A 123,898-nucleotide genomic window follows, 5' to 3' on the forward strand; every position below is an offset into this window, starting at 1 on the left:
CCGCTCTCAGCAATCCTCAAGAGCTAAACACACAGCTCTTCACCATCCTCCAGAACCACATATACTACTGTCAACCATCTTCAGAGATCACAAAACCCTTTTTACCAATCAAAATCCGATCATGAGACATCTGAAGAAGAAATAGAAGTGTACGTGCAACATGTATTAGGAGGAAAAAGGGCCTAAGATCCACCACTAGAGGTTGTTTCGGATGAATGCTCTTCCTCACCTGTGTATGACTATATTTTAACTCTTCAAATATGACAGTGAAACATTAGGAGTGTTTGGTGTAGTTTGGTTACCCTAGAAACCCTAGAAAGACAACAACCACATTGTCACATACACTCGAGGAAGACAACTATCGCTGGCTGAGCGGCATGTCTACGGAGACTTACAGTGCTAAAACCGAGTTTCAATACCCTTGGTGGGTAGTGCACAGATAGCCTTTTGTGTAGCTTTCTGCTTAGTTACAAATAAACAAACAACTATCGCCACTTACCTTCCCTATAACTTACCAGTTTAGAATCAGGGGCGCAGACAGCCCTTGTGGTACTTCGTAAGAATATTTTAAACCAAACTTTGGATATTTTGTTCCATAATTCTGTAAATTAAGCTTTGGTTTTTACTAGTTTTGTTCTCTAGCTATTTCTGAGTAGCTTTTGCGCTTGGTTCTTTATATTGATCGAATATTTAATTTATGTTCTTTAACTTTTTTACAAATTAATTTACATTTCTTTAAAGAATTTTGAGCAAAAACTACTTGACTTAAATGTAATAGGCCAGAGACAAAAGAGCTAGTCGACATCAGCTTGGACCTACATTAACCTGACCCTCTAATTATAACACCCTACAAACAGTGATACAAGGTGATATGAACCGAACGTTCTGAACCACTTGGATATAAGTTCGTGTTGCTGAGATTTTGTAAATATATTTCTGTTCCTCAGAATTTTAGGCCTAGTGCTTAGCGTGTTCAGTCTGTAAGTCTGGAGGTTCATTGTTCTCAACTCATTATCACAATAATTCACCGAATCACCTACTTTGAGTTCGTGAGCACTTCTAACGTTTGAGTTGACGGCGGGTACTGTTGACTAACTCCCTTTTAGTGTATCAGTTGAAAGTTAGAGTCAGTTAGGCTTAATGCACAAGGCTCTTTGTTTAGATTTTCAGTTTTTGTAGTTTGATTTGTACACTGTCGGTACTTGTAGTAAAATTCAAATAACAAAATAACACAAAAAACACCAAAGTTTTGCTCAAATTACGTATTACCGTTGGGTTTAATGATACAAATTACATGCTAAGTTTAATGTTACAAGTTTCAGGTTATGTTTAACTTTACAAATTCTAAATGGTTATCGTCCAAATAGTTCTCGATTCTTTAGGTACAAAACACTAATATTTGATGTGTGTTTAACATCACGTTTCAAATTGATTAATATTCTATAAATACACTTCGCGTGTTTTTTTGCAATGATAAACATTGTTCCCTCTTGGAATATAATAATTCCTCGAATTCTAAAATGGCGTCCGTTTTGAGCTGAATAATGTGTAACAATTTCCACCAATGGAATTAATGTTATTCATTAGGAGTGGATAAAGGTAGTTATTATAACACGAGAACTTGTTTAAATTCATGGCGTCATCAACTGAGAGCCAGAAGCCATTTGGTAACGTAATAACCTCCCGTCTTTACCGCAGTTCATCAGCATAACAATTCTCTACCTTAGTATATACAGTGTTTCCGATTTGACATTAGAGAACTTTTAATTAGTTGTCTCCACATGATAACTTTTTGGCTTGAAACCGGAGAAAACTGACGGCCCCTTAATGTAAAAGTAGATATTAAAGCGTTTGTTTTGACTTTAATTAATTGGGTCTAGCAATCTTTCAACGTCCCTAACAGCGTCTGCTCTACAAGAAAGTTTGTTCGTGAGTGGTTAGGCTTAGTTGGAGATGTGTTCTTCTGATCATGCGCAACACTCGTTAATTCCGTATGTAATAAATATATTTTATTCTAGCTTTGGTAATATAGTCTTTAGACTTCCTGACCAGAAAGGTTGTCTACGTGGAATTACTTTTTCATTTGTTTTAACTTTGTTTCACAGAATTATTTGGCTATTGTTGTTAAACTTACTGAAGCCAAATAAATGACCAGTTTTACCTCCTTTGCATAACGTATGTTGTGAGGATAGAGAACAAGTTAATACGAAATATTTTAATTTTGTATATTAGAAGAGCTTCCAATGATCTCCATGAGAAGCCATGTTCCCCTTTCTTCTTACTTCCACATATTAAATCTCAAATGACTTTGCTGGCAATATTAGTTCAATTGTTTGTTTGTTTGTTTTTTTTTAATTTCACACAAAGCTACACGAGAGCCATCTGTGCTAGCCGCCCCTAATTTATAAGTGTAAGACCAGAGGGAAGGCAGCTAGTCATCACCACACACCGCCAACTCTTGGGCTAAGTGAGATTGACCGAAACATTATAACGCACCCACAGCTGAAAGAGCAAGCATGTTTGGTGCGACGGAGATTCAAACCCGCGACCCTCAGATTACGAGTCCAACGCCTCAACCCACCTGACCATGATGGGCCATTTCGAAATCAAGACTATGTCTGTTTAACACGTTCTATCGCTTTAAAACGTAGCTATATTAGTTATTTTTTTATAAACTATGACGGTAAAAATCGATAAATGAAAAGTAAAACGAATAATATGGTCGCAGTATATATATACAGTTTTATCACAAGTTTTATAACAAACTTTAGTACGGTCACACATTATTTTAATAGTGTTAACGAACAACAATTACAGTCGAATTAAATAGGATATTTGCATTCCTGCCACAAGATGAAACAATCGTATGAAGGGAATATTTTCAATGTCATATAATTAGACGCTATTTTGTTTTTATAATATTTGTTTATTAAAGATGTACTAAAAATAGTTCTAAGTTTTCAAAAACTACAAAAAAAAACAAATATTCAAAAATTGTGTTTTTTTATCCAAGTATTTGATTTTTTTCGGAGATCTTCACTCTTATTAATTACTTGGAAAATGGCAAAACACAAACATTATTAAATATATAATTATTATTGTTTTATGTTGTGCCGCCAATCAGAATTTAACACGAGAAAGCACTAGAAACCACTAAATTAACGTGTAGTGTTGCCAATAAAAGAAAAAAAAAAACTCCTGAGAAAAAGTATCCTTTCTGAATTTCTGCATCCTACCACGAGATGGCACAACAATGTTACTTTCGCTTATTCTGAGTGGGTAATCGGGTATGTTAATTTTTGAATATCCAGGAGGGTCAGGTGTACGAGACCTATTTTCCATCCCTAACTTTGATGTCGTCTACTCTTTGGAGTGTATTATTGAGTAGAACTTTGGGCCAGAGTGTTACTCAAGCCCTTTTCAGGGCAATGTCCATGTTTAGTCTTGATTTGCCCCTTTTTTATTTATTTAGTTTTTTTTAATATTTCTATTTGTTTTCTTGTGTTTTTTCTTCACTTGTATATAATCTTTTTTTCATATATATGAAATACTAATGCTAATAATAATAAAGTAAGGTACAATAAAATAAAACTAGTTTTAAGCGTCCAGTGCGTGGTGACCAGCTTGTTTTATGTTTCTTAAATATATATTTATAGGAGAGAGGTACTTAGGACCATGTTCATCATGTACGTAGTATTTGTCGAGATCACATAGTAAGTCATTTTTATGCCAATTCTTATTAAAATAATTTAGTGCATTACTCAAGAGTCTTACAGATATTGTCTCTATGTTTGCATACATGTACATGAAGTACAACGTGGTACTTTATAGACTAAAGTTAAAACTAAGTTTTGTATTTTTTGTAGTTTGTGTAATTACTTTTGTGTTATGTTTATCCAGGCAGGAGATGCGTATTCTATTATAGGTCTAATGTATGTTTTGTAGATTTTTATTATATTATCAGGTGATGTACCTTGATTTTTACCTGAAAGACTTCTTGCATAATTTCTTCTTTTCCAGATTCTAGTCAGGATTTTGTTAGTATGCTGTATTACTTGGGTATTTTTAACTAGTTATTCTTTATTTTATATTTCTGTAGTAATCTCCTAACTTATTCAGGACTGGTTGGAGGTTTGTTGCTGCAATTGAAGGAGTGGGGGCGCTTTTTCACACCGCTACATCGTCAGCAAATTGTGATGCAAAACCTAAATTTAGGTCCCACAGAGGCATATTACTCACATACATGATAAGTAATATAGGGCTAACTACCCCTCCCTGCGGGACACCTGCCTCGGGTGAAAAGGACCCTGAGTGGGCCCCATTCACATCTGCTTTGCACATTGTTTTCCAGGAAGTTGAATAGCCAGCGAATAACTTCCTGGGGTAAAGCCATTTCCGCTAAACAATGACATAATCCATTATGCCACACTGTGTCAAATGCTTTCTCGACATTGAGAAAGCAAGCTACAGTGCATTCGCTTTTGTTGAAGCTGTCTGTAATTGTATATATGTAAAAACGCCCTCTACATTCCGACACTCAGTTACACAACCCCTTTCAAACATGTGGTCAGCTTCCTGTCAGTTACCTCTTTCTTTCTTTGTGAACCTGACGATGACCAAAGAAGGTCGAAACGTTGTTCGGTCCTCTACGTAAAAAATTTCCTCAACCCAAACAAGCCGTTTTTACATATATTTTTCTCTACAAGTGGGTTTTCTCGACATCACTGTCTGTAATTGATTCTGTTAGTCTAATTAGGTGGTCTGTAGTTTGTCTGTATTTTCTAAATCCGTTTTGAATTTCTGGTAATTTTGAGTTTACTTCTAAGTATATGGATAGACGATTACTGATTATTCTTTCTAAAATTTTGCCGATACAATTGGTTAGGCTAATTGGGCGGTGGTTGTTTGGTTTATTCGCTGACTTTCCTTCTGTCTGGAACATTAATATTACTGCTTCCTTCCAAGAAACAGGGATATATCCAGCTGATAATGATAGGTTAAATAAGGCTGTTAGGTGTTCTTATAATCTCTGAGTGCCGTGTTTTAGGAGGATAGCTTGGATACCATCTTCTCCAGGAGCTTTGTTTTTTGTGTTTTTGATAGCAGTTTCTATTTCCGTTACTGTGATATCTTTTATTAGTTGATGAGTGCTCCAGTCTGTTGTTTTCTCTGGTTGTAATAATGTGTTTACTGTGAATATAGGCGTGTAGAGGTTTTTGTTTTGATCAATAAAGTTATTGACTATATTATAGAAGTATCTGTTCATGTCTGGATCATGATGTGTTTTGAACGTGTTTTTTAAATATCTCAGTTGTTTCTATGTAAGTGACGCTGTTTTTCCATCTAGTTCGAGTGGTGGGTATTCTTTGTTTGTTTTTCTGTATTCGTATATCTTTTCAAGTGTGTCCAGAATTGTTTTGGATCTGTTTTGTGATTTAGTTCAGAACAGAAGGAGTCCCAGCTGTCTTGTTTTTGTTGTCTGATTAGATGTCTTATTTTATTTCTTACAGTGTTTATTTGTGTTTTTAGTATGGGGTTTTGATTTTGTATGTATTGTCTGCGTAGTTTTCTTCTGTCTTTTTTTAGTGTATTATTTCTTGATGTGGTTGCCATGAGTGTGTTGTTGTGTAGTGTTTTTGTTTCGGTATCGAGCTGTTGGTTGCATGTTTCAGACACTTAAGAGATTATATGCAACTGTATCTTATGTGTCCGCGACAAAATGTGGTACTCCAGTTGGTAAAGTTTGGTTTATGATAATCCGTGATGTCGAGAAAACCCACTTGTAGAGAAATATATATGCAAAAACGGCTCGTTTGGGTTGAGAATTTTTATTTTTTGTATGTAGAGGAGTGAACAACGTTTCGACCTTCTTCGGTCATCGTTAACCTAACAATGACCGAAGAAGGTCGAAACGTTATTCATTCCTCTACGTAAAAAAAATTTCTCAACCCACACGAGCCGTTTTACATATATATTTGGTTTATGACAGTTTGAAATAATGGCCAATTAGCTTTTCTTTTATAATTTACTTTATCTTTAACTTTAGTTTTGTTTAAGTGAGGGAGGGGTGAGATTGAAGATACACCAAACTGGAAGGTGGTCACTGTCTAAGTCGTGACCGACATGAAAGTTACAAATTTACCACTCATATTGTACGAACACAGGCATAAGTCCAGTATTTCACTGGTGCCATGTGCGTATGAGATATGTGTCGGTGTTGCATCATTTAATAATATAATATAATATAATATAATATAATATAATATAATATAATATAATATAATATAATATAATATAATATAATATAATATAATATAATATAATATAATATAATATAATATAATATAATAATATCATATTAGTTTCGGCTGGAAATTTATAAAATATTTTGCACATCTACAGTTGAACCTTGTATGTTTGCTATTTAAATCTCCTGTAATAACTATTTGGGATTTTGATTATATATGGAATGCAAAAGATTTGCATCTAATACTTTGCTAGACGAGCAATAAATGGCCGCCACAGTTACGTCAGTATTATTTTGCGTTCTTATGCTTACGGTTACTGATTCCTCAGAAGAAGGTAGTTTAAGTTCCTAAACTATAAGTTCAGTTCTGTACAATAATAAAATTCCTCGGTTGGGATCTATTTCACCTTCCTGTCGTGTCTGAATATGGTGTATCCTTTTATTCTAAATCTATGGTAGATAGAGAGGGCAGTTTCACTAATTACAAAAACATCTGGTTTTATGGTGTTGGTTATATCTTCAATCTCATATTTCTTGGAAGCAATAGCACCCTGGATATTGATGTGTAGTACTATGAATGTATCCATGGTTGACAGAGTTCATGATATATGTTAAAATTTGCGGTAGTTATTTTTGGATGTTCTTCATAATTGTTCTAATGATTATGTCTGTTAGACTGTTTACATTATTTGAATTTGTGTATTCTGCCATTATTTCAGAGAAGGTGGAAGTAATGGCATTTGTTAATGTGTTTTCAATATTCTTAGGTGTGGTTTTATGTGTATCTTGAGTTGTTTTAGGTAAATCTTCATTACTTGTTGATGGTTTTACCTGCCTGTGTGATGTTATCTTAACTACTGGAGCGTACGAATTTGTTTGTGTTTTCTGGTGTTTGAGTGGTAGTTGGTTTTGATTCTTCTTGGATTTTGTTTGTTTGTTTGCTCGTGTTTGAATTTTTAAGTTCATATAAGTGTGTCTTAATTTATTTGTATTTTTGAATCCTTTATAGTTTGCCGTGTGTTCTTCCGCACAATTACAGCATTTAGGTTTGGGGTTTTGTTTGATGCATTGTGAAATGTGGTGATTTTTTTTCACAGCCTACACAACGCGCAGTTGCTTGGCATGCTGCTGCTACACGTCCAAACCTTTGGCATTGGTAACACTGTGTTACAACCACTGATGGTGTTTTGGTTTGTTCTACCGTGTATTTGTGGTACCACATTATGGTACCATCATTTATTAGCTGGGTTATGTCTTGGGTATTGTCTGTAACTACTTTAATTAAGTTTGTTGGTTTTTTTCTGTTATACTTGAAATTATTCGTTCAACTGAAATGTGTTTTATGTTTTGTTCACTTAGTGCTTCCTTAATGTCATCTTTGTCCATAGAGTGGTGCAACCCCCGGATTACGAAAGATTTGGGTGTTAGCCTTGCTCCAGGAAAGTGTATAGTTATGTTTCCTGTTTCAAAAGCTTCTGAAGGTCATTCTTTCAATAATCTATGTAAGTCAGCGGGTTCCTGTCCTTGAACAAGGACCCCGCTGCGAGGCAGACGCTCATGTTTGTAATGTTAGTCTTGGGTTTGCACCTGTATATTTCCCTTGCTAGTTGTAACTTCCGGGTATGCCTTATATTATAATGGCGTTTTTTTGGTAATTTAATTGCATTTTGTGTGTTTCTTTCTTTGTTGGTGTTTGTTTTCCTTGTTTTTTCTGACTTCTAGTCTTCAGTGGTGTGAAGTCTGCGTCATCAGAATTAGCTTCGTCTCGTTCTGAATTTGTGTTTGTTTCAATATCCAAAGTGGGATTTTTAATACTTGTACTACTAGTTGTTGGATTTTCATTGTCGATCAATGTAGCCTCAGCTTCACTGTCGACAGCAGTTAAATTTATATTTTCTTTAGTTATTTTGCATATTTTTCTTTTTTTCCTGGCTTTAATATTAGTATCTTTCACTGGGGAGGTTTTAAATTTTAGATTTTCTTTTGCAAGTTGTATTAATATTTTAATTTTAAATTATCGTTTACAATTTGGCCACCTACACTAGATTTACTTTTTGTTGCTCTTGTGCATGGACCGTGGCCTTCCACATTTGGCGTCATTTCATCGTTTACTTTGTTTGACTGTTCCGGCATTCTGGCCCGTATGATTCGTAGCTTTGACAACGAAGTCAAACTTGTAGGTCTAAGTTTCTTATTTATTTTTGTTCTTGTTGTTGTTGCATTTCTTCTGTCCTCGTAGTCTTATCTTTCCAATTGACTGGTGTGTAGCCCAGGTAAAATTGTATCATTTAATAGGTTCTCGAATAACCGGAACAAACATTTGTAGAACTGGTAAAATTTATGAGCCTGAAAAATAACGACCTGTCTCGTCTGTCGCCAATAGCAAAATCCCCCAATATTACTTGAATATTTTTATTGTCTAGCGTTAAAATCGAGCACAAAGCAACACGATGTTTTTCTAACCTATGACATTTCTCTGTATGTTAACCCATTCCTGGCTATATGATATTTCATAGTGTCTTGCTTTCAGAATATTTTAGTTAAAAACTCACTAAATAAAGTTTGTTTTTCAAAATATATTCAGAAGTGCATGTTATACCAGAACAGTACACAGATAGCCTAGATGCTTTGTGCCGTAAAACACCAAAAACCAGAACAGTAAATAAGGCGTTGATCTTACTTTAAATGATTGTGTTGTTATTACGATAAGCACAACCTATCGTAATCTTGATATTTTTAGGCACTACGAAGTTGATTATTCCTAATAATATGTGAACAATGAAATATCTTCGAAATTTGTTTTACGATAAGGAAGTGACTAAGTAGCACAAGTGTAATAGCTGTAAATATAAATCTAATATAATTTCTTTAGAATATATCTGTAGTAAGGTATATTTAGGCACTATTTCGAAATATCATGCAAGTGTTCCGTATAAATTTATGATCAAATAAAGGTCACGTGATACAATCTTTGTTTTCAAGCCTCAAATAAGCGTGTAAGGGTTTCTGTGTGTACTTCTAGGTAGTTCGCTCATTACGATAGATAATACAAAAACCTATCTCGCACTTGTAGCTGAACCGTGTAACCTATCAGGTTATGAGATATCGAACTAAAGATTTGACCCGGTTATAAAATTAGGATTTCCATACAACTTCCCCGCTGGTACAGCGGTAAGTCTACGGATTTACAACGCTAAAATTAGGGGAACGATTCCCGGTGGTGGACTAAGCAGATAACCTGATTTAGCTTTGCTGTAAGAAAGACACACACAGTAACACTTTAAATAACATTAATTAATCATTTTAATCCACCCCCAGTGGCTCAGCGGTATGTCTGTGGGCTTACAACCCTAAAAACCGGGTTTCGATACTCCTGGTGGGCAGAGCTCATTGAGTAGCTTTGTGCTTAATTGAAAACAACAACCATACAACTCTGGATCTTGAATATTTCCACAACTACATTGAGTAGATATTTTAAAAGGCCTCTCTCAGATTCATCAACGAATCAGAGGTTAATCCAACAGAAACTAGAAGGTAGATAGATACATAAAATATTGCTTCAAAATGAAGGCTGCTCACTTGTGTATTTGTGTCTACTTTCCTTTCTGTGTATGAAATATTACACCATATAAGAGGAGAATTATACACTCTGTAGATTACAACACAGAATGAAGTATGAATTTCATAAACGAGAAATAAAAATAGTTGTTACTTTTAATTTTGATCTTATTTACTCTTAAAAGAGAACACTTTTGGGGACCTTGCGGTTATTCTCAAAAAGGTTAATTGGTCCTTATCAAGCTAAACTGGTACACTTCAAAAACATGTGTATATGTATTTTAGATCCACTTCATCGATGGCAAATATGAAGTTTTTAGAGAAGGATACAGTTACCAATATATCTGGATGCATTAAAAATGATATAAATGGGGGACGTTGTGGGTTTGAGCACTTACACTCTGCTCTCTTATATTTTTTATGATGTTATTTGATATTTTTTATGAATTTATTCATCTTAGACTGGCCAACTATAATTAAGACTGATAGAGCGTGTGTCCCCACCGCAATGTGGGTCCTACATCCTTATTTGCCTCTGAAACCTAGGGTACATTCTATATCCCACATTATAACCTGTACCCTGTAGATTCTCTTAATTTATGCAGCGTCTTTAACTCATATCGTTTCATTTTGGTTTTTGGTTTTTTGTCTGGACTTGTTTTGTCTATTTAAACTTATACATATTAAATAAAACTCTTTAACTGAAAAAAAGTGTTTTTTTTTTATTATATCACTCTTGTTATGTAAATAATCTTTAAACTAATCCAGATAAACAAAATAAAATCATGTAACGTAAGACTATTATATTAATGCTGACCAAAAAATAGAGTATTTCTTCCGACATTATTATTCGCTCGATTTTATTTGGATATATCCCACCATTCATGTTTTCTAAGGGCATTCATTCCATTTCAGACGTCATAGGAATTTCTCATACTACGTGAAAATAGGTTAGCGATTCTGAGAAAACTAGTTGCTCCCTCTGAGAACTGAGTGAAGAGGTTACTTTCGCGAGACTAAAAACAATATATATATATCTATATATATACATGACATTATTGGCAAAAGTTGATTATAGCATAAATGACGGAATGATGAATTTTCAATTTTAAGGACTAGGCCTTACCTTTTAGTCACAGCGATTTTTAAAAAATTAACTTCACAGAAAATTAAATTATACATAGTTTTAATTTTACCATTTTATACCAGATAAAACTTTCCAGTTTCTCATATTTATATGTTACGTGATATACCAAATATTTAGTTCTTTAAAATATTGTATTGAATTCAGTAATTGTAATTTAATTCATTAGAAATTGTCATTTTTCTTAATACTCGTTTTAACAATTACCATAGAATATGGATTAAATGTTTCTATTTTATAATACTAGGTGACAGCACAAGCAAAACTTTTTTTTTCCGCCTGGTTTGTGCGTGTTTTTCTTATAACAAAGCCACATTGGACTATCCGCTGAGCCAATCGAGGGGAATCAAACTCCTAATTTTAGCGTTGTAAGTCCATAGTTAGCGGATTTTTGGTTTTTGTTTTACCTCAGTAGTTACCATAATATTTGTATTTCATTTGTACTTCTAATCATACCTGCAAAGAATATTTGTGAAATCAGTCACGCCCGTTTGAGTGGCTTAAGCCAATATATTTTATAGAAAATCAATATTCATAAGACGATAACTTGTAATTCATAAATCGTATTCAAACAGTTATTTACTGTAAAAACATAAGTAAGAAAAATTGTGTTCTAGATATGACTTCTGACTTGGGCGGTCATCAAGTACATTTTTTGTGTCAGCTTTGTTCCCGATACAACGCCCTATTCTTCTGTGGTTCTTATGATAAACAGATTTAAATATAGTTATAATTTATCTCATTTCTGCTTCAAACAAATCTATGACGTTTAGAATTTTCACTCGGTTTTATTTTAGAATCATCACCTAATATATCACAGACTTGGTTTGAATATGAAGTTGTCACCTAATACACCAAAATCATCACTTAATACAAGAGTCGTTTGTTTAAATTTAGAATTATCACCCAATGCACTTCAGTAGCTGGTTTCAATTTAAAGTAGTCACCTGCACGACAGTACATGAAGCAAATAAGTAATATGTTTGTGTGTTCCGTAAGTGAGGCATGCTCAATAAGTTTCTTATTATTAATTTCTTTAACACTGTTGGTTACTTACAATGTTTACAAATATCTAATTTTATTACTTTTCAAGTTAATAATCTATTATTATACTTTCATTATTGAGATTGTATAATATTGTTAGCTTAACATGGATATTTAGGTTTAACAAATCTTCCAAGATTGCCTAACCCCGTGAGGTGTTACTGAGTTTATGGCCGAAAATATCGTTAACTGTGAGGCTATTCTACTGACGAGACAGCAGTGCATTCTAATCTTTGCGTCAAAGAACGTAAGAAAAAAATATAATTAATTAGTTATTCTCATTACCATGTTCAGTGTTAATTTTGTCCCAAGTTGGCAGCCTTTTCTGATTGGAAGTTGATATTAATAAAAATTGATGCACTGAATAGAACTCTGACGAAATGGTGAAAATAATCGTATTAGGTTATCAACCTACAAAGAGGAGTTAGTGACATTATGAAATATTGTGTTGTAAGTTATATTTAATTGTTTACTAGGTGGAGATGATGCTAGATCTTGAAAGTTTCTAAAACTTGTTATAGAATACTTAGAAAGTTCATAATTGCGTACAAGAGTATTAAATACAGATTCTGCTATAAAAGTAATGAAGTAAGAATTAAAACCGCTGATCACAAATTTATATAACTAAATCTTACTTCAGAAAACTGTAGAAAGGATTTAATGAGAAGTGAGTGAAATATGGTTTGATTTTTTGAATTTCATGCAAAGCTACACGAAGTCTATACGTGCTGGCCGTCCCTAATTTAGCAGAATAAGACCACCACCACCTCTTGGGCTGCTCTTTTACCAACATTATGATGCTATCACCACTCAAACAAAGAGCATGTTCGGTATCAGTGGGATTCGAACCCGCGTCACTCAGATTACGACTCGAGTGCCTTAGCCATCTTTCACTTAAAGATAACTTTATGATTTAGTAAATTGTTTGTAACAAATGTTTGTTACGCTGGTCGTATAGGTAATAAATTATTTAACTGTAAGTAGGGTTATTTGTAAGTTATAACTTTATGATACTAGCTGAGAACTTATATCGAAATGTTTTTTTTATAAACTTAGGCCTACATACAACTTGTACCAAAATAAACGTAGCCTGTAGAAACGCTATAAAGCCAATAAACTAATTCGCCATTGTTACATGAACTGCACTTGGCGTTATTTTTATTAAGTAATTCAAAAGAGAACGTCCAACGATAGAAAACATTACACAGGTTATTTTATAAGAACGGTACTTCTATATCTATATGGTTCAAAGAAAGAAAGTATGTCAACTTTGTAACCTGTGTTTTACAAGAGAAGTAAATAATATAGAATTTTTGTTTTTTAAGGTTCATAATATTCATTAATTTTTGATATACATTTAAAAAAAGCTAAATTTCAGTTTGTAGCACTCACATATTATCATTCAAAGTTTTCAAATGTCTTAAAATGTCGTTAAATGGATGGTAATTTTAATATAAGATGTATTAACGTAGTTGAAAATAATGAAATAACAAGTTCATACATGCAGTGCTGGCTCAGCAGTTAAAGTGGTTTAAGACTTTTAACGCTAGGGTGAGCAGAGTACAAATAACTGATTATGTAGTTTTATGCCTAACAGCGAACAACGAAATGTTATTAAACCACAGTTTTCTTCAAAAAAAGAGGTAAAACGTGTATCCTGTTTATAAAAGTTTGTGTTAATTCAATGCGCTCTATATTTAAAAGTAAAATGAAAAGAAAACACAAGAGGGGTTTGATAAAGAAGAAAATAATAATAATAGATAATCATGATAGTTACATGGATGTCGATGTACACTGAGAACATATAATTCATATAGCGTTCACAGATTTTAAAACACATAACTTCAGTTACTAAACTACATATAACATGTATAGGCTATTTTTTTCTTTTAGTTATAGGATAATTCTATGTAAACAATTGTGTTTGCAGAAACGCTTGTTTCTCTCTCTTTTATTAATTTATGTTTGTGTGTGTTATGAATCTAAACAGCTACCTCTATTTCTCACCGAGAAGAAAACAACTATTCATCTCTTTCTTAAGATGTAACTGGCTATTATTAATAAAAAAAAACAACAGCCATTAGAGTGAACAAGCACGTGATCAAAACGATCCTGGTTGGATAGCATTATCGAAAAGCTTTTCACCTACAAGGCCAGCACTCGATTCATAACCTGACGGTCGCAAGTTCGAATCCCCGTCACACCAAACATGCTCGCCCTTTCAGTCGCGAGGCCGTTTTAACGTGACGGTCAATCCCACCATTCGTTAATAAAAGAGTAACCCAAGAGTTGGCGGTGGGTGTCGATGACTAGTTGCCTTCCCTCTAGTCTTACACTGCTAAATTAGAGACGGCTAACGAAGATAGCCCTCGTGTAGCTTTGCATGAAATTCTAAAGAAACAAACAATCACCTACAAGCCAGTCTGTTGTTCTTGTGGTACTTACCTTTCCTTACGTTTATATTTTTAACATGTCACACGGTGTGGTTATAACGAGACAGACTTTTCCATTAGCATTCTTTTCTGCATCTAACATAAGACCTTACAGATAAGCATCGGGATATTTTTGAAATTGATATAAAACGGAATGAACAGTTTTGTTTGTAAATATCAAACTGACTACACAAAGAAGTTAATGTCGCAGTTTGTTCTTGTTAAAAACACAAATTTATTTCTGTGTATGGTGTTCTTCTTCTTCTTTGTTTTCAACGTAAAGCTATACAACAGGCTACCTGCGATTTCTTCAACGCGAGGAATCTGACCTCTTATTTCAGCGTTGTACGTCTGCAAACTTATAGCTATTTCACCTGGAGTTTGGGTTTGGTTATTATTAACCAAAATGTCAGACAGTGAGCTGTCTCTATTCGACTCCTCACGGGTACCGAAACCCGAATTTTAGCGTCGTAAGACTGCAGGCTTATCGATGAGTCGCTGGGGAACCTCACCATAGGACAAGGGAGTTTTAAAGAAACTTATTATAACAGTTTGTTAATATGCAAATTTTTAGTACTAGGTACCCCATGTAATTATTTATATATTTACTATGATCGAGTGGCGAGTTTACCATTGATAACACAAGTACTTTGTTTTCCAATTGTGCTTCTCTAAAAACTGCCCGACAAGGCCAGGTGGTTAAAGCGCTCAACTCGTAATCCGAAGTTCGCGGGGTTTGAATCCCCATTACACCAAACATGCTCGCTCTTTCAGCCGTGGGAGCGTTATAATGTGTCGATCACTCCTACTATTCTTGGTAAAAGAGTAGCCCAAGAGTTGGCGGTGGGTGGTGTTGAATAGCTGCCTTCCCTCTAGTCTTACACTGCTAAATTACGGATGGCTAGCGCAGATAACCCTCGTCTAGCTTTGCGCGAAATTAAAAAAAACAACAAATCCTCTATAAACAGTTAGGCCCAAGACGTCACTGATTATAATAGCAAATTAGTTTACGTTATTTTTCGATTTGTTATTTTCTTTCTTCTGTAAAGAAATGGTAACAATAAGACATTGTGCTGTCGATTTGATTTTCATTAGAATTAATGAACAAGCTAAGATTTTGACTCAGTATAAAACCACTTCAGATCAAACACTGCGCATATATTTTCACGCTAAATTTGGTAAATAATGGCAACAGAACCTAATTTTTCAAAAATAAAAGATACATTGCCGTAACTCTGTAATAATAATAAAACCGCTGTTACTGAACAAACATCATATCCATTATATTAAAAAAAAAACAAGTCACACAATCAGGGGCGTAAATCCTGGGGGGATGGGGTATACACCCCCTTCATTTTAGGTGGAGGGTATGGTGCATACAATCATCCCCTCTACAGTTTGGTGTTGAATTGTTTAATTGCATCACAGGCCTACAAATCATGTGTTTATTCTTGTGAGTGTTTTTACCAATCGAATTACATAATTAGGCCTAGATGTAGGCTTTTTCAGTAGCCGAAATGTACATCTTTAATATAGGCGTGCTTCTAAGCTTTTCAATCTAAGCGATAGTTCGTATTAGTCAGTAGGCCTAAGCATACATGCAAGTATCGTGGCAACAAGATTACTCTGTAACTGCATGTTTACAGCTTTCAGGTTCACGTAATCAGAGATTATCAACTTGCAAATTGAACAGTCCACATAAGTGGTTGCAAAAATCATCACCCTCCCCCATCGGGTGTAAAAAAATCTACGTCCCTGCACACAATTGCTTTTGTTGAAGTGAGACGAAACCTGATTTTTAGCATTATAAGTCTGTATAGTTGCGCTGAGAGAATTGGGGTGACCAAGCTGGGAAAACTAGAAAATAAAGTTAAACGAAACCTTTGTTTTTAAAAATGATAAAAATGTAAATTAGTTACTTAAAACAAATGAAACTCCGAATTCGTTGTTATTACTTCGTTGTATAAAATAGCAAATTACTGACTTGGTTATAAACGACATTTCTTAGTACATGAAGAATTTCTCCTTATTCAGAAAAAGATGTCACGAACTCTTTAAGAGAATAATGCAGAGACTAAACGAAATTCATACTTCATACTATATTTTCAACTGAAAGCTTTGGGATGGAATATGACGATATTAATAAAGGAAAAAGAACCAACTTCAAAATTTGTTTATCTTTTTAAAAGAGCCTGGGGATATAGGTTTTTCCTTTGTGTCAAAAAACTTGTCTGTGTTGGAAAGTACCGTCACCTAGCGGTCGCGTTGGAGAGTATATCTGTAAAACTAGAGTCTGTGGGAGCTTAGATATCACTTACCCTCGTTAGCAGTGTAGTGGAGAGCGTTAACAACAGCCACATTTTCATGTGTCCTTCTTTCTTTCCAAAATATATTTATTGAAATTTGAAAATGAAGTAAAATCAAATTATCGTAAACAGCAAAAGGGAACTTCGAGTCCAGGTGAATGTTGTTCAACAAAACTTGTTAGTTAGTTAGTTACGGAAAGCATGTACTGGCCAGAAATGTGCAATGTCCATCTGTTGATGTTGGCAGTATGGTTAAGCCTAGATGTTATTTCTCGCGTGGCAGCTGTTGTCAACGATCCAAAAACTTCTTTTATTCCATGGGATGAAACTAACGAAGCGTTTTTGGATGATGATACATTTTTATATCAAACATTTGGAGATTCCGGCCGGTTTTATACAGAGCCGTAAGTACAACGTGCCTAGCAGTTAAGCCATGTTCAAAGATTAGGGTTTTTGGTTACCGTGTTTGAAAGTAGTTAGGAAGTAACGTCTAGTTTATTATTATTATCTAAGGCTAAAAACAAAGTTAGCCGAACGACAATAGTAGATTTCATTTATTTTTTTACAAAAAAAAGTATAATTTGTGACAGTCGGTAGGATAGGTATATAAAAGGAGAAACTTTTAATAAAAGTAATAATTAGAATACAACAATATAATTATGTTTAATGAATCGGATTTATATCTCTTTACTTTAAAGTTTCAACGACCACACTATACAACAGTCTAACCTAAGTAATAAAAATTTGAATGCGCTGTAGTTCGTGTCCGAACACAAATGTGAATTATGTATTTTGGACATTATTCTACGCTACACTGATAATAATAACCAATAATTATTCTTATATAAATGCATTGTAGTTTATATAGTAGTACAAAAAGGTATATAGTGTGCCCGCTACTAGATGAAGATATAATTTATTTACAATCGTTTTCGGTGTGTGTTTTTCTTATAGCAAAGCCACAGCGGGCTATCTGCTCAGCCCACCGAGGGGAATCGAACCCCTGATTTTAGCAGTGTAAATCCGTAGACATACCGCTGTACTAGCAGGGGACGCAATCGTTTTAAGTTTCCGTTTTGGGCGATTGTTTGTTTGTTTTTAATTTCGCGAAAAGCTACACGAGGGTTATCTGCGCAAGCTGCCTTCCCTCTAGTCGTAACCACCCACCGCCAATTCTTGGGTTACTCTCTTACCAACTAATAATGGGATTTACCGTCACATTATAACGTCCCCACGGCTAAAAAGGCGAGCATGTTTGGTGCGACGGGGATTCGAACCCGCGTCCCTCAGATTACGATTTTGTTTTGTTTGTTTGTTTTGGAATTTCGCACAAAGCTACTCGAGGGCTATCTGTGCTAGCCGTCCCTAATTTAGCAGTGTAAGACTAGAGGGAAGGCAGCTAGTCATCACCACCCACCGCCAACTCTTAGGCTACTCTTTTACCAACGAATAGTGGGATTGACCGTCATATTATACACCCCCACGGCTGGGAGGGCGAGCATGTTTAGCGCGACGCGGGCGCGAACCCGCGACCCTCGGATTACGAGTCGCACGCCTCAGATTACGAGTCGAACGCCTTAACCCATCTGGCCATGCCAGGTCTCCGTTTTGGTCGAAGGTTGATTTAGGAAAACATGGCTACAAGAGAATTTCTATAAACCTAAACAATCTAATGAGATACTTATGAATATATGGATATATTACACAACCTATTTATTAAAATTTTAAAACAGGTGTCAAGAAACAACACTACCCTCACACATCTATGAATATTGCACACATTATTAAGCATTAGTTTGGGGAAAAAATGTATATATACACACACAAAGAAAAATAAGTTTTAATAAAAAGAATATGGTGTCATAAATAAAGTAAAATTTTGATGGTAATTTGTATTTTGAAATCCTTTGCTTGTTGGCAGAGGCTTTGCTACGTACTTAAATTATTCAAAGTCGAGGCCTATAGGCGCGGGAAATTTCGACGTTTTGTTATTATATCGATCGTGGTTTTTCTGTTCTGATTTTGCAAGACGCCAAATAGGGTATGGGACCCGTGTGTCTGCGCCTAGCGACGTGTTTACATGTTAGGCAAGTTTTTGTTACATTTGACTCATGTTCAGTTGTTATGTTCATTTTTATGTTCGTACCTCAAGGTAGCTACTTGTTTGGTTGAAACGTTTTTACCACACTTTTGTAAATAAACCAGTTTTTTATCCACTTTCAGTTGATTTATCTTGCATCATAATATGAAGTTGTTAAGTTTCATAAAACCGAAAGGAAGATAAAAAAACAAAACAATGACATACGAATTTACGCAGACTTCTTTATGTAAATGATTTTGAAGAGACGATAATTTAAAAAAAAGAAACTCGTAATACTTTAATTCTCAAGTATAAAATAATGTATTTGTAGAACCTCTACGACTTCAATATAAAACTTTTCGTTGGTGGAGTATTTTACAAATTAGATTTCAAAACTTTCTTTTTTCACAGAAATTAAGAAATGCACTAGACCTAGCTTTAAATTCAAATTAAAGAGATTTACACCAGATCTTCAGAAACTATGTACTACTTTACGACTAGCAGAGACCCACAAAATAGTTTGCAGTAAAATTGATATCCCTACCACGACATTACTTCTTTAAATAAGGATTTCTAGAATAATACAAAATAATTTTTATCGCAGACACCGAAATCTATAAGTCCACTTTTCTTAGGCCTAACATTAGTTAAGCCTTTATTAAGTATGCCGTACATTAAAAATGTAACTTGTCTACGTTTATTTGCTTCAGTTTCATTAGGGCTAAAATTTACCTTACTTAATATTAGTCCCACGTTGGGACAGCGAGAAGTCTAAGGATTTACAACGCTAAAATCTGGGGTTCGATTCCACTTGCTACTAAACATGTTCACACTTTGAGCCCTGGAAGCATTACTTGTACGGTCAATCCCGCTATTCGTTGTTAAAAGAGTAGCCGAAGAGTTCCAAGGTGGGTGATGATGACTAGCTGCCTTCCCTTTGATTTGTTCCCCGCTGGAACAACGGTAAGTCTTAGAGTTTACAACGCTAAAATCAATGGTTCGATTCCCCTTGGTGGACACAGCAGATAGCCCATTGTGCTTTGCTATAAGAAATATACACACTTAATACTATTAATAAATAAACATATAATATTATTCTATGACTTAACTTTAGACCTTTTGGAAAAAAAAAACTTTGATATTCTCTTAACGTGAATGTGTACTAAAATATATTCATGTGTACCTTTTGTTTACGCCCGTTTAAATGAAGTGCGCGCGCATTTTCATAACAGAAAAAAACCGAGTATTATATAGAACCAGCGCATAGCTCATTAGACATGACGGAGCTTACTATATAATACCACCCCCACCACGTAACATATCCTAACCTCACATTTCACAGCTAACTGTAATAAATTTTACGAAATCAAGCTTAACCAACAAAGAGGCAAAAAAGTACAGTCGTTAAATTTGTTTGAGAGCCAATCAGAATTAAGATCATTCATGAAGTGTATTCATAGAATAATTATTGGTTAGATTAATAATTTCAAATACACAGGAAAGGCCAGTGCGTTTTAGTAATACTGCGTTTCAACAATGACGTTTATGTAATGTCGCTTAGCAATAAAAAGTATAACTTGGAAAAATATTTGTTGATTTCTTAAGTAGAGTTTCCGCTAATTAAAAGAGTTTTTATATTTAAAACGTTATTGATTCAACATAAATTAACGTAATTCAGAAACATTTAAGTTGAAAATTCAATTTTTTACTTTCATGATAAATTTTGTGTATTTTGCTCTAGTCTAGGCGATTCCAAAGTACATCTTTGTTTTTCTTTTTAGGCTTATTAATTATGCCGACACTCACTATGCTTATAAGGTTTCAAAACACCACCCACCCCTCACGACTCTCACAGATTTCCATCACTAAAATTATAATGGGCAGACAGTAATCGAATTATTTTTTCCCTATAAATGCAGTTTAGCTGTTATGACTTCTCTTAGTTCGAGAAATCAAGAAGGACGTGGCACACACACTGGCTTATATATATATAGTTGATTTACCTACGTTTGGAGTCCTAAAGAACCAAATATTATAGTATGTAGTAAATATTTTAATTCTTCGAACACTAACCCTATGAATTACGTTTGCAACATAGGTCGTGGGTAAGATCCTGTTCACAGCATCTATACATTTGAAAGGATTTTAACATTTATTTTGTAAATTGAGATACAAAAATTGCTTGTTTTTGTTTGTTTTGAATTAAGCACAAAGCTACACAATGGGTTATCTGTGCTCTGCCCACCATGGGTATCGAAACCCGACTTTTAGTATGTTAGTCCGCAGACATACCACTGTGCCACTGGGGGCGGATACAAAAATATAAATAACTATAGCTTATTTAAATTTTCCGATTTGTTCGTGAATCTTGAGTATCGGTAAGGGAACAAGTCATTCAAAAAGTTCGTAACTGAACACGTTGGTAACTTGGTGTATTTATACGCAACGCAGTGTTCTCTAGCAGTTAATTTACAACTGATGTATATGTTTCAGTTTTTTATTATAGGGCAACCTAACATTCTCGAATTAGGAATGTTGTTCCTGGGAAAAAATATTTTGCAAACAATGTCCGGAATACCCTTACATTTTTTTTTTATATTTATTATAAATCCTGCAGAAGAAATACAACAGAAATAAACAACCTGCTAGTTGTTACTGCTATCAGATAAGGTATGGCATTGTCATGCCATGAATTTGATAAAATCACCACCACTATGACCTCAAATTTGACCTTGTCAGAACAACAAGTTTTTCCCAATACCTCCTGCATCTGGAATGATATTAGTAAGAGGTATAATTTTGCTTTTCTTACAAGTGTTCCAGGTTTATAAACGCTGGTCTCTCTACGTTATTCTGTTATTATTATTTGAAGTTGGTTCATTATTACCATTCAAAATTGGTTCTCGTTTAGTTTTTATTTGTATTATAGGCACTAAATAACGAAAAGTCTTGGCTTAAATTAAATTTAGAATATTTTCTATTTGCTGCTGTTTTTTTTTGACGAATAGCCATTTTTTACCATTTTACTATCAGTGCCGATTTATTCAGTGAGCAAAAGGGAAATTGCTGAGGAACCAACGCGTTTTACGAGTGTAATAAGACACGACCTCGATAATAAAATAATAAAAAAAGTTTTAAGAACAATATTTTTCCTCTTTTTTTTCAAATAACTAATACATTCAGTTTATCAAATTATGTAGTATTTTCTTAGAAGCAAGGGTAAAAAGGGGTGGGATGGTGTATTACATTATACTTTGCCCAAGGTCCACACGGCAGTGAATAACGCACTACATGCGTAGATTATTTTGTTAGTTTATTTTTCCTCATCATATAAAGGACGACCACTAACTGGAATATTCGGTGGTTTCATCAAGTTTCCAGGAGTTGGATTAGAAGGCGAATTTGGTTTGGTTTGTTTTGAATTTCGCGCACAGCTACTCGAGGGCTATCTGCATTAGCTGTTCCTAAGTCAGCAGTGTAAGACTAGAGGGAAGGCAGTCATCACCACCCATCGCCAACTTTTGGACTACTCTTTTACCAACGGATAGTAGGATTTACCGTCACATTATAACGCCCCCACGGCTAAAAGGGCGAGCATGTTTGGTGCGACCGGGATTGGAACCCGCGACCCTCGGATTACGATCGAGTGTCTTAACCACCTGGCTATGCCGGGCCAGAAGACTAACTATCAGTTGTTGAGCTCAAATCACGTAGTTCTATAGTTTGAAATAAAATAGTCTTTCCGAAAAAATAAATAAAATAATTGCGGTTAAATTATCCTAATATTAAATAATTTGTGAGTAAACTGAAATTTCTAATCGAGGCAGCATTAATATATTCTTGTAAAAAACCCAAAAAAAACAGAATCTTACCGATATTTTCTTTTTTGTTGCTAAAAACACGAAAGCCGTAAATGTTTTTTTTCTTTCATTTTCTAGTTAAAATATGTGTTTCGTATTCAAGAGTTGGCGGTGAGTTGTGATGACTAGCTGCCTTCCCTATAGTCATACAGTGCTATATTACGGACGGCTAGCGCAGATAGCCCTCGAGTAGCATTTCGTGAAATTCAATAGTAGCAAACATTCAAAATCAGAAGCACGTAAAAGCAGCTTTTCAGTTCTATTTTATTTGTGTGTGTTTTCCTCAAGTCACTGTCCAAGAAGCCACTTTCACCAGATTTTTTTCAGTTGGACTGGACGATGACAGACGAAAGATGCTGTGAAACATTATTAATATTTACAGTATAATAATACAGAGTGGTCCAAAATTATCTTTCCCATTCAAAATTATAATAATTATATAACCAAAGAAATACGTCCTTCACACAGTTTTCAACATCGGCCGAGTTCAAATAGTTTTTATTGACGTGTTAAAATACTTCTGTATCTGTGCACTGTTACTGGCACTCAATACATTTAACCGATTTTCAATATCTGTCCACTTTCACTGCAGCATGTCCACAGTTACAGTGGCGATGGTATCTGTTATTTTGGTCTTTAGCTTCTTAAGGTTTGCTGCAAGAGTGTGATAGACGATGTCCTTAACATACCCATATAAGAAAGAAGTTTAGTGGAGTGATGTTTAGTGAACGTGGAGGCTAAACGATTGGGCCACCCTGCAAGCCAAACGACGCATTGAACTTTTTGTTGCACAGTTATCATTTGACAGTCGCTCATTAAAGTGACAGAAACTATGACAGTAACAACAAGGTACTGAAAACTTCGTATTTGTACTTCTTTAATTATTAACACGTGACGAATACCGCCTGATGGCAAAATTTCCTGATATACTGTTGATTTCTACGGAACGTTAACTGTGGAATTTGAACACTGAAATAGGACATTTAGTACGAAAATAGAACAGCAAAACACATATTCAAGTGTGTTTTTTAAGGCATAAATACTCGAAATTGTACGATCGTTTGAAAATTGCAATTTTAGTTACATTTTCCGTAAAGGTGTGGCCTTTTCCAGGTCGTTTTTCTCTTTATTTTCATGTTCTTTTGGTTTTTCCTTCTTTCTTCCATGAAAATAAATGCAAATGAATGAAAATTCTCTTATGATTTCGTTGGTGTGTTTTTTGGGAGGTTGAATACTAATGTTGACAGAATTCATAATGGAACACCTGTTTGGGCTCCTCCTTCGGCTACTTGCCTTTTCTTCTTCGTCTTTTTTTGTTATTTTATTTTCTTCTCACCAGGGGACTCTTCGATGGGGTTTTCCTCTTTTATCATTTCATAGTTTTTTCAGAATATAGGCCCCCTCCGCCAGTACAGCGGTAAGTCCACGGATTTACAATGCTAACATCAGGGGTTCGATTCACCTCGGTGGGCTCAGCAGATAGCCCGATGTGGCTTTGCTATAAGAAAACACATACTAAGAATATAGTAAAATTTGAGTAGGTCCAGCAAAACCTCGGATTTAGCTCCTTTAGCTCGGAGGTATACATTACATGTTAAATTTCGGACCATCCTGTACTTTTAAAGTTACGTAACTTTTGAGTATTCTCTTGTTGAGAGTTAGAATTACATACAGACACTACATAGCTCTTGAGGTCGTGTACTCGGAATAGAATTCAGATTAATCTTGTTGGTAAACACTTATTAGTTAAATGATTAAAAATAGAGATAATGAGGCGAGGACAAAGGTAATACCTGATAATAATGAACAAGTACAACAGTCTTAGTGATAAGGTCTTTCAGAGGAGAATCCAGAAAAGAAAAACACGAGTATATGGGAGAAGGTAGAAAAGTTGTGTGTGACAAAGTGTGCTGCAATCTGCTACATTTTTCCCCATTTTTTTACAGATTAAGTTCATATAATAATGACTGTAATAATAAATGACGATTGTACAGTGTTGACTTGCACCTTATAGAAGGGTCAATCCAGGACTTTAGTAGCTCTGCCTATAAGTATGAGCTGTTCTTCTGGTTCCATCATTTTATATGTCCCTAGTTTTGTCCCTAAGTATGAGCTGCTCTTCTGGTTCCATCATTTTATATGTCCCTAGTTTTGTCCCTAAGTATGAGCTGTTCTTCTGGTTCCATCATTTTATATATCCCTAGTTTTGTCCCTAAGTATGAGTTGTTCTTCTGGTTCCATCATTTTATACATCCCTAGTTTTGTCCCTAAGTATGAGCTGCTCATCTGGTTCCATCAGTTTATATGTCCCTAACTTGGACCTAAGTATGAGCTACTCTTGTGGTTCCGTTACTTTATATGTCGTTAGTTTTGTACCTAAATATGAACTCCTCTTCTGGTTCCGTTACTTTGTACGTCGTTAGGTTTGTCCCTAAGTATGGGCTGCTCTTGTGGTTCCGTTACCGTGTATGTTGTTAGTTTTGTATCTATGTATGTACTGCTCTTCTGGTCTCGTTACTGTGTATGGCCTTAGTTTTGTACCAAAGTATGAATTACTCTTCTGGTTCCATCACTTGGTACGTCGTTAGGTTTGTCCCTAAGTATGGGCTGCTCTTGTGGTTCCGTTACCGTGTATGGCCTTAGTTTTGTACCAAAGTATGAATTACTCTTCTGGTTCCATCACTTGGTATGTCGTTAGTTTTGTGACCACAGTTTCATCAGCTCTTCTAGTTCCGTGACGTGATAGTCAGCTTTCTTGTCAGAACTGTGTGACATCACTTTGCATATGGCTAATTTCTCTTCTGGCTCCACAACTTTTATCAAACAATAATTTGAGCATTTAAAGAAAGTTTGGGTAACTTTTGATGAAAGTTGCATATTCTCCTTACCAGATTCCTTACGACTTTGAAAATATGTACAGGATGGTGGATTGGTGGTGGTATTACGATGTTGGCGTCACTCCTGTCGCAAACAGTAAACTGTAAAATATTAACGATTTTCATATGCCTGCCCAACACGTTTACTGTCCATATAAAGTATTGTTAACTTCATTAACAAACATTGCATAAGCAAAACAAAATGTCAAAGTGTCACAAGGTTGAAAAAGATATGTTCATATTTGTGTACCGGCATGGCCAGTGGTGAGGGAGCTCGACTTCTAATCTGAGGGTCGCGGGTTCAAATCCCTGTCACACCAAACATGCTCGCCCTTTCAGCCGTGGAGGCGTTGTAACGTACGATAAATCCCTCTATTTGTTAGTGTAAGAGTAGCCCATGAGTTGGCGGTGGGTGGTGATGACTAACTGCCTTTTCTCTAGTCTTACACTGCTAAATTAGGGATGGCTAGCGCAGGTAGCCGTCGTGTAGCTTTGCGCGAAATTCAAAACAAACAAACAAGCGTATCTTTTGCATCGTAGAGCGTATTCGTTTGAATTAGTCTCTTAAAATAGTATGAAGTTCGGTACACTAAGGATAAAGTATTAACTTACTCAATAACTGGCGAACCTTTCATTACTGAATATATTCATAGTGTCAGGCCTAACCTCATGAACAATGTTTCAACATAATTACCAGACTAATGTACGCCTATCTCGCTGGCTAATTTGACCATTGCTGAAAGGATTCAATAACTCTCACTGCCAAAATCACTACCTGATAACGAACTGATCAACTGGTTCTTGCATTTTTACATGTTACTTGTTTTTTGTGTACTACTGGAAATTTCTAGAAGTTGCGTCACCATTACGTCATGGAAAACTTCCTATATTAAATAAACATCTAAATTAAAATGTTAAAAACAAAGATTACAACAGTATGTACACAAGAATGTTTAATTACCAGTTTTCGTTTTGTTTGTAAAGGAAATATTTCTACTTCACATTACAAATCGTAATTATTTCATGTTTGTGTGTATGTATTGTTCTTCTTAGCCATGCAGAAATTGCAAGTGATTTGAAGAAAGGGAAACTATTTAAATATTGATTTTATTGTTTAATGTATTGACTGATAATTTTTGGTCCTAACTGGTCCAGCTCGGCCTGCGAGAAATTTAGTGAAAACAACAGTATTGTGAAAGATTAGACTTTTGTAAACTTTTCTAAGTTTATGTGTGTTGAGATTAAGTTTGAACTATTTCCATTTTAATTCGTTGCGGAATAACGTTCACTTCAAAACAAGCGATGATGTATTGTTATAAACTGTATTTTTAGTATTGTAATTTATATTTTAGCTAGAGGGAGCAGCTATCCATAATGATGACGTTAAATTAGGTCCAGAAAGCTCTAACTACTTTCCATCTGGTTTTCTGATACATTTGAGGGTGGACTAAATGCAGGGATCAGAAAAGATAATTGAAGGATAGTACAGTGAATCAGTCAAAGTATGTGTTATGTTGGCCAAAGTTTGTCTTCGTTCAGGCCAAATGAAGTACAAGTACTTTTATTTTCACTTTGGTATAGTTCATTTGTCGTCATTTGTAAAGTTAAACTTACAATGTACAACAAAGTGAATACTAGCATGTTGAAACGTAAGATAATAAACAAACTAATTTGTTATCTCTGTAAAGTTAAGCCTGCAATGTGCAATAAAGTAAATACTAGCATGTTGAAACGTAAGATAATAAACAAACTAATTTGTTATTCCTGTAAAGTTAAGCCTACAATGTACAGTAAAGTGAATACTAGCATGTTGAAACGTAAGATAATAAACAAACTAATTTGTTATCCCTGTAAAGTTAAGCCTACAATGTACAACAAAGTGAATACTAGCATGTTGAAACGTGAGATAATAAACAAACTAATTTGTTATCCTGTAAAGTTAAGCCTAGAATGTACAACAAAGTGAATACTAGCATGTTGAAACATAAGATAATAAACAAACTAATTTGTTATCCCTGCGTGGAATGGCATTTGGATTAATTTCACCAGATAATTTAAGAGAACCCGCCTACGAAAGAGCAACATTGCAACAGTATGTATATTGTCTCCGCCTTCGAAGCTTTAATGAGGTTGACAAGGGAGGAGGATGGGTGCTCAGTTAGTCCTGAACTGTTTAGGCAAGGGCTTATGTTTCCTGCTTAATTGTATAAAGGCTGGTGGTTGTCTAACGAGGATAGAAATTAAGGGTGGTTCTGAACAACAAAATATCTGCTGTGATGCCCTTTTAAGATCTCAAGCTTTTCAGAAAGTGACTACCATGCCCATAACCAGCTGAAAACAATGATTGATAGTAGGTGTTGAAACGCCGTGGGTTAAAGCGCTCCATATCTAAGCACTGTAGTTGATATTCCGTGACGGACACCTGAGTTATTTGGATCATATCTGATTGAGGAAATATCCTCAACACTTTTGGGTGTTATGATCACAGATCACTCTGTTAACTAATGTTACGGGTTTTATTGTATTTCATGTGTTATTTAAGAAATATAGACAGTTGAAATTTTTTATGAGTGATGGATTGTTTTGGTTTTACGCTAATCACCATGGTTTTAGTTTGAATAAAAACATCTGCTGATCCATAAGCTTCCTGTTTTGTTGTTAAGCACAAAGTTACACGATGGGCTATCGGTGTTATGCCCACTACGGGTATTGAAACCCTTGGTTTTAGCATTACAATTCTTCAGACGTACCATTGAACCACTGGGGTGTGAGCTTGTTTACATAGATTTTGCCAGTCATTGGGTTGATAAACGCTAGGAACCACGGGTTATTTGAAACATTCAAATTTTTTCTTGTAATATTTGTCGTCATTTTCCAAAATGTTTTTTCCCTTTGAATGAGTAAAATAATGTGGCGATTTTTCACTAGAGTCTGTTTCAACATTGTTCCTAGAACCGTTTTGGTGGCATAATTTATGTGTCAGTGCAGCTAAATACCAAGCTGTACAAAATAAATATAACTCGTTGCGGGTTAGTAGCTGTGAGTGGTTTACATTATGTTGGAGTTAAGCCTCGCGTTGAACTGCATTCGGTAAATAAGAGTGATCAACGTGATCGTTTGAAAAAGTTTAATAATTTTGGAAGGATTCGTTTTTCTGCTTTTGTAACAGTGCGATCTTCATGACCCATAATAGATAAAATGCGCGGATACTTTATGTATACAACAGTCAAATGTCTGTCTCTCTGTCACGTCAATATCTCCTGCATGCATCGTAGAATATATATATATACATATATGCTTCATTTCAAAAGTACATTATAAGATATAGTTCATTTTTTGCAATTCCTAAAGTTTCATATCAGTATTAATATCGACTTATCAATCTTCGTATGTCTGAGAAAAATATATTATTAAGAAAAAGGTAGTATTATTATTTGTGAGGAAGTTTCACAAAAACAGGGCTTAGTAAAAGAAATATTTTGAAGATAGGACCATGAACGAAAAAAACGCATAAAGAGAGCTGCCTTCCCTCTAATCTTACATTGCAAAATTAGGGGCGGCTAGCGCAGATAGCCCTAATATAGCTTTGCGAGAAATTAAAAAAAACAAAACATTTCGGTAGCCATCTTTTCTTGTGCTCAGTAAAATGACAAGTGACGGTGGCATTCAACAGAAACAAATGCTCTCTGCAACTTTGTGAACCTGAGCTCTGTTCTTGTGGTGGATGGACCCCATTGCATAGAAACCCAAACTTTTTTGCCAACACTGCATTACAGTAAGAAAGATACAGTTGTGAAAACATTGAATATGATAGGAAAGAACTGAGGTATTAGTTATGAGAGATAAGTATTGTGTTGTGTGTCAGAATGTCAGATATAACACATTAAATCTTTGTTGTTTTTTCTTTCAGCACTAATTAGTTGAAGTTGTTTATTTGTTAGATAGTCTATAGAAGTCTGTTTATAATAAGAGGAGCCAATTTCATCACAGTCTGAGTTAACCCTAATAAACATTTTTTATTTACCAAATGTTACGTGGTTCAGGTGTGACAATAATGAAGCAAAGCCTTTCAAATGTGACAGCAATGAAGTAAAATGTGTTATATGTAACAGGAAGCACTTCTAATGTCAACTCCACAGCAATACGCCAAACGTACAATTAATCTTTTGAAACATTTCCTTTGCTTGACAGGCCTGGCATGGCCGAGCGCGTAAGGCGTGCGACTCGTAATCCGAGGGTCGCGGGTTCGCGCCCGCGTCGCGCTAAACATGCTCGCCCTCCCAGCCGTGGGGGTGTATAATGTGACGGTCAATCCCACTATTCGTTGGTAAAAGAGTAGCTCAAGAGTTGGCGGTGGGTGGTGATGACTAGCTGCCTTCCCTCTAGTCGTACACTGCTAAATTAGGGACGGCTAGCACAGATAGCCCTCGAGTAGCTTTGTGCGAAATTGAAAAACAAACAAACCTTCGCTTGACACTTCTTGTTTTGGCTAGCATCTCTGAAACTGGTAAAGATATTTTATAACTCGAAAGAGTAGTAGAAGTTGATTTCATTCTGGTCAATAAAAGTGAAACATTTCCGTATTTTTATTTTTAGCCTTGTTATAAGTGTTGTAACGAATTATGGCTGTGGAACGGCTTTGTGTTAAAGCTTTGTATTTTGTCACGTAACGTAATGTCGCCCGCTTCATGTACTGGTATGTACGGCTACTGTTTGACGAACCTTTTGTTCAGTACGGAAGATCGCGTGTGAAAATATTTAGCGTCAAAATATATCATCACAGAAATACGTGTTTTTTTTTTTAAGTGTATGTTATTGGTTATAAAGCAAAATTAATTTGTAAAGGAGTTTTTTTTTTAGGTTAAACTATTTGTCGAACATTTATAAATTCGAGATCAATCCAACCCAAATACTCGTATTTTGAGCTATTTTGGAAGTGTCGTGCACGTGAAACCCTAACCCAGCGAAACAAGAAAGACTCGTTTGGTCTAACACAATATTGTGTTTCCTGTTTTAAATATAGTTAGCATTTCAAACTTTTACTGCCAGGTATTGCCCAGTTGTTAAGTTGTAGCATTGAAATCCAGGCCTCTTGGGCTACGGACTGTGGCTAAGGGTCCTTTCTCTACGGTAATCAATCTCTCAAGGGCTTATGGCTCAAACATTTGGCGATGGACACATTGCAAATAGCCCATGAAGAATCATTTGCATTTAGCAATAAAACAAATTGGCGATTAAAAAAAAAGTTCCGTAATTCTGTTCTTAATCACTTCTGATTTAAAAACCTTCAGTGACTGGTTACGAAATTAAACAATGCGGTTTGAAAATCTGGCATTGAAAATTGTTTCTATGGTATTTCAGTTAAAAAAATATAGTCCGTGACGCAGAATAAAATATTTTTGTTCAGAATAATTTTTGACATTTTTCGAGTCCAAATATTACAAGATAAATAAATTTGGAATTTAAAAACTAGAAATTGGGATTGTAAAAAGGCCAGGAAGCAAGACGTCAAATACTGTAAACATTACTACAAACCACTATTCTGTCCTCATGACGTCTCCTAAAATTAAATTTGTTGGAGTCAAAATAAGGGTTTGTAGTTTGAGTATTTAATATCAACAACATACCCAGCCTTATTTGTTTATTTTATACGATCCCTATATGCAGGTATTTAAATTTCTACTTTTCGTGTATCTTGTTTGCTAGATTTTTTATGCTCAACTATTGGCAAAGGATTTCTTAATATGATAGCAAACTTTATACATTGTAATTATAGTTTACATAACTAATAATTAGCTGATGCGGTTCATGATGATTTACTGTAGCTAATGATTATTTGATCACATTAGTTTGGAATGTAAAATGTTAAGCTGCAGCTGGGGATTGTCGTGGAGATTTGTGTGAGAATATAGTCAATATTTATAGTTTCTGCGTAACTATATTGTCGATGTATAATACATAGCAATGAGGAAATATATGCCGAAACTGAGACGCAACCCACTGAGCATGAAAAAAACATTACCTGTAGAAATGCAGTTTTTTTGATATAAAACATATACACCTAAAACATCGGTTTACACAAACATTCGTGTCCTTTAAAGTAATTATTCTACGAATGTATATAATAAAAATAAATATAGTTTTGTCCTTCATAAGTAATATACGGGCTCGTTTCGGAAATACACCGATTGTATAGTGTACAATGAATTGAGTATGTACATGTTATTGGCTGGTTATTTCTCTTTCACCCTGTACTTAACGTTTGTTGAGGGAACACCATGTATTTGCAAGAAAGCTAATTTTAAGGGGTAATGATAATATCGTTTACATTAGAATTATAATGATTTGTATCGTATGTAAAATATCTAAGAAACAAATCGAGTTTTCAATAACCCTACGATCTTCGCAGTACCTTATTTAATATTCTACAAAAGATGTAATATTCCAAGTAACTTTTGTTGTAGGCTGTCAAGCAAATAATAATTACAAACATGGTGTTTTGAACTGATTTTCTTTTCCTTGTAAATCTATTTTTTTTAAAGCTGAATCTTTACTGTTTAATGTGCTTTTTAGCCGAACGTTGTATTAGAGTCTTCTGCAACTCTTTACGATCCCTATTATGAACTACTATCGTGGTACATAATAAACATTATTTGGGGAAGCTTTGTTTTTTCCTTTTATCTAAGGAGAAATAAGGTTGTTGTGTTCAGTCCATAATATAAGTAACATGATTTCTTGCGAATCAAACATTGACATATTTCATGAGTAAATAATTCTAAATAGCTCAGTTTATATTAACTACTACAAATATTAGCTATATTATGGCTTTACGAAAATACCGTATATATTCTTACGTCATCATTATGCTAGCAGCTCCCTCTAGTAAACAATCAAATGGAAAGATTGAAAATATAGCTTACGTAAAGTAGTCTATTCCGGATCTCAATTATTGTTTTTCAGTGTTTTTGGTTTCAATTTCAGGTAGATAAGTATAATGTTTGTTGTTGTTGTTGTGTGTGTGTGCGTTGTTTTGTTTTTTGCTACTAAATCACAGTTCGTTGATACTTGCCCAGAATTTAATATATATGAAACCACTGTTTTCTGTTGTGTTATTTAGCACATAAAAATATATAAAATTATTCAAGAAACAAAACCACAAGCACTGCGATGTAATCATGTAAATTGGACACATAATTTCGAATGTGCTATAAACTGTGTATACACAGCATTTTAATTACATGTCATTCTGAAGTTAAGTAGATTTATGTCAACCAATCGAAAAGTTAAATAAATCGAGAACGAGGTTCTTCTTAATGACGTCATTAAGAGCGCTTTAAGTTTTTGTTTTGTCCTTGCTAACCCTCCCCAAATGGCACAACGGTATATCTGTAGACTTACAACGCTAGAAACCGGGTTTCGATGCCCGTGGTGTAACTTTATGCTTCACTACAAACGTACAGATCGTTTTGTCCCTAATGAAGAAAAGCTTCGTTTATAGAGTTTCGTTTCGTTTTTTTGTGTTCAGTTGATTTTTTTTTTTTAATATACTGGTTTTCCTTCCACGAACAAAACGATATCAAAACACGGTATATCCCATTTTCCTACAGGGGAGCTTGTCAGTTACATCTTTGAGATGAGTTTTGCGAATAAATTTTCTCTAAGAATTGCTTTTTCTACACTTGATGCAAGAGGCTATATATTGATAGGGGGATTCCTGGTTTGGTTTAACGAAGTTCAGTGCTGTTTTATTCCAGTCTTTATTTACTTAATATATTCCCCCTCATTCCCAGCTTCGTTTTTACCTCCCAGTTTCGATCATATGTTTTACAATCGTCTTAGCTCATTTCTTCTTCTAGCAGGTCTGGCATGGCCAAGCGTGTTAAGGCGTGCGACTCGTAGTCTGAGGGTCGCGGGTTCGCATCCCCGTTGCGCCAAACATGCTCGCCCTTTCAGCCATGAGGACGTTATAATGTGACGGTCAATCCCACAAATCGTTGGTAAAAGAGAATCCCAAGAGTTGGCGGTGGGTGGTGATGACCAGCTGCCTTCCCTCTAGTCTTACACTGCTAAATTAGGGACAGCTAGCGCAGATAGCCCTCATGTAGTTTTGCGGGAAATTCAAAAACAAACAAACAAACAAATCTTCTTCTGAATCATTTTCACTGCAATTTAATTTCATCATTATTTTACACTTCATATATCACAATATCGTAGTGCCCATTATCTCACAGTTATATTAATTTTTATCACCTTTTTTTTTCTCTCGCCTTGTGTGACCTGGCATGCAGACTGTCCTCGAGTAGCTTGGCGCGAAATTGAAAACGAACAAACTATCACCTCGTCGCACTATAATCATATACAAACACAAATATCATATCTCTTATTTTCCCACTTCATTTCCTTATTATTCTCATAGTTTGATATCAGATTTTCACAATTCTAGACTTCAGAATAGTGGGTGTCCAGTCAACTCATGCTTTTTTGTTTCTAACGCCATAAATTACTTTATGATAATTACCTAATTAAAAATTCGTTTTGTCTTAAGCACTTTCTCGGACAAGTCAAAAGCGAAGTGACACAAACTGGAAGATTACATGTTAAATTTGCACTGGTACTTGTTATATACTGTGTTTGGTTTGCACGTGTGTTTATAACTAAGTTCAAAGCCACACAAAAGGGCTAGCGAGCTATCTGTTCTCTGGCAGTATACACGCTATTACCATATTTTCAGGTGTATAAGGCGATACATACATTTTGCTCTGAAAACAATGCCTAATTTTACCCATCGTCTCATACACAGGTTTAAAGATAAAGTTCCAGTAGAAACATTCCAGTTAATAGCATATTTAACAAAAACTAGTTGTTCTTTTTTACTTTTTTGTGCTTTTTTATGCGAGTTAACATCGCGCCACCTAGTGTGGTAAAATAACATTTGTAACTGTATCACTTGTTTCTATTCTTCACAACTAAAACTTATTTCACATGCTAGTTACAATTAATTAAGACATTTGATTTGAAATACATTGATCTCATCTGTTATACTAAACTATTTCTAATATATTAACAATTTAGTTTCTATAACGTCCGCTAATTTTGTAAACATGTTTTTATAATAGATCAGTCCATAAGGTTTAGTTGTTGTTTTTTTTTAAGAGCGAAAAAACGAGTTCATCTGTGATGAAAACTCTGTAATGTTATTTACCACACGTTTGTGACTTAAGTTATGACACAGTAAGGTGCCTGTTGTGTATGGAGAACATAAAACACCACGCTTGTGGATGTATTGTTTATCCCAAAACACAGTTTAAAAATAGCTTTTAACAATTTCTTTGTAAAAGTAATATTCTGTACTTGCTTAACAATAGAGGTCGCCTCGTACTCTGAACCTCTAAGAAATAAACTTAATATGATCAAAACATGCAGGGTCGTCTTAAACATCAGCAAATACGGTAAACCGGTATTTGTTTAATTTAGCAGAAACCTTGTACGAGAGTTATCTTCACTAGGAGAGGCAGCTAGTTGACACACACATCACCAGCTGTTGTCAGACCGAAATAACAGAATTTTGTTGTCACTCTTATAACGCACCCACGTCTTTAAACTGTGGAGTACGTTTTGTTAATTTTGTGGTAAGGGGATTCATACCAAGGAACTTCACATACACAATTCGGTACGATAAACAAATAGGACAAAAATAATTCATAGGCAGTTGTCACCCCCTTCATTCAGAAAACAAGAAAACAAAAGTTAGTTTTTTTATGCTGGTTTAAAACAGTTCAGATGCGTTCCAGTTTTAAACAGATGTTTATATTCTGTCGTGAATATTTGACAAGTTTGAGCGTAAACTCCGAAAGCGCACGGAACTAAAGAAATATTCGACTACAACGAGTGAATTTACGCTAGTTTTTTGTGAATTTTTTGTGAATATAAGTGAATTAAGTGAATATTTAATAATATTCGCACGAAAGGGTAGACTATAAAGAAGACCTCTAGTGGTTCAGCAGCAAGTTTAAAGGCCCAGACAGCTAAAAACCGGGTTTCGATACCCGTGACGTGTACAACGTAGACAGCCTGTTTTGTGGATTTGCGCTTAACAACTAACAAATAAAAAGTAACAAAGAGAAAAGTTAAATTACAAACTTCTTTATTGGGGCAACCTTTAGCCAAACTGACCTGAAAAACCTGTTATTTGTAACAATGCTTTATACACCATTGCTTTGCCTGCAACGGCACTCATTAAATACCAACTTATTTCGTGCTCTTTAAGTAAAAAAAAAAAAGAATAATTCGACGTTTGTTATCAAAGCCTGAGTGGTTCGACCTCAAACAGTACACCGTCTTACACCTTTCCTTCTGCCATGTTCTTCCGTAGTTTGTTTGTTTGTTTTTGAATTTTACGCAAAGCAACATGACGGCTATTTGTAACTAGTGACTTTCATGTTTATAGGCTTAAAGGAATAGATAAGTGACAGAGATGAGCCTTCTGACCTTAATAGAAAATTAACCCAACATTTATAGCTGTTTTTGTCCCAAGCCAATGTAGTTATGTGTAATGTTCGTGTATTATTAAATTAAGGCCTTGGCTTAGCCTAGAACCATGCAAGTAATTTAAAATACAAATTATACTCAGAGAAACTTTGTTTAAAGACAAGTTAACAGGATACTTTTAAAGTTAGCCCTCTGGTTGTTACTGGTTAGCTTAGAATCAAGCAAGGACTTTGAAATATATTTAACACTTAGAAAGACCTTATTTAAAGACAAGTTAACAAGAAACTATAAGGTTAAGATCTGTGCTAACAATCAGTGTTTGAAAACATAAATCTCTGTTAGCTAAACAATAACAATTAGTGTGTGCTGTACTCGCAGATTCGAAGTGATGTTTCTTGTTAAGCACGAAACTGCACAATGGATTGTCTGTGCTCTACCCATCGTAGATACTCAAGTATGATTTTTATGGTTATAAGACCAAAGATTTTCGAGTTTCCAGAGTGAGAGAGGCGCTGAGGGACGAAGTAGAAATTCTAGCCATAAATCCGAATTCGACACAGAAGAGAAATAATCTACGACGTAATTTGCATATTTATGCAGGGCGAGGCCGATAATTTCACAGTCGAAACGATCGCCATATTGGAAGGATTATTTTTCATTTTATTGAGCTCGTTAAATCGAATATTGGATAATCTGAAAACAAAAACCGTGAGATGTCCGTTCTGATAAAAATTAATACCACGATAAATGATTTCATGGTGTGTGTGTGTGCTTGATGTTGGTCATCATTTTACTGTCTCAATAACGAAATTATTTTTTATCTTAGTTTAAACAATATCCAACTTTATTTCCATAATTTTATTGAACTAGATTGAACTTTGCAGTATGAGCCCGAGAGTATGTAAACACAAGTTACCATTTGATGGATACTTTAATAAACTGGACTCCAATTCCTCATATAGGACCAGTTTTAAGTGCGGTACATCTAGTGTTTTTGGCATTAATTGTGACAGCTGTTTCGTAAAACGTTAGTATGGTTTAGGAATTAGTATCTAAGCCACAAATGAAATCAGTAAACGTTGTACGAGTTCACTCTCCCCCTTTATTGTATGTGTGTGTTAAACCTGGCGTGTGAAGTAATATAACTTTTTTTCTCTTTCGACAGCGCAGCTGACTATAACTCATTATACCCAGAATGCACTTCGTTTGCATGCGCGTTAATATTATCCACCTTTCTTCACTGCCTCGCTTTCTGGTTCAGTTTGTTTTGAATTTTGCGCAAAAGTATACGAGGGCTATCTGCGCTAGCCGTCCCTAATTTAGCAATGTAAGACTAGAGGGAAGACAGCTAGTCACCACCACCCACCGCTTACTCTTGGGCTGCTCTTTTACCAACGAATAGTGGGATTGACTGTTATATTACAATGTCCCCACGGCTGAAATGGCGAGTATGTTTGGTGAAATGGGGATTCGAACCCACGACCTCCAGATTACGAGTAGAGTACCTTAACCACCCGGCCGTGTCGGGCCTTTCGCTTTCTGTCCACGTAAGAAACTGATGACATCGAACCACATCTGTAGAAAGCAGTCGTTATTAAAGGTAGAAAAAACAACGACGACATGTGTTACATATGTGTCATCAACATGACGAAATAGGAAAACATGAACAGAAATGCTAGTAGGTCTTCATATTGTCCTTTATGAAGAGTAGAGCTCGCTGTGAAAATGACTGCTGTGGGTATTAAAACTTTTGTTAAAATAAAGAACAACGTTTCGACATTCTTGGAGGTCATCTTCAGGTTTATAATTATAAACAACAAGTTAAACTAAAATGAAAAAAATCTTTTTGTGATTCAGATTGCGAGTCGAGCTCCCTAACCACCTGGCCATGCCAGGCCCTTTGTGTGTGTGTGTGTCTACAAAGAAATTACGTTGTTTTGGTGGAAGTAACATGTACATTAATGAAAAGTGAAGGTAATATAAATCTAGTATATTCTACACAGAAAAGTCTGTGTGAAACTGTTTTGATAAAGATTCTTCCATTCTTCAGTACACATTTACAGGAGTGCCAACTTTTAAGAATTTGTCTGAGTGGGAGTTTTGAAAAAGCAAAATTTTAGCGCGCGTTACCTTTATATAAGCCACATTTTCCTGAAGAATGTGGTGTCAGGTCATGCATCCCTGGTGAACATTTTTATTCAGTGTTACACTCTGGTTCATTTGACTCTGATCTAATCAGTCAAAACACGTTTGTTTACTAAGATTTGTGGGCCTGCTCGTAATAACGTCAGCGCCTCTAAAATCAAGAACTGTTATAAGCAGGACCTGAGCCAGTATTCACGTCCTTCACGGTTATGTCTCACAGTCTTAGCTTGCAATATTTGTTTTAATAAAGTTTTTGTTTGAAACACGCGCATGCCTGAACAGTCAATACCTCAGTAAAAGTTGAGCAGCCAAATTCGTATTTCTTCTTTTATTGTTATTAAGCACAAAGCTACGTAATGGGCTATCTAATCTGTGCCCTCCACGAGTATCGGAACCCAGTTTATAGCGTTGTAAGTCCGTAAACACATCGATATGCCAATGGGGGTTAATCAAGAGTAGCATTAAGCGTAGTTGAGATTTATTGTTACGTAAAATTACATCTATTATTACGGTATTGCATAACGTGAAATGTTCCATTTTACGCCCAGCTTGACAACACCTTTTACCAAATATACATTTCTCTTATTTCGCTATAACACTGATCACTGATTTGTTGGTTCGTTTGGTTTGTTTGTTTCACTGTTGTTAAGGGCCCGGCATAGCCATGTGTGTTAAGGCGTTTGACTCGTAATCTGAGGGTTGCGGGTTCGAATCTCCGTCACACCAAACATGCTCCCCCTTTCAGCCGTGAGGGCGTTATAATGTGACGGCCAATCCTACTATTCATTGGTAAAAGATTAGCCCAAGAATCGGCGATGGGTGGTGATGAATAGCTGCCTTTCCTCTAGTCTTACGCTACTAAATTAGGGACGGCTAGCACAGTTAGCTCTTGTGTAGCTTTTCGCAAAATTCAAACCAAACCAAACTGTTGTTAAGAGAAAAACTACACAATGGACTATCTTTACTCTATCAAGTGCGAGAATAGAAACACGAAATTTAAAATTACAAGCTCGCAGATTTACCGTCGAATCACAATAGCAGTTCTTCTTTTTGTTATTTTCTTTTCTTTGTTTTTGTTGCACGACTATTTACGTTCTGTTAGCCGCGGGGAAACGAATGTTTGTGTGATAAGTCTACAAACTTACTGCTTACCTAATGGGGAAGGGGCGATTCTGTAGGAGTAACAGGATAAACATTACGCGAGGCTTCTAAAAATACATTTTTGTGTATTTAATTTTAACTCTTAAATTGCAGAATTATTTGTATTTTGTGAGTGTGTGTTGGGAGGGGGGGTGCTTGTAATGCAGATATTCTATTTTGCGCGTGACTTATGATATGATGGAATTTTGTAACCAACAGTGTTCTTAGCCCACAAGCAAATTGGAGCATGAATTAGGGAAGTAAATTTAGAAAGACAAATGTGGCCAAACATGAGAACCAGTAACGAATATATACAATATACAGTTCTTATGGTGGGTAGAAGGTACCGATTTATTAGTTGGGCATCCTCGTTGTTGGTAATATTTTCGGTTATCTAATACAAGCTCACGTTGCACAACTCAGTATCCCAAGTCTTATCCTGTAATTTTTTAGGCTTGTGCTTACTTGAAGTTGTGTCATGGATCTTCTAGAGAAGAATTCGATGCCTGTGCCATGGACTTTTCTGGAGTGGAATTCATACTCATTCCAAAGTAGTGGTACAGAAGTTTCAGCTGAGTTTTATCTCCTTTCAATACGTGTAATTGAAATTATTATCTATGCAGGTATTCTAAGGATTATGGGATACCACGTTAGGGCTCTGGTCTTTTTTAAGTGCAATTTATGAACACACAATTTCGATGTAAATGGTTTCAACAAGGGTCAAAAACAGCTAAAGCGTCCAACATTAATGGATATTATAATATTTTTATATTTATAAAACATTATAAACATTAATGGATATTATAATATTTTATATTTATAAACGCCAACTTAAACTAAAATGAAAAACAAATATTTTGAGACGAAAAATGTTTGAAATGAGGATTACAAATTTATTTGGATTAAAAACAGAAAATCGGGCTATTTGCTGCGTCCACCGAGAAAATCGTAGTGACAAAATAGGAAAACATTATAACTAAAACTGAACAAGGTGTGATGAAATACCATATTTTACGCCTTGTAAGAGGCTATATCGTGGAAGACGCACCCAAATTTTGGAAATACAATTCTAAGAAAAAATATTTTGACTCAGCAATCAACACCTTGATATAACCTTGACGTTTTTTTAACCTACTGAGTAAATACAGTCAAATGCGTCATGTTCTTCACAGTATATTGACAATATTAGTTAAATTGAATGTTTTATGTTATTGAAAATACTTGTAATTGGTAAGTGAGATTGCAATCTTTATGAGAGGCCGTTTTGAGTAGACCCTAAAGCTAACCTCTTGTCTTAACCCATCACTTTTGTCTTGGAAGACGAATGGGGATTTTAAAAGTAGTGCCCCCCAGTGGCTCAGCGGTATGTCTGCGGACTTACAATGCTAAAATCCGGGTTTAGATACCCGTGGTGAGCAGAGCATAGATAGCCCATTGTGTAGTTTTGTGCTTAATTCAAAACAACACCAATTTAAAAGTAGTTTTAAAGAAAACAGTGCGTCCTACGGTATTTTAAAATCACTACAGTCATACACACTAAATATTTAATCAAACAATCAATAATCTTTATAAAAATATTATTATTGTTCAAATATAATTAAAGTATTACAAATGAATATATACAAGTAAAAGAAAATATATTTTTCCTTTCATATTTACAATTAATTCCAGGTAGAATACTATTATAACTTGTACGAAAATGTGTGTTGGGCTTTGCCAGGTGGTTAGGCGCTAGACACTTGTAATCTGAGGGTTTGAATCCCCGTCACATCAAACATGCTCGCCTTTTCAGCCGTGGAGGCGTTATAATGTGATGGTCAGTTCCACTATTTGTTGGTAAAAGAGTAGTCTAAGAGTTGGAGGTGGATAGTAATGACTATTTGCCTTCCTTCTATTCTTACACTGCTAAATTAGGGATAGCTAGCGCAGATAGCCTTCGTATAGTTCTGCACGATATTAAAAAAAATATTCTAAAAACAAACCAACAGTAACTGAGCTTGATATAATTTCGTTCCCCAGTTCTTCAATTTAAAAATAAATAATTGAACTATATTCACGTTGTAATGAAGAACGGATTATTTGAACTAGTTCTGTGTAGATATAAAATAACGACCCAATTAGTGATTTCAAACTAGAATGAATACATATATAATCGATGTTTGGTTTGGTATGAATTTCGCGCAAAGCTACTCGAGGGCTATCTCCACTATTCGTCCGTAATTTAACAGTGTAAGACGACTAGAGGGAAGGCAGCTGCTAGTCATCATCACCACCCACCGCCAATTCTTGGGCTACTCTTTTACCAACAAATAATGGGATTGACCGTCAAATTATAACGCTCCCATGGCTGAAAGGGCGAGCATGTATGGTGTGACGGAGATTCTAACCCGCGACCCTTGGATTACGAGACGAGTGCCTTAACCACCTGGTCACGCCAGTCCATTATAAAAGAAAACCGAACTTCCAGCCATGTCGATCTTTTATCAGTGGTAGGAAATGAAATATCTTGGATGTCACTAAAATTCCGCGTTTTCGGCATTGCTTAAGACCTTCTTGTTAGATTCAGCACATACATCATTTCGTTTTATGTGTTTTGGACACCAGATGGCCATAAAATTTTTGTTTGAAAAATTAAAAAAAAAAAACCCTAAACCACTACTATTTTGAAAATAACCAGATTTTACTACGATTGTTCACAAAAAAATAAGAAAGATGTGGCCGATAACTTTAATAGTTAGTATTATACAAGATCATGGCCAAGTGGTTAGAGAGTTCTAGACTCGCAATCTGCTCGTCGCGGATTACAATCCCTGTCCCACCAAAATTCTTGTTTTTTCAGCTGTGGGGTCGTTATAAGTCACCATCAATCCCACTGTCCGTTGGTAAAACAGTAGCCCCCGAGATGGCAGTGGTTCGTGATGACCAAATGCTTTCCTTCTGTTTTTTATTGCTAAATTATGGACGGCCAGCGCCGATAGCCCTCCGTTAGCTTTGCCCAAAATTCATAACAAACGAACAGTTCTCACGATCTAGATATGTTTGACACAGTTTGATACAAGAATAAACTTTACAAGGTATGTTTGTAACGATGTGTAGTAGTTGGCCAAACCATACCAGGCAAGCACAAGTCAAGCAATATCAAAACAAATAACTAGAACCAGCCGAGCATGAGACGCAAGTTCAGTGAACTTCTTACCGCTCTTCGAATCGTAGTTCAGTGTTAAACTGCAGATGTGTTTGTTACATGTGAAGTTTGAATGTGGCTTCTTTCATCATTAGTATATAACCTTGGATTGATGAACGTTTTGACTAAGTTCGTGTAATGTTTTCAATTTAAAAATGTATACAGTTACTTTATTTCATTTCAAGTTCACTTGAATACGAGGACCTGATAAACTCAGTTTGTGTGTGTGTGCGTGGTAGGGGTGGGGGTGTCCTGCAAGCCCTAGTTGAACTACCTTGAATTACTTTAGTGCAATGTTTCCCAGTGTACCATCGGGAAAGGGGTAGAGGTCAGTGATGTCCGAGTAAGGAGGAAAGTCACATAAACATTTTTAAAAAGTAAAAATATTCCTCACAGACGCTTATAACCTTTATTTTAATATTGTCCACTAAGTGTAACTCTATAACACTAATCGTAACATTCTAATGCACACATACACCAGAAATAAACAAGTTGATAACTGTTGAGTGTGAGGGGTGGGTGGAACTGCTTGTGACCACACGACGAGGCAGAGATGTCTGGGTTAGAGGTTGGTAAACTTAAGACGAAGACGATTTCGGGCTTATAGGCAAAGCTTTTTAAAGCGTGTATCCCGTTTATTTTCTGTTCCTGACGGGTAGGACACTTTGAGACACACTGACTTATTTAAAAGATATACGGTAAGGGATGTTTGAACCAAATATCTGGTAACATAAATCAACAACGACATAAAATTCCCCGCTTTTCTGCTTTTTTCTTTTTTTTTGTAATTGTTGTTTTTGGTTTTTGTGTTGTTTTTTTTAAGTGGACCTTGAATTTGAAGGTCTTTTCGATGTTAAGAGATTTAGGATATTAATTAATTAAATAAACTCACTTAACCAATGAAGTCTGATGTACAGAGTCTGCGTGAACTCCCAAACGCAAGCCTTATTCGGATTCTCTACCAGAATTTGTCCAGTTTCGGTTTTTGTGGGTTAATTTGGTTTTACAGACTTTCTGGGTGTCTTTGCTCTACCAGAATTTGTCCAGTTTCGGTTTTTGTGGGTTAATTTGGTTTTATAGACTTTCTGGGTGTCTTTGCTCTACCAGAATTTGTCCAGTTTCGGTTTTTGTGGGTTAATTTGGTTTTATAGAGTTTCTGGGTGTCTTTGCTCTACCAGAATTTGTCCAGTTTCGGTTTTTGTGGGTTAATTTGGGTTTACAGACATTTTGGGTGTCTTTGCTCTACCAGAATTTGTCCAGTTTCGGTTTTTGTGGGTTAATTTGGTTTTATAGACATTTTGGGTGTCTTTGCTCTACCAGAATTTGTCCAGTTTCGGTTTTTGTGGGTTAATTTGGTTTTATAGAGTTACTGGGTGTCTTTGCTTAAGCTACTTCGATAAAGGTAACACAATATTCCCATAAATGTCCCGCGAGGTATTTGTTCATGATAATTACAAAATGAAGGATTCTGGTTCTCAACTCATGACGTAGTTCCGTTGCACGAGACAGAGGGTGTGATATTCTTTACTAAAACACATTTATTTTATAAAGCGCCACGGTAAAAATCTCAGTGAACCAATTTTTCATTCGTTAGCTGTTGATTCATGCTTAATATTTCTGTTAAGCACATTTAATATCACTAGCATAAACGCCCCCTACAATTTCCTTGAATATTTTTAGTTACCCGTATCTGATTTTAATAACGTAGGTAGAAGCAATTTGCACCCTAACCACGTTTAACGCACGCATGGTTTCGCGCCTGTACCACGTTCTCACGTTATGTAACTAGCTTTCATAATATTCTTTTGTTTTCCATACATGTAGCTTGCATTAATATGAAGTTAGTTTACACGTTTGTTCCTTTTTCAATCGAAAAAAAAATCTTCTTTGATATTTAGATAATATAAAATGGTAAACATGTTGGTTAAGCCTAAACGTACGTAACTATGTGCGCTTAACATTTTATTTTCCAGTAACAGTACTGGTACAGTGATGAAACTAAAAATCTCTGACATGTATATTATCTAATTCGTGATTAATTCCCCATACGTCACGTGGAGCGTTACATTGTAATTCGAATTTTCCGTAGATGATGTTTGATCTAGTTTTAAACTGCTTGTTTAAGCCTGAAAGTATGACCATAATTAGAAGTGCATACAAATTTTATGCGATGGAAATAATAACAAATGCATATAAATTCTTTTAGGCGGTATTGGAGTAAATTATTCTATACCTTTTTTACCCTCTTTTTATTGCTATATTTTTGTGAGGCAGCAATACAAGCGTAGGGCGCGCTTTTACCCGATTTACTTTTATTACTCATCAGGATCTGTACCAGACCACCCTCGAATTGAAATTATTTTAAGCAGGATTAGAGTATATTAATATATGAGACGTTAGGCGTGTTCGAAAACATCAGTAGAAGAGTTGAGTCCTTCAGAGTCTAAGATTATGATAAGATCCCAACTCGATCAACAGATGAACGGAGCTATGACCTAAAATTTGTCCTTAGGGGAAAAAAATATAACAACAACAACTCGGAGCCGTTCTTTCAGTTAACAAGATCAAACAAAGTCAATGTTAAATCAGATGTGTAACAGTTGGAGTTTAACCCTAACCCTGCTTAAACGAAACGAATGCGTATAGTGTTTTAGGAAACATATGGCGTCAAAGTTAATTCTCGAGATTAAGAATAAGATGCATTTCTGACGATTGATCGCGTTTGGTAGTTGATTTGTTTCGTCCAACGCGTTCTCTCGTTTATATACTCTTCGAAAACCGGTTTACACTAGTTTTCACTAGAAGTATCCTGTTCAGTCATGTTATCTCTTCATTTCTATTAATCTTGTTCAAGTGCGCCGCTGCGCATGAATTGCCTCTGTCAGTTGTTGTTTGTTTTTTAAACATTGCGAGTGTATACAGGTGGGTTTTAAACGAGTTTCGTTTCTTGAATGTTACTGTATCGTGTTTTATAGCGATCCGATTTCGCAACACTTTCTAAGTCTTCTCAACAAAACTTAACAAATTGATAACTTGTTTGTAGTTAAGCACGGAATATTTATGCTGTGCACACCACGGGTATCGAAATCCAGAGTTTAGCATTATAAACAAACTTACCTTTGAACCACTTGGGGGTAAAAGAAAATGGGCATGGAAATTCTGAAATATATTATCGTTAATCATGCGGGATAAAGTGTGTCTACAACAGAGAGAAATATATATATTATCAACCACTCAACGTACACTAGTATAGTAATTTCTAGTTCTAGTGTTATCACATAATTTAACAATACACCTTATTTCATGGCTACGTGGTTAAGGCACTTGACTCGTAATCCGAGGGGCGCGGGTTCGAATTCCTGTCACACCAAGCATGCTTGCCCTTTTAGTCGTGGGAGCGTTATAATGTGACGGTCAATCCCACTATTCATTGGTAAAAGAGTAGCCCAAGGGTCGGCGGTGGGTGGTGATGAATAGCTGCCTTTCCTCCAGTCTTACACTGCTAAATTAGGGACAGCTAGAGCAGATAGGCCTTGTGTAGCTTTGCGCGAAATTCAAAACCAAACCAAACCTCATGTCTTTTAAAGATGGTAGCAATTGCGTTGTTCATTTCAAATGGTTAGAGATGTGTAAATTATTATGATAAAAACTTAAAGGTTTCATCCAGGGCTAAGTCATGAGAAACATTTCAGAACTGAATACGATACGAGAACAAAACTTAGAAATATATATTTGTTTGAGCTGTGACTACTTAAGAAATATTTAAATTGTTCAGGTGTAATTGAACATTGGATTTTATGGGCGTTGGAAATCCGTAAACATACTGCTGTCCAACTAGAGACTCCAATTATAAGATTTTCGTGCCAAAAAAAGAAAAGAAATCAGTTTGTTAGTATAGACGGTTCAACTTTGTCAGTGATTTTTATGATTAGATATATTTAAACAAGTAAAGAATAGAAAATAATATTAAAATGTTTTTTAAGTTTAGAATATTCTACAGGGTGTTCTGAAAGTCACTGTGCACTTATATCTTTATTAACAGATATGTTTCAATATAGAATACAGGAGGTAAATATGAATGACAATTATAAACAATGTTGAAAGTGAACCCCGTTGTCATTAATACAGGCCTGGATCCTTCTTATTTTGTTTCTAAACACCGCTATCAGTTGCTGGCTTGAAATAGACTGAATGAATGCTGTTATCGCTGCTTTCAAGTCATCCAGCGACGATCTTGATACACTGTAGATTTTGCTGCTCCCCATAGATAAAAGTCTGATGGATTAAGATCTGGTGAGCGTGAGGGCTACACAACTTTGGAAATAATGTGGTCTCCAAAACATTCCTTTAATAACCGCATAGATCTGTGAGATGTGTGGGCAGTAGCATCATCCTGTTGAAACCATGAGTAATCGATTTCATCACTTGTCATCTGACCGATGAAGGTGTGAAGAATCTCCGAACAATAGCGCTCGCTGTTTATTGTGTTCATAAAGAAAATAGGGCCAACAATTCGACGTCTGGAAATCGCAACCCACATACCAACCTTGAAATCATGTAGGGGGTGTTTCGTGCAAACTGTGAGGATTATTGGATGACCACAATCTTGAATTTTGTGAATTAACGTAACCCGAGAGATGGAACCATGCTTTGTCGGTGAAAAAGGTCACATCCAACACGTTAGCTGCATTCTCTTCGATAAATCGGTTAAACCACCTGCAATAGCGTATTCGTTTTTCATTATCAGTTGCTTCCAGTTCTTGTACCGCCATTATTTTCTATGGGAAGAACTTTAATTTCTTTCTGACGGCCTTATGAGCAGTTTCAAGACCAATATCGTGCTGCTGTGCTAACATTCGTAATGATTTTGATGGACTCTGCATCACACTGTCAGAAATATCCCACAGTTTCTCCTCCGATAGCTTTTCTGGCCTTCCACAGCGTTTGGCATCATCCACTGATCCTGTTTCCCGAAACTTATCAACAAGGTTACGAATTGCATTGCGATGTGAAACAGGTGTATCTGGGAATTTTTCAGCAAATCACTGTCGCACCACATCTGTGTATCTACCACCTTCTCGGAATACGTGTTCGACGAGTCATACACGGTCTTCAGTTGTTAAAACCATATTGGGATCAAAATCTGAAATATAATAACATATGATTACATAACTGCACAGTGACTTTCCAAACACCCTGTAGCTATTTCTCAATAGCTCGTGGCTTTGACATCAAAACGACGTCCTCTTTGTCCTCTTCAGAAATTACGACCGAACCATAACCCCAACTTACACAACTATTTCTTGTACCACCAGGTCCAGTTATGATTATGTAAACCTGATTTAGTTTTAGATATAGGAAATCTGATTACATGTTCCGATATATCTTACTGTCCTCTTTCTAGCGTGGTTGAAGTGGTAAAACAATATGAGTAGCAACATGCAATACAACAACGAAAAACTAAGAGAATATAGCTAGGAATCAAACAGATACAACTTCCCTTCGTTCAAAGTATACAGAAATTGGTTAATTTACGTAATTTGGTTATCTTCGCTTTCGCAGACTTCGATTTCTGCCTTTTGGTTGTCCTTGCGCATGTTCTAGTAGAAGAGAGCACGTGACTAGTGGATATATATAATAATAGAAATATCTATGCAGGCTTGGGTATTGGATGAAGAATTGTCAATAATACGTGATTTGACGAATCAAATCGAGTCTAGTCTATTACACGATAAAATAAAGTAAAATTGAGCTTAAAGTTGTTGAAATTCACTGCGATTTTCCTAGAGTATTCTAGTTATTTCTCAAGGGTTCGTGGCTTTGACATCAAAAAGACGTCCTCTTTGTTTTTTTCAGGAATTACGACTGAACCATAACCCTAACTTTCACAACTATTTCTTGTACTCCCAGATCCAGTTATGATTATGTAAAATTGATTTATTGGACAGATTTAGAACAACTTGATCGAATTTGGTAGCTTTGTGATTCCCATGAACCTTTAATGTTACCGATTAACCAAAAAAAAAAAAAAACTGATCCCCCGAACACCCACCTTGCACAAGGTACGATTTGGAACCCCCTGTCATCTTTGTTCCAGTGACACGATTATTGGCTTTTGTTTGTTTCGTGAATTGGAATTTCACATAAAACTACCCGAAGACTGTTTGAGCTAACTGTCCTTAATATTGAGTTGGTAAGCTAGATGGAAGGCAGCTAGTCAACGCTACCACTCAACAACTCTCAGGCCACTCTTTACCAACGAATAGTGGGATTGGCCAAACATTATAATGCACCAATCGCTGAAAAGGCAAGAACATTTGCTGGTGTTGAAGTTTGTTTTGCAAATCTGGAAGTGTAATTTTTGACACATGACAATATAAATTATGCAAATGTATCTAATTTAAGAGTGAACAATCTTTGGTTGCTCCAGATGTGTTCCAAACGCCACTTTTCTTTTACCTGTCTGGTCTGCAGTGTGGTTCGTATAAAGAATACCAAATTTCTTAAATTCAAAAATAATTTGAATGCCAAACTTCTTACAGAAAAACACCCATATTCTATTAAGTTTCTCTCAAGGCTGTTCAAAGTTTTAAAACTTTTGTCTAAATAATAGGAGGTCATCAATATGCTAGGCCTACTTTCTTTAGGTTCGTATAAAACAAAATGACATGATTTTTTAATCGTGGTTTCATAGAAGGTTCATCATTAGAAAATATAGACATTTAACTTTTTCAGAAAGGGCATGCAGAAATGGTTTTGGTGTGAACACTTTGGCAACTTGGCAAACCACGATTTATAATTAATTATAATAATAGTTGTAACAGTTGGTTTATATAGATATGAATCTGATCTTATCATTGTTTGTTGTATCCCAGCCAATCTGATGAGTACTGGATTGAGCGAAACGCTTCGTCGACAGTAGATATGGAGAACACAGTGCGGTTGAAACACTATTACTATGTACTTTTCTAATTCTTGAAAATCTCTCGGGGTCTAGCGTAATGTTCTAAAATGTATTAGGCCAAATACTAAAGTGTTTTATATTGCTATATTTCAGTCGTTATATCGTGCTGGCTTCCAAATATGTTCGTCCAGGCCAGGTTTACCGAGTGGCTGTTACGATTCTGTCCTCTCCGCTCCCCCTGGTGGTACGAGCGTCTTTACAAAGGGACACCGAAGAAATAGCAACCGACTCTACCAAAATCACGGCTGGATACACTAACACGTTGTTAATGGAGGTATGTGACTGGTGCATGTTTTCATTCTCGTTAAACTAGCGGTGGTAATGCTGTAGAGATATACTGTAGGTTATTAATTCATTTCCTCAGGTTTTCTTCCATAAATCGTTATTGGCACTTGTAACGACGATTATCCAATGGCTTTACGTGTTTCATTGCCATACGCTCAAACACCAATCATTTGTTTATTGTTCCCCATTCTACTATTGACATTCAAATTAGTATTGTGTAGTTATTTAACCAGTTGAAACTGGTTTAGAATTTCGAATAATATGAGAACGTTGAGAAGGAAGGAAGAAAACTGCTCTTTTTATTACTTGGGGATTTCCCGCTTTCTCTGAGGCAGGCTTGAAAGATTTAACTCGAATGCAACTAGTTAGCTGTGAGGGAAAGTGACGTATCTGAGCGAAACGTACAAAACAGTTGTTTCACTCTTTTAAGAAATGAGTACAGTTAATAATGAAAGTCAAATACTATGAAAAGTAAAACCAACATTTGATTTCGAACGATATGTCAACCAGTCACACTTACGTAGATTTCATGTGATATGAGACAAGAAATGAAATAGACACAAACATCACGTTTACTTGTTTTTTGAATTTCGCACAAAGCTACTCGAGGGCTATCTGCACCAGCCGTCCCTAATTTAGCAGTGTAAGACTAGAGAGAAGGCAGCTAGTTATCACCACCCACCGCCAATTCTTGGGCTATTCTTTTACCAACGAATAGTGGGATTGATCGAACATTATGACGCCCCCCACGGCTGAAAGGGCGAGCATGTTTGGTGCGACAGGGATTCGAACCCGCGACCCTAAGATTACGAGTCGAACGCCTTAACACACCTGGCCAATCACGTTTACTTCTTTTGTGAGTTTGTATTATTATCTTTAAAACGTGTGTATAATTTTTTATTAAATTAACAGCTCCTCCAAACTGTAAAAACCTCCGAGTAGCTCAGCGCTAAATCAGAGGACTTATGACGCTGGAAACCGGGTTTCGTTACTTGTGATGGCCAGGTGGTTAAGGCACTCGACTCGTCATCCGAGGGTCGTAGTTTCGAATCTCCGTCACATCAAACATGCTCGCTCTTTCAGCCGTGGGGGCGTTATAATGTAACGATCAATCCTACTCTTCGTTGGCAAAAGAAAAGCCCAAGAGTTGGCGGTGATGACTAGCTACCTTCCCTCTAGTCTTACACTGCTAAATTAGGGACGGCTGGCGCAGATAGTCCTTGTGTAGTTTTGCGCGAAATTCTAAATAAACCAATCGATACTTGTGATAGGCGTTGCTCTAAATACAATCCTTCTAATATGCCACCAGTAAAATCGAACGAGGTCTCTATTGTCACTTTGAGACGTGTGTATGTGTTTTTTCCTATAGCAAAGCCATAGCGAGCTATCTCCCGAGTCCACCGACGGGACTCGAACCTCTGATTTTAGCGTTGTAAATCCATGGACATACCGCTGTACTAGCGGGGGGCAAGAGACGTTTGTAAGACTTAGTTGCTGTTTGGCTTTATGTGAAATAAAAATATTACCAGAAACTATTTTATTTTGTAATTTCATCCGCAATGTTAAGAATAGTCAATTTGACAACGAATAACGTTATTGGCGCCCACATTTCAATATTCAGTGGAGTTTTTTTGTGAGAAAGTTACAAGAGAGAATAAACCAAGGCCAACATTCTACCAGATGTTGACTGTTAATGTGTGATTGGTTGTTAACCATGTGTGACAGTGCATTGTTCGTTGTTGTTGTTGGTTGACCAAGAATAACCTACTACCATATGTTGTTGACTATTTTTTCAAAATTCTGTTTTGGCAAACGATAGATAATGCCTCTATATACCTCGGAAATCTAGTTAAAAGGTTTACTGAAGTGTAATTAGGATGTTACGAATAATAAATAAGGAAAACGTCATGTCTTTTCGGTTATCTAGTTAGTGTTCAGTTTGTTTTCCTTCAGGGTATAAAAGGTCTTATCATTAGTGGTCGAAAAATGGACCAATGGTTTTTTTTTTGTTTTGTTTTAAAAAGAGTTGTTTGTAAGTACTCTAATGGGCCTGTTAAAAATAATGTTCTCGAGTCTGTCGTAATCATTCCTTTACTCTAAGACCTGTTTTACAGTATGTTGTATTTTCGGAGAATTTAGAACTAGTTTAACCTTTACGTCGACTAGTTCTTTTATATATTGTTTAGTACTGATGAGGCGCACATACGACGTCATATTGAATATTTTTGTGTTTTCATGTTTCAACACTCAAGTTAGGAAGTGCTCATGTGAAATGCATGGGGAAATCCCCTAAATTAATTGCAATATTACTGCAGACAGTTAGATTCTCAAAGTATTAAGGTGCACAAATAGTTTAGAAAACAGTGTTTCAAAAGCGCCCTTTCCCCCCCCCCCCTCATCGGTAATTCTGGTGTTAAACCAGGCCGTTGCTACTAAACCTGAGGACTTAGGTTTCGTATCTCAGAACGGCTGGTATGGGTATTAACAGGTTTATTGATAAACAGAGAACATCATTTCGACCTTCTTAGGTCATCTTCAGGTTAACCGGTTTTTGTTTTCTAAGAATTGTTTAAATTTGTGAATATAAGAGACTAATATATCTGTTTGTCCGTCCGTAAAACTTTTCCCCCAGTTTAAGTCGTATTTAGATGAAACTGCGCACGTTTTTTCAACAATATAAAATTAAGTAAGTTTCGTTATAATTGGGTCTCTTATAAAAGAATTTATTTAGTGCATGTGTCCACTTTTTATAAAGAAATAAGTCAATAGGTGCTTTATATCGTACCTAAATGGAAAGTGTTATAAAGTGGACACTTTCTAAATTAAAAAAATAATAGCAATTTATTTTATACCCCCCCAAATCAATTCTTTAATGGAGTAATGGTACTTGTTTCCTTTTTAATAATGTATATTAATTTTCATACATTTATTATTATCAACAGAATTAATTTTTAAATAAACTTCTAAAATTGTGTAAAGTGTGTTTAATGCAGTCTTTCAAAGTGAGTCCTCCTGGTGGAGAATCATTGTGATAGCCCAAGAATTGGCGGTGAATGGTGATGACTAGCTGCCTTCCCTCTAGTCTTACACTGCTAAATTAGGGACGGCTAGCGAAGATAACCCTCGTGTAGCTTGGCGCGAAATTCAAAACAAACAATTCAAGTATTGGAACTATGTTATCACTAGATTCTAACGGTGTTAATTTACGCCCGTTAGTTATTTCGGAACAGCAACATATATATCTTGCTTTCTCGCGCGCAATCATGCTGAGGCACATGATACATGTGTGTTCATCTAACTGTGCGCCAGGTTGTAGACTTGTGTCATTACCGCACGTGACTTTATGACGTGTCAAAATGTCTGAATGCTTTAGCAGTCATTGTAATATTCTCGTGTTTACTGGTTACCTTAATGTCTGAATGCTTTAGCCGTCATTGTAATATTCTCGTGTTTACTGGTTACCTTAATGTCTGAATGCTTTAGCCGTCATTGTAATATTCTCGTGTTTACTGGTTATCTTAATGGTTATAGTTCTAACAAGAGGAAGGGCAGAAAAAATGGCCTGATGAAAATAAATATGAATTTTTGGGTTCCTCCGAGATCGAAGAAGAAACCATACAAAGTGAAACTAAAAAGAGGCAACAAAGTTGGTATTTATAAAGTCTCTGTGTAAGAACATGGGAAGTTCACAACTGTTTCAGTAAAGTAAAAATAGTGAGGCCACATCTTCCAGTGACCTTTAAAGCTCTAAACATTCTTGATGACGAGAAACCCGCTTGAAATAAAAATGTATCTCACAACGGCTGCTATGGATAGTAACAATTATTGATAAGGAGAGAACAACGTTTCCAGCTTCCTAGGTCATCTTCAGGTTAAGAGAGAGAGAGATTGAATGTGACCGTCGACGGACACATGTCTTGGAGACGAGAGTATAAACGGGTACCGGATTGTAGGTGGCGTTGCAGGTGGTTGTTAGGTCCTTGATTGGTATAGGTATAAAAATGTTCGTTTATATTGGTTTAATTTTGGCTTTAGATGCTGTATAAGTAGGGCTTCTTTGATTTTGCGTTTGTTTATATTTGTTTCCCTACTTAATATTATTATGTTGTGTTTATTTGATTTGCAGTGTTCAAAAACGTGTGAAGGTGTTTTTTTTTTTTTTTTGTGTACTTCTAGTCTGATTTCCGTTTTTCTGCTTGTTTGTCCAATATAGAAATCGTGGCAGTTGTTGCATTGTATTTTATAAATAATGTTAGTGTTGTGTTTGTCAGTGTAGTTTTTACATAGTATAGACCTCAGTTTTGTGCCTGGTTTTTGAATAAATTTGGTGTTTACTGGAATGTCATATTTTGTTACTAGTTTTTTTAAGCGCTTTTTATATTTTCTTTTGGAAATACCGACTCACGTACACCACAACTATAGGGCACCCCGAAACCTCACAAACATGATTGTCCACTACGACCCATAATGTCGACCTACGAATCATTTAACTACAACCTCTGTAAGTATATAGCGTGGGAATTTTCTAAATATGTAACATCAGCCGGATCCTTTTTCAAAGACTCTTTTAACTTTAAATAAATTATTAATCAACAAAATCATAAAGCCTTAATGACCAGTTTTTATGTAATCTCCCGCTTCACAGAAGTCCCAACAACTGAAGCCTGCAAGGTAGCTTTAGAACTTTATATCCAAGACCCCAACCCATTGATACACATCCCCAGCAACCAATTAGAAACCCTTATAGAATCCACTACCACCAAAACTAACTTTATGTTCAATAACCAAAACTACCTACATATAAATGGCCTAAGTATGGGGAATCCCGTGTCACCAGTTCTAGTCAACATTTTTAAGACAGATTGAATCACAAGCGATCAATTCAGCCTTACACCTACCACTGTACTGGTACAGGTATGTTGATGACACAACTGTTGGATTCACATTTACAGAACACATACTTAGTTTTTTCAGTCACGTTAACTCGATACATCACAATATTAAGTTCATCTGTGAACAGGAAAAAACTAACCAAACAGTATTTCTTAACCTCAAAATCACTAGAACTGATACACAATTCAAAACAGAAATCTATATAAAAATTATCCATACTCGATTATACATTCTCTGGGAAACAAAACAATAACTCAACATATTAAGAAACCAAATAAACACAGACACAAAACTATGTTCACCTGATAAAATTAACGACGAATTAGACAAAATAAAACAACACTTCATGAACATCAAGAAATTTCCTCCAAAACCGTGGAAAAAATTATACGCACACACCTAAACCAACAACAAACAAACAACAATAAATCCCGAGATACGACAAACTACAAAATTTTACACTGCTGCATACCATATGTTCCTGACATCAGTGAAAAAATAACCAACATTTGGAAAAAACTTGTAACAAAACACAACATTCCAGTAAACACCAAATTTATTCACAAACCAGGTACAAAACTAAAGTTCATACTATGTAAAAACTACACTGACAAACACAACACTAACATTATTCATAAAATACAATGTAATAACTGCCACGACTTCTGTATTGGAGAAACAAGCAGAAAAATTAAAGTCAGATTAAAAGCACACAAAAAACAACACCTTCACACGTTTTTGAACACTGCAAATCAAATAAACACAACATAATAATATTAAGTAGGTAAACAAATATAAACAAACGCAAAATCAAAGAAGCCCTACTTATACAGCAACTAAAACCAAAATTAAACCAGTATAAAGAAAACATTTTTTAAACTGCTATTTTAATAGCTTTAACATTATATAAAGCTTGGCAAAGCCAGGTGGTTAAAACGCTCGACTCGTAATCTGAGGGTCAGGGGTTCGAATCCCCACCTGTATACCTATACTAATTAATAACCTAACATCCACCTGCAACGCCCCCTACAATCTGGTACCCGTTTATATTCTCGTCTCCAAGACGTGTCCCTCTTCAATCAATTCAAACTCTCTCTTTCTTAATCTGAAGATGACCTAGCAAGGTCGAATCTTTGTTCTATTCTTATCGTTAAAAGTGTTAATATCCGTAACAGCCGTTCTGAGATGCATCTATAAACATTAGATCTTCCCAGATAACCTACCTGCATAATACTAAAACAATCAATGGTTAAGTCGCACGACTTGTAGTCTGAAGGTCGCGGGTTCGAATCCTCGTCACATTAAACATGCTTGCCCTTTCAGCGTTGGGGCGTTATAATCTGACATTCAATCCCACTATTCGTTGGTAAAAGAGTAGCCCAAGTGTTAGTGGTGGGTGATAATGACTAGCTGCCTTCGCTCTAGTCTTTCACTGCTAAATTAGGGACGGCTAGCGTGTAGCTTTGCGCGATATTAAAACAAGCAAACAATTCACGTATTGGAACCAAACAAACAAACAATGAGTCATTATAACACGAGCAGGGTAACAACATACCGTAATCAATGTCTTCAGGTAATTTAAACATTAAGTACCACATAATTGACAAGACAGTATGGTAAATTTAAGCATATTTATATTTATTGCGTATTCATACTGTTAACAGTCAAAAATGTAACGTATATTATGCTCTTTTGAGTAGTTTTCACGAAAATCAAGGCGATGATTTATACGTTTATGGACTGTGTTCATCTTTAACTGACCGCTGTGATCATGTATTAACATCCAGGTGTTATTATAGAACAGAAGTGATTTTTGAATTTGTTTTAAGGAATACATTTAGGTTGCATATTTTGTACTTATTAAGATCTAGTTAAAAGTGTAAATTGCACTCTTAGTGGAACACGTGCAAAATTGTTTGTTTGTTTTGAATTTCGAGCAAAGTTACATGAGGACTATCTGCGCTAGCCGTCCCTAATTTAGCTGTGTAAGACTAGAGGGAAGAAAGCTAGTTATCACTACCCACCGCCAACTCTTGGGCTACTCATTTACCAACAAATAGTGGGATTGACCTTCATACCATAACGCCCTCACGGCTGAAAGGGCGAGCCTGTTTGGTGCGATGGGGATTCGAACCCCTGACCCTCAGATTACGAGTCGAGCGTTTTAGCCACCTGGCTTTGCCGAGCCTTATATGATGTTAAAGCTAATTAAAATAGCAGTTTAAAAAAAATGTTTTCTTGTTATTATCTGTTTGTTAGTGCCGCTGTCCCTTACTTTGAACTAATAAACTAGATGAGAAGTAACTAATTCAAAGTACTAACTTCAGTTTTTAGGGTTAAGTTGAGGATTCAGAGCGGATTTCCGATTCTTGAGGATGCAAGTCATTTGTGTTCCTGGTTCTCTGATTGGTATTTCAAAGTGTATCATAGAAGGAAGCTCGATCACTTACAAAATTCCAGTTTAGCCACTGTCCTTGTCTGACCATTACCCTTATAACGCAATTACTACCCCGAATTACGAAGCGGGTTTTCGTGGTAACGAGCGTGAACCCTGAATCCTAGGATTCACAATCCAAGTACGTCAACGACCAGGGCTGCACTATGTCTAATCTCTTGCTAATTTTTTTAAAAAAATAGTTTACTAGTTTGGAAAGTAACAAGAATTATAAAAAGTAAAATATCCTGAGTAAAAACATATAAACAATAGGTTGAGGATGAACACTCAGAATACGTAGTTACAAAAAAGATTTCTTTCACACCCGAAAGATCTGATAAATATTTTATCCTTCTCTCTCAAAAATATGATAAATATACGTGGCCAAGTAAATGTTCGCTGTGAAGTTATCTGTAGTAAAAACGATAGGCCTAATATATATGTAAAGCGGCTGGTTTGGTTTCGGACATCGTCAGAAGGTCGAAACATTGTTCGCTCCTCTGCATAAAATTTTTTTTCAACCCAAATCTGCCGTTTTATATATATATACTCTTCAAAAAAAGAAACGCAAAAGGCAAAATTTGAGACAAATTGTTAACAAGTTTATTCCGGGCAGTTCTGTATGACATGTGTGAAACGTTGCAAATTCACTGCTGAACATCCAAAGTCTGCAAAGGCGAAGTCCACGCTCATTAGTTGAAGTTTAACGTCACTCAACGTCAATAACGAGTATGTTCCCCGTGAGCATCAATAACTGCTTGGCATCTCCTGCCCATGGAAGCGATGAGATGACGAATCACGTCCTGTGGAATTGCTGTCCACTCAGCCTGCAAAGCTGCTGCAAGCTGAGGTAGAGTCTGCGGTTGAGGTTGTCGCCGTCGCAGACGTTGGTCCAACTCTTCCCAAAGATGTTCGATGGGGTTTAAATCTGGTGATCTGGAGGGCCAGGGAAGAACGTTGATGTTGTGGTGTCTCAAGAAGACAGTGGTGAGTCGGGCTGTGTGAGGACGGGCATTGTCGTGTTGAAAAACGTCGTTGACGTTCACCATGATCGAGATTCGCCTGCTTCCAAGCGACCAATGGCGTTGTTGCGTTGTGCTTTAGTCAGTCTTGGCGTAACTGTATTGCGTGTCGGTGGCTTAACACTGAGCTATGGAAACCGAGAACCCGTCACTTTTATAGGGATTTTGCACATGTTGCACTTGCAGAACATGCAGATCTCTCAAACAAATTTATTGGACGCGAATGCGTTTTGGCGAAAAATCCGTTGTTTTCCTCCGTTTTCAGAGAGCACAACTTTTATTGTCATTTTGGTCTGACAATCAGTGATTTAACACGTGTAACATCACATACTCTGAGCTTGTAACGTTATTACATATATTTCTCTTTAAAATAAAAAAAATATCCCTTTTGCGTTTCTTTTTTTGAAGAGTATATTTTTCTCTACAAGTGGGTTTTCTCGTCATCACCGATAGGCCTAATGTTTAATATGTTGGAGGAAAACTAACAATTTTAAGAGACAAGAAGTATGGCTTATTATGTGAAAGCGAGTTCTAAAGGTACTGAAACAGCCTGAGTGCATTTTGACAAAAGGAACAGATGAGGCTGTAACTCGCGTTACATTGTAAGTGAATTATACCCGTAATATTAGTGTGATGGAAGTATCGAATGCTACTTCGGCTTGTCAATTAAAATTTCAGATCAACTAAATAGGCCTAAGTGGACTTTTGACAACAATAAGAGAGCTATGTAGTGTTTATAATTTGCGTATGATCTATACAGTGTAAAGCATTTGTACATACGTTTAACTAGTATATATACACAATGTTTGGAAACTAGTGGAGTAAGTGTTTTTGTTGTTTTTTTAATTTATCGCCAACAAGTCACAGACAACTACTGTAGAAGAATCCTAAGTCTAACAACAACACTGTGTTTATTTATACTGTAAAGAAATTAAAAGCCTTTAATTGACAGTTGGCAAATACCTGACCTTTAACCTCTGACGGCATCGTACAGATTTTCATTTGTCTTCGAAAAGTATGTTTCAGTTCGTCAAGGGAGTATTGACACTTTCCTTGACAAAACATGATTATTTTAACCCCTACTACGATACTTTTAGTGAAAGCAACGATTCATTCTTAAAATAAAACATAAATGAATACGCATTACCCAACTTTTATTATTATAAAAGTGTGTATATTTAGCTTACTTAACAAAGGTGTTAACACTTTCTAAAACACGCTGTTACATGTTTGGTCCGCGTGGCTAGATGGATAAGGCACTTTACTCGTATTCCGAGTCATGGGTTTGAATCCCCGTCACACCAAACATACTTGTATTTTCAGTCTGGGGGGGCGTTATAATGTTACGGTAAATCTCGCTATCTGTTGGTAAAAGAGTAGCCCAAGAGTGGGCAGTGGATGATGCCTTTCCTCTAGTGTTACACTGCTAAATTAGGGTCGGCTAGCGCAGATAGCCCTCGAGTAGCTTTGCGCGAAATTTAAAACAAACCAAACGTTACACGTTTTGAATTACAGTTGAACTATAACGTAAGTAAACCATAACTGCAAGGGCTAGTTAAAGGTTTTATTAGTCCTCGGCTTTTCAACTTATAAAGGCTCCCTTGAGTCAGAACCTCTATGTGCAATGCTTTTATAGTCATAGTGAGAGGCCCTGGGCTTCAGTCCAGTAAGCCCATGTCTTGATCCGGGTTTGCATAACTATTACAGAAATAAACCTTAAAAACTATGACAGGAATAAACCACTGACCACTAAAAGTGACTGTAGGTTGTGTATGTGGTGTAGTAATTCTGAAGACGAATTCGTACGTTACAGGTCCCGTTACGAGCTGAACCAGGCCGATATAAACTACGTGTCGAGGGGAAGATGAACGACGTTCTGGGAGGGAATGGTTTCGTCAATGAAACGGAAGTAGAGTACTCTCGTCGTTTCTTAACAATCTTAATCCAGACGAACAAACTTGTGTACAATTACCAACAAAAAAGTAAGTTTTTAACGTATCTTCAGAAGTAGTTTTGTTTTTCTTACTGTTTTTGTCAAAAAAATGTTTAAATATTTCTCACAACAAAATTTTGTGTCCTGTCACTTACAGAAATATACTTTAGATGTACGGTGTTTATAGTTGTACCTTATTAACTTACAGGAACATGCTTTAGATGTACGGTGTTTATAGTTGTACCTTATTAACTTACAGGAACATGCTTTAGATGTACGGTGTTTATAGTTGTACCTTATTAACTTACAGGAACATGCTTTAGATGTACGGTGTTTATAGCTGTACCTTATTAACTTACAGGGACTTGCTTTAGATGTACGGTGTTTATAGTTGTACCTTATTAACTTACAGAAACATGCTTTAGATGTACGGTGTTTACAGTTGTACCTTATTAACTTACAGAAACATGCTTTAGGTGTACGGTGTTTATAGTTGTACCTTATTAACTTACAGAAACATGCTTTAGATGTACGATGTTTATAGTTGGACCTTATTAACTTACAGTAACATGCTTTAGGTGTACGGTGTTTACAGTTGTACCTTATTAACTTACAGTAACATGCTTTAGGTGTACGGTGTTTATAGTTGTACCTTATTAACTTACAGAAACATACTTTAGATGTACGGTGTTTACAGTTGTACCTTATTAACTTACAGAAACATGCTTTAGATGTACGATGTTTATAGTTGGACCTTATTAACTTACAGTAACATGCTTTAGGTGTACGGTGTTTACAGTTGTACCTTATTAACTTACAGTAACATGCTTTAGGTGTACGGTGTTTATAGTTGTACCTTATTAACTTACAGAAACATGCTTTAGATGTACGATGTTTATAGTTGGACCTTATTAACTTACAGTAACATGCTTTAGGTGTACGGTGTTTACAGTTGTACCTTATTAACTTACAGTAACATGCTTTAGGTGTACGGTGTTTATAGTTGTACCTTATTAACTTACAGAAACATACTTTAGATGTACGGTGTTTACAGTTGTACCTTATTAACTTACAGTAACATGCTTTAGGTGTACGGTGTTTATAGTTGTACCTTATTAACTTACAGAAACATACTTTAGATGGACGGTGTTTAGAGTCGTACCTTATTAACTTACAGGAACATGCTTTAGATGTACGGTGTTTATAGTTGTACCTTATTAACTTACAGGGACTTGCTTTAGATGTACGGTGTTTATAGTTGTACCTTATTAACTTACAGAAACATGCTTTAGGTGTACGGTGTTTATAGTTGTACCTTATTAACTTACAGAAACATGCTTTAGATGTACGATGTTTATAGTTGGACCTTATTAACTTACAGTAACATGCTTTAGGTGTACGGTGTTTACAGTTGTACCTTATTAACTTACAGTAACATGCTTTAGGTGTACGGTGTTTATAGTTGTACCTTATTAACTTACAGAAACATACTTTAGATGTACGGTGTTTACAGTTGTACCTTATTAACTTACAGTAACATGCTTTAGGTGTACGGTGTTTATAGTTGTACCTTATTAACTTACAGAAACATACTTTAGATGTACGGTGTTTAGAGTCGTACCTTATTAACTTGAATATATTTCACTTATGTTCTTTGTTATGAACAGATAATTTTCTATATTGTCACTTTTTTAACAAAAGAACTCTCAGTATGGCTAATACTGGGTGGGTAAAATGTTAATTTCATGCAGAAATGAGGTGGTTTAAATGTTGTCAGTAACTGTTTAGGACAAACCTTGTTTTTTTTTTTTTGTCTCAGTTTCTAATTGAGGTGTTCATTGCTAATACCACTGTTACCTTTGTATATTTTTACAGAAAACACACGTCATGTTCGTCTTTTCTTCTGGTTATCATATATATATAACGAACCGAGTTATGAATATATTTGTTTAATATAATTTTGAACTGAACAAATACTGATCTTATGGCTAATTTCATTTCAGCGTTAGGTGTAGTTGAAACAGTTTGTAGTGCAAGGTGAACCGTGTAACTTACGAGCGAAATAGTTGGGGTAAGTGTAGAAAGAATTGCAAAGATTGCTTCTGGAAAAACTGTTAAAGCTCTCAATCGTACTTTGCGAGTCGCGGGTCGAAACCCTTCGTCGCCTAGAAAACTTGCGAACGTTATACATTTGACTGTCAATCCAACTATTTGTTGTCAAATGATGTCCCAGAGTTTGTGGTGGATAGTCTTCCCTCTGATCCATCTCTTCAAAGTTCACCAAATAAAGTGGTAATGGTATAATAAAGGCCGTAACTGTAGTTGGTTTCATTTTTGAAATTTGCGCAAAATAATACGATGGCTGTCTGCGCTAGCCGTCCATAATTTAGCAGTGTACGACTAGAGGAAAGGCAGCTAATCGCCACCACCTACCGCCAACTCTCGGGCTACTCTTTTACCAACGAATAGTGGTATGACCGACACACTATAACGCCCACACTCAGGCCCCACACACTGATAAACAAGTTGCAAACTTGTTTGTTTTTAATAGCTATAGGGGTCAGGATGCCACAGAAAGTACAGTTTTAGGTGTTTTTTGTACCATTACTTAGCCATATTTCCAAGTGGTTAAGGCGTTCGACTCGTAATCCGAGGATCACGGGTTCGAATCCCTATCGCATCAAACATTATTGCCCTTTCAGCCGTGGGGGCGTTATAACGTAACGGTCAATCCCACTATTCGTTGGTAAAAGAGTAGCCCAAGAGTTGGCGGTGGGTGGTGATGACTAGTTGCCTTCCCTCTAGTCTTACACTGCTAAATTAGGGGTGGCTAGCGCAGATAGCCCTCGTGTAGCTTTGCGCGAAATTAAAAAACAAACAAATATAGCCATATTTCAAACAACTTATATAGGATTTGGTACAAAGTTACTTTTCTATAGGTCCCATACATATATACCCAAACATTTGGGATATGCCCATTTTTGTTATTTATACGGAGGTTGAAACGTTACTAAATTTGTACTTTAAGAGGTTTTGGTCAATTACTTACCTATATTTCAACCAATTGACGTGAGATTTGGTACAAAGTTACTTTTTGCAGGTTCCAAACGTAGATAACGATAGTCCTGGAGTTTTGTCTTTTTCTTTGTTTTCCAGCGAGGAAACTACAGTTTGTGGTTTTCGTAAACTGGTCGTGGATACGTTAATCAACCGAGTTGGGATTTGGTATAAAGATGCCTTTTTGCAGGTCCCAAGTAGTGGTGTACACAGATTTCGATTTTTCTGGTGTAAAAAATTGGCCATGCAGAGACTGCGTGGTGGAGACATGTTGCATTCAACCGCGAATGTTGACGTCCTTGCTGTATAAGAGAACTTTAGTTCAGCACCCGAACTTGGACATAATAACAAACTAACTTCAGTCCAGCCCTTTCTGTCCAAAATTCCCATTTTGAGCTCTACAGAATCTCATTAACGTGTACATGAATCAGAACGGTAACTCAGTGATGAATATGGCCAATTTAATATTCCATCCATACATATAATGTATTAATTCATCAGTTGATACCATTTTTAACCCACAGGTTAGCCAGTGGGTCGTGTTTAGTTCTGTGTGTGTTTTTTGTATAGCAAAGCCACAAAGGGCTATCTGCTCAGCCCACCGAGGGGAATCGAACCCCTGATTTTAGCGTTGTAAATCCGGAGACATACCGCTGTACTAGCGGGGGGCGTGTTTAGTTCTGGTTGGTTTGACAGTAAGAAACTAAAATTTACGAGAATGTTAGTCTGTTTGTTAAGAACAAAGCTACACAGTACGCTATCTGTGCTGTGCCCATCCTAGGTATCGAAACTCTAACTTTAGCCCTGTAAGTCGTAAGACCTACCGCTGAACTACTGGAAGGGGTGGTCATTTTATGAAAATTAATCTAGACAAATTGATGCATAAAAATTATGTTCTAATAATTCTAATTTTGTACCACGAATTTTAAGAAACCAGATTATTTAAATCTAAATTTTTATTTGATTTTCTGCTAATAACAAGTAGTTATGATTTGTCTAGAATAATTTTAATGTGTAATAATATTAATTATATACACACTTGCTGCCTTTCTGAGATTGTGTTTTCTCTTATTTCAGTTTATATTCGAGTAATACTGCTTACAACACAGTTGAAACCTTACACGGATCCTGTTAACATCTACTTGTTGGTAAGTTTTCGGTTTTAATGTTAACAATCTATCATTTACTTATTGGTAACTATTGTAAAAACTGTCACAATATATATTTTTTAAAACTTATGTATAGTTTTTGTTTTTTTTCTTAACGTGTTTGTTGCCATGTGTCCGTCCCATTGGTGGGTCACAACCGACTTCTAGTTATTGACCGCGCGTCACACCGGCGAGTCCCACACTATTTTGTTTTGTTTTCTTAAAATTTCGCGCAAAGCTACAGGAGAACTATCTGCTATAGCTGTCCCTAACTGAGCAGTGTAAAACTAGAGGGAAGGCAACTAGTCATCACCACCTACCTCCAGCTCTTGGGCTATCTTTTACCAACGAAGAGTAGGATTGATCATCATATTATAACGTTCCATCCGGCTGAAAGGATGAGCATGTTTGATGTGACGGGGATTCGAACCTGCGACCTTCAGATAACGAATCAAATGCTCTAGCCCATGCCGGGCTTGTCACAGACTATAAGTAGCTTCAACTAACCAATTAAACATAGTATAGTTACCCACATAAATATTATAGACGTGGGTTAAGTAAGGAAAGAACAAACAAACAAGTAAAAAGTATGGTTTGTATTACAGTAGGAATGGTTACTACTACTGGTGGCAGCGAATATGTTAAGCACAAACCTACAAAATGGCCTTTCTACGCTCTGTTCATTGCGGGTATCGAAAACAGAATCTTAATGCCACAAGCTTTGAGGCGTACCGCTAACTTTTGTGATTGGACAGGGCTAAGTCTATAGGCTTACAACGCTAAAAGTTCGGGATTCGATTCCCATCTGTGGACACAGGAGGTATCATACTGTTTGTATTTATGGTTGTGCAGGTCCTTTGGATGGATATGGGAAGGTGAGGAACAATCTTGACCTCTTATGGGGTTACTAATAATTTTATGGTTATTTAACTGTCAAATGTTGAAGACGACATAAAAGAGGATTTTGCATTTATAAATGTTCATTAACATGAATTCATAATCCCTATCAGTACCATGTACATTTATGTTCGAACGTTCATCATTTACATTGGGACTAACTTGCGATACGTATATAACCCATATATTCTAATGTTTTTTTACGTTATTGAATAAGTGTATTTACATGAATGCCATTTTAATACACTATATGATAAAACAATAATATGCTGAATTAGGCATGTTACTAAACTAATAGTACATATTTAAAGGTGAGAGGTACTTAGATTTATTTTCATCATGTTAAGATACAGCGATATAATATGTGAAACATTTCGTATATATTTACGTTTTTCTTAAAATACGTGGATGATCTGTTTAAAAGTCTTATCATGGAATGGTTTTATATTTAGAGTTTGTTGCATTTTTTTTTTTAATTTTAATTTTTTTGAGTACTACATTGATCTAGGCTGGACAAACGTATTTTATGATTGGTCGTATGTGTTGTTTATATATTTTTGATATCTTGGTTGATGTTGTTCCTGTATTTTTTCCTGATAGGCTTCAAATTTGTTTTATGCTTTCCCAGATATGCTTTGAAATTTCATATATATATTTGTCAGGTTAATTTTGTATCAGGCCCAGTCGCACCAAACATGCTCGCCCTTTCAGCCGTCGGGGCGTTATAATGTGACGGTCATTCCCACTATTTGTTGGTAAAAGAGTAGCCCAAGAGTCGGCGGTGGATGGTGATGACTAGCTGCCTTTGCACGAAATTAAAACAAACAAACTTTCTTATGCCAAGTGAAAACAAAGAAACGGGCTGTGAATTTGAAGGTTCATGGCTCGCAACCTGTAACTGTTGTACTCCACACCTTTTGACCGCAGTTGTTCACATTGAACGTTTAAAGTGGATACCTTCTGCCAAGGGTTAAAAAAAACGGGCTGTGCTGTCTGAAGCCCGTGCAATGTTTAGATACCGCTGTTCAATTATTGTGAAACATTCTGAGAGCTGGCGCAGACTTCTGTTGATTAGCTATCTTCCATCTGATCCATCGGTTCAACAGTTGTGTAAAATTGCGAGAGAAACTAGAGTTATGTTACTGCCAAAGCTGATGGTGTGTTTCGATTACAAGATACTTTTTATAATTAGGAAAAGGTTACTGAAGTCAAACCAATAACAAAAAACTAATAGGATATGTAGCGAAGTATTCAATTTCCATCGTCTTCACCAGCCAGTTTCACAAAGATTTCCTTTTTTATATCTTCATGTACTCCAGCATCAGTTTTTACACCCTCATTCTGTAGTTGTAAGACTTTCATTATTACAGTACTGCTTCCATAAAGATCAAGTTCAATGGCATCTTCTAGACTCTTTCCAGCATACAGTACGCTACTTACTGCAAGAAATTTAGGGCGGTGTTAGAACATAATAACAGTATCCATTAACCCATCTGGCTTGTGCCATCAAATTTTCTTTTCTCTACAGAACATTTCCTCTTTAGATATGATTACTGTTATCTAGTTGGAGTTTGATCACCATGTTTGAGACATATTTCTTTACAAAGTATGCACAACTGTAGCGTGGGGGAACAGATAACGTCTGTGAATATCCAATTGAAGTTATGTCTTCTTTCTTATAACGAGCTGCGTTATATGCAATCCAGCTAGACACTGATTGCAAAGATGTATCCTTTAAGGCTACTATTGACATAACAATACCTGGTGGTTAGTGTACTCGACTCACCATCTGTGAATCGCGGGTTCGAATCCCCGTTACATCAAACATACTTGTCTTTTCGGCCGTGATGGTGCTATAATGTAACGTTAAATTCCACTGTTGATTTGTAGAAAGAGTAGCTCCAAGTTGGCGGTGGGCGGTATTGAATAGCTACCTTCCTTCTAGTCAGGCATTACTAAATTAGAGATGGTTAATGCAGATAGCCCTTGTGTATCTCTCAGCGAAAATCAAACCAAACCCACACTATGTTTTTTTATTGACATTATGTGCAAACATGGAGTAAGGTCTCTGTCCATGAGCATTGAAGTTAACAAAATCTCTACTAATTTAAGGATTTATTTAACTCAGCACCTGCGATGTAAGTTAATATTTAACTTGACATTTTTCAGTACTTAACTAAAGTTTCCCTGTGGCACAGAAGCACGCCTGCAGACTTACAATGCTAGAAACTGGTTGCGATACCCTTTCAGCAGCAGGAGAGATAAAGAAGACCGCCATCTTTTTCTGTTTCCTCAGGTATGCTTTCAGTTGTGACGTTGTCTATGCTCCACCTGTATCGTCACAGTAGATGCCACTTACAATGTGGTTCAGTGTGGTAAGCAGCTGCTTAGTGATATGTTTCGCGCGCACGCACACCTATGACCTCATATGTTTGTTCTTATTTTATATCTAAATGCTGTACAGACCAAACAGACCTAAACAGAGAATTTTGCGACTGATGTTGTCATTGGCAGAGAAGACTCGTGCTCATAATACAATCAACCAGTTGCTGTTTCATCATTTATTATATATTTCAAAGCCACATATACGTGTCACTTGCTTGGATTAGACATTATAATGAGAAGTTTCGTTGAAATTACAACAGATCTCGTGGGGGTTGCTCCTTAAAACGTGTGTAGCATAGGATATCGTGGTAACTTTGACAGAGCTGTTCACGCCCTGCTTCAATGAAGGACACCACAATAAGAGGGCTTGAGCTTCAATGTTTGATTTAGTAGTTGCGTTGATTGCAACCACGGGTAATATTGTAACTGCTATTCGTCAGTTCTATTTTATTGACGTTTGTTTGCGACTGAAATATTTCCTTATATCACCGCTAGGACATGACTCGAATTGAGAGAGAACAAAGAAAGATGTAGTTCTTATTGTTAAAATATACATACAGTTTATGCTCTCCCCCACCACTTCTTAACCAGATCGTGGTGGAAACGTTTCAAGAGTTAGACTGACGTAGTACAACTACAGTCGAACTGTTTCTTCCTGTGTTTTGTTGTTACTGTATTTTCTAGTTACATGTGCTGTTTAACTTTGTAACAATCACGTGCTAATGTTATTGTTACTGTATTTTCTAGTTAATATCCTTGTCTATCTTTTCTAACAGTTGTATCCTAATGTTATTGTTACTGTCTTTTCTAGTTAGATGTGTCTGTTTAACTATGTAGCAATCGTATCCCAATGTTACTGTTAATGTTTGTTTTGTTCGTGTAACTTTTGACATCTTAAAATATTATCAGTAACTTATTTCAGTTTCTACTTGAAAGTTCTGATTTATTTATAAATATAATCAATCCAAAATTCAGCTGCACCAAAAAAAAAAGGAAAATTTTTTCCATTTCTTCAAATAATAGTTAAGACTATGACTATGGTATCAGTATGTGGCAGTTCCAGAATTAACAGACGAATAGATAGAGAAATTATATTCAAATTAAGAATCCACCGCAACATAATTTGGCAAAATAATTGTAACAACTAGACTTTGCCAAATAGTTTAGCACATTTATTTCAAGGTACCCTTTCATTGTCACTATTTTTGGGTATTTAGTGTATCCTTTCATTGTCACTATTTTTGGATATTCAGTGTATCCTTTCATTGTCACTATTTTTGGGTATTCAGTGTATACTTTCATTGTCACTATTTTTGGGTATTCAGTGTATCCTTTCATTGTCACTATTTTTGGGCATTTAGCGTACTCTTTCATTGTCACTATTTTTGGGTATTCAATGTATCCCTATCATTTTCTGAGATACAAATACAAAAAATTGGGAGTAAATGAGAAATGAGACAATTCTAAAAATTTAGGCCTGGCCTACTTCGCTATCAAAATACTCGTAATAGGCTATGGCACTTTTGAAAATTTATAAGTTAGCCTAAAAGTAATGATTTAAATATTAGATTAAGAGAAATGATTTGTGCCTCCTTTTCTTTAGCCATTTAGATTTTTTTTTAATGACACACTAAAATATTCATTGCCGATTAGGAAACGGATGGATATTTGATTGGTTCCTAGTAATAACTATTTTTTTTAAATTGGCATGTCTCATATTTAAGATAGATGGCACCTCGTGAGCTACGATATAAAACTGTATTTTCTTACTTTTTAGCGTTGGATGACCATGTTTTACTATCATTAGTGAAGATCAGCGACAATATGGTTGGCCATATTGTTATGCATTACCAGTGCATCGTTGACACCTTGTGATACCTATGAAACGGTTATCCATGTAGTGTACGTACAGATAGAAATGGACATCTTTGATTGTTCAAATCTCTCAGTGCGTCATTATGGCCACTCCTACATGGCTGGAACTACGTTCGAAAGAAAAACAAACCTTAGATAATTCATTCATAATAATAGAGTCAACCCTGGTTTGGATGGGAAGTTCACAAAGTTATTAATTAAGTCGGCTTTCGCTGTTTGGCATCCTGGCTGTAAAGGAAAAAACAAAACAAAACAACTGTAGATAATGTAAAGTATTCCCGACGCTAGGGAAATCCCGTTCATGATTTTCCACGAATTTCTTTGTCATTGGAAAAAAAACCCAGTAACAGTGTGTGATGTTAACCCTTTGATAAATTTGTGGTCAAAGCTGTCGAATACCAGATGTGTATGTTATATATATATTTTTATATGAGAATATTCTTTCTTCTATTTTTTTCTTTTAGGATTCCCAAGGAATTGCCATGAAGAGATGGGTTTCTGTTTACCCTTATAATGGTAACAGGTGTTTTTTTTGTGTATGTGTAGAAAAAAGCTACATAGGTGGCGTGTAGAAATATAAAAATATACATATGATTAGGCAGTATGCTGTTTTGTAGTCATTGTATATACTTAAATATTTCTTTAACAAATATATATATAGAGTCATTAAACAGTTGGTTCGCTTTGTAATAATGAATTCGACGGAATGTTGTAACTTTATAAAAGTACGTAAATTAATTTAGGTTACTATATGGTGTGGTAAAACAAACTCAAAGTAACATAAATAATATCTAGTCAGTTTTTGGTTTTGATTTTCATTTGCTAGTCATAATAGGTGTTTGTACCCATTTCAGTTTGGTGTCAGACAAATAAATTAAAAAAACTTGCTTAGAAATAACCGGTTATAACTAATACGGACATTCAGTTAATTTTCCAACTACCCAACAGTTTCTTAAACTGTGTCTGATGGATGTACTGTGATAAAAATCTTTAAGATCCAGCTGAATGTAAACGTAAAAAAATATATATATTTTTGTTTCTTTTTCAGTTTTAAAGGAAAGTTATTTTAGAAAACTTGTTACATTGATTAAAAATAATGGCTTTTCCATTCAGTGCCTTCTTTTACAAACGCACACATAATTTGATAATTACACATAATTTAATCAGGTTTATGTTACGTGGTTAAAAGGTAAGCCTAAATGTGGTTAGCACAAAAGTCGCCATTTTGTGATTCAACTCGAACAAGGGAACGTAATGTAAGTTTCAGTCTCGTTTCTTTTTATTCAACGCTGAGGTACAAAATTGGTTACTTCTGATCTGCAAGTACCCAAACCCGGTATTTAGCATCATAATCCTTTGGACTTTCCGCCGAGCCAGCAGGTGGGAGGGGGGGAATGGTAGCCGGAAAGTGTGACTTGTAGTTTTAAGCAGGCGTCTTATTTCTGAAATATTACGTTCTGTTTGTGGCAGAAAAAACTTATTTGTAGATAATTTCTTTGAAACCAAGGGTTAGCACAAAATTTACATTTTAGTTATGGTAATCAAAGTGAGTACGAAATTAACAAAACAAAATGTTATTGTAAATAATTCTTTTAAATAAAGAGCTCTGAGTTGATTCTCTCTAGTCGCATGTTTTATTAGGAAAACTTTTCATCATTATTGTTGTTGCAAGTACGTTTCCATGAAAACCAAATGGCACGAATGTTTATTTTCGGTATGTTTTAGCTTACACGTTAGGTTTTTAATTCAGAGTTAAAGATATTCACAACAGAGAAAATTTTGAATTATAACATTTATTGAACTTTCTGTTCCCCCATGGGACAGTGATAAGTTTACAGACTTACAATGGTAAAATCCGAAGTTCGATTCTCCAAAATGGACCTACTATAATACAAATAAAGAATTAGTTCTTTTCGTTAATAACAAAAGTTTGACACAGAGGGCGCAACACCACTTCTTTTTGTTTAATTTAGAATTGGTCTATATACTGGCAGAAAACAAATCAGTAGTTTGTGAGAGGTTGAAAAGGATGAAGAAATATAGGATGTGTCTTTTTCTGTTGTTGGTTTTTAGGGTTTGTCAGTGTTCACTTTCATCTTCCTAATGATTATTCGAAAGGATGGTGGAAGGTGCGAGTTGTTGCTCTCGAACAGGTGGAGGAAAAGAAAATCAAATTGGAACGATGGTTTAGTCACAAGATGGATGTGATTGTATACCTACCAGCTTATGTTCTGACGACAGATGAGTACTTGGAAGGTGCAGTGGCATCTAATCATACAAGCCTCGCACCGGTTATTGGAAACGCTACTATTAAGGCAGTAATTAAGGCCCCTGACGAATACAAACTTCCACCAATATGGGACCCGTACCTACTAAAAACAGTTGTTGTTGTAAGTAAAACGTAGTTTGGTAATATCGAAAATCATTTCGTTATACAATAACTTGAAGTTGTAAAACAAACTTTACACTGTAAAGTTGTTTAACGGTGATTTGTATACAATAAACCATCCTTAGTAGGAGATAAACTCTTTCTGATTTAACCCCAAATTAGGCCTCATTGTTTGTTTCTACAGCCCTTTTCATGCTTCTATTTTGCTGTGAATATTGTCAATATAAATTCTCACAGGAAGGGACAGTTTCCCCTACCTAACATTATACAAAACATTGCACGTGTTATGATAAAAACTTAACGTTGTAGTAAAACTAAATAGTTTTAGTTTTTTTTATTAAAACTAAATTTGTGTTTAAGCTCTCACAGCACGCATTCTTTTAGTCTGTTGGCTTAAACTGTAAAAGCTGATCCCTTGCATACATGTTTTATCTCCCCCCCCCCAAAAAAAAAGATGAAATTTCTATGGACACCCATGATCGCCAACTTTAATTATTAACACAAAACATTTTTGCACAAATCTGACTAAAATAATTTTAATTGTAGGCATATAATTAATAGCTTTATTTAACCCTAAAACTACTGATTTTTTTTAAATGCAGCTTGTAAAACCACACATTAAGTTGTCTGTGAGCTTACGACATTGTTTAAGAGTCTAATAACATTGAAGTTGCACAAAAAAAATTAAACAGTATTTGATTTTCAGTAAAGAAACACAGTAAAAAAAGTGTATAAAAAAGTCAGTATTTTGAGAGTTAATTAGATGTTCTCTGTGTAACACATTTTATATTCCCTATTGTAGATATTAACCTGATGAGGCTTTTCCAGTTTCTTTTTTTTACAAAAATATTCACAACAATAAATATCACATTGATCCTAAGCATATTGTTATGTGGTTTTTGTTTTGTTTTTACAGTTTAGAGGGGGCTACAAATTCCAGTTTAGACTAGAAGATATGCGTCGTCTTGTAGCTCCTCATCCTCTGGAAGGTTGCGAAGTAGAAGTCCAGGTTGAAGTTAGGGATCATTTCTTAAACATTGTCTTCCCTGCTTACTCTAGAACAAAAATTATTAAAGCAGAATTAAACTTAAGATTCCTAGGTGTGAGTCCACAGATATTCAAACCAGGAATGCCTTTTAAAACATATGTAAGTTTGAAATGTTTTTAGTCTTTTCTTTATAAAATATATTTTCATCATTATACAGATATTTCTTTTAAAACTGCTGTTGGAATTTTTCTTTTTGTCCATACAGCAGCAAAAATTATGTACAGTTACTATAGAAACATTTGTAATAGATCATACGGCCCGGCATGGCCAAGCGCGTTAAGGCGTGCGACTCGTAATCTGAGGGTCGCGGGTTCGCATCCCCGTCGCGTCAAACATGCTCGCCCTCCCAGCCGTGGGGGCGTTATAATGTTATGGTCAATCCCACTATTCGTTAGTACAAGAGTAGCCCAAGAGTTGGCGGTGGGTGGTGATGACTAGCTGCCTTCTCTCTAGTCTTACACTGCTAAATTAGGGACGGCTAGCACAGATAGCCCTCGAGTAGCTTTGTGCGAAATTCAAAAACAAACAAACAAAAATAAATCATATGTAGCTCTTAAAGAAGTAAATCCAGCTTCTCTTCCAAACTTTTATGTAGCATACTATATAATGTGATTATTTATTTTCAATACTTCGAATATCACTGATATATTGTTGCGTGTGTGTTTTTCTTATAGCAAAGCCACAAAGGGCAATCTGCTCAGCCCACCGAGGGGAATCGAACCCCTGATTTTAGCGTTGTAAATCCGGAGACATATATTGTTGCAACACTAAGTTATAAATGCCAAAATAGGTTTTATTTTTATATAACTTTTTGCTTCATTAAGAAAACAATTATTTGAAATTTGGTTTATTACTGTATTATTATTATTGCTTATTACTATATGCATTTACTTAGATATCAAGATAATAAGTACCTTTGTGGATATTTCTGTAGCTCGCAATTTCTTATGATGATCTGGCACCTGTCTCTGGAGGTAAATTAGCCGAGTCCCTGGTTCAGGTGCGCCCTAATGCAGTTCTCACGAATGGCGGAAGAATGGATCTTGATCTCATGGAAGAGTCGTTTGGGGAGAAAGGATTATTATCCATTGAATTTGACACACCCAAGGATGCCACAAGAATAACTCTTCATGTAACTTGCAGTTCATTGTGTTTACTCCTGTATTTTATCCAATAATTTCTTGGTTGCACTTTTATGTACCTCAGTATATGCGAGTTCAGTTTTTCTACTTTTTCTGGTAAAATTCTGTTTCTTAAAAAGGGTTTACAGGAACAAAACGATGCAACAGAGCTCTGCCCTTGTCCATATTTTCCACCATGGTTACACTTCTTCTTTCTTTTCTCCACCATGGTCACACTTCTGGGATATTTTCTTCACCATGGTTACACTTGGTTCTTTTCTCCACCATAGTTATATTTCTTGGTTCTTTTCCTCACCTTGTTTACACTTCTCTCTATTCTTCACAATGGACTTTGTGGTTCTTTTTTTCCACCATGGTTACACTTCTTGATTTTTTCTTCACCTTGGTTACATATCTTGGTTCTTTTCTTCACCTTGGTTACACATCTTGGTTCTTTTTTTCACCTTCGTTACACATCTTGGTTCTTTTTTTCACCTTGATTACACTTTTTGCTATTTTTCTTCACTGTGGTTACACTTCTTGTCTCTATTCTTCATCATGGTTACACTTCTTGATTCTTTTCTCCACCATAGTTATATTTCTTGGTTCTTTTCCTCACCTTGTTTACACTTCTCTCTATTCTTCACAATGGACTTTGTGGTTCTTTTTTTCCACCATGGTTACACTTCTTGATTTTTTCTTCACCTTGGTTACATATCTTGGTTCTTTTCTTCACCTTGGTTACATCTTGGTTCTTTTTTTCACCTTCGTTACACATCTTGGTTCTTTTTTTCACCTTGATTACACTTTTTGCTATTTTTCTTCACTGTGGTTACACTTCTTGTCTCTATTCTTCATCATGGTTACACTTCTTGATTCTTTTCTCCACCATAGTTATATTTCTTGGTTCTTTTCCTCACCTTGTTTACACTTCTCTCTATTCTTCACAATGGACTTTGTGGTTCTTTTTTTCCACCATGGTTACACTTCTTGATTTTTTCTTCACCTTGGTTACATATCTTGGTTCTTTTCTTCACCTTGGTTACACATCTTGGTTCTTTTTTTCACCTTCGTTACACATCTTGGTTCTTTTTTTCACCTTGATTACACTTTTTGCTACTTTTCTTCACTGTGGTTACACTTCTTGTCTCTATTCTTCATCATGGTTACACTTCTTGGTTCTTCTCTTTACCTTGATTACACTTCTTGTCTCTATTCTTCACCTTGTTCACACTTCTTGTCTCTGTTCTTTACCATTATTACACTTCTCAGTTCTTTTCTTAACCATGGTTACAACTTTTCGTTCTTATCTTCACCTTGGTTATACATCTTGGTTCTTTTCTCCACCTTGTTTAAACTTCTTGGCACTTTTATCCATCATGGTTACATTTGATGGTTCTTTTCTTCATATTGGTTACACTTCTCGTCTCCGTTCTTTACCATGGTTACACTTCACGTCTCTATTTTTCACCTTGGGTACACTTCTTCTCTATTCTTAACCTTGGTTACACATCTCGTCTCTATTCTTCACCTTGGTTACACTTCTTGTGTCTATTCTTCACCTTGGTAACACTTCTTGTCTCTATTCTTCATCTTGGTTACACTTCTCATCTCTGTTCTTCTTCGTAGCTACACTTCTCGTATCTATTCTTCACCATAGTTACACTTCTCGTCTCTGTTCACAACCGTGGTAACACTTCTCGTCTCTGTTCTTCACCTTGATTACATTTCTCGTTTCTGTTCTTTTCCACGGTTCCACATCTCGTCTCTGTTCTTCACCGTGGTTACACTTCTCATCTCTATTCTTCACCTTTGTTACACTTCTCGTCTCTGTTCTTCACCGTGGTTACACTTCTTGTTTCTATTTTTCACCTTGGTTACATTTCTCGTCTCTGTTCATTTCCACAGTTCCACATCTTGTCTCTGTTCTTCACCGTGGTTACACTTCTCGTCTCTATTCTTCACTTTTGTTATACATCTCGTGTCTTTTCTTCACTTTGGTTACACTTCTTGTCTTCATTCTTCACCTTGGTTACACTTCTTGTCTCTATTTTTCTCCTTGGTTACACTTCTTGTCTCTACTTTTCACCTTGGTTACACTTCTTGTCTCTGTTCTTCACCTTGGTTACACTTCTTGGTTTTTTGTTCACCTTCTTGAACTCCACTTTCTCCACCATGGTTACACTTATTGGTACTTTTATTCACTGTGGTTACAATTCTTGTCTTTTTTCTTCACAATGGTTACACGATTCATTTTTTTTCTTCACCAAGGTTACACGTTTTGTCTCTATTCTTCACCGTGGTTGCACTTCTTTTCTCTATTCTTCACCTTGGTTACACTTCTCGTCTCTGTTCTTCACCGTAATTACACTTCTTGTCTCTATTCTTCACCTTGGTTACTCTTCTTGTCTCTATTCTTCACCTTGGTTACTCTTCTTGTCTCTATTATTCACCTTGGTCACTCTTCTTGTTTTTATTTTTCACCTTGCTTACACTTCTTGTCTCTGTTCTTCACCTTGGTTACACTTCTTATCTCTGTATTTTTCACCTTGGTTACACTTCTTGTCTCTATTCTTCCCCTGGTTTACAGTTCTTGTCTCTATTCTTCCCCTGGGTTACAGTTCTCGTCTCTGTTCTTTTCCACGGTTCCACATCTCGTCTCTATTCTTCACCTTTGTTACACTTCTCGTCTCTGTTCTTCACCGTGGTTACACTTCTTGTTTCTATTTTTCACCTTGGTTACATTTCTCGTCTCTGTTCTTTTCCACAGCTCCACATCTTGTCTCTGTTCTTCACCGTGGTTACACTTCTCGTCTCTATTCTTCACTTTTGTTATACATCTCGTGTCTTTTCTTCACTTTGGTTACACTTCTTGTCTTCATTCTTCACCTTGGTTACACTTCTTGTCTCTATTTTTCTCCTTGGTTACACTTCTTGTCTCTACTTTTCACCTTGGTTACACTTCTTGTCTCTGTTCTTCACCTTGGTTACACTTCTTGGTTTTTTGTTCACCTTCGTGAACTCCACGTTCTCCACCATGGTTACACTTATTGGTACTTTTATTCACTGTGGTTACACTTCTTGTCTTTTTTCTTCACAATGGTTACACTATTCATTTTTTTTCTTCACCAAGGTTACACGTTTTGTCTCTATTCTTCACCGTGGTTGCACTTCTTTTCTCTATTCTTCACCTTGGTTACTCTTCTTGTCTCTATTATTCACCTTGGTTACACTTCTTGTCTATATTTTTCTCCTTGGTTACACTTCTTGTCTCTCTTCTTCACCTTGGATACACTTCTTGTCTCTGTTCTTCACCTTGGATACACTTCTTGTCTGTATTTTTCACCTTGGTTACACTTCTTGTCTCTATTTTTCTCCTTGGTTACACTTCTTGTCTCTACTTTTCACCTTGGTTACACTTCTTGTCTCTGTTCTTCACCTTGGTTACACTTCTTGGTTTTTTGTTCACCTTCGTGAAGTCCACTTTTCTCAACCATGGTTACACTTATTGGTACTTTTCTTCACTGTGGTTACACTTCTTGTCTTTTTTCTTCACAATGGTTACAGTATTCATTTTTTTTCTTCACCAAGGTTACACGTTTTGTCTCTATTTTTCACCGTGGTTGCACTTCTTTTCTCTATTCTTCACCTTGGTTACACTTCTCGTCTCTGTTCTTCACTGTAATTACACTTCTTGTCTCTATTCTTCACCTTGGTTACTCTTCTTGTCTCTATTATTCACCTTGGTCACTCTTCTTGTTTTTATTTTTCACCTTGCTTACGCTTCTTGTCTCTGTTCTTCACCTTGGATACACTTCTTGTCTCTGTTTTTCATCTTGGTTATGCTTCTTGTCTCTATTCTTCCCCTGGGTCACAGTTCTTGTCTCTATTCTTCCCCTGGGTTACAGTTCTCGTCTCTGTTCTTTTCCACGGTTCCACATCTCGTCTCTTTTCTTCACTTTGGTTACACTTCTCGTATCTGTTGTTCCCGATAGTTATACTTCTCGTCTCTGTTGTTCACGATAGCTACACTTCTCGTCTCTGTTGTTCACGATAGTTACACTTCTCGACTCTGTTCTTTTCCACGGTTCCACATCTCTTCTCTGTTCTTCACCTTTGTTACATATCTCGTCTCTTTTCTTCACTTTGTTTATACTTCTCGTCTCTGTTGTTCACGATAGCTACACTTCTCGTCTCTGTTGTTCACGATAGTTACACTTCTCGTCTCTGTTCTCTTCCACGGTTCCAAATCTCGTCTCTGTTCTTCACCGTGGTTACGCTTCTCGTCTCTATTCTTCACCTTGCTTACACTTCTTGTCTCTATTCTTCACCTTGGTTACACTTCTTATCTCTATTCTTCCCCTGGGTTATAGTTCTCGTCTCTGTTCTTTTCCACGGTTCCACATCTCGTCTCTTTTCTTCACCTTTGTTACACATCTCGTCTCTTTTCTTCACTTTGGTTATACTTCTCGTCTCTGTTGTTCACGATAGCTACACTTCTCGTTTCTGTTCTCTTCCACGGTTTCAAATCTCGTCTCTGTTCTTCACCGTGGTTACATTTCTTGTCTCTATTCTTCACCGTGGTAACACTTCTTTTCTATATTCTTATTCTATATTCTATATATTTCTATATTCTATATTCTCTCTATTTTTCACCTTGGTTACATTTCTTGTTTATATGCTTCACCTTGGTTACACTTTTTTCTCTGTTCTTCACCTTCGTTACACTTCTTGTCTCTATTTTTCCCCTTGGTAACACTTCTTTTCTCCATTTTTCACCTCGGTTACACATCTTTTCTCTATTTTTCACCTCGGTTACACATCTTGTCTCTATTTTTCTCCTTGGTTACACTTCTTGTCTCTATTTTTCACCTCGGTTACACTTCTTGTCTCTTTTTTTCACCTTGGTTACACTTCTTGTCTCTATTTTCCACCTTGGTTACACTTCTCGTTTCTGTTCTTAACCGTAGTTATACTTCTCGTCTCTGTTTATAACCGTAATTACACTTCTTGTCTCTATTCTTCACCTTGGTTACTCTTCTTGTCTCTATTATTCACCTTGGTCACTCTTCTTGTTTTTATTTTTCACCTTGCTTACACTTCTTGTCTCTGTTCTTCATCTTGGTTACACTTCTTATCTCTATTTTTCACCTTGGTCACACTTCTTGTCTCTATTCTTCCCCTGGGTTACAGTTCTTGTCTCTATTCTTCTCCTGGGTTACAGTTCTCGTCTCTGTTCTTTTCCACGGTTCCACATCTCGTCTCTATTGTTCCCCTGGGTTACAGTTATCGTCTCTGTTCTTTTCCACGGTTACACATCTCGTCTCTATTCTTCACCTTTGGTTACACTTCTCGTATCTGTTGTTCCCGATAGTTATACTTCTCGTCTCTGTTGTTCACGATAGCTACACTTCTCGTCTCTGTTGTTCACAATAGTTACACTTCTCGACTCTGTTCTTTTCCACGGTTCCACATCTCGTCTCTGTTCTTCACCGTGGTTACACTTCTCATCTCTATTCTTCACCTTTGTTACACTTCTCGTCTCTGTTCTTCACCGTGGTTACACTTCTTGTTTCTATTTTTCACCTTGGTTACATTTCTCGTCTCTCTTCTTTTCCACAGTTCCACATCTTGTCTCTATTTTTCACCTTGGTTACATTTCTCGTCTCTGTTCTTTTCCACAGTTCCACATCTTGTCTCTATTCTTCACCGTGGTTGCACTTCTTTTCTCTATTCTTCACCTTGGTTACACTTCTCGTCTCTGTTCTTCACCGTAATTACACTTCTTGTCTCTATTCTTTACCTTGGTTACTCTTCTTGTCTCTATTATTCACCTTGGTCACTTTTCTTGTTTTTATTTTTCACCTTGCTTACACTTCTTGTCTCTATTCTTCACCTTGGTTACACTTCTTGTCTCTATTCTTCACCTGGGTTACACTTCTTATTTTTATTTTTCACCTTGGATACACTTCTTGTCTCTGTTTTTCATTTTGGTTATACTTCTTGTCTCTATTCTTCCCCTGGGTTATAGTTCTCGTCTCTGTTCTTTTCCACGGTTCCACATCTCGTCTCTATTCTTCACCTTTGTTACACATCTCGTCTCTTTTCTTCACTTTGGTTATACTTCTCGTCTCTGTTGTTCACGATAGCTACACTTCTCGTCTCTGTTGTTCACGATCGTTACACTTCTCGTCTCTGTTCTCTTCCACGGTTCCAAATCTCGTCTCTGTTCTTCACCGTGGTTACGCTTCTCGTCTCTATTCTTCACCTTTGTTACACTTCTTGTCTCGTTTCTTCACCTTGGTTACACTTCTCGTCAATGTTGATCACGATAGTTACACTTCTTCTCTCTGTTTTTCACTGTGGTTACATTTCTCGTCTCTATTCTTTTCAACAGTTTCACATCTTGTCTCTGTTTATAACCGTGGTTACACTTCTCGTCTCTGTTCTTCACCGTAATTACACTTCTTGTCTCTATTCTTCACCTTGGTTACTCTTCTTGTCTCTATTATTCACCTTGGTCACTCTTCTTGTTTTTATTTTTCACCTTGCTTACACTTCTTGTCTCTATTCTTCACCTTGGTTACACTTCTTGTCTCTATTCTTCACCTTGGTTACACTTCTTATTTTTATTTTTCACCTTGGATACACTTCTTGTCTCTGTTTTTCATCTTGGTTATACCTCTTGTCTCTATTCTTCCCCTGGGTTATAGTTCTCGTCTCTGTTCTTTTCCACGGTTCCACATCTCGTCTCTATTCTTCACCTTTGTTACACATCTCGTCTCTTTTCTTCACTTTGGTTATACTTCTCGTCTCTGTTGTTCACGATAGCTACACTTTTCGTCTCTGTTGTTCACGATCGTTACACTTCTCGTCTCTGTTCTCTTCCACGGTTCCAAATCTCGTCTCTGTTCTTCACCGTGGTTACGCTTCTCGTCTCTGTTCTTCACCGTGGTTACGCTTCTCGTCTCTATTCTTCACCTTTGTTACACTTCTCGTCTCGTTTCTTCACCTAGGTTACACTTCTCGTCAATGTTGATCACGATAGTTACACTTCTTCTCTCTGTTTTTCACTGTGGTTACATTTCTCGTCTCTATTCTTTTCAACAGTTTCACATCTTGTCTCTGTTTATAACCGTGGTTACACTTCTCGTCTCTGTTCTTCACCGTGGTTACATTTCTTGTCTCTATTCTTCACCGTGGTAACACTTCTTTTCTATATTCTTATTCTATATTCTATATATTTCTATATTCTATATTCTCTCTATTTTTCACCTTGGTTACACTTCTTGTTTATATGTTTCACCTTGGTTACACTTTTTTCTCTGTTCTTCACCTTCGTTACACTTCTTGTCTCTATTTTTCCCCTTGGTAACACTTCTTGTGTCTATTCTTCACCTTGGTAACACTTCTTGTCTCTATTCTTCACCTTGGTTACAAATCTCATCTCTGTTCTTCTTCGTAGCTACACTTCTCGTATCTATTCTTCACCATAGTTACACTTCTTGTCTCTGTTCACAACCGTGGTAACACTTCTCGTCTCTGTTCTTCACCTTGATTACATTTCTCGTTTCTGTTTTTTTCTACGGTTCCACATCTCGTCTCTGTTCTTCACCGTGGTTACACTTCTCATCTCTATTCTTCACCTTTGTTACACTTCTCGCCTCTATTCTTCACCTTGGTTACACTTCTCGTCTCTGTTCTTCACCGTAATTACACTTCTTGTCTCTATTCTTCACCTTGGTTACTCTTCTTTTCTCTATTTTTCTCCTTGGTTACACTTCTTGTCTCTCTTCTTCACCTTGGATACACTTCTTGTCTCTGTTCTTCACCGTGATTGCACTTCTTTTCTCTATTCTTCACCTTGGTTACACTTCTTGTCTCTGTTCTTCCCCGTGGTTACATTTCTCGTCTTTGTTCTTTTCCACGGTTCCACATCTCGTCTCTATTCTTCACCGTGATTACATTTCTCGTCTCTATTCTTCACCTTTTTTACACTTCTTGTCTCTATTCTTCACCTTGGTTACTCTTCTTGTCTCTATTTTTCTCCTTGGTTACACTTCTTGTCTCTCTTCTTCACCTTGGATACACTTCTTGTCTCTATTCTTCACCTTTGTTACACTTCTCGTCTCTGTTCTTCACCGTGGTTACGCTTCTTGTTTCTATTTTTCACCTTGGTTACATTTCTCGTCTCTGTTCTTTTCCACAGTTCCACATCTTGTCTCTATTCTTCACCATGGTTGCACTTCTTTTCTCTATTCTTCACCTTGTTTATCCTTCTCGTCTCTGTTCTTCACCGTAATTACACTTCTTGTCTCTATTCTTTACCTTGGTTACTCTTCTTGTCTCTATTATTCACCTTGGTCACTCTTCTTGTTTTTATTTTTCACCTTGCTTACACTTCTTGTCTCTATTCTTCACCTTGGTTACACTTCTTGTCTCTGTTATTCTTCACCTGGGTTACACTTCTTATTTTTATTTTTCACCTTGGATATCTACTTCTTGTCTCTGTTTTTCATCTTGGTTATACTTCTTGTCTCTATTCTTCCCCTGGGTTATAGTTCTCGTCTCTGTTCTTTTCCACGGTTCCACATCTCGTCTCTATTCTTCACCTTTGTTACACATCTCGTCTCTTTTCTTCACTTTGGTTATACTTCTCGTCTCTGTTGTTCACGATAGCTACACTTCTCGTCTCTGTTGTTCACGATCGTTACACTTCTCGTCTCTGTTCTCTTCCACGGTTCCAAATCTCGTCTCTGTTCTTCACCGTGGTTACGCTTCTCGTCTCTATTCTTCACCTTTGTTACACTTCTGGTCTCGTTTCTTCACCTTGGTTACACTTCTCGTCAATGTTGATCACGATAGTTACACTTCTTCTCTCTGTTTTTCACTGTGGTTACATTTCTCGTCTCTATTCTTTTCAACAGTTTCACATCTTGTCTCTGTTTATAACCGTGGTTACACTTCTCGTCTCTGTTCTTCACCGTGGTTACATTTCTTGTCTCTATTCTTCACCGTGGTAGCACTTCTTTTCTATATTCTTATTCTATATTCTATATATTTCTATATTCTATATTCTCTCTATTTTTCACCTTGGTTACACTTCTTGTTTATATGCTTCACCTTGGTTACACTTTTTTCTCTGTTCTTCACCTTCGTTACACTTCTTGTCTCTATTTTTCCCCTTGGTAACACTTCTTTTCTCCATTTTTCACCTCGGTTACACATCTTTTCTCTATTTTTCACCTCGGTTACACATCTTGTCTCTATTTTTCTCCTTGGTTACACTTCTTGTCTCTATTTTTCACCTCGGTTACACTTCTTGTCTCTTTTTTTCACCTTGGTTACACTTCTTGTCTCTATTTTCCACCTTGGTTACACTTCTCGTTTCTGTTCTTAACCGTAGTTATACTTCTCGTCTCTGTTTATAACCGTAATTACACTTCTTGTTTCTATTCTTCACCTTGGTTACTCTTTTTGTCTCTATTATTCACCTTGGTCACTCTTCTTGTTTTTATTTTTCACCTTGCTTACACTTCTTGTCTCTGTTCTTCATCTTGGTTACACTTCTTATCTCTATTTTTCACCTTGTTCACACTTCTTGTCTCTATTCTTCCCCTGGGTTACAGTTCTTGTCTCTATTCTTCCCCTGGGTTACAGTTCTCGTCTCTGTTCTTTTCCACGGTTCCACATCTCGTCTCTATTGTTCCCCTGGGTTACAGTTATCGTCTCTGTTCTTTTCCACGGTTACACATCTCGTCTCTATTCTTCACCTTTGGTTACACTTCTCGTATCTGTTGTTCCCGATAGTTATACTTCTCGTCTCTGTTGTTCACGATAGCTACACTTCTCGTCTCTGTTGTTCACGATAGTTACACTTCTCGTCTCTGTTCTCTTCCACGGTTCCAAATCTCGTCTCTGTTCTTCACCGTGGTTACGCTTCTCGTCTCTATTCTTCACCTTTGTTACACTTCTTGTCTCGTTTCTTCACCTTGGTTACACTTCTCGTCAATGTTGATCACGATAGTTACACTTCTTCTCTCTGTTTTTCACTGTGGTTACATTTCTCGTCTCTATTCTTTTCAACAGTTTCACATCTTGTCTCTGTTTATAACCGTGGTTACACTTCTCGTCTCTGTTCTTCACCGTAATTACACTTCTTGTCTCTATTCTTCACCTTGGTTACTCTTCTTGTCTCTATTATTCACCTTGGTCACTCTTCTTGTTTTTATTTTTCACCTTGCTTACACTTCTTGTCTCTATTCTTCACCTTGGTTACACTTCTTGTCTCTATTCTTCACCTTGGTTACACTTCTTATTTTTATTTTTCACCTTGGATACACTTCTTGTCTCTGTTTTTCATCTTGGTTATACTTCTTGTCTCTATTCTTCCCCTGGGTTATAGTTCTCGTCTCTGTTCTTTTCCACGGTTCCACATCTCGTCTCTATTCTTCACCTTTGTTACACATCTCGTCTCTTTTCTTCACTTTGGTTATACTTCTCGTCTCTGTTGTTCACGATAGCTACACTTCTCGTCTCTGTTGTTCACGATCGTTACACTTCTCGTCTCTGTTCTCTTCCACGGTTCCAAATCTCGTCTCTGTTCTTCACCGTGGTTACGCTTCTCGTCTCTGTTCTTCACCGTGGTTACGCTTCTCGTCTCTATTCTTCACCTTTGTTACACTTCTCGTCTCGTTTCTTCACCTTGGTTACACTTCTCGTCAATGTTGATCACGATAGTTACACTTCTTCTCTCTGTTTTTCACTGTGGTTACATTTCTCGTCTCTATTCTTTTCAACAGTTTCACATCTTGTCTCTGTTTATAACCGTGGTTACACTTCTCGTCTCTGTTCTTCACCGTGGTTACATTTCTTGTCTCTATTCTTCACCGTGGTAGCACTTCTTTTCTATATTCTTATTCTATATTCTATATATTTCTATATTCTATATTCTCTCTATTTTTCACCTTGGTTACACTTCTTGTTTATATGTTTCACCTTGGTTACACTTTTTTCTCTGTTCTTCACCTTCGTTACACTTCTTGTCTCTATTTTTCCCCTTGGTAACACTTCTTTTCTCCATTTTTCACCTCGGTTACACATCTTTTCTCTATTTTTCACCTCGGTTACACATCTTGTCTCTATTATTCTCCTTGGTTACACTTCTTGTCTCTATTTTTCACCTCGGTTACACTTCTTGTCTCTTTTTTTCACCTTGGTTACACTTCTTGTCTCTATTTTCCACCTTGGTTACACTTCTCGTTTCTGTTCTTAACCGTAGTTATACTTCTCGTCTCTGTTTATAACCGTAATTACACTTCTTGTCTCTATTCTTCACCTTGGTTACTCTTCTTGTCTCTATTTTTCTCCTTGGTTACACTTCTTGTCTCTCTTCTTCACCTTGGATACACTTCTTGTCTCTGTTCTTCACCTTGGTTACACTTCTTGTCTGTATTTTTCACCTTGGTTACACTTCTTGTCTCTATTTTTCCTTGGTTACACTTCTTGTCTCTACTTTTCACCTTGGTTACACTTCTTGTCTCTGTTCTTCACCTTGGTTACACTTCTTGGTTTTTTGTTCACTTTCGTGAACTCCACTTTTCTCAACCATGGTTACACTTATTGGTACTTTTCTTCACTGTGGTTACACTTCTTGTCTTTTTTCTTCACAATGGTTACAGTATTCATTTTTTTTCTTCACGAAGTTTACACGTTTTGTCTCTATTTTTCACCCTGGTTGCACTTCTTTTCTCTATTCTTCACCTTGGTTACACTTCTCGTCTCTGTTCTTCACCGTAATTACACTTCTTGTCTCTATTCTTCACCTTGGTTGCTCTTCTTGTCTCTATTATTCACCTTGGTCACTCTTCTTGTTTTTATTTTTCACCTTGCTTACATTTCTTGTCTCTATTCTTCACCTTGGTTACACTTCTTATCTCTATTTTTCACCTTGGTCACACTTCTTGTCTCTGTTCTTCACCTTGGATACACTTCTTGTCTCTGTTTTTCATCTTGGTTATGCTTCTTGTCTCTATCCTTCCCCTGGGTTACAGTTCTTGTCTCTATTCTTCCCCTGGGTTACAGTTCTTGTCTCTATTCTTCCCCTGGGTTACAGTTCTCGTCTCTGTTCTTTTCCACGGTTCCACATCTCGTCTGTATTCTTCACCTTTGTTACACATCTCGTCTCTTTTCTTCACTTTGGTTACACTTCTCGTATCTGTTGTTCCCGATAGTTATACTTCTCGTCTCTGTTGTTCACGATAGTTACACTTTTCGACTCTGTTCTTTTCCACGGTTCCACATCTCTTCTCTGTTCTTCACCTTTGTTACACATCTCGTCTCTTTTCTTCACCGTGGTTACATTTCTTGTCTCTATTCTTCACCGTGGTAACACTTCTTTTCTATATTCTTATTCTATATTCTATATATTTCTATATTCTATATTCTCTCTATTTTTCACCTTGGTTACACTTCTTGTTTATATGTTTCCCCTTGGTAACACTTCTTTTCTCCATTCTTCACCTCGGTTACACATCTTTTCTCTATTTTTCACCTCGGTTACACATCTTGTCTCTATTATTCTCCTTGGTTACACTTCTTGTCTCTATTTTTCACCTCGGTTACACTTCTTGTCTCTTTTTTTCACGTTGGTTACACTTCTTGTCTCTATTTTCCACCTTGGTTACACTTCTCGTTTCTGTTCTTAACCGTAGTTATACTTCTCGTCTCTGTTTATAACCGTAATTACACTTCTTGTCTCTATTCTTCACCTTGGTTACTCTTCTTGTCTCTATTATTCACCTTGGTCACTCGTCTTGTTTTTATTTTTCACCTTGCTTACACTTCTTGTCTCTGTTCTTCACCTTGGTTACACTTCTTATCTCTATTTTTCACCTTGTTCACACTTCTTGTCTCTATTCTTCCCCTGGGTTACAGTTCTTGTCTCTATTCTTCCCCTGGGTTACAGTTCTCGTCTCTGTTTTTTTCCACGGTTCCACATCTCGTCTCTATTCTTCCCCTGGGTTCCACATCTTGTCTCTATTCTTCACCTTTGTTACACATCTCGTCTCTTTTCTTCACTTTGGTTACACTTCTCGTGTCTGTTGTTCCCGGTAGTTATACTTCTCGTCTCTGTTGTTCACGATAGCTACACTTCTCGTCTCTGTTGTTCACGATAGTTACACTTCTCGACTCTGTTCTTTTCCACGGTTCCACATCTCGTCTCTGTTCTTCACCGTGGTTACACTTCTCATATCTATTCTTCACCTTTGTTACACTTCTCGTCTCTGTTCTTCACCGTAATTACACTTCTTGTCTCTATTCTTCACCTTGGTTACTCTTCTTGTCTCTATTATTCACCTTGGTCACTCTTCTTGTTTTTATTTTTCACCTTGCTTACACTTCTTGTCTCTATTTTTCACCTTGGTTACACTTCTTGTCTCTATTCTTTACCTTGGTTACACTTCTTATCTCTATTTTTCACCTTGAATACACTTCTTGTCTCTGTTTTTCATCTTGGTTATACTTCTTGTCTCTATTCTTCCCCTGGGTTATAGTTCTCGTCTCTGTTCTTTTCCACGGTTCCACATGTCGTCTCTATTCTTCACCTTTGTTACATATCTCGTCTCTTTTCTTCACTTTGTTTATACTTCTCGTCTCTGTTGTTCACGATAGCTACACTTCTCGTCTCTGTTGTTCACGATAGTTACACTTCTCGTCTCTGTTCTCTTCCACGGTTCCAAATCTCGTCTCTGTTCTTCACCGTGGTTACGCTTCTCGTCTCTGTTCTTCACCGTGGTTACGCTTCTCGTCTCTATTCTTCACCTTTGTTACCCTTCTCGTCTCGTTTCTTCACCTTGGTTACACTTCTCGTCAATGTTGATCACGATAGTTACACTTCTTCTCTCTGTTTTTAACTGTGGTTACATTTCTCGTCTCTGTTCTTTTCAACAGTTTCACACCTTGTCTCTGTTTATAACCGTGGTTACAGTTCTCGTCTCTGTTCTTCACCGTGGTTACACTTCTCGTCTCTATTTTTCACCTTTGTTACACTTCTCGTCTCCATTCTTCACCTCGGTTACATATCTTGTCTCCATTTTTCACCTTGGTTACACTTTTTGTCTCTATTTTTCAACTTCGTTACACTTTTTCTTTCTATTTTTCACCTTCATTACACTTCTTGTCTCTATTCTTCCCATGGGTTACAGTTCTTGTTTCTATTTTTTACCTTTGTTACACTTCTTGTCTCTGTTCTTAACCGTGGTTACACTTCTCGTTTCTATTTCTCACCTTGGTTAAACTTCTCTTCTCTATTTTTTTACCTTTCTTACACTTCTTATCCCTATTTTTCATTTTGGTCACACTTCTTGTTTCTCTTCTTCACCTTGGATACACTTCTTGTCTCTATTTTTCATTTTGGTCACACTTCTTGTCTCTTCTTCACCTTGGATACACTTCTTGTCTATGTTCTTCCCCTGGGTACACTTCTCGTCTCTATTCTTCACCTTTCTTACACTTCTCGTCTCCATTCTTCACCTCGGTTACACATCTTGTCTCTATTTTTCAACTTCGTTACACTTTTTCTTTCTATTTTTCACCTTCATTACACTTCTTGTCTCTATTCTTCCCTTGGGTTACAGTTCTTGTCTCTATTTTTCATTTTTGTTACACTTCTTGTCTCTATTCTTCCCCTTGCTTACAGTTCTTGTCTCTATTTTTCACCTTTGTTACACTTCTTGTCTCTATTTTTCATCTTTGTTACACTTCTTGTCTTTGTTCTTAACCGTGGTTACACTTCTCGTCTCTGTTCTTCCCGTGGTTACATTTATCGTTTCTGTTCTTTTCCACGGTTTCACATCTCGTCTCTGTTCTTCACCATGGTTACTTTTTTCGTCTCTATTCTTCACCTTTGTTACACATCTCGTCTCTTTTCTTCACTTTGGTTACACTTCTCGTATCTGTTGTTCACGATATCTACACATCTCGTCTCTTTTCTTCACTTTGGTTGCATTTTTTGTCTCCATTTTTCACCTAGGTGACACTTCTTGTTTCTATTCTTCACAGTTGTTAGACTTTTTGGTTTTTTGTTCACCTTCGTGAAACTTTTTGGCACTTTTCTCCACCATGGTTACACTTATTGGTACTTTTCTTCGTGTGGTTACACTTTTTGTCTCTATTCTTAACTGTGGTTGCACTTCTTTTCTCACTTCTTCACCTTGGTTACACTTCTCGTCTATGTTCTTCACCGTAATTACATTTGTCGTCTCTGTTCTTTACCTTGGTTACAGCTCTCGTGTCTATTCTTCACCTTGGTCACACTTTTTGTTTCTATTCTTCCCCTGGGGTACACTTCTTGTCTCTGTTCTTCCCCGTGGTTACATTTCTCGTCTCTCTTCTTTTCCACGGTTCCACATCTCGTCTCTGTTCTTCATCGTGATTGCACTTCTCGTCTCTATTCTTCACCTTTGTTACACTTCTCGTCTCTGTTCTTCACCTTGGTTACATTTTTCGTTTCTGTTCTTTTCCATGGTTCCACATCTCGTCTCTGTTCTTTACCATGGTTACTTTTCTCGTCTCTTTTCTTCACTTTCGTTACACTTCTCGTATCTGTTGTTCACGATAGCTATACATCTCGTCTCTTTTCTTTACTTTGGTTACATTTTTTGTCTCCATTCTTCACCTTGGTTACACTTCCTGTCTCTATTTTACACCTTGGTTACACTTTTTTCTCTGTTCTTCACCTTGGTTACACTTCTTGTATCTATTCTTCACCGTGATTGCGTTTATTGTCTCTATTTTTCACCATGGTTACACTACTTGTCTCTATTCTTCACCTTGGTTACACTTCTTATCTCTATTTTTCACTTTGGTCACACTTCTTGTCTCTGTTCTTCACCTTGGATGCACTTCTTGTCTCTGTTTTTCATCTTGGTTACACATCTCGTCTGTATTCTTCACCTTTGTTACACATCTCGTCTCTTTTCTTCACTTTGGTTACACTTCTCGTCTCTGTTCTTCACCTTGGTTACGTTTCTTGTTTCTGTTCTTTTCCACGGTTTCACATCTCGTCTCCATTCTTCACCTCGGTTACTCATCTTGTCTCTATTTTTCACCTTCGTTACACTTTTTCTTTCTGTTTTTCACTTTCATTACACTTCTTGTCTCTATTCTTCCCCTGGGTTACAGTTCTTGTCTCTATTTTTCATTTTTGTTACTCTTCTTGTTTCTATTTTTTACCTTTGTTACACTTCTTGTCTCTATTCTTCACCTTGGTTACACTTCTCGTCTCTATTCTTCACTCTTGTTACACTTCTCATCTCTATTCTTCATTTTGGTTACACTTCTTGTCTCCATTCTTCACCTTGGTTACACTTCTTGTCTCTATTTTTCCCTTTTGTTGCACTTCTTTTCTCCATTCTTCACCTCGGTTACACATATTGTCTCTATTTTTCACCTTGGTTACAATTCTTGTCTCTATTGTTCTCCTTAGGTACAATTCTTGTCTCTATTTTTCACCTTTGTTACACTTCTTGTCTCTATTCTTCACCATGGATACACACCTCTTCTCTGTTCTTCACCGTGGTTACCTTTCTTGTCTCTGTTCTTCACCGTGGTAACACTTCTTTTCTATATTCTTCTCAGTGGGTACACTTGTTGACTATATTTTTCACCTTGGTTACACTTCTTGTCTCTATTCTTCCCCTGGGTTACAGTTCTTGTCTCTATTTTTCACCTTGGTTACACTTCGTGTCTCAATTTTTCACCTAGGTTACACCTCTCGTCTCTATTTTTCACCTTGGTTACACTTCTCGTCTCTGTTTTTAACCGTAGTTATACTTCTCGTCTCTGTTCATAACCGTGGTTGCACTTCTCGTCTCTATTTTTTACCATGGTTACACACCTCTTCTCTGTTCTTCATTGTGGTTACATTTATTGTCTCTATTCTTCACCGTGGTAACACTTCTTTTTTATATTCTTCTCTGTGGGTACACTTGTTGCCTCTATTTTTCACCTTGGTTACACTTCTTGCCTCTATTCTTCACCGTGGTTACACTTGTTTTATCTATTCTTCACCGTTGTTACACTTCTTGGTTTTTTGTTCACCTTTGTGAAACGTTTTGGCACTTTTCTCCACCATGGTTACACTTATTGGTACTTTTCTTCCTGTGGTTACACTTCTTGTCTCTATTCTTCACCGTGGTTACACTTCTTGTATCTATTCTTCACCGTGGTTGCACTTGTTGTCTCTATTCTTCCCCTGGGTTACAGTTCTCGTCTCTGTTCTTTTCCACGGTTTCACATCTTGTTTCTGTTCTTCACCGCGGTTACGCTCTTTGTCTCTTTTCTTCAACTTGTTTACACTTCTCGCCAATGTTGTTCAGGATAGTTACACTTCTTCTCTCTATTTTTCACCTTGGTTACATTTCTCGTCTCTATTCTTTTCCACAGTTCCACATCTTGTCTCTGTTCTTCACCATGGTTACACTTCTCGTCCCTATTCTTCACTTTTGGTACACATCTCTTCTCTTTTAATTCACCTTGGTTACACTTCTTCTCTCTATTTTTCACCTTGGTTACACTTCTTGTCTCTATTTTTCACTGTTGTTAGACTTGTTGTTTCAATTTTTGACCTTGGTTACACTTCGTGTCTCTTTTTTCGCATTGGATACACTTCTTCTCTCTATTTTCCACCTTGGTTACACTTCTCGTCTCTGTTCTTAACCGTAGTTATACTTCTCGTCTCTGTTCAATACCGTGATTACATTTCTCGTCTCTATTCTTCACCGTGTTTACATTTCTTGTCTCTATTCTTCACCGTAGTAACACTTCTTTTCTATATTCTTCTCTGTGGGTACACTTGTTGCTTCTATTTTTCACCTTGGTTACACTTCTTGTCTCCATTCTTTCGCTGGGTTACAGTTCTGGTCTTTATTTTTCACCTTTGTTACACTTGTTGTCTCTATTTTTCACCTTGGTTACACTTCGTGTCTCTATTTTTCACCTAGGTTACACTTCTCATCTCTATTCTTCACCATGGTTGCACACCTCTTCTCTGTTCTTCACCATGGTTACATTTCTTGTCTCTATTCTTCACCGTGGAACACTTTTTTTCTATATTCTTTTCTGTGGGTACACTTGTTGCCTCTATTTTTCACCTTGGTTACACTTCTTGCCTCTATTGTTCACCGTGGTTACACTTCTTGTATCTATTCTTCACCGTGGTTACCATTTTTTGGTTCTTTTGTTCATCTTCGTGAAACTTTTTGGCACTTTTCTCCACCATGGTTACACTTATTAGTGCTTTTCTTCACTGTGGTTACACTTCTTGTCTCTATTCTTCATCATGGTTACACTTCTTATCTCTATTCTTTACAATGGTTACACTATTCATTTCTTTTCTTCACCAAGGTTACACTTTTTGTCTTTATTCTTTACCGTGGTTACACTTCTTGTATCTATTCTTCACCGTGGTTGCACTTCTTGTCTCTATTTTTCACCTTTGTTACACTTCTTGTCTCTATTTTTCACCTTGGTTACACTTCTTGTCTCTATTCTTCACTTTGTTAACACTTTTCGTCTCTATTCTTCACTTTGTTAACACTTCTTTGTTCTTCTCTTCACCATGGTTGCAGTTTTTTGCTCTTTCCTCTACCATGGTTACACTTTACGTCTCAGTTCTTAACCGTAGTTATACTTCTCGCCTGTGTTCTTCCCCATGGTTACATTTCTTGTCTCTATTCTTCACTGTGGTAACACTTCTTGTCTATATTCTTCTCTGTGGTTACATTTCTTGTTTCTATTCTTCACCTTGGTTACACTTCTCTTTTCTTCATTTTTGTTAAACTTCTTGTCTCTATTCTTCACCTTGGTTACATTTCTTGTCTCCATTTTTCACCTTGGTTACATTTCTTTTCTCCATTCTTTACCTTTGTTACCCTTCTTGTCTCTATTCTTCACCATGGTTACACTTCTTTGTTCTTCTCTTCACCATGGTTGCAGTTTTTTGCTCTTTCCTCTACCATTATTACATTTATCGTCTCTATTCCTTCCATGTTTACACTATTCTTTTCTTTTCTTCACCACAGTTAGAATTTGTGGTCTCTATTATTGACCATGGTTACACTTGTTATTACTTTTCTCCACCATGGTTACTTTTCTTGTTTGTTTTCTTCACCTTGTTTACACTTCTTTTCTGTATTCTTCACCACGGTTTCACTTTTTGTCAACATTCTTCATCATGGTTAAAATTCTTATCTCTGTTTTTCACCATGGTTACACTTCGCAGTTCTTTTCTCCATCATGGTAACACTAAGTCAATTTGTTAGACCTTTGTAATGCCAAGACAAACCTGGTTGTAAATAACGTCACCGAACACTGCTCCTGGCCCCTTTCTAACTGCGTTTCAAGTGATAATAATGCAGTATTAGCAACAGATGCTATATGTCATAATAATAAATAATAATAAACTGAAAAAGATAAATAAAGATCAGGTAAAACTGGCAGGTTAGTTGATTTATTCTGTCATAATGGTGAGTTCATGTTAAGAGAACCAAGTGGTATTGATAACTGAATGTGTTTAACTGTTAGAACTTTTTTATTTTACGTGCTTTACTGATTTTACTGTAATCATGAAAAACTACACGTTTTATTGCAGAGTGAAATTTAAAATCTTTTTAGTTTGTAAACAGTTTAGACAAAACAGAATGTATTTCTTGAATAATGTCTTTGAAAAAATCTTCAAACCCTTCTGTGATGCATGATTTGTCACATCGAAATAAGTTTGTTAGTAAGAAATGCCTTTAAACTGTTTTCTGTTTCTAACTGCTGTTTATAAATGTTCTTTTATTAGGCAAGTTACAAAGATATTGATGATGAAGTAACATCAGAACTAGTGCTACTAGCCTATTATTCTCCTAAGCAAAGATACATTCAAATTACCACAAGTACAACGGATGCAACAGTATGTATTCACCATTTATTAATTTCAACAGTAATCATCTCATATTGAAAAAGCTTATCCAGCATCTCAAATCACATGTGTCTGTACCTTAGTGTTACATTAATAAAACTTTGTGTATTCAAATACAAGGACTGAAATAAAGCTCATTTTCCAAATATCATACCCCCCCCCTAAATCATTATTTGTACACTTTCCTTGTAGAAACTAATTCCAGTTCCATGTTATCTTAAGAAATAGTTGTGTTATAGAAGGAAAGAATGACTCTACCTTAATAACCAGCTTATAGTGCTTGCAAGTAATACATGTTATATATGTAAATTATACATACACGTACCTTATATTTATGTTGTTAATAGTTTCAAAACGAAATGTGATGAACTGGTTCCACAAGTTCACCTGAGAGAGTGAACTAGCTCCTGGTATCTATTAAATGATTTATTTAGACTCTCACAACACTTTTAATTTTTTTGAATTATTTCTAGTATTTTATACATAGAGAATTCAATTTAAAATATTCAGAAATAAAAGTAAATGTCAAAAGGAATATATATCTATAAAACTAAAACTTGTACATAGAGTACCTGTATATATACATATGTTTTACAGCCCTCTCAAATTATTAGAGGACTGTATATGGAAAGCTAATTAGTCTTAAAATTTTCCTTTTTTTTTTAGTAATTTTGTGATGAAAGTTTCTAGAAAAATCCAGGTTGCTGTTTTTTTATATTAAGAAACTAAAATTACACTTGCATTTATAATTCCCAATCATAGGTTAGACAGTGATAGTTTTTTTTAATTACAATAGTCTTTTTTCAAAATATGGTTATTTATGTTAACACTAATCTGTGTGTCAATAATGTTCTTTATTTTTCTCTGTTTTTTAGGTGGGTCAGTATGCCATCTTTCATGTGTGGGCAAATTTTTATATCAAGACATTTCATTATCTAGTAAGTTGCATTTCTTTACACTCATCAGATAGTTTTTATGGCTAAGGTTTTCTTGGCACAGTCGATCAATAATGGTAATCACTCATGCTGTTGGTGAGCATGATTTAAACTGTTAATATTGAAAATTAGATATTTCTTCAAAAATACATCCTTTTTAAAAATGTAAGAAATGATTGATCTGCTATTAGTAACCGACATAGAAGAGCAGTTTCCTGTTAAAGATCTGTAAATAAGTGTGGTTAAAACAAATGGAACTCGTAGTTAAGAAGTACTTATTGATGAAGAAATTTTCTGGTTTTAGAATTCTTGAGCAGATGAATTTTAGAAGTCATCTTGTATAATATATAAAAAACTTGTAACTATTCACTTAACCTTCCCATACAAGTGCTCTCCATTATACTGATGTTGTAGTGAGGATTTAACTTCTATTGAAAAAATTGGTATCTGTTGCCATGATACACTGGTAAGCATTTGTTGTCCACTTCTATTTTCTATACATCTAACTCATTTTCTATCATTAATTTTTTTAATACATTTCTTATATATATTTATTTATTTCTAATGTAAGTGTCTTTACTTACATATAACATATCACAAAATTCCCAGTGTAGATGTCATCCTTTACATATAATGTGTATCACAAAATTCCTAATGTAGGTGTCATCCTTTACATATAATGTGTATCACAAAATTCCTAATGTAGGTGTCATCCTTTACATATAATGTATATCACAAAATTCCTAATGTAGGTGTCATCCTTTACATATAATGTATCACAAAATTCCTAATGTAGGTGTCATCTTTACGTATAATGTATCACAAAATTCCTAATGTAGGTGTCATCCTTTACGTATAATGTGTATCACAAAATTCCTAATGTAGGTGTCATCCTTTACATATAATGTATATCACAAAATTCCCAGTGTAGATGTCATCCTTTACATATAATGTGTATCACAAAATTCCTAATGTAGGTGTCATCCTTTACATATAATGTGTATCACAAAATTCCTAATGTAGGTGTCATCCTTTACATATAATGTGTATCACAAAATTCCTAATGTAGGTGTCATCCTTTACATATAATGTGTATCACAAAATTCCTAATGTAGGTGTCATCCTTTACGTATAATGTATATCATTAAATTCTTAACGTAGGCATCTTCTCTTACATATAATGTGTATCACTAAATTCATAATGTAGGTGTCTTCCCTTATATATAACGCAAATCACTACATTCCTAATGTAGATGTCTTCCCTTACATGTAAAGTGTATCACTACATTCCTAATGTAGGTATCATCCTTTACGTATAATACATAACACTACATTCCTAATGTAGGTGTTATCCAAAGGGATTCTCCTCCTGGATGGTACAACAAAAGTAAATGGAATGATAAACAGCATCACAACCTTCTCAGTTTCAATCTCACCAGAAATGGCTCCATCATGTCACGTGATAGTTTACCATGTAGCCACCGATGGATACGTGATTGTAGACAGTATTACGTTACCAGTTGCTGCAATCAATCGTGCAGAAGTAAGTACCTAACAGTACTTCTCATGTACTTTAACATTTACTGTAACATCTTTATTAGAAAGTTTTTAAAGAGCAGAATTTCAAACAGTATTATAGTCAAAACATAACTGTACAAAGTTACCATCAGTGTCACCTACTATTTAGAACTTGAGATATTGTTTGAAAATCAGATAAAAGTAGTTTTTAAGGTTATTCATGACGATGAGAAATCCACTTGAAGTAAAAATGTATAACAAGACAGCTGGTATGGGTATTAAAACTTTTATTAAAATAAAGTAGAGAACAATGTTTTGATCTTAGGTTAATAAAAGTTTTAATACCCATACCAGCCATCTTGAAATACTGTTTTAAGGTTATTAACGTAACATAAAAACAAAACAAAAGAGTGTAGTAATTAATTGTTATAGTGTGAAAGATAAACACCTATTCTTAAACAGTTGATTTAGGAATAGTATTGAAACGATAATCAAGTCATTACGTACTAACATGTAACATTCATTTCGGGGTGTTATGCCTGTATACAGGCAAGACAAACCAAAATGTGACATTTAACAAAGTATGTCTCTAGATGTGGTATCTGTATTATTTTGGCACGATTTCACACAGTGGTTTCTCTGGGGATACAGAGTTTTGTTGTTTGACTCGCATTTTCCATAAGTATTCATAATTAGAGAAACTATTACAAGAAAACTACCATCTTTTTTTAGTATAATTTGTAGATTAGCAGTATCTCAAATGTTGCTACAGTTTGGTACATTTTGTAGAAACTTGCTAACTTGGAATAAGTCATATGTGTATTATACATTTGAATACATCTTGTAACTTAAGCACCTGTACATCAACTGGACAAGGACTGAATCTTGATTGTATATTATAATTTATTTTATTACAGTTCTCCATGGTTATCAACACGAAGCAAGATCGGTCAGGGAATTTGATTGAATTAGTACCAGTTCTGACTCTAGAGTCTATCATTGGTTTCTCAGCTTTTGATGCTGATTGGATAGCTTCACAGGGGAAAGCAGAGTTATCGCCAACAAGGGTAGGTTTGAAGATGATTAGTTAGATATAAACAGTTCAGGTTAGGTTGGGATTAAATGAATCACTCTTTGAGTAGATAGTTATCTAGAATAAAACGTGATATAACCATTAAACATAGATTTTTAGTTTGAACCAATCTGTAACTGAATAGCTTGACCAGAGTGAAATAAATGTAAACCTATAATAATATATTTACATTTTAATTGACTAAATAGTTTTGTTAAAGTAAATACAAAAAATCTTAAGCAATTAAGATAACATGACCACATGATTGGAATCACATAGAGGTGGACTGAGGTTATTTTTAATGATCAGATATATAGAAATAATATAAACTTTGTATTAGAACCACTTGTTAATTACTTCATTTTCCACGTTATTTATACTTTATTTTCCTACATATTTTGGATATCCTTTTTAAACTTTCCAGTAAGTTTCAGTAATGTAAGCTACTTGAGTCCCTGCTTTTATTTGCCTAAACATGATGCAACACACCTTCTTGCCACTGATGTGTCAGTTGCTCTGCTTTTATGGATTGCTTATTTCAGCACAAGAAAGTGTGTTAATTGATAATTATTTCCATTTGTCTTATAAACAAGTCTCATAAATGTGGGCCAGGCATGCTAACCATGCCATATTATGAATCTGAGAGTGCATGATAAGTGTGACAGTCAAATTATATTATTTCCTTAAAGTAACTGAAGAGTTGGTGGTGGATGCTGTTGACTAGATGCTCTTCATTCTAGTGTATTTGAAAGCTCTTGTATAGCTTTGCAAGACTGTTGGAAAGAAACTCATAAATGTTATTTAGCATTTATTTTGGACGTTATTGAGCATGGTTGTGTTTGATTTTCTTACCAGTGTAGGTCTCTGTTCAATAAGATAGTGTTAGTCACCTCAACCAGATATCCAGTCGTATACTGTGGCTTTATTTTATTTTATTTCTATACAGGCAAGACAAACCAAAATGTGATGTACTTAACATGAGTACGTTTCAAAATAGAGTGTCATAAAACTGAAACAAGCATGTCACACAGGTTGATGCAGCCCATACATGATTGTATGTTGAATTCTGTTTTTATTTGGAATATCTTACCTATATAAAGCAAGCAGTCCAAAAATTGTTAAATTGAGTCCTAAGCTTGCAATAAAAAATTCTTTCTGGACTTGATGGATGATAGAACAGAAAAAGACAGAGAAGCTTTGACGTTTCTGAATCTAGGAAAATAATAAGTGATTAGATGTCTTGGAGCTACTGAAGCTAGGACTGTAGTAATTGATTAGACATCTTGGAGCTACTGAATATAGGGTTGTAATAAGTAATTAGACGTCTTGGACTGTAGTAAGTGATTAAACGTCTTGAAGTTACTGAATCTAGGGCTGTAGTAAGTGATTAGACGTCTTGGAGTTACTGAATCTAGGACTGTAGTAATTGATTAGACATCTTGGAGTTACTGAATCTAGGACTGTAGTAATTGATTAGACATCTTGGAGTTACTGAATCTAGGACTGTAGTAATTGATTAGACATCTTGGAGTTACTGAATCTAGGACTGGAATAAGTAATTAGACGTCTTGGAGCTACTGAATCTAGGATGGTAGTAAGTGACTAGACATCTTGGAGCTACTGAATCTAGGACTGTAGTAAGTGACTAGACATCTTGGAGCTACTGAATTTAGGGCGGTAGTAAATGATTAGACTTCTTGGAGCTACTGAATCTAGGACTGTAGTAAGTGATTAGACGTCTTGGAGCTACTGAATCTAGGACTGTAGTAAGTGATTAGACGTCTTGGAGCTACTGAATCTAGGACTGTAGTAAGTGATTAAACGTCTTGAAGCTACTGAATCTAGGACTGTAGTAAGTGATTAAACGTCTTGAAGTTACTGAATCTAGGGCTGTAGTAAGTGATTAGACGTCTTGGAGTTACTGAATCTAGGATTATAGCAATTGATTAGACATCTTCGAGCTACTCAATCTAGGACTGTAGTAATTGATTAGACATCTTGGAGTTACTGAATCTAGGATTGGAATAAGTAATTAGATGTCTTGGAGCTACAGAATCTAGGACATGAATAAGTGATAGACAGATGTCTTGGAGCTACTGAAACTAGGACTGATAAATAATAAGACATTTTGAGAAGGGTGCAACTTTTGAAATTAATTGAAAAAGGGACAAGATGAAAATAAAAAATGACTTATTTCATAGCCACCTACTTTTATGAAATTATAGATTTAAAAAAAACGTTTTTGTTTTGATATCAGATTATAATTTAAGTTCTTGTAATAATGATAATATATTGTGTTACGTATAATAATTTATCCTGGACAAGCCTCTGATTTATTATGTTATGTATTACTATTTCAACAACCTGAAGTGGGTTGATTTGTAATTTGGATTTAAAAATTAATTAAATGTTGAAATGCATCAAATCTATGATATTTGCCAATAAGATTAATACACATAATTTTCTTTCTTAACACAAATATATTTTAATTTACAAACAATAACAGAATTTATAATAATGGTTTATATACAAAGGGTATAGAAACTTACCAAGAATACTGAGTCTTCTTTCTGGTCTGGAACTAAATATTTTATCAACAGTTCACAATGAGTGAATTAATTCTTTATTGATGCACAGGTACATGTGACTTGAAGGGAAATTAGCTAGCTTCTTCACATGTGAATTTCTTTCCACTGAATTTATACAATATTTTCATAGAAATACTAATATCTGAAGTTAATTCACTGAAATTAAATGGTTTGTAATATTGGAAATCAATAAACGTTCCTGGTCAAATATCTGTAATTTTCCGATTAATGAGCATTAATCACAGTTAAAGCTTCTGAGGTTTATAGCATAATAACTGTAACAAACCAACAATACATCACTGTCTCATGGTGCGTCGACTTATAAAATTTTAGGGTGAGATTCTTGTTAAGTTCAGTTGGCAAAAATGTTCAAGGTATGCAAGCACTTTCATAAATCATGTATTGTTGATTATTACACTCAAAAATCTTCTACAGATTTTGAGAACAAGTAGGACTTTCACAATACACATTTAATAATATATGTTGCATGCATTTCTAAATATATATTTAACTAAAACAAACATCAATATTAAAATAAATATATATTAGTAAAATGCATTACAATTGTTTCAAAAATAAATAGAAAAAAAGAAATTTTAAATTTTAAGAGAAAGTAGGAATGTTTGGTTATTCATATTGATTATTGTTATAAGAAGTATACTAACCAAAGTAAATGTTGCAATAAAGAGCACACAAACAGATTTTAAAATGGTTTTCAATCCTTACTTTGGTTAGCAAATTAATACTGGTTTATTTTCTTATACACATTACAATGTCAACCAAAGTAAGGACTGCAAATGGTTTTAAAAACTTATCTAGCTAGTATCGTTTTATTCTGCTTGTGTTCATTTTGTTGCAAAATTCTTTTCATTTTGGACACTTCTCACAACAAATTTACAAATGATCATTGAACTGTAATTTCTGTTAAAAATTTATTTTTTTCTTCCTGTCTGTTTGTTTTGTTTTTATATGTGTATTGAATGGATTCGACAACTATAATTTTTCTGTACAGCCTGATACCTACATATTTTACAAGAAATAAAAGCACATCACAAGTTTATAAAAATGTAATCATTGCTTTGGCTGACTGATAAATGTATAAAGCTGTTAAAGTAGGGAGTTAATATTATAAATTTATTATTGTGGTCTAATTTTTGTTTTATTACTTTCTGTAGCAGGATCCTTATTTCATTTTACACTCTGTTTAGTTTTTGTTTCATTTTTGTATTATACCTGCATAAAGTAATATTTTACCTTTAGAAACAGTCACTTCTATCCATCAGTATGTGGTGCCATCTGTTGGTTTGAAAATATATTTAGGTATATGCATGATACGTTTACCATTTATATTGTACCCGTATGTATATATTAAATTTTTATTGAAATGTCAAAAGTGGATATCCACAGACCAGTCAAGTAAGCTGAAAAAATAATCTTGTTTCAATATTCCTAGCCGTCTAGGGGCTAGCCCCACCAACATGATCAGGTAAGTTGGTAGCAGATGAAATTCTTGAATATTTATACCAAAAACATTAGCAAACTTTTCAGTGTACTGTTAACATATGCAATCATAATGTATCTTAAACAACAGCATCCGACTAATCTGACAGAGTTGGGTTACAGTAGCACTTGAATAATCTTAATAAAGTTGGATAGTAATATCGTATAATCAGTTTGAAATTATTTTCTTTGAATGAATTTTTAGTAGATTTTAAAAAGTGAAGTTAACTTTATTGCATTGGTTTTGTAGCTGGAATATAGTGATTGCTGTAATTAATATGTGATTTTAATATGGTAATTTATTGTATCTACTTGATGCATTCAGTATGGTCAAACAGATTAATTTATGGATTGCTCTGAAAATTTAAAACAGAATTCAAAATCTTTTTGAGCACTGGCTACTTCTTCCATATACATAGAGCTACTTAACTTTGCATACATACCCAAACTGTGTATAGATGAATACCTTTCCTTATAACTGACACAAAATATACATGTAGATAAATCATCAACTTTTCAATAACCCATTAATAGACTTTTGCTTGTTCTGATTTCTTGTGTAATCTTAATATTTTAGGCTGTGGAAGCCATGTACAAATTTGAAGACTTACATCTACGATTACAACGAGCTGTGTGGCGAGATCGAGAGGGCGCTTCAGAACAGATAGAGTATTACGCTACTTCCAGTTATGGTAGAGACTCAAACCAAACTTTTACTGTAAGAACGATTTGTTTTTAATCTCTTAATAATGATAAACTTTTGAACTTATGGGTTTTTCATAAAACAACAGTATAAGTCACTGTTTTTTTCCTATCTGCTTGTTACTTTTGCAGTCATTGTGCTTTTTAACGACAGAGTGAAATTTTTACTCTAATTATTTCTTATAGTTTTTCCTTTACAACTGAAAAATGGGAATATCAGTATGGTTATAGATCATTCTAGTTACAATGTCACGTAACCACAGAACTAGCACCTGGATAAGACTTTTATACCAAACCACAGAGTTTAAAATACTCATTATAGAGTGTCTTATGTGTCTCTAATTCATGTGGATACTTTTATTTCACTTGAAAAAGATGGTAGCTTTAGGCAGAAGAAATACGTAATTATATCTGAAAACTAAATACTTTTTTTTTTTTCAAATTTGTAAGTGTATTTTGAGGTATTATCATAATCAAATAGGTTGTCCTAAAATTAAGAATTAATCTATATTTCTTTGATCTTTAAGCTTTCGGGTCTAGTTGTCTTCACCAACATGAATGTATCATCAGTTCCGAGTAAGTTTCTTAGATTTGCTCCAAACTCTTTATGAAAATACAGTTTTTATAAGACATATTCCATACGAGATAGTTTTTTTTTTCTGTTTTTCTTCTTTCACTATTATTATCCAAAGAAGAAATGTTTATACATGGTACAAACTGGTAAAGGTAAGCAAAAACAAGATGTTCAGAGGTTTTTCCTTCCATCAGAAATATTTATAGGCTGAAAGTCTGAGGGAATCAGTGCAGTATGATTTTTAATTTGATTTCTATTTACTTCTTTCATTGATTATTACACTATAAAGGCATTTTTATAGAATGGTTTAACCCAAGAAAAATTTGTACCTAATTTGTTCACCTTGTTAAAATATTTCACTGTACTAAACCATCATTTTAAATGTTGCACTCACAAAAGATACTCCTGTGAATTCTGTTTTTCCTACCTATATACACATATAATTCGGTAAAATAAAAATCACAGGTGAACAAAATATGTACAAGTTTTGTTTTCCAGATACATACATATATATGTGTGGAATGTTTTACCTTATAGACACATGCAACAAAACGTTAGGGGTTCTTCCTTGTCGGAGTGGACAGTGTTATCGTGTTGAGAAGTTGTGTGATGGAGTTAGTGATTGCGACGATGGAACAGATGAAGGAGACTGTAAGTAGTCATTATACGAGACTGTTTCGTAATTTTTTTAAGTACTGTGTTTATCATAGTTTGTTTGCAGTATTCTTTGGTATTAGGTGTTATACGTTGAAACAAACATTCGTCTGGGATGGTTCTATATACACCTATTTAAAACTGATTTTAAGTCCTCAGTGAGGAACATAAGAACCAGCTTTAGCTATTGAAAGGTTACACAACAGGTACTTTTGTTGAGTACATACAAACACGTGAAAAGCCTTATATTCCAGTTTTTTTTTTAAATACATTAATGTTTTAAGGTTTTCAGTCAGAGGATGAAGATGAGGACTTACTCAACTTTCACTTACTTCGCACAAGCAGGAACAATTTTTTTTACGATGCTACAGGAGGAGATTTTGCCTGGCAAGATACTATTACAGGGTCAGTACCACAATTACATATTTAAAATTCACATTCCTATCACAAAATAACTTCCTGTTTTGTTGTTATTCTTACTTCTTTATTGGGTGAAACAAATTACCATATTTTACATCTTGTAAGAGGCTATATCATGGAAGAAGCACCCTATTTTTGGAAAGACAATTCTGAGAAAATATATTTTGGCTCAGCAACCAACACCTTGATATAACCTTGACATTTTTAACCTACTGAGTAAATACAGTCAAATGCATCATGTTCTTCACAGTATATTGACAATATTAGTTGAATGTTTTATGTTATTGAAAATACTTGTAAATGGTAAGTGAGATTGCAATCTTTATGAGAGGCTGTTTTGAGTAGATCCAAAAGCTAACCTCTTGTTTTAACCCATCACTTTTGTCTTGGAAGACGTATGGGGATTTTTCAAGGTATTTTTAAGAAACAAAATGCATTCTACAAGAAGTAACATACGGTAGCTTTTAATCACGTTTCAGACCTGTAATTGTAAATAAAAAAAGAAAGTACAACATGTAAATTATCCTGACAATAAACTTCCAGTTATTTTACAAGAATTAAAAATATTTCTGCTAATTCTGAAGCCTTGGTGTAAAATTGTGGGTTTAATGTTTTCAACAAATATAGAAACATCTATTATTTTGACTATTTATTGTTATACATTTCTGTGTTGGAAATGTAAAAATTTGGTTAAATTGTATTGCAGACTGTTAGCTAAGTATCTGTCAGTGTTTTAAACTTTCACATACATTTAGATTGCAAAGACTATACTTAGTACTCTAGATAGCAGCTTTAAAGTTGTACATTGTTTTGTTTTAATTAATTGTTACTGTAGAAGCAAAGTAAAGAGAACAACATTTTAAGATTCGTTTTCACCAAACAATTGTGCATGTATAAATCAAAAACCCAACAATTATCTGAGAAATTGAAAATTATTTTCCAACAAAAATTGCACTTCTGAAATTCTTTGCCATTCCATATATTTTTACTATACTTGTACAGTAAACTCTGTAAAGTAGTGTCACTTTTGTCTTCTGGTATTTGTATGTTTCTTGAAATCAGTTTACTGCTCGACAATATGTTTCAGCAATGCGGAAGATGAGTACGTTGCTTGTGATGTACCAAAAGGACCCGGAGTCTGGAGAATTAATGCTGTAGGAGTCAGTAAAGAATATGGGTTGGCTATTCTTAATGATTTTATTTATGTAAGTTTTATTTCCACAAATTTATTACGCATCTCCATTTTACTATACTGAATGAGATAGCTCCCAGTTCTAATTACACGTTATTTTTCATTTAATACCCTAACTGTAGATGTTCTATCACTACCAGTGAAACGTTTTCCTTGGGTTGCTCTGCATATTTGTAAATAAAATGGTATCTTGTATCGTTGCATAATTTTGACAACTTCTCGCATTACAGTATGATGCCACTAAGCCGTTCTTCATTACGGTAGAGGCCCCAGGTACCGCAGTTCTTGGAGAACAGATAGGGATGAGGGTTGTGGTGTTTAATTATGCAGAGTTTGAGATCAAGGTATGTTAAACTCACAAAACATTCTATGTTTTAAAAAAAAAGTATAATTATATACTTCATGTGTTGACCATGAGATCAGTTACCTATTTTAGGCTATATGTGGTAATTTGATATGTGCCGAAGAAAAATTACCTTGTAGTTTGTCTATCTGAATTCATGTCCCACCCCCAAAAAATAATCTTGTGCATCTTCCGTTATATTTTTCTTTACATACAACTTCAAATGCAATTAGTCAAACTAATTTTGTAGATAACAATATGTCAGTGACATATTATATTGTTTCATTATTTTAAAAAAATATCCCGTGACTTAAAAACATATCTTTTTACAGTATGACTACATTTAGTAATTTATTGTGATATAAGGAAATGATGAAATTGATTTTAAAAACTTAGGCTGAAGTCATTCTAGAAGGTTCTGATGACTATAGATTTGTCCAAGTTGAGCCCCTCGGCATTGTTTCATCATATGAACCACGAACTACAGTAGGAGAACACCAACACTTACTGTATGTAAGTATACGTGTCTGCCTTCCATACATTGTTTGTTTGTTGAGTTCTCGTGTAGCTTTATGTGAAATTATCTGCACTAGTCATCCCTAATTTAGCAGTGTAAGACTAGATGTAAGGCAGCTAGTCATCACCGCCAACTCTTGGGCTACTCTCTTACCAATGAATAGTGAAATTGACCTTTACATTATAATGCTCCATGGCTGAAAAGGCAAGCATGTTTGGAATGATGGGGATTCAAACCTGCAACCCTCAGATTACAAGTCAAATGCCTTAATTCACCTGGCTACGCTGAGCCTTCCATTCATTGAGTAAATGGAAAGTTAAAGTTCTGGGATTTTATATTATTTATTTGGCTCTTTCACAAATAAAATTACAGATTCACGTACAAGACGTAGAAAGAGAGATAGAACAAATTCTGTACATTTGCAAACTTTGTTAATTCATGTCTTAGTCAATAGAAATATATACTTATGGCATAGTCTAATGTTTACTGTAAACTGCTGAGTACACTTATAAAAAACATAATATGAAAATGCATTTGTTTTCTTTTGCAGATCAGGCCATACCTATATGAGGTTGTTTACATACCTATAGTTGCTACAAGGATTGGAGATATTGAGGTTGTAATTACGGGAAGAACTCAAGTTGCCAAAGACAGAGTGGTTACTCCTATCACTATTTTAGTACGTATTCAATAAGGAAGCTGTTGTTGACAAGCTTACTTTCACAAAACATAAAACTTATTTTAAAATGTAATTCTCACAGTTCAGGTTTTACAGCTCCAGCACCATATATGGCAATGGTATTCTATCATGTACACAAATAACACATGATTCTATAACTTAATATCGTGTAAGTACTTCAAGGAATTGTAGCACACAAAATCTTTAATGTCTGGATGTTTTCTAAATATGCAAGTTTATAAACAGTTCTTTGTCATTTTATTTGCAAAAGGAAGTGTCATTTGACACCAATACAATATAATGATTATTGTAGCTGTGGTAAAAAAAATATTTGCTTAATTGTAAACTAAAATGGGAAAAAATATATCAAAAATAAACCATATATATCTTGCATACCTGCTAAGCTCAATTGCTTAGTATTTTTATTGAAGTAAAGTACAATAAGTTAGATGCTTGTTTTGAAACCCCAGTATAACAACACATTTTTATTTAATAGGCAGATGGTGTTCCTGTATATCGTCATACATCACTACTTCTGGAACTTAGAAACCAAGCTTATAACATAAAGTTTCTAGACGTTAATATCACAGAAGATCCAATTATTCCTTTTGAACAGATGTATCGACGTTACATCTTTGGATCACCAAAAGCCAAGGTGTCCGTAATCGGTAGGAATATGTTATTAGCATAAAGTCCATTGTTAATATAATGTGATAAAAATGTTTAATGAACCTCCTTTCTCTTATACATAAAATGGAATTTAAGTTTAAAGTAAAGAAATATGTCATGCAGGTAACTTCTACATGTAACACGTGTAAACCATTAATTCACCTTTCAAATAAATAATTGCATGAGAAACATTTTTTTTTATGTAGAAATATTCATATTTATTATTCTACTCTATAGGTTAAGCCTAACTAAGTCAAATAAAAAGAATGCATAGAGAGTCCACCAAAATATTCTTGTTATGCAGATTTCATCTGCTGTTATTGTACTTTACTTTCATTACTTACAATTGTACATTTTTATGGTTAAGAAACATATGAAACTTTAAAGTGTTGTCTAATGTGGAATACCTTCTACAATAAAGGTAATGTATTTTACAGGTGATATTGTTGGAGCACCTGTACCTGGAGATAACTTTATTAAAACTGTCAATCTGGATATTGCTCAACCTGTGAAATCTGGAGAACATATCATGTTTGATTTTGCTTATAATCTTTATACACTTGTTTACTTGAGGTTGACAAATCAACTGAAAGGAGATATCTTGAGAAAGACCCTGAGGTTTCTAAATAGAGGTATTACTGTCGACATTTTGTTTATACAGTATTAAAGAATAAACAAGTGCAAAATAATAGAAGATTTTGAAAAAAATTATAGTTTTATTTGTTAACAGTGTTTGTGAAAATTTATTTTTTAACACTTTTTGAGTGCTGGTTTCTTTTTCAGAATTTATCCTATTTTACTATAAAAGTAAACTTTAGTTAGTAAGGAACTTATAATTTTATGTTTCAGCTTACGCTTTCCAGATGGTGTTTTGGAAGGATGGAGCATTCAGTATGTTCAAGAAAGAACCAAGTGTCTGGTAAGAAAAGATTAGGCTTAGCAAATTGTAAAAGAGTTAGACTTAGTGGATAACTTGGCAGGTTGTAAGTCTGAGATTCTGTGGTTTCTACTCCATTACTAGCACAACAACAACAAAAACAAAAATTGCAATATGCATTTTGGGGTCCATGATGATCAAATCCAGCTTTTTCAGCCTCACTGGAATAGTCCAGCATTTGGCAGAGGGTGGGTGTTAACTAATAACCTTCTCTTTAGTCTGTTACTTCAAAATTAGGGATGGCTACAGACAACTTTCAGTTAGCTTTGCCCAAAAACCAACAAACACTTATCAGTTTATGTTATGCTGAACCAATTGTTCCATTGTTGTTCTATTAAATTTGAATGCACTCTTTATTTAACTTTAATTATAATGCTGACAAAATCACAAATCTCACAAAACTGATATTCGTGCATGTACAAATTAGTAGGCTCACATTGATGTAATTTGACCTGGTAATACTAGTCCTGGAACATGTTTGTTTTAAGTTGTTGTTTTGAATTAAGCATCAAGCTACAAATGGGCTATCTGTGCTCTGCCCACCACGGGTATTAGAACCTGGTTTTTAGCGTTGTAAGTCCTCAGACATACTGTTGAACCACTGGGGGAGCTTTTAAGTTGTCAAATTCAACAAAGGAATGTGATGGATAGATTTGGGGAACTCGTAATTTGTGTGTTAATAATAACTGTATACTTAGCAATAAAAAATAGTGTTTTAACTTAAATATGGAATAGAGATAGCAAAGTATTGCCAGACTTGCTTTAGTTCTCACATAGATGTAACATGCAACAACACAGTGAAGTAAAATATAATTTGTTCTTTGGGTAGGTTGACAGCTTACTGCGCTAGAATATACAGCCTGGCTCAGTATCCTGACTGGGAGAATTACCTCTTCATAGACCCAGAAATTATATCCAACTCCATAAAGTTTGTGCTCCGACATCAGACAAAGGAAGGGTCATTTTATGAGACAGTTAAATATCCCTGGAACAGAAAAATGGATCCAAAGGTTAAAACTGTTTCTTTACTCTCCGATAAACATTTACATCGAGGCTTGAAATGTAAATGACGTCATTTTTTGTAAGATATATTGATATATATTGTTCTACTGAATGTTGGAATTATGAAATATAAATATAAACTAGTTCAATACTAAAGTAATTTTATTTTAATTCCATTGGTTGACCCATATAAATAATGAACAATTTCTGATGGAAATAGGTGGGCTACATAAATTAGAATTAAACATGACTTGTGAGATAATGAAGATAATTTTGTGTAACAAAAGTGACTGAAATGTTTGTTTTTTTACCTTCAAACACACAAAAACAGAGTGAATAAACATATTTCATAGAAGCATACAAATGAAATTAAAATTTTGTTTTAATTGTAACATACGTTTATCTGATCAGATATGGAGACAACTTGAAGATGGACCTGAAAAAAATGTGTCGTTAACAGCCCACGTGACAATTACTCTTGCTGAAGTAATGGCTCTGCCTGGGGTATGACATGCCATTTATGTGATTCAATGCTAAATTTTGTTTTACACCTAGTGATGATTTGTTATAAATGATTTAGTGTGATTTCACGGGTTACATTTTATCTAATGTAATGACTGGAATTTTAGCTTTTGTTAATTTTAATACAGTCTTTAGAATTCAAAAGAACTAGACATAGCAGCCTGTTCTGTTTTCCATGTCTTAATGAGATAATATTCAACACTGGTTGTAGGAACTGCGAATGGAGACAGCAAATGCTCGAGCGAGAGCAGTGATGTATTTAGAACGTCAGCTGCCCCAACTTACCAATCCATACAATGTTGCTATTGTCACCTATGCTCTAATGGTAGCAGGAAGTGTTGAGGCAGAAGTGGGCTTTAACATGTTAGATCAAATGAAGCAAGAGATGGGCAAGTATACCTTTTGACCATGTAATCTGTCTGAAAACAACAACAACTTAATTATATTCAGATACCCATTTTCCTTTATTAAATTAATTATGTGATTCACAGCATCGAAGAAGAGATAATTTTTTTATATCTGTGTTTTTCTTGCAAATAAAACCACCATCCAGATGTTAGGGTCAAATGACCATAAAAATCTCAGGCATTGGTTAAAGCATATTAATTTGTCTTGAACAGCTAAGATTGGCCTCATAGATGTATTTGTGTTTTTTAATTATAGAATTTCTTTGAAAAAAAAGACATTTTTTATCCAGAGTCAATTAACCTAAAACAACGTTTATTAGAAATGAAAAAATCAATTTTTTGTTGTATTTGTGTAATGAGGTTGTTAAAACCATTTTATATTAATTTGTTGTTCTTCACTAGAGGGACTAGTGTACTGGAGTCCTGAACCAATTTCACCACCAGAAATAGTCTATCAAAATCAACGGCCTTTTATTATGCCACGTTTCCCAAACAAGTGGGACTCAGTAGCAGTAGAAGCTACGGCTTATGCTTTAATGGTTTATATCCGTCATGGAGGGATAATCCAAGATCAAATTGTGAGATGGTTGAACACCATGCGGCTTCACGATGCTTGTTTCATTTCTACTCAGGTACACAATGCTTTCACCTAATTCTTCATGATTTATCAAGTTATCGGTGATGACTCAATAACTGAAATTTTTGTTTTACCTGTATTCATACTTTCACATGATAGTTAAATATCTTTTATTGTTTATACCACAGTTAAAAATATAATAAAGATTGGTTCTTACATGCTAACCTACTTTATTTTTCTGTTGCTAGGATACTGTTGTTGCCATGCAAGCCTTAATAGAAGCGTCGTTTAGAACTCACGTGAGAGACATTACCAAAATGAATTTGAAAGTTGAGTCTTCATCCAATCCTGGAGAAATTGCCGACCTTGAAGTACATGAAGATAACTTGGCTACATTCAAGTCAATATCGGTAAGACACCTGTCTGTGAGAATAATTTATAGACCTTTGATTTAATGGACGATTCTAATTTACTTAAAGTAGCCCTGACAATAAAAGAATGAAGTTATTGTTTAGCATGACATTTTACAAACTGGGGCCTATGAGTCATCTGAAACTTCATTAAAAATATTTTGAGAAATATGATTTGTATAGTGAAAAACATTTGCATAAAATTAAGTTTTTGTAAATTAAAGCATTTAGTTTTGTTGGAATGTAGCTTTTCATGTAAGAAACAAAAAAGCTTTAAAAAATTTAACTTGAGGGATCTTCGCATTACTAATGTGTGAAAAAGGTTGGTATCATACAGGTCAAAATGCGATTGGATGATCAAAGTATAATAATGTTATGCAGATCAGGATAAACCCAAGCTTCTGTCCTGTTTAAGTTATATACAACAGGACTCAGTCAAACAAAGTATCTTTTATAAACATTCTAAATTCTAACAAGCCTTGATTGGTCAACCTGTCTTTACTTGCTCAGGTTGCACCTAATGTGTGGGGTCATGTGGAAGTTCAGGCTAAAGGATCTGGACTTGGAGTCCTCCAACTGGATGTCCAATACAATGTAGATCGAAGCTTTCTGCTTCTCCAGCCCCCTGTAGATTCCTTTGACTTATCAGTAGCTGCTCAATACCATGGTCGAAACAAATCCCATCTTAACATCAAAAGCTGTGCAAGGTAAGAAGTTGTAACTCATATCTATTGTTACTTTTACCAAATTAGGCCAACAGCGGAATCAAATTCCAGTGCATTGTGCAAGAACATTGTTATAAGTGCAGTATGGGCAAAATAAATGGTAATTAATTAAATATTTCATGCCCTTTATTATGCAGACTGTTTTCAAGGCTGGTAGATTCCAGCTCTACTGATAAATTAAACTTATATTACTATATTTGCAACAATGTATATTCACTTTGTTACCAAGTTATTGAGTTATATTTAATCTACCAATAAGCTTAGGTAATGAGAAAGTAATAAACTATTTATACCACACAAACTTTACTACTATTCTTTTATTTTAACAACTGAATCAAAATATAATGGATTAAAAGGCTGTTTTAGACCATAGCCAAATTTTCTCTCTCAAGAAGAACACTGTATTCAGAGCTTGGTACAGTACCACTATTACGTTATTTGTCACTAGGGGGCATATGAGAAACTGATTTAAAAAAAACAACAACCAAGATTTATTCTAAATACCACTGATTAATGTTGTTGTTTACTTTAAGAAGTAGGATTTTTCTAAATGAGAATTTCTATATAAGAGGTTGTGTTTAAGCAGGTGAAATATTTCGTATACTGTGAGTACAATTCCTAGATACTGTCTCTTAGTAATGTTTGAGTGTAGATCACTGTGTGATCATAGGATGCCAAGACCTGCTCACTGTACCTGCTGTATTTGATGGAACCAAAAGACTGTGCAATATGATATGCACCTGTTGAAAATTTGGACAGTATTATGTGAGTGTAAATGATACCAGACCCTCCAACCATAACAAATTTTAAAATCACAGTTATTTTTACCACACATTTCTGGTAGTTATCATTTTGATGTGTCTGTACTGTACCTCCACCATGGGAATTGTTATCTGGTTTTTAGTATTATAAACTTTCAGGTTTACAATATGAAATATTTTACTTAATACTATAGGCCAACTAACTTTGTCACAACTATTTTGAAATGTTCCCTCCCCCTAAAATATAAATAAAACTTTGTTACCACTATATCTAGCTTATTATTTCACTTAACCAGATTTGTCATAACGTAAACATTAATCACACATTTATGACTCAGATGGAAACTGCTGTCCGAGAGTCCAACCAGTGGAATGGCTGTAATAGAACTCACCCTTCCTACAGGATACATGATGTACAAACCTATTATGGATTCTTATATTAGGAAAGAAGTAGTACCTCGACTGAGGCGAGGAAGGGTACTACCACGATCGGCTGTTTTTATGTTCGACTATGTGAGTATCATAGCAAGGTGGTTAGTTTACATTACTAAACTACCATTTTATATCTAGTTATAACAAAACTAGACCACGTTGAATGACAGTTCTCTCTCAGATTGAATTGTGGTGTCATGTTGACATTCCATCTGGTAGTGTATTATTTAAACTGTATTTTGTGTTTTTATTTCTTCTCTTTAGCTGGACTTCGAGTGGTTATGTGTGAATTTTACCATTGAGAGATGGTACCCTGTGGCCAATTTAACCCGTTATTTGAAAGCTCGAGTATATGATTACTACAGTCCTGGTGAGTCAGTTCTTAGACTTAAGCCACTAATTCACACTAAAATACAATGCTAAAATAGTTTTATTGCAAAGAAACAGAATCTGGGTTTCCTGCATTACAGTTTTTACCTTTATCCAGTCATCTGTTCAGACAAATGTTAATGGTTGAGCAGATAACCATACACTTTCTTTACAAGAGTATTTATCATGTCTGAAATACTAAATTCATTAGTAACAAGGAGAGTATTAGGTGAACTGACATTGATTTTTACAGTGAAGTTAGATATGGAATCAAGCATGTTCCACAGTGTAATTTGATATTTATCAAGCATGTTCCACAGTGTAATTTGATTTTAAAGACCCAGGATTTTCTGTAGTTATTTTTCCTTTCTTTCTGTAAGTTGCTTAACTGTTCTTAGATGTAAAATATCACTAAGTGCACATGAACCTCAACGTGTTTGGTCATCAACTCTTTTTCCTCCTTTACTTAGAGCGATTCAAGGAAGTGATCTACTGAAGTCTACGACCTCACGTACTTAACATCTGTGAAGTATGCGGGTCATACCAGTGCCCTTATTGTCCATTTTTTCAGTGGTGTTGACAAAGTCTCCCACGCTTCCTATCCTTGTTACTTGGGTTTATTTTGTGGAGGATGACATTATTATAATAATTGGATATTTTGGCCACTTATAATGTAGTGAAGTCTTTTAGGTGAATGGGTTTTTATGTACGTCTAAACATACCCTCTTTGTCAGGTGTCAACCTTGTTGTTAAAACAAGGATGTACAACAACTGTTTGGTGAAATTACCTGTTGAATCTGTCAAAATGTACAGTAAACTTTAAGGCCTAACGTTGTTTATCATGAGTAATGAAATTATGGACATTTTTTAAAAATGTAAGAAATTGTTTAGTGTCTTCCATTTTATACAGAATGACTTTTTAAATTGAAAGAAAAATTTACTTTTATAACTTTAGTTTGTTTCTTTTTGGAAAAGAAAGTTGTTACTAAAATAAAATCTTTTAGTTTGCAATGTTATGAAATCAGGGATTGGATGTTACTTACATCCTTTCAGAGACTCTGAGCTGCTGACAACACATTAAATTGAAAACCAACACCACTTTCCTACTTCAAACAAAAACTAACACTCTTTTAATCTATCACCAACAATTACTCTACTGTTAAAGGTTACCTTACCCCCAATCTTTTCATATTAAACTTTTCATATCCTGCTTTCATTCTAGTCCTAAGCCTACCCTTACTATATTCTATGCTGTGCCATTATCAACTGTGCAATATTTTGATAACAGCTGAGAAAATCTTGTCCATACAAGATTATGAACTTACAATTCTTTTACATTAAAATTGTCTTAAAATCCACATTGATACAATAAGAGTTTTAATATATTGTTAAACATTGTATTGCTTTTCTAGTTTGAAATGCATTTCTTCTCTAGTTAAATATACATGAAGGTGATCACATTTGACTAATGTTAGCATGGTACAACAAATATGATTATGAATGCCTGTTCGTAAACCTAATTTCATACACTAATTTGTAAAAAAAAGAAAATAATCTATTAATTTGGCATTAAACCACTGTGTCAATCTTGTAATGCATTATAGGCTGGAAGGTTGTACATATTTTGCAAAGTTAATAAACTACGATCAACTGACCATGTCACATCTACACATGCAGTGGGAAATCGACCACTGTGGCCTTCGAGTATATTAATGTTTTAGTTTTGTGTTGATACGAGAAAACAAATGTCCATCATTAAGTCTTGTCTTCTCCTTTTACCCAAGTCTCCAAATTCAGTAATGTTCAACAGTGAGTAACATTTCATGGGCAGTATTATTTGGCATAATGAAACAAAACTGGTCACTTATTATAATTATAACAAAGGAATATCCAACCCACGTCCATGAAGCAGCTGACTGACTTCTGCCAAACAAAGTTTTATGTAACATGTAAGCTTCATGGTTTTCCTTTTTTTTCAAGTTCTCCATTTTGAGCCCAAAATTCCAGTACAATAAAAATAAATTTCATCACAAAATTAGTCTGCCATATAAAAGTATATCTATGAAGAGTATAACTGTTCATGAGTAACATTAAAATAAATTGTTCGATATCCCAACAAATGAACACAAACTGATGTAACATACTTCTCTCTCTGTATAACGGATATGAGAGCTGAAATAATAAAGATAAACAAAACATCCAGTCTTGTCTTAACAAGGAACTTAAAAATATTATAAGGCTGAATTTATTATAAATGTTGACAAGTCATAGCTGACGTTTGGAAGACACAATAACTTAGTCTAAAGAATTTCCAATTCAGATAGCTTTTATTTATATAGATTAGCTACTTTTAAAAGTACAAATAGATAAAAATTAAAGCTTTGAAAACAAGTCAGAAGAAGCAAAATTTTATCTTGTATGAAAAGAAGAACCTGCAAACTCAGGCTTCTAAAATAAAAACATTTACACAAGATCTAAGTGAGAGAGAGACAGTGTGGACCTAGAAACTGTGGCAGAATATTTAACACATAGTCTGGTAACCTTGAATAATTACGCTAAGTTTTTTTATTAATTCCTCCAGCAGGTAAATACACCCAAATCATTTACTTCTACTACGCTACTGTACATTGCTGGTTATTAATTATTAATGTGTAATTGCAATCTCTCAAGTTACATGTCTAAAGAATGTATTAGTGAGTTCATATGATTTTCTGCAATATTTCAACTTTCACAGATGTCTTTTCACTTGCAAACTAATTGAAAAAACTTTCATAATTAAAACATACAACTCTATATAACAATGACAACTGTGAGATCTGTAGCCACATGGTGGTTAATGAACAGATTGGTCACTGCGACAGCACTACAAGGTTGAAAAAACACCTACAAGATGTTAAATATGCTCCTCCACAGAAACAAAATATATTTTTTTTTCATGCTGCCCTTGACCCTTTTAGTCCCAAAACCTAAGGTTCTCTCCCCAGTTTTAACTTCAGCTGGATCGTATGTTGCCCAGTGTTTCCATCTCTTTATAGTGCGACTGAAACAAATGTTTTCTATTGTCATTCAAAATTACCACGTGTGGCGTATGAAAGTAGAACGTGCTGGAAAGTATTCATTGGCTTCCCACCTAATATTTGTATGTGGTTTCCCTCAGTCTTTTCCTCTCAGTTCCTCAGTGACAAGTAAGATTGTAAAGTGAAATGTATGAAAACTGTGTGCTGATAGTGCTCACATTGCTCCAACATAGAGTAGTAACCCTAATTACTATGTAAATAGGCATGGTGTACTTGACACAGATAGCTTAGAAGATAGTATAGGTTAGTCAAGTGGTATTCAAGTGCATGATAATAAAGAGTCAATGAGACAAGAGGATGCTAGCTCTCCATCTCGTGATAGTAGTGAAGATGATGAACCTGGACCCTGCAGGGGAAGGTGTGAACAGTGCAAGAGGCAACGAGACAAGAGGATTCTAACTCTCCATTTAGTGATGACAGCTAATATGATGAACCTAGACCCACTAGAGGAAGGTGTGAACAGTGCAAGAGGCAACGAGACAAGAGGATTCTAACTCTCCATCTAGTGATGACAGCCAATATGATGAACCTAGACCCAGTAGAGGAAGGTGTGAACAGTGCAAGAGGCAACGAGACAAGAGGATTCTAACTCTCCATCTAGTGATGACAGCCAATATGATGAACCTAGACCCAGTAGAGGAAGGTGTAAACAGTGTCGACAATAAGAAACAGTTCTCACAGTTGCAGTAACTGGGTTAAAGAAAATGAGTTGTGAATTTTATTTTAAATGTGGTTTTTACCTCTGTTAACCACATGAGAAATAGCTACAGATGAACAATGTCCTCCCCATTTCGCAAACACACACAAACGTTTTGTTTGAAGGAGATGAAAATGTTTTCAATCTTGTATGCTTTCTTAACCAAAAACCTCAAGCTCTTGAGTTTCTTACTATGATACTGTAACAAACAACAAACAATACCTCAAAATGGTACCCAAGAAGTTATTGGTTTTGAGGTAAGTCATAAAAATTCTAAATGCAGAATCGTTAACTGGAAAACTAAGTAAAACAGTTTACTGATTAACTACTTTGGATTAAGATATCTGACATTCATCAACTTAATGATTAGTAGCGTAGAGGGGGAATAGGGGCACTTGCTCCGGGCGCACCTCGAACTACCATAAACACTCTAATTCCACATCGGTGTTTTAGTTCACCTTCAACATTTAATTTTACTTTTGAAGAAAATATAAATGTTAAGGTTTGCATGCAGGCTTAAGAACACGTTACCTGTATTTGTTGGCAGGCCTAAGCAATGTTCAAAATAACTTTTCAACTAGGTTGTGTAGTAAAAGATTTTTTTTCTTTAAATAGTTTTAATAACACGATTTATAACTCTTATTAGAAAGGCATTTTAGTTGTTTTTTTTGTGAAACAAAATTCGTACCTAAAAGTTAAATCGTTTCGTGATAAGCCTATATACAATAGTAAACTTTGAACTCTCACTACGTCACTACTAACTATAAGGCATTTTTAAAATGTTCTTGAATTTCGGGTAAAGCTACACGAGGGCTATCTGCACTAGCCGTCCCTAATTTAGCAATGTAAGACAAGAGGGAAGCCAGATAAGCATCACCACACACCGCCATCTCTTGGACTACTCTTTTACCAACGAATAGTGGGATTGACTGTCACATTATACCGCCCCCACAGGAGAAAGGGCGATAATGTTTGGTGCGACGAGGATTCGAACCCGCGACCTTCAGATGACGTTTTAAAAAGTATTTAAGTTATAATGGAGTGTATTAAACATTAAGTGTATTAGTTAATTATTCAACTTGTTTAAATGACTACAAACATCACGTTAAGAAATATACAGTAAGCACAAATTAAATGGGAAATCTGTAAAATACAAATTTTACAGTCAGGTAAAGCAATTTATTTTATGATAAAAGGCTTAGCAGACTCAAGGCGATATGCTCTCCTCTAAGTTATAATGAATAATTGATGATCAGAACAGAATAGTTATTCCAAAACAAAATAACAAATAGTTTATATTATTTGTTGTTTATTTATAACAAACTAAGAGTAAATATACAAGTAATTTATCCAAATTGTGACACTAGAACTTGAACTTTTGCAAATACTTGGGCAATTCTATTAATTAGTGTTAACAGTCACATAGTACGTTGCCACTGGTTACACAAACTGATAAGATACCACAAACATTAAATACGTAATCTTAAGACTAGTGGAGTAACAATGGAAAGTAATTCACACAAGTCAAGTTTAAGCTGCACATTTTTATTCACATAAACACTACATCCAAGAGTAACAAAATAGTTAGAAGTAATCGAACTTTTTCTATTACCATTCTATTCCGTATACAAACCCTGGTTTGTAAAATTAATACGTAGTACGCCAGAAAATTCAATTATAATAACAGTTTTCAATTCACGTAAACAAATTACTGTATATGTAGTTAGCAACTACAATTTGCATGACAAAAACAAACAAAACCTGAAAATCTTTTAGATACCATTGTAACGCTGATAAGACAAAAGCAGTTACCAGTAATAAATCATTAAAAACAAAGAGACTTAATAAAATGTTATTTACTTTGGCAACCAATTAAAAAGGCTTTGGAAATTAACATGTAGTCCACTAATGATGAAACCACTCCTGTTTTATGTATTCTTCATTACTCAAGAAAAAAAACGTTAACAATCAAGTTACAAATCATCATTGTCCATCAGATTAATGCGTGTCCGTTTAGAGACTTTGGCACGATAAAGTATTATTTTACTGAATTAAATACGTGTTTGGTTTACACCTTGGTGTGAAATTGTGATTTCATGTGTTTTCGTCACAATTATTGGACGATGCTACTTCTAGATTTGTGTACATGATTTATGTTAGGTACAACTCTATTAGTATATATATTCTAGCTAAGTGGGGGGTTTCAGGGACAAAACGTATTCTCTGTCGTAGATTCAGGAAAATATCCATTCTAAAAGGATTAAATGAAAGGTAAGATAAAATTTGTTTCAAAGCTGTAAAATATATAAACAAATATATTGAAAGTAATAACAAGTTTTGCAGATTATACATTCGGTTTGATTGTAATAAACACAAACCCACACAATGTTTATTTTGAGATAAAAGACTTAGCAGACTCAAGGCGATATGCTCTCCTCTAAGTTCTAATGAATAATTGATGATCAGAACAGAATAGTTATTCCGAAACAAAATAACAAATAGTTTATATTATTTGTATTGATGTTTATTCCGAAAGAGTAACGATGTTACTCATCTGTGCACATCTGTGCTCTGTCAACCACAGGTATCGAAAGCCGGTTTCTTGCGTTATAACTAAGAAGAGGCATCGCTCTGTCACTGGCGAGCCTCTAACTTCATGTTATTTTTCACTGATTGAGTCACTATAGAAATTATAAATATGTCATCACAATTAGCGCTTCTTCGTACACCAGAGGGCAGTTCACATTAAACCTTTTTTTTTTGGAAAAATTATAATCTCGATAGTTTACCTCCTTTACAAAGACTAGTCGGTTATCGAACACGCTTAGCTAATCATATGAGAATTCAACCCTTTATCCCCTATATGTCGGTGACTGACCTTTCATGACGTCGCTTACAGAAGTTCCAATTTAACCAAAAAAATACTAACTGCACCTGTAAGGTTGTTTAAGAGACATTCCTAATACTCTGGATCAAGAGTACAATCTGCTAGAAGTGACCACCACAGAACAGCTACGTTGTACACACAGCCGCAACGTATATACTGTTGATAAATAGACTAGTCTTTCTTTAAAATGCTTTAACAGTATTCACCGTTTCAGAGAATATCTCATCACATGATTGAGAAAAAAATATCCTGTTATTTTAGGGTGACAATGTTCCTTTAACAGAAATTATTGTCGTTTTCAAGCCATAAGGACCCTAACCTGTATCTTTGTAACTAGAAACATAATTTGAGTCAAATATTATGAAATAATCGTAAAGAAAACAAAGCGTTTTCACAACTTATTTTACTATCTCAACATAACTTGTTGATTTGTACAATTAGCACAGATTATATTTTCAAAACAAGTGATTAATTGTCCACAAATCTCTGTCTTCTAGTATACATTAATTTTGTCACGTGATGCCTTAAGAATTAGTGGCTAAAATTATTACGACCTTGGTTCTCGAAATGTGTAATGGGCTTTGGTGCAAAGTTGTCAACTACTTAACATAATACGCTCTGTATATTTCACCTGTGTTACTTAAGTACAATAAAAAGTACCTGTCCCCAGTAAAAAGGAAAATTTCATGTAAAGTATCAATTTAAGTTACTTTCACGTACTTTCGTTTGTTTTGAATTTTATGCAAAGCTACACGAGGGCTAACTGCGCTAGCTTTCCCTAATTTAGCTTTGGAAGACTAGAGGGAAGGCAGCAAGTTATCACCACATACCGCCAACTCTTGGGCTACTCTTTTACCAGCGAATAGTGGGATTCGCTGTCACTTTATAACGCTCACACAGCTGAAAGAGCAAAACGTGTTTGGTGTGAAGGGGATTTGAAACCACGACCCTCAGATTACGAGTCGAACACCCTAACCACCTGGCTATTCTGAGCCTTTATGGATTTTAATTTATTGGTTTTACTCAGAACCAAAGTTCTGAGCTATTTATGCCCTCTAACGCGAAAAGTAATTGCTAAGCATTTCAATCATGGTAAGAGCCATTCAATAAGAACATATGGTAAATCTACATCGTTATTGTTCAAGTTACGTCACATTTTGAAACATGAATGATACTGTGATTAATTCATAACAGTTTAGTATAGAATATCCTGCTTGTGAAATAAAATTTAACATCAGTATTGTTCATTCCTGATCACCAGTCATTTTAAAAGTGAATGTTGAGTTTTGTTGGCGTGCACAGCTTTTCATACGTATTGCGGAAAGGGGTCGTTGTAAACAAAAGACAGACCAACGGTCGGACAGGCACTACGATTCGCATTACAAGATACTGCATCTCGAGATTTGGGTCTTCGGATACATAGCCCGACACATTAACCACTTTGCTACATCTGAACATTACTTGGACAGAGTGGGGATTCCCTGTTAATCTCGTGCATTTTCGTTTATGAACATTTTTTTTTTCAATAAACGGAAAAAATTTTTTGTAGCTATAAAACTGAATACGCTCTTAATTTTAGAATCTATGCCAAATTTGTTTATGAAGGTAAATTTAAAAACTTTATATGGATAATTCTATAGCTATTATTCCATACTTTGCTTGGTCAACTATTCCTGTCAATGACTTGTCTCATCATGATCCCTAGATATTGCAAATATTAACGAGTGTCTTATTCATTCCAAGAAAGGATGAAAAGCAATGAAAACTTGGATGGTTAATTCTCTGAAAGATGTTTGTTAAACCTAAAAGTGAGAGTTTGTGGCTTGTGTCATTTTTACGTGTTTTTTTTAAATAACTTCAATGTTCTTAATCTTGCAAAGTCGCTATTATTGGTATTCAATTTGTTCTCACGTGTATCAAATATTTATAATATATATCCACTGTCACGTGTCCTGCATGTAATTTGGTCTACGATACATTGAGAGCTGACTGACCCAAACCTATTTTAACAAAGGAATTCATATCACTGTAATTCAGGTATCATTCATTAGGCCTCGTAGACGTGATATGGCGTCTTTATTCAGTACCTTAGTTCCATTAATTAAGAAACAGTATTATATTTATAAAAATACTTAATAACAAAGTTTATAATTGCATAAATACTACTTAACAGATTTATTCCGATACGTTTTACAAAAGGTGCACTACAAATACGGGAATATTGTGAAGATTGTAAGTTTCGCTCCAAAACCGCACCAATAAATATTTTTGGATCAGCTAGAAATCTGGAAAAAGATATAAATCAGTCCTAAACCCCGTCTATTGGTACAGTCAAAAACAAAAGATTGGAAAGACATTTTCAAAATTTTCACTGCTTAGAATGTACGCGCTGATGTCCAATGTGGCAGATACGAGAGAAAAAAAAACTACGTGATGTCATTACGTCTCTCAGGACTGGTCTATTACATACACAAAATTACGTTCAACAATGTTAATAATACGATCAGTTAATTGTTACAGAATTGTTACAGTGTGTACGTCTACCTTAGTTCCATTAATTAAGAAACAGTATTATATTTATAAAAATACTTAATAACAAAGTTTATAATTGCATAAATACTACTTAACAGATTTATTCCGATACGTTTTACAAAAGGTGCACTACAAATACGGGAATATTGTGAAGATTGTAAGTTTCGCTCCAAAACCGCAGCAATAAATATTTTTGGATCAGCTAGAAATCTGGAAAAAGATATAAATCAGTCCTAAACCCCGTCTATTGGTACAGTCAAAAACAAAAGATTGGAAAGACATTTTCAAAATTTTCACTGCTTAGAATGTACGCGCTGATGTCCAATGTGGCAGATACGAGAGAAAAAAAAATTACGTGATGTCATTACGTCTTTCAGGACTGGTCTATTACATACACAAAATTACGTTCAACAATGTTAATAATACGATCAGTTAATTGTTACAGTGTGTACGTCTCTCGAATACCCCTAAAGGACTAGATTTAAACCGTAATGTTTAATAATGTAATAGGCCTAATACTAATGCCATGCGATCCGTCAAGTTGTTCCCAGAATCCATCACAGCCACGTGATTCAGTATAATTTAAAACACAAAGATTCTTAGGTCTCCGATAAAAGTACATCTACCACCTTAAAGTGCTAAATCTTACCCTGAAGCCCTCTAGTACTGATGCTATTGTATCACAATAGGAAAACAATTTAAAGAAATTAATATTTAGTCAGAAGCTCAAATTCACACACACAAAAATGAGTGTATAACAGTAACAAAAGAAAACAAAAAAACATACGAGACAAATATTATTCTGTCGTACGTTTTGAATAATTAAAAAAATACGTAATCTACAATCAACCAGTAACATAGCAGAAAAACGTAGTTATGGGGTGCCAATAAATTTATAAACTTTACTCTTAAATTTGGAACAAAATAAAAAAATACACTATGGTTTGAGTAAAAAATAAACTTTTCCAAATAAACATATATGGAAAACATTTGTTTGGCTTTGCTGTCAAAAGAAAAGAAACCTTTCCCTAGAAAAATGGACAAACACAAAATATGGAAGTCAAAGAGCTCCATCTACAGCAATTAAAGCTTATAAATGTTGCATCGTCCTTTCGTCACAGAAAAATATTTTGGTTGTTGTAGTGACACGAAACGACTTGTAAACAAGAATGAGGTTATTTTGTGAATCAAATATATATATTTAAAAGGAAAAACAATTACTGAAAGATTCTTACTGGGTTGCGTTTTGTTTTGTTTTTGCAAAGTTACAAGAATA

At 35.3% G+C, this 123,898-nt stretch overlaps 1 protein-coding gene across 1 annotated transcript; it reads left to right on the forward strand.

Moving 5' to 3' along the window:
- Positions 1 to 16,729: 16,729 nt before the first annotated feature.
- On the forward strand, positions 16,730 to 114,442 carry LOC143239710 (CD109 antigen-like). The gene is made up of 32 exons (XM_076481120.1): positions 16,730 to 17,135; positions 49,562 to 49,742; positions 59,916 to 60,084; positions 64,170 to 64,240; positions 69,862 to 69,913; positions 71,471 to 71,787; positions 72,703 to 72,933; positions 73,769 to 73,966; positions 93,805 to 93,915; positions 94,800 to 94,862; positions 96,205 to 96,402; positions 97,295 to 97,444; positions 102,115 to 102,255; positions 102,767 to 102,815; positions 103,351 to 103,464; positions 103,752 to 103,872; positions 104,975 to 105,092; positions 105,310 to 105,423; positions 105,819 to 105,935; positions 106,490 to 106,618; positions 107,115 to 107,286; positions 107,725 to 107,919; positions 108,137 to 108,206; positions 109,054 to 109,234; positions 109,638 to 109,730; positions 109,960 to 110,137; positions 110,558 to 110,787; positions 110,981 to 111,142; positions 111,653 to 111,849; positions 112,967 to 113,141; positions 113,325 to 113,430; positions 113,900 to 114,442. The coding sequence occupies exons 1-32, from the start codon at positions 16,933 to 16,935 to the stop codon at positions 113,923 to 113,925; spliced, it is 4,632 nt and encodes a 1,543-aa protein (XP_076337235.1). The 5' UTR covers positions 16,730 to 16,932; the 3' UTR covers positions 113,926 to 114,442.
- The last annotated feature ends 9,456 nt before the right edge of the window (positions 114,443 to 123,898 follow it).

The sequence above is a fragment of the Tachypleus tridentatus genome, chromosome 13 (assembly GCF_004210375.1).
Source record: "Tachypleus tridentatus isolate NWPU-2018 chromosome 13, ASM421037v1, whole genome shotgun sequence".
In the NCBI taxonomy this organism is placed as follows: Eukaryota; Metazoa; Arthropoda; class Merostomata; order Xiphosura; family Limulidae; genus Tachypleus; species Tachypleus tridentatus.

Excerpts from the sequence above, each read along its gene's own strand:
- LOC143239710 (XM_076481120.1), top strand. The coding sequence starts at position 16,933 with ATGTACTGGCCAGAAATGTGCAATGTCCATCTGTTGATGTTGGCAGTA. Across the intron at positions 72,934-73,768 it reads GAATGCCTTTTAAAACATAT|CTCGCAATTTCTTATGATGA; the intron begins GTAAGTTTGAAA and ends ATATTTCTGTAG. Across the intron at positions 110,138-110,557 it reads TCAAATGAAGCAAGAGATGG|AGGGACTAGTGTACTGGAGT; the intron begins GCAAGTATACCT and ends GTTCTTCACTAG.